Source organism: Coregonus lavaretus (assembly GCF_964263955.1).
Source record: "Coregonus lavaretus genome assembly, chromosome: 5".
Classification (NCBI taxonomy): domain Eukaryota; kingdom Metazoa; phylum Chordata; class Actinopteri; order Salmoniformes; family Salmonidae; genus Coregonus; species Coregonus lavaretus.
In genome coordinates, this window is record NC_139992.1 from 35,976,584 (window position 1) to 36,081,656 (window position 105,073).

The following is a 105,073-nucleotide window of genomic DNA, read 5'->3' on the forward strand; positions in this document are numbered from 1 at the left end:
ATATAATCATCTAATCAGCTAGCAGCAGCGTTTTGTGATTGCATTCCCAATCAGTTAAACCTCTCCCTCTCTCTGATGCACTGATACGTATACGAACAACACGAGAAATGTAATGTAATGTAATGGATTGTGTTTTCTTGTCTCCGGGATTGGATTGGTCTTTTTACTGATAGAAGTATTAAAGTTAACAGGGGATGTAGGTGCTACGAACATAGACAGAATAACACATTATGTTATCGCTGTGAGACTTGGAATGGTATGGGATCATGTTTGGACCACTTTGTTTCACGTACCATGTGGTACAGTTGGACGGTTATGACTTTGGGGAAATAAAATGTTGGCAGGACTGATATCTGCAGGTGAAACGGCAGGTGTTGTTTTTACTGAAATATAAAAGTAAAAATCAGTTCCCTGAACACTGGCACAGAGATCACAGTCATCCTCATACATCAGAGTGAGAACTTGGTAGTGACAACCTCATCTCTTTGAGACTGAACCAGAATGAAGTATGGACAAAAGGAAGCGAGAGGGAATGAAAAGAAAAAGGGTTAAGATACTTGATTATTTAGGAAGACTTAACCATGCGTGTCCTGTCTAGCCATACAGCGTTCACGGCGTGTAAGCATGAGTAATTCATCTCCCTATAGTTTAAACAGAGTCAGGTACTTAGACCAAAACTCTAGGACAGAAGGGTTTCTGCGTAAAAGGGTCTTAAGCAAAGTTTTCAGCAGACCAAGGTTAGCTAACCTTTGGCGATTTTATTCAGAATCACTCATACGTGTAAGAGATTATTCCTCTCCATTAAACGCTGGCAGACACTGAGTAGGGTGATAGTGGTCTCTCATTAAAACCCACTTCATATGAAGAATGGCGGCTGGAGGGCCGATATGTAACCATTAACTAAACATCTTTACAATTAAACTCTGTTAGCCATCCCAATGATCCATGGGTCCGTGCCATATATGGAGGGATCTTCCATCTTCGTTTTCTGCCCAATTGGAGACCAGTATAGAGCCAGTATAGACATAATCTGTCCAATGGTGAAAGGGCAGGTGAAAATGGTCATTGATGGAGGTGTGAATCATTTAACCGTGCCAGAGATCAGTTCTACCTGGTTTAGGATGACAAGACCTTTCATCACTCAACTGACAAGTGTATAGTTTGTCTCTATTACAACACACACATAAAATATATGTGATGTGCCAGAGAAGCGTGGCAGGGTTGACCTCCCGTTATAGATGAAGATGGCAGCAGTGAGTCACAGGATAAAAGAACTAGTCTGCAGATCAGTACAACATTTTAGTCATTTAGCAGACACTCTTATCCAGAGCAACTTACAGTTAGTGAGTGCATACATTTTTCATACTGGCCCCCCGTGGGAATTGAACCCACAACCCTGGCATTGCAAGCACCATGCTCTACCAACTGAGCTATAGGAGGCTGTAGAGTACATGAGTCAAGCTAGAGAGGATTAAGAGGGGTGTTGACAGATTGCAACCGGGGGAGAAACTGTCTGATTAGAACTATCTATGAGCCTTCTATAGGGACTACTAAAGGGAGATGATGTGTGTGTGTGTGCTTGTGTGTGTGTGTGTGAGAGAGCTGGAAGGGGGTGATAAATAACCTAACACTCAAGTGATTACAGAGGCACTGGTGTAATTTGCCCCTAACTATTTTGGATTGCAGATATGCATCCCTATTGATTGATAGAAGTGGGTGGTTGAAACTTTTGTAAATATCCCTTTGGAGTCTCAAAGAAATGGTTTTATTTTTTCATTAGTGCTGTTGCGCTGTGGAAGTGTTCCAGGAGGAACTAGAGATGTGAATGTCTTATCAATGAAACAATCAAAAATAATCCAGGACCAATTTTGAAAATGTTATCAAGGAATAGGCCATCGACTAGGAAGATATTGGTTATTTAATTTGATTGGCAAGGAGAACATCGGTTTGTGGTGGTAGATAGACAGCTACGAATAATATAGATTAAAAGTCTCTTGGTAAATAGCTGTAGACAAGGAAGGGGTGGCGGTCTGTGTATATTTGTAAACAACAGCTGGTGCACAAAATCAAATACTAAGGAAGTCTCAAGGTTTTGCTCGGCTGAGGTAGAGTACCTTATGATAAGCTGTAGACCACACTATTTACCAAGAGAGTTTTCATCTATATTTTTCGTAGCTGTCTATCTACCACCACAAACAGATGCTGGCATTAAGATTGCACTCAATGAGCTGTATAAGGCCATAAGTAAACAGGAAAACGCTCATCCAGAGGCAGCGCTCCTAGTGGCTGGGGACTTTAATGCAGGGAAACTTAAATCCATTCTACCTCATTTCTACCAGCATATTAAATGTGCAACCAGAGGAAAAAAAACTCTAGACCACCTTTACTCCACACACAGAGACGCATACAAAGCTCTCCCTCACCCTCCATTTGGCAAATCTGACCATAACTCTATCCTCCTGATTCCTGCTTATAAGCAAAAACTAAAGCAGGAAGCACGAGTGACTCGGTTAATAAAAAAGTGATCAGATGACGCAGATGCTAAGCTACAGGACTGTTTGGCTCTGATGCTCGTCGGATGTGGCCGGGCTTGAAAACTATTACAGACTACAAAGGGAAGCACAGCCACGAGCTGCCCAGTGACACAAGCCTACCAGACGAGCTATATCACTTCTATGCTCGCTTCGAGGCAAGCAACACTGAAGCATGCATGAGAGCTCTAGCTGTTCCAGATGACAATGTGATCACGCGCTCCGTAGCCGATGTGAGTAAGACTTTTAAGCAGGTCAACATTCACAAGGCCGCAGGGCCAGATGGATTACCAGGACGTGTACTCCGAGCATGTGCTGACCAACTGACAAGTGTCTTCACTGACATTTTCAACATGTCCCTGACTGAGTCTGTAATACCAACATGTTTCAAGCAGATCACCATAGTCCCTGTGCCCAAGGACACTAAGATAACCTGCCTAAATGACTACCGACTTGTAACACTCACGTCTATAGCCATGAAGTGCTTTGAAAGGCTGGTCATGGCTCACATCAATACCATTATCCCAGAAACCCTAGACCCACAATTTGCATACCGCCCCAACAGATCCACAGATGATGCAATCTCTATTGCACTCCACACTGCCCTTTCCCACCTGGACAAGAGGAACACCTACGTGAGAATGCTATTCATTGACTACAGCTCAGCGTTCATCACCATAGTGCCCTCAAAGCTCATCAATAAGCTAAGGATCCTGGGACTAAACACCTCCCTCTGCAACTGGATCCTGGACATCCTGACGGGCCGCCCCCAGGTGGTAAAGGTAGGTAACTACACATCTGCCACGCTGAACCTCAACACGGGGGCCCCTCAGGGGTGCGTGCTCAGTCCCCTCCTGTACTCCCTATTCACCCATGACTGCATGGCCAGGCACAACTCCAACACCATCATTAAGTTTGCTGACAACACATCAGTGGTAGGCCTGATCACTGACAACGATGAGACAGCCTATAGGGAGGAGGTCAGAGACCTGGCCGTGTGGTGCCAGGATAACAACCTCTCCCTCAACGTGATCAAGACAAAGGAGATGATTGTGGACTACAGGAAAAAAAAGAGGAATGAGCACGCCCCCATTCTCATCAACAGGGCTGTAGTGGAACAGGTTGAGAGCTTCAAGTTCCTTGGTGTCCACATCACCAACGAACTATCATGGTCCAAACACACCAAGACAGTTGTGAAGAGGGCACGACAAAGCCTATTCCCCCTCAGGAGACTGAAGAGATTTGGCATGGGTCCTCAGATCCTCAAAAAGTTATACAGCTGCACCATCGAGAGCATTCTGACTGGTTGCATCACCGCCTGGTATGGCAACTGCTCAGCCTCCGACCGCAAGGCACTACAGAGGGTAGTGCATACGGCCCAGTACATCACTGGGGCCAAGCTTCCTGCCATCCAGGACCTCTATACCAGGCGGTGTCAGAGGAAGGCCCTCAAAATTGTCAAAGACTCCAGCCACCCTAGTCATAGACTGTTCTCTCTGCTACCGCAAGGCAAGCGGTACAGAGCGCCATGTCAAGTTCCAAAAGGCTTCTCAACAGCTTCTACCCCCAAGCCATAAGACTCCTGAACAGCTAATCATGGCTACCCAGACTATTTGCACTGCCCCCCCCACCCTCACACCATCCCCCTCTTTTACGCTGCTGCTACTCTGTTTATTATTCATGCATAGTCACTTTAACTCTACCCACATGTACATATTACTTCAATTACCTCGACTAGCCGGTGCCCCGACACATTGACTCTGCACCGGTACCCCCCGTAGATAGCCTCCCTACTGTTATTTTACTGCTGCTCTTTATTTATTTGTTTTTATTCTTTAAAAATAAAAATACTTAACCAACAAATGCATTGTTGGTTAAGGGCTTGTAAGTAAGCATTTCACTGTAATGTCTACACCTGTTGTATTCGGCGCATGAGGCAAATACGATTTGATTTGATTTTAGCTCTATTCAACCACTGATCTAGATGTCTCCGGTTAAGGCAAAATAGCAATGTCTGAGAAAACTAGTTGGAATCAATAGCACCCACTGCAGTTCCTTTTTGTTTCACATTGTAAACATTTGATGAATCAGTCATTAGAAAAAGAGCAATAACAGTACAAGATTTTTACTCCAGAAACTTCTGAACAGGTCTAGAGCTCTGTAGCAGCAATACAGTAAGAGGCTTAATCCACTTTGTTGTGACTTCACCTCACCATGGAAACCTGCTGTGGACTGAGGTGGACTGGGAAACCAAACCACCCCCCAGCCTTCATACAGTTTACATTAGGCTCCATTTTCTCCCCTGTGAACTTGGAAGAAGCCATAGGGGGACCTTTTCTACCCCTCCCACTCTTACAAATGAGCAATCAGTCCTGTGGCTCTTCCAATTTAGCCAATTTGTCTCCAATATTGATTCTAAACACCCCCTCATCACACGTGTCCATTCACAAGGACTTTTTCTTGTCACTTCAGGATATGGGGGTTACTGTCATCGAAAACGACACGCTGATTCACTCACTGATTGGGACAATAATCATCTACCAGCTTCTAAGAAGCCTGCAACATTGCCAGTGTCCTGGAAACACTTATGCACTTTTTTTCCTTCCTCTGAGTGACACACTCACTCCATCACTGTCTGGGAAACTCTCCACTTGGAGGTCACAGCGAGGTCAATGGGAGATGCGACTGGGTGACGCACTGCTAATAGCCAAGTGTACGGAGGCTCCTCTGCCATAGAAATATAATTACTAGCATGGGGATCCTCATTCAAGTCAATTTGACCATTCTAGTAATGATATACTAAACAAAAATATAAATGCAACATGCAACAATTTCAAAGATTTTACTGAGTTACAGTTCATATAAGGAAATCAGTCAATTGAAATAAATTCATTAGGCCATAATCTATGGAGTTCACATGACTGGGCAAGGGTCCACCCACTTGGGAGCTAGGCCCACCCACTGGGGAGCCAGGCCCAGCCAATCAAAATGAGTTTTTCTCCACAAAAGGGCTTTACTACAGACAGAAATACGCCTCAGCAGGTGAAGAAGCCGGATGTGGAGGTCCTGGGCTGGCGTGGTTACACATGGTCTGCGGTTGTGACGCTGGTTGGACATACTGCCAAATTCTCTAAAACAACGTTGGAGGTGGCTTATGGTAGAGAAACAAACATTAAAATCTCTGGCAACAGCTCTGGTGGACATTCCTGCAGTCAGCATGCCAATTGCACACTCCCTCAAAACAAGGTGTTCCTGTGTAATGATCATGCTGTTTAATCAGCTTCTTGAAATGCCACACCTGTCAGGTGGATAGATTATCTTGGCAAAGGAGAAATGCACACAAACAGGGATGTAAACAAATGTATTTTAAACATTTGAGAGAAATAAGCTTTTTGTGCGTATGGATAATTTCTGGGATCTTTTATTTCAGTTAATGAAACATGGGACCAACACTTTACATGTTGCATTTATATTTTTGTTCAGTATATTTCCATGCCCACTGCTCCCATCACAGAGCTTCGGAATCTGGCTTTGGTGACATTTGGCTGCCTGTGCTAATGCTGTCTCTCAGTGGGTGTCTGGGTGGGTAATGAGAGCCATTTATCTGACAGAGCACAGCCTGCTGTCCTGATGGGGCCCTGTGACGAGAGAGAGTGAGCATCATCAGACTAGGAATAAGAGGAGCCTGTCATTTCCAATTTGTTTGATAGCTAAAGTGCCAATGCAGTGAATTGCCATGGCACGTCTCACATTTTTTTGACAATATCTACACTTATGCTCTGTGTAACAATAGAGTATTGGCATTGATCCGTCTATGAAAGAACAGTGGCACTCTCTGGAGGTCATTCTCCCCTGTGTTGTTGTCTGGTGGTCAATGCTGTGATTCAAGTAGAGTCTTTGACTGACAAAAGTAGATACTAAATTAGGGTAGTTAAATTTCACATAAATGCCAGCCTTTGTCCCTTGGGTTACAGTACATTGCTTTGAATGATCATTCATGTAATTTCAGAGAGGCTTTTGACTGAGCTGCCATATCGTCATAATGCTCACTGCTCTGTCTATTGTGAGGTGTGGGCTCCCCCTTGTGGTGACTGGACTAATAGACTCACAGCATGAGCTTTATTGGGCTCACTGACTTAGGGCTGTTTGAACAGGCAGCAATATAATTATGTAAGGAGAAGAGAAAGCTCATTGTTATGTTGTATGTTAGACACATCAGAATAGTCTGCCTTTAATAGGCTACTACCTATCAAACTGTGGTGAGGGGATACATTTACATCCCTCTAATTAGAGAGAGGGGAGGTAAGGGGGCTGGTGGGCATGCCCCCTTACCTCAGGGCCAGTGTCTGGCCATCAATCCCTCTCCCTGTTACCAGAGTAGCCAACTGTAACAGAATCCACTCTATTGTCTGGGCTCAGCGTTGGTTCACTCATCCCTGACTGCAGACCAACTCTCCTTGCCCACCTGTGGCAGCCAGGTGAAAGTAAGCTGATCTGCCCATTTGTGAAAAGCAGGACTTAATATGATATTAATCTAGCAGGTGAATGATTAATGACATTAGGCCATAGCCTCATAGCCAACAGGGGCAAAGGTCTGAGTGTCTGGTGCATTACTTCACATTGATAATTTAGTTACTTATCATTTAGACAGTGTGTTGAAAGGGGGGAGGGGCATGTGGAGGGCACATAGGCCAACCTGGCAATATCCATCTCAAACTCCAGTGGCACAAGTTTCCATAACCATGCTTTTATTTTACACATTCTATTTAGCAGCTGAATGACGATTTTCGTCTTCACAGAATAGGATGAATACACAATAAAACCAGTGCAGGTGTTGGTGGTGTGTCTGTATTGTCAGTTGGGTCCTGTGTGATCTCCGGTGGGCACCATCACGCCACGGTGTCTGAGGTGGCGGAGTGAGGGAAGATGCCGTTCTTGCGGAAGAAGCTCTCTTTCACAATGGCGTTGAGTGCGTACATCGGGACGTAGGCCTTGTTCATGTCACCTGCATTCAGAGGGAGCACAGCAGGGACAGTTACCATGACAACCGGAGATTAGACATGGAAGTAGCAGATATAAAAGCTGGGCAGGACCATGATGTCACCCCCTGAATCGTTTTTCTACTGTATGCCCCATTGCATGTGATGTGTCAGTTAATTTTGGCTATTTCAAAGTTGAAAACATTTAAACATTTCAAATCCATGATGAGTGGTTTTACCATGTTGCTAGAATGCTTGTTTAATTGGTTAATCAACAATTAATCCTAATAATTTAAATAAATAAAAATTACCCAGACCCCATCCATACTGCCAGTTGCTGGTTATAGGGTAGAGGTACTTGACCTCAGGATCCTTGCGCTTCCTGAGGAGGAGGTATTTGTAGCGTCCAGTCTCCTCTACCGAAAAGCCATCATACAACACATCCCGAGTCTCTTCCGAAACCGGCCGCATTACATCGATAGGGACCTTCTCGTCTCTACTTTTGACCTGCGCCACTTCTCTGGTCAGCGTTTTCACCGTTTTGGCTTCACGTTGAGGTTCGTTGATTTGTGGCAGTTTCATCCCTCGTTTTTCACCCACCTTTTTGACAAGTTTAGGTTTGATCCAGTTATCTCGAAACCAATTTAGTCTGACAAATTTTTCTTTCAAAATAGCCTCCTTCCAAAACTCCTGTTTTTGAGAATCCATGTCTGCTGCTCTTCCCAAAAGCCAGCTAGCCTTCTTGCGTATTGAGGTTAACTGTCACCCACAGCAATAAAATATTTTGAATATCCTTTTATTATCTGGATACATTCAGCAACAATACAATCCCCATCACATTAAATGTGCAAGAGACATTTCACGGGATGTAGGATGGACTTTTCCTTCACCAAAATGGGTGGGGGTATCATGGCGCGCTCGGGAAACCTCTCCAAACATTTGCGTAACAATAGGTTCATGTCGTCACACCACGGCCGGCTCCACCCATTTTCTGCAGTTCTACACATTTTGCGGAGAGAACATTTTACAATTTTATAACAACTTTCATGCAATTCTACACATTTTGCCATGACTTATGCCATGTTAATGATATCTGAGTGAGAGTGACTAATCAATGGGGTCCCCCTGGAGGCGGTCATTATTCGGCCATGATTACTACAAGTTTAGAGACCCGGCTAAACTAATTTACCAATCTAAAAATTGTTAGCTGACATGGGTGACTGCACAATCACATATCGAACTTGCATCTTGTGTATTCTAATATTCTAACTCTCAACAGTTGAGACCCCGATTGGGGGCGGGGGCCCTAAATGCCTGGAGCCGGCCCTGCGTCACACAGTGACAAATATTTGATAATTTTCTTTATTAAAAGTGGATCATCTGAAATTAATTAAGAAGAAAATTATTAATCTGTCTTTAATAAATAGCAACTTTTTAAGTTTACCGCACACAAATTACACTCTCTGTACAACTCCTCTCCTAGTGTGTCCTCTCCTCCATCACCAAGTGGTGCACATAAGCTATAGGCAGGTGTAGTGACTACAATATTTCAACGTTTCTCTCAATCCTCTTGTCCTTCCAGATCAGTGGTGACAAAGGAAAGCAGGCAAAGAAAAGTAATGGTTTCAGAGAAATAGAGCACAGCCAGCAGCTCCTGTATGAGGCCCCATATCACACTTCTTCTCATCTTCCTCCACTGCTCTTCCTCTCATCTCTTGCCGTTGCCATGTGGGTCTCTGGTTGCCCTGCCTGCGCTCTCGTCCTGGTTCAGTAGCATGGCCTAGATTATTTAGGGCACAGAGACTCACCACGCAGCGCCTAAAAACAGTTTCCAAGAAGGACAGAGGAAACATTGATTTCACTTCAATGATGTACAGTTTAGTAATGCTTTTTGTCTTCCCTCCTTTAGAGATAAAGCGCCACCTACTGATCAAATGTATGATGAGTGACTGAATACACATACTTACAGTGGAGGACCCTTGTACCTGTGTCCATGTGCAGTAGAGGGGAAATAAATAATTAATGACATTGGAACATGTGCATGTTTATAATAATAGTATAAGACAACTCACATAGGTAATGTTGAGTTGCTATCTGTCTTGTTCCGACTCTGCATCAGCTCCTCAGACTTGTTGGCAAAAGAGAAACAACAGAGTTCAACTATAACAGTATATATTTTATATAGCATAGACACAACCCTTTCCACCAATGATCTTACTCATGTTGAGCCATATTCTGTGTCAGTGCTGTTCTAAGGAACATAGGTCTCCTCTAGCCTGTGTGGATACAGAGGGGATATCAGTAGTGAGTTAAACTACTCTCAGTCACTTCAAGTTATAGAACATTTCTTGTTTACTCAGCTGGGGTTCATCGCCTACATACAGTATACATACACTGCTCAAAAAGAAAAAAGGGAACACTAAAATAACACATCCTAGATCTGAATGAATGAAATAATCTTATTAAATACTTTTTTCTTTACATAGTTGAATGTGCTGACAACAAAATCACACAAAAATTATCAATGGAAATCAAATTTATCAACCCATGGAGGTCTGGATTTGGAGTCACCCTCAAAATTAAAGTGGAAAACCACACTACAGGCTGATCCAACTTTGATGTAATGTCCTTAAAACAAGTCAAAATGAGGCTCAGTAGTGTGTGTGGCCTCCACGTGCCTGTATGACCTCCCTACAACACCTGGGCATGCTCCTGATGAGGTGGCGGATGGTCTCCTGAGGGATCTCCTCCCAGACCTGGACTAAAGCATCCGCCAACTCCTGGACAGTCTGTGGTGCAATGTGGCGTTGGTGGATGGAGCGAGACATGATGTCCCAAATGTGCTCAATTGGATTCAGGTCTGGGGAACGGGCGGGCCAGTCCATAGCATCAATGCCTTCCTCTTGCAGGAACTGCTGACACACTCCAGCCACATGAGGTCTAGCATTGTCTTGCATTAGGAGGAACCCAGGGCCAACCGCACCAGCATATGGTCTCACAAGGGGTCTGAGGATCTCATCTCGGTACCTAATGGCAGTCAGGCTACCTCTGGCGAGCACATGGAGGGCTGTGCGGCCCCCCAAAGAAATGCCACCCCACACCATGACTGACCCACCGCCAAACCGGTCATGCTGGAGGATGTTGCAGGCAGCAGAACGTTCTCCACGGCGTCTCCAGACTCTGTCACGTCTGTCACGTGCTCAGTGTGAACCTGCTTTAATCTGTGAAGAGCACAGGGCGCCAGTGGCGAATTTGCCAATCTTGGTGTTCTCTGGCAAATGCCAAACGTCCTGCACGGTGTTGGGCTGTAAGCACAACCCCCACCTGTGGACGTCGGGCCCTCATACCACCCTCATGGAGTCTGTTTCTGACCGTTTGAGCAGACACATGCACATTTGTGGCCTGCTGGAGGTCATTTTGCAGGGCTCTGGCAGTGCTCCTCCTGCTCCTTCTTGCACAAAGGCGGAGGTAGCAGTCCTGCTGCTGGGTTGTTGCCCTCCTACGGCCTCCTCCACATCTCCTGATGTACTGGCCTGTCTCCTGGTAGTGCCTCCATGCTCTGGACACTACGCTGACAGACACAGCAAACCTTCTTGCCACAGCTCGCATTGATGTGCCATCCTGGTTGAGCTGCACTACCTGAGCCACTTGTGTGGGTTGTAGACTCCGTCTCATGCTACCACTAGAGTGAAAGCACCGCCAGCATTCAAAAGTGACCAAAACATCAGCCAGGAAGCATAGGAACTGAGAAGTGGTCTGTGGTCACCACCTGCAAAACCAGTCCTTTATTGGGGGTGTCTTGCTAATTGCCTATAATTTCCACCTGTTGTCTATTCCATTTGCACAACAGCATGTGAAATGTATTGTCAATCAGTGTTGCTTCCTAAGTGGACAGTTTGATTTCACAGAAGTGTGATTGACTTGGAGTTACATTGTGTTGTTTAAGTGTTCCCTTTATTTTTTTGAGCAGTGTATATAACCCCCCCACACAGGTCATGGACTAACATCAAGGCCTTGAGATTCAACAGAAGATTATCACTTTATCAGTTACTCTGTCTGTCTGTACTTTGTTTCCCTTTGTGTCATTCTGTTCAACTAGATATTCATGGTTGAGTAAGGCCTATAATTTGTTATGAACCAGAGTGAGTGTGGATTGAATCAAGGAAAGTGCAGACAGACATTTATGATTCTATTTTTATGTGAAAAGCAGGCATTTATAGCATCACTCCTGGTTTGTAAAAAGCTTTTATTTGCGTACAAAATAAGTGAAGTATATTTGGTTTAGCCACTTTACACAAAACAATGAAGTACTTGACATACACATTGAAGTACACAACACATTGAATGTAATTTATTAACTATTATAAATGTTCATCCACTTTAAACGTCCCCTAGCACTACAGTTTCATTTTCATGCTCACAATTTACTTCAACTCTGGTGCAGTTCATTTCAGAAATAGTTGTAGTGCAGTTTATTTTATAACAATAAAAACAACCACCCAACACAGTACGATCATAATGCATGTTCAGTGGCTGATGTTAGAGAGCCACAAAAGCTATTATCGGTCATGCTGCAACCAATGTGATAAAAACGTGTTATTAAAAAGCTGTGTGCCGATTTAAGCTGTGCTGTGTCAGTGTCATTTTCTGCCTATCCCATGGGGGTCTTTGGTGGAGGCGCCCGCTATCTCATCCCCTTTCTGCAGGGCTGACCCCAGATTAGAGTTCATACAGGTGGGAAGGTAGCAGAGAGACGCACTGCCTCTGGATTGAAAGGAGGGGAGTATCAGGTTAGAGGTCTGTAGTGGGTCCTGCTGGGTGGTCAGACATGCAGCAATGACCGTGTCGCTGCTGCTAAAGAAACAGTTATGGTTATGTATATGCAGTATTGCTTTAACAATAGTGCCGTTGGACACACATACAACAGTTGGACACATACAGGCTTGTGTGCTCAGTCAAATCATTCAATCGCATTGTACTTGCGTACATTTAGAGAGACTTACGGTATTGCATGGTCGTAATCCCTGAAGGAGATAGAAAAAAAGAGGAGATATTTTAGAAAAATGTCTGTCAATCCATCAAACTTGTTCTTTCACATCTGGTAAAACAAGATTGAAAAGAGTCAATCGCTAGTCAATAGTGTTTACACAGCTTCATGTGTAAAACAAAATTGAAATGAATCAATCGTGAATCAATAGTGTTTACACAGCTAATGTACATGTGTTTGGCCCTCAGGGGACAAGGGGAGTTTGAAGAGCTGACTTACAATAATGGACTCATATTCTCCATAGGCAGCATCATTCTGTAATGATAGAACAAGACATTAAGATTACTTTATTGGTCAATTACACACAAGGTCCAACCGAAATTGTACTTCCACTTTTAATCCAACCCCTCCGAAAGACACACATACATGATTTTGGAGAGGTGCGGAGGGCTGCCACACTGGGCGCCCGGGGAGCTGTTGTTGTGGGGGGTTAAGTGCCTTGCTCAAGGGCACAATGGTAGGCAATGGCATCTAGGATTTGAGACCTGGGATTCAAACTGGCTCGCCTCTCTAACCGCTAGGCTACCTGTCGCCCAACATGAGATGCAATGTAGCTGTTTTTTCTTCTAAATGGTTTACAACATTTGGTTTCAACACTATACAAATATAGACTCATAAATGTACTCACTGAAAATGGAAGGGAATCTCTGTTTCATTGGACTCTGTGTCATTCGACATAAAGGGTCTGAAAGAGCAAAGCAGTATGTTGGTCTCACTATTCTCACATTTAGTCAAACTCTTATTAGTTTTTAGTATTAGAACCCAACACTCACTCTGTAAAGTTGTCCACTTTGTCGTTGAGTTGAGGAAGAGTCTCATATTCATATTGTCTACAGAGGAAAGAAAATTCACATGCCTAACAGGTCACAACTCTATCCATCTATTCATCTATTCATCCATACAACCTCTAATTTCCACAGGTACTGTAGGTAGATGTCTTACCTCGAACCGTTCTGAGTGCTGTTGAAGGGGACTGGGAATCCAAAGACGTAGCCCAGGAGGATGACACCGAGAGACCAGGCAGGGATCATCTGTTCTCCGTAAGGGCCGTTAGTTCTGTGAAAAAATCCCCAGGGTCCAGGGACAGGTTAATTCTGGGAGGACCTCTTATATAGCCTACTGAGCACCTCTTGGCCAACCTTCCATATCTTTATAAAGTGCAGTTAGTAGAACAGAGCTGTGTTTGTGTGTTGGTGTTTGTCCCTGGTTCACTGAAGAACATGGGAGAGAATTGAAGGACTCACACGTCCAGCAAGAAGAATGATGAGGCCCGTCTCAAGGTTGTTCAAATATTTGCCAGTTGGTTCACAGCATCCGTGTGTGCAGGCCCCCACATACTGTAATAAGTCAGGGTCAGTCTCAGTGTCAGGCTTTAATCATGGGAACCACTCGGAGTCTGATTTATTGTCATTCACTGGGCTCTAAGGTTTTTTACACTTTTTTCAGTGATTGAAGCTTGTGAGCTTGTCCTTGGCTGCCACTGGCAGAGATGATGGGAAGTACTTCACTTCTGCCTAAACTATGCAGTGAGATGTTAAACGAACTTTGGCTTTATGGGAACTTTACCCCACTTCCCAAAATAAACGAACTGGTCACATCATCAGGAAAGCTTGGATCTCTTTTGCAGACAGGGTTGGAGATAGGTATAGTTGGTAGTGGGGTCTTATGACTGACATGTAACATTCTTGTCCTACTTCAGGCTACTAACCACTAGCGCTATAAGGCTTTAGAATAAGCATGGAGGATTGCTGGATTTAATTTCAAGATTTTGTACAGTATGAAATAATGAAGACTTCCAAGCGAACGTACAGGGAATTATTTTGACTTTTGTGAGATTGAAGTGCAATTGTCTTCTAATATCAAACATTTAAGACAGTTGTGCTGGACTTGACAATATCATTAATAACTTACACAAAGCACAGGTTGGATAGAATAATTTATTTTCTTAAACATTCATTTCTTTTTTTTACAGGTATAAGTTAAAACTGTCACAATCGCAAAACATTACGACAGGTAGTCATTTTGCAGTGCTCAACATGCCGTTTTTTCAAGCTGTGGATTTTTCTGTGTGGATTTTCTGTTAATGAGATGTACAATATTATTCTCCAATCCACAGGGTACATTTCACCAGATGATGAAATGCTACTTTACAAAAAAATTTTAAGATACACATAGGGGCATAGGGCATGTTTCCATAAATTACAAATGTGAAGTTAAAACACAGTCATTGTCACATGCATGCTCTGAATAATGACTATCCACTATTATTTGCTGAGATGTCTTATGCAAGCACACTCTCCCCAAGGATATGACAAAATGAAGCAAGCATTTGAAAAACAGACTGGATGAGACCACTACAAGATACAGTACCTGCGTAAAATCTAATACAAGATGAATAACCCGGAAAGGCATAGACAATAAAACAATCCAACCATCAATGTGGTCAATTAATAGTAATACCATAATGTTCCAGGCAAAGGAATGAAAAACTAAATATTACAACAAACAATTCAACATTGGGTCTGGAGAAAGTGCATTGCCAGATGGATGGAGCAGGACCCTGCAAGAGATGACAGTGGGACTGTAGGGACCACATATGGACTCATTCAATATGGATAACACATGAAACTGCCATCAGGCCAATTCATACTTTACAGCCTTCCATGGCATTACGCAAGATAACACATTTAGGATCATGAAAGTCTCCAAAGTCCCCCTCCTCCATCTCTGTCCCTGCCCAGACCATGGCTATGCATCTTTGGGTACGTGTTGTGTGTTTATCGGAAGTCCTCAGCGGAGAACATGCCCTTAGCCCTGCGTAGGATGGAGTCCTTGGAGGCGTCGTACGGGTGCTCCTTGGAGGGGATCTCCAGCACTGCAGGGATGGACTCCATGTGCTGGTCGATGGCGTGACGGATCATCTCTGCTATGAACTGGTTGATCAGGATGATTCCGATGTCATTGCGGGTCAGGAAACTCCTGGGGGGGGGGGGGGGGGGGGCATGACAGAAGTTTGTAAGTTAGAGAGACTACGACTGAACATTACAGTGCTGGCCTGTAAACACCAAACAACAAGGTATGTTGCCCAGCAGTAACGTATATGGATTGAATGAGACAGTAGTAGTATTTCAAGGTGTTATGATTAATCAAATCACATAACTAGGCCTAATGGAATACAGATATCACGATACCACCTACCTACAGATTGTAACACCAAATAATGTCATTTAACCGCCCCAAAATGGTATCCATTATACTGGGAGTTACAGGTTAGTTACTGTTTGGTGTAGCACAGAGAATTTTCGATGTCAGGTGGTAACTAGATACCACCTGACATCACCAATGCAATTACAAACATAATGGAGCATCAACTGTCTTCACCCTGTGTGCAAACAAGCGTTTAGCTATTTATCTTCCATCTCAAAATTAGGTACATAGCTAGCTATAATTTACTTGAAGGTCTCCTCTATCTCTGCGATGCTTGTCTCCTTCTCGACCACCAAGAAATTCGGTTTACGATTTTTATTCAGCTCGCCAATGCCACCGAGTAGGAACCCAGTACACGTATCTTCATCACCAATGACGGCAATTAATTTACCTCGCCCAGCCATTATTCAATTCTACAACATAAAACAGCAAAAACATGCAATGACTGGACTTTGTTTCTTCTCTGAATCACGAAGCTGTCAGCTGACCAGTACTTCCGCTTTTGGTGAGCGATCGAGATGTCAGCTGTCACAAAACGCAGAAACGTCATCTGCTCTATATAAAAAAAGACATCATGAAATGACGAGCAGGAAAAAAATTACTGTCTCTCAATGATAATGCAATACATTGAATAGCTTTAAATTGTTTTGTAAAAGAAGTAGTGGTTTTGGTTTTATGCCTCATAAAGGATCAAATCCTTCTGTATCGGAATGACGTGACGTCACATCAGCTGATGAAGTCACGTGAAAAAAAGAGAGGAAACGCAGCAGATGGGCTTCACCATCGGGCAAAACAAGTGAAAATGGCAAGTATAAACGCTTATATTCTGATTTACTATTCACAAAAGCAGAGTTGATGCAAAATGAATCTCCTTTGAGGCTTGAAAACAGTTTGTGGTGGCAGAGAATTGTATCTCACCCACAGATCCTAACATATGTCCATGCATGTCATTTGTTTGTGTTTTAGACTACTAGCGCTCTGACACAGGGTCTGGAGAGGATCCCTGATCAACTGGGGTATTTGGTGATCAGTGAGGATGGCGTACTGGCGGTATGTTCACACAAACATGCGTACCTATATGTCCTGCCCTGTTAGCAACTTAGATAAAAGCCAGGTTGCAGCACGCATATCCTCCACATCTCATTCCCAACTGACTCCCTGTTACCCCCCTCTCCCAGTCTGCGGGGGAGCTGGAGAATGACGAGCACACAGCTGGGGTCATAATGCAGATGATGCGGACCGCGTGTCGCTTCAGACTGCAGGGTGCTGCTGAGCCGCCCTTCAAACGCATGTCAGACAACACACACCTGGGACCTAGGGTCACACGCACACACAGTATTGCTGCTCCCAACATGCCACTATAACCAGACCTCCCTGTGTTCTTTCTTCACAGTCATGCTCGAGGACTATGTGTACACAGTGACCGTGTCTGGTCAGAAGGTGTTTGTGGTGAAACGTCAGAACAACCAGAGGGAACCTGTGGTGGTGTAGAACCGTGTAGCGGAGATGGGTTGGGAGAACGAAGGAAACCACTCCAATCCACGCACTCACAAAGGACAGGGACTCCACTGAACTGTTCCGTTCCATTCTTAGTTATAAGGTTTCAGAACAACAGAAGAAAGCACATATGAAGTTATACTGAACAAAAATATAAATGCAACAATTTCAAAGATTTTACTAAGTTAAAGTTCATAGAAGTAAATCAGTCAATTGAAATAAATAAATTAGGCCCTAATCTATGGATTTCACATGAGTGGCCTGGGAGGGCATAGGCCCACCCACTTGGGAGCCAAGTTCACCTACTGGGGAGCCAGGCCCAGCCAATCAGAATGAGTTTTCCCCAAAAAAGGGCTTTATTACAGACATAAATACTCCTCAGCACCCCCCATCCCCCTACTCAGACGATCCCGCAGGTGAAGAAGCTGGATGTGGAGGTCCTGGGCTGGTGTGGTTACACATGGTCTGTGGTTGTGAGGCCGGTCGGATGTACTCCCAAGTTCTCTAAAATGACGTTGGAGGTGGCTTATGGTAGAGAAATTAACATTACATTCTCTGGCAACAGCTCTGTTGGACATTCCTGCAGTCAGCATGCCAATTGCAGGCTCCCTCAAAACTTGAGACCTCTGTGGCATCCAGTTGTGTGATATAACTCCACATTTTAGAGAGGCCTTTTATTGTCCCCAGCACAAGGTGCACCTGTGTAATGATCACGCTATTTAATCAGCTTCTTGATATGCCACACCTGTCAGGTGGATGGATTATCTTGACAAAGGAGAAATGCTCACTAACAGGGATATAAACAAATTTGTGCACAACATGAGATAAATATGCTTTTTGTGCGTATGGAAAATGTATGGCATCTTTTATTTCAGCTCATGAAACATGGGACCAACACTTTACATGTTAAGTTTATATTTTTGTTCAGTATAGATATTGAAGAATTCAAATTGAATGGGCCAAAATAGGCATATCAAACTGCATGTATAATCTTAATTGGTAACTTTGTTTGCAATGAGAAATGGAACAGAATAGTGCCGTGGTCTATTAGTCCCTACAGTATGTGATGATAATGAATTGTCGGTTTGTGTGTGGCAGGTAGACTGGAATTAAATCTATTCAGTTTATAATATATGTGCACTTGCTATTTAGTTTGAATGCTCCCCAACAACCCAGCAGGGTTTTGTTTAACATACTGAATGTTGCAGATAGAAATACCATGGATAGAGCTGATGACTTTAAATACTCAACATGTCAGAGGCATGTCTGTTCTGCTTAAAAAAAGTATGTATTAATGTCGTGCCCTACTGAATGTGGCTTGATGGAAATTGATATTTTTAGGGTAACTCTGTGCTGTTTTTTTCTAACCTGAACTAAGTGTCATGAGTGTGCAATGTTGCTATGTAATATCTATCAGTAGTAATGAATATACACATGCAATGACTGTTTTATCATAGCGCACATAGAACAAATCCACTGCTTCTTAGACATGAATAAGATCTATAACTGAATTTGGTCAGGTCACCCAAAAAGTTACATATTGCAGCTTTAAAGCAAGTCATAATGTAAACAATGAGTATCTAAGTAGGGTTTTAATCTGAAGATTAAGTGGGAGCACTTCTGAAGGGAATGTAAAGACGTGCATGGAACTGTTTTTATAAGCAGTTTACTTTCCTAACTACACCATTTTTTTCTGCAAGATGCAATTAACTTTTCATAAAGTATCAATTTTTGATAAACCTAATTAAAGAATCTGCTCTCTTTGCTTAAAATGTACAAACTAAAACTGAACAGGTTGTTTTGGCTAAGAAACATTCCCTACTATTTGAACCATGGCCACATCTCAAGATTCTCCATTCCTTCATGACCAACTATGTCCCACCTCGCCCACTCAGAAAAGAGAACTGACAATGTTTTAAGAGTTGAGAAAAGAAAAATAATATTTTATTGCATCATAATGGCCATTGAAATGACTGAAGGTCCTGCACTCTTCACATTGTTTAGGAATGGAACTGGCCTTCAGGTTCAGCTCTCTGGAATGACTCGGGGAGGCCAGAGGGGTTTTGAACCCAAACCCCCATACCATACACTGTGTCCAACAAACTCCCGGTATCCAAATGCCCACCCAACAAAACCTATTGGCCCACCGTTCCATTCCACAACGATCAACATCAGCTGTCATGTGAATCTATTTGTTATGTTTTTTTTAAACATGCAACTCAAAACAATTTTACTGTTGAGGAAGTTGGGTGACATAAAGATATAAACAGTCTTAAGAAACATCTGCAGGTATGACAATAATGGGAATAAAAGGGAAGAATGATGAAAAAAGGTTTCAGAACAGGAACTGATCGCAAAGTCCATAACTGCAAGTTCTACCAGACAGACACACTGATAATTTAAAAAGTTGCAGTTTTTTTTCCCATTGATGAAATGCTCAGCCTGCGCCCCTTCTCCTACTCTCGCTCGTGTGTTCAGATCTTTCGTTTGCTCCGGTCCTGCGATTTCTCCATTCTTTAGCGTTTCGACAGCTCGTTGGATAGCCAGTCCAGTCCTTCGTATAGCCCAGTGCCCTGGGTAGCACAGGTAGCCTGGACATGCCACTGGAAGGAGAGCGACATGAGTTGCAGTAAATTAAAGCCAGTAATGTCATACTTGTGAATAACTACATAGCCACAGTGTATATTACATGGACCACATGTTTATCTGGTCAGAAATACATTTTACTGTACAACTCTTTGGAAGGACTGTTCAAGTGTGTGTGTGAGGAAGAGAGAGAGATACTCACAACTCTGCTGCGCAAGCTCTGCAGGCCCAGTTTGTCTGTGAGGTCGCTCACTGCCATAGCGTTGGGCAGGTCCTGTTTGTTCGCAAACACCAGCAACACTGCCTCCCTCAACTCATCCTCCTGGAGCTGTAAAGAGAGAGATAAATAAATGAGAGAAAATTGGTAGGGAGAATAAGGGGAGGGAAAACATTTATGCAAGCGGCCATTGTCAATCGGAAACCATAGGCCACAGAAGGCTGTGTGTGTCAATACAGATGATGAATGATCACAGTCACAATGGCAACTATATAAATAACACCATTATTTACTATTGAATTACTGTTTATTTGCCCATGTCAACCATGAACTCAGTTTTAGGTTCCTTTTCACAGAAATACTGTAAATGCCAACACAAAAAGCGTACTGTCCCTTGACCAAAAACAACAGTAGCTTATAATTAGACATGTATGCAACACTTACCATTTTAGACAGCTCCTCTGCCGACTCCGCTACTCTCTCTCTGTCGTTGCTGTCCACTACGAAGATAAGGCCCTGTGAAATCAAGGTTCAAAAGGTCAGGCTACTGTTGTTATGTATTTTGTCTACTCTACATATTAACCTAGCTTTTTAGATAAACAAGAGTCCTTTTGACAGGGACCATTCTGACACCTATTGATTCTAGCACTATTTGTATAGTTGAATTAAGATATCAAAGATATGCTATGATGACATCACTGATGTCACAGGTGTGTGTCATACCTGTGTGTTCTGGAAGTAGTGCCTCCAGAGGGGGCGGATCTTGTCCTGACCGCCCACATCCCACACGGTGAAGCAAATGTTCTTGTACTCAACAGTCTCCACGTTAAAACCTACTCAGTCACCGAAGAGCGAGAGAGAGCATCAGCAACAGGAATTCACACCGAGACTAGATCCAGAATCACTAGTCTGACCTCTACCAGTATAAACAGCTCTGATCTAGAACACTATGGTAGAAATAAGGTTCTGTATAAATTATAGGCTAATTAAAACCAATTTGCAATAGGAGTAAAGTACTGCCTGTAGCTCAAGTTGAAAATGAAAAATTATGGAGGCGTCACTACAGACCCCCTGGTTCGATTCCAGGCTGTATCACAACCGGCCGTGATTGGGAGTCCCATAGGGCGGCGCACAATTGGCCCAGCGTCGTCCGGGTTTGGCCGGTGTAGGCCGTCATTGTAAATATGAATTTGTTCTGAACTGACTTGGCTAGTTAAATAAAGGTAGTCCCGTGTAGCTCAGTTGGTAGAGCATGGCACTTGCAATGCCAGGGTTGTGGGTTCGATTCTCACGGGGGGAAAATGTATGCACTCACTAACTGTAAATAAATAAAAATTGAATTGAAAATTAAATTCTGTTTGATCTCAGGTGGGACAAACCATTATTTTCTTCCCTACTTATTTTGTCTAGGAGTTTAGAAACTTATCAACCACTCTGCTCCATCAAAAGAGCCCCCTCACCCAGCAAGCCCTAACAGCTCTGGAGTATGAAGGCAGTGCAGCCATCTACTGTTCTTTGTCCCAGAACTATGGTCATGCAAGGCTTAAAACCATTCAGCTCCAGTTCTATCCCTCTCTGTCATGTCCCAATAAATATATTTTTCTGAAATTGGACAGACTGAATTGTGAGTGGACCTTATTGTCAATTTCCATAAACATTAAACAGGGTAGGCCAACATCCCTGAACAATTGGACTTGATTACCATAGCGACACATCAAAGATTGGTCTCAGTGTGTGTGTCATGCTAAGTCAGTCACCAGAACAAGACATCAAAATAAATCTTAATTTGCCCACAAGCTCCATGAGAAAGCAACCCCATTTCAATCAGATTACTGAGGAGATACTTTTAAAGACAGTGCCGAAAGCTGAGAGGGCCCATATTTTGTGTATGGTTGTGTACGCTAGAGATCTATCAATCTTTGGCTCTGGTCATAGCCAGAGATTTTCTTACCAATGGTTGGAATAGTGGTTACAATCTCCCCCAGCTTCAGTTTGTAGAGAATAGTGGTCTTTCCAGCAGCATCCAAACCAACTACAGAAGAAAAGAGTAATGTCAACAAACTTCCCAATCATAATAAACCCAGATAGGTTACTTATTTTCCATACAACAAAATCAAACAACAAAAAATGCAAGACAAACATATTGTACTGTAACTGAAAAGAGACAGGTAGCTATTACAAGACAGGTCTGTCTCCGTGTCAAATGAAATCCCTCTGACAGCTGACAGAGGGGTGCCTAGTTTCCCATCATCAGCTGTCAAACTGCAATGATTTGGACAACATATACAAATATATAGGGTAGCAACTGTGCCTTTAGCTCAAATTAGGAGCAGCATCCACAACCCCAAAATATAGGCTGTCTAACACATAGGTGGACAAGCTATGGTAAGAGTGATGGACATTACTCTAGTTGCTTTGTATTGAATGCTAGAGACCCATTATAAAAAGTTAACTACCAACTTGTATAGACCTGAGAGATGACGTAGGTAAGCCATTCGTTGGTATTAAGTGAACAAACGACCAGTAATTATTGTGCAATATCACAAATAGCTAGCAATCTTCTGCCTGAGCGTTATCCTAGCTAGTCTGTGTTTTTACTCCAATTGCTCTCAAACGAGTAATGTTTACGTTACAAGACACATGGCAAGACAGATGAACAGGTAGTTTACTATAACTGTAATATTTTTACAAAAAGCAAAGTACATCCCTGATGTGGCAACCCCCTCCCACTAGCTAGCTAACGTTAGCTAGCAGCCACCTAGTTCCTTGGCCAGATTGATAAGAGGATTGCTCACCCATAAGTATCCTCATCTGTTTTTTGCCAAAAAGCCTGGAAAATATCGACGAAATTGTTAGCCCCATGTTGTGAAAGAGCTCCGCGTGACGATAATAAAATAGAAAACAAAAGGTGTTTATTGTAACCAGACAGAGAGAGTGGGTGCAGCCTTCCTTTCGCAGTCTTCTCAGATGCCACGTCCAGGCCAACGCGGAATAAATTACGTCAGCGCTTTCACATAACTTTATTCACAGACTCGCTCCTTCATTTTGCACCATGTAGCTATCGTTTATTGAGCTTTTCATTTTACAATGCATATAGTGTATAGTATCAAAATGTGCACAGAAGTAGTTTATTGAGAATGTTGAATACAGAGAATCTTCTCTGTATTTGACAGATAAATAATTATTTCGACCTTAGCAAGATGGCCGCTTTAACAGACTGCTTCTAGTACATTTTTTTTTTAACATAAAAAAATCTCACTGTGAAGAACAGGAAATAGCTTGGAAAACCATCGTTTGTTGAGACGTGCTATTCTGAAGGTGAGTTTACTTTAAAGTTATGATATTGCACATTCTGATTATATTAGTGTAAATTTGATTATACATCGGTGTATCGAACTGTTTGTTGCAAATGGTATGCTGTCGAAGAGGGCGAGAGAGAGGTCTTTCGCGAAGACCATTCGATATTGTTGTGTAGCTTAACATGACAACTAACTAACTATCAAGCTAACTAGCTGTCGATAATACATTATTATTATTTGCAACTAGTCTGCCCATAACCACGTCTGTCCATGTCGGTTGAAATCTGTCTTGTAAAGTAAACAGACAAGTAGACAGCACTAACACAGAAGGTACGTTACAGTGCTTCAGAAAGTATTCATACCCCTTTACTTATTACACATTTTGTTGTTATAGCCTGAATTCAAAATTGATTAAATAAAAAAAATTCCTCACCCATCTACACACACTACCCCATAATGACAAAGTGAAAACATGTTTTTAGAAAATGTTTGCAAATTAATTGAAAATGAAATACAGAAATATATAAGTTACATAAGTATTCACAACCTTTTGGTATGACACTCCAAATTGAACTCCGGTGCATCCAATTTACTTTGATCACCCTTGAGATGTCACTACAACTTGATTGGAGTCCACCTGTGGCCGATTCAATTGGTTGGATATGATTTAGAAAGAAATACACCTGCCTATATAAGGTACCACAGTTGATATTGTATGTCAGAGCAGAAACTATACCATGAAGTCCAACGAACTGTCCGTGGATCTCTGAGATAGAAATGTGATGAGGCATACAGTACCAGTCAAATGTTTGGACACACCTACTCATTCCAGGGCTTTTCTTTATTTTTTACTATTTTCTAAATTGTAGAATAATAGTGAAGACATCAAAACTTTTAAATAACACATATGGAATCATGTAGTATCCAAAAAAGTGTTAAACAAATCAAAATATATTTAGTATTTGAGATTCTTCAAATAGCCACCCTTTGCCTTGATGACAGCTTGGCATTCTCTCAACCAGCTTCAACTGGAACGCTTTTCCAACAGTCTGGAAGGAGTTCCCACATATGCTGAGCACTTGTTGGCTGCTTTTCCTTCACTCTGCGGTCCGACTCATCCCAAACCATCTCAATTGGGTTGAGGTTGAGGTCGGGGGATTGTGGAGGCCAGGTCATCTGATGCAGCACTCCATCACTCTCCTTCTTGGTAAAATAGCCCTTACACAGCCTGGATGTGTGTTGGGTCATTGTCTTGTTGAAAAACAAATGATAGTCCCACTAAGCCCAAAACAAATGGGATGGCGTATCGCTGCAGAATGCTGTGGTAACCATGCTGGTTAAGTGTGCCTTGAATTCTAAATAAATCACAGACAGTGTCACCAGCAAAGCACCCCAACACCATAACAACTCCTCCTCCATGCTTTATAGTGGGAAATTGTCACGAGAATTTCTATCTCTAATTAATCAAACTTAATGCTCTGAATAATTCTCAGAGGGTGTAAGGCTCTGGTTTAATCATGAATTAAACAAAGGTCCACAACCGGCAAGAATGATCTGTATGTTTAATCATGGAGAGCTCTACCGCCAAAAAACACATATACAGCTTTTATACCCCTTGACACTCAAAGGCACTTTGCTTCGCCCACTTTTTAGGAGGCTTTTAAACAGTTTCTCAGTCCCCTTCACCCTGGAATGTTTTCTCAGCAGTTTCTATCACCCCCCCCCCCCCCCCCCCCCCCCCCCCCTTATCCTCTGCAGCAGAGGTAACTCTGGGTCTTCCTTTCCTGTGGCGGTCCTCATGAGAGCCAGTTTCATCATAGCGCTTGATGGTTTTTGCGACTGCACTTGAAGAAACTTTAAAAGTTCTTGAAATGTTCTGTATTGACTGACCTTCATGTCTTAACGTAATGATGGACTGTAATTTATCTTTGCTTATTTGAGCTGTTCTTGCCATAATATGGACTTGGTCTTTTACCAAATAGGGCTATCTTCTGTATACCACCCCTATCTTGTCACAACACAACTGATTGGCTCAAATGCATTAAGAAGGAAAGAAATTCCACAAATTAACTTTTAAGAAGGCACACCTGTTAATTGAAATGCATTTTAGGTGACTACCTCATGAAGCAGATTGAGAGAATGCCAAGAGTGTGCAAAGCTGTCATCAAGGCAAATGATGGCTATTTGAAGACTCTCAAATAGATTTGTTTAACACTTTTGGTTACTACATAGTTTCATAGTTTTGATGTCTTCACTAATATTCTGCAATGTATATATTTTTTGTAAAAATACAGAAAAACCCTTGAATGAGTAGGTGTATCGAAACTTTTTACTGGTAGCGTATACAGTTGAATTTGGAAGTTTACATACACTTAGGTTGGAGTCATTAAACTCGTTTTTCAACCACTCCACACATTTCTTGTTAACAAACTATAGTTTTGTCAAGTCGGTTAGGACATCTACTTTGTGCATGACACAAGTCATTTTTCCAACAATTGATTATTTCACTTATAATTCATTGTATCACAACACTGTACATCCACAGGTACACCTCCAATTGACTAAAATTATGTCAATTAGCCTATCAGAAGCTTCTAAAGCCATGACATACTTTTCTGGAATTTTCCAAGCTGTTTAAAGGCACAGTCAACTTAGTGTATGTAAACTTCTGACGTGTCCCCCTGCATAATTTGCAAATAAATTCATTAAAAATCCTACAATGTGATTTTCTGGATTTTTTTTCCTGAATTTGTCTGTCATAGTTGACGTGTACCTATGATGAAAATTACAGGCCTCTCTCATCTTTTTAAGTGGGAGAACTTGCACAATTGGTGGCTGACCTAAATACTTTTTTTCCCCACTGTATTTCAAGGCCTACCTTCAAACTCAGTGCCTCTTTGCTTGACATCATGGGAAAATCAAAAGAAATCAGCCAAAACCTCAGAAAGAAAACATTGTAGACCTCCACAAGTCTGGTTAATCCTTGGGAGCAATTTCCAAACGCCTGAAGGTACCATGTTCATCTGTACAAACAATAGTATGCAAGTATAAACACCATGGGACCACGCAGCCGTCATACCGCTCAGGAAGGAGACGCGTTCCGTCTCCTAGAGATGAACGTACTTTGGTGCGAAAAGTTCAAGTCAATCCCAGAACAACAGCAAAGGACCTTGTGAAGATGCTGGAGGAAACGGGTAGAAAAGTATCTATATCCACAGTAAAACAAGTCCTTTATCGACATAACCTGAAAGGCCGCTCAGCAAAGAAGAAGCCACTGCTCCAAAACCGCCATAAGAAAGCCAGACTACGGTTTGCAACTGCACATGGGGACAAAGATTGTACTTTTTGGAGAAATGTCCTCTGGTCTGATGAAACAAAAATATAACTGTTTGGCCATAATGACCATCGTTATGTTTGGAGGAAAAAGGGGGTGCTTGCAAGCCGAAGAACACCATCCCAACCGTGAAGCACGGGGGTGGCAGCATCATGCTGTGGGGGTGCTTTCCTGCAGGAGGGACTGGTGCACTTCACAAAATAGAGGGCATCATGAGGAAGGAAAATGATGTGGATATATTGAAGCAACATCTCAAGACATCAGTCAGGAAGTTAAAGCTTGGTCGCAAATGGGTCTTCCAGATGGACAATGACCCCAAGCATACTTCCAAAGTTGTGGCAAAATGGCTTAAGGACAACAAGGTCAAGTTATTGGAGTGGCCATCACAAAGCCCTGACCTCAATCCTATAGAAAATATGTGGGCAGAACTGAAAAAGCGTGTACGAGCAAGGAGGCCTACAAACCTGACTCAGTTACACCAGCTCTGTCAGGAGGAATGGGCCAAAATTCACCCAACTTATTGTGGGAAGCTTGTGGAAGGCTACCCGAAACGTTTGACCCAAGTTAAACAATTTAAAGGCAATGCTACCAAATACTAATTGAGTCTGTAAACTTCTGACCCACTGGGAATGTGATGAAATAAAGAAAAGCTGAAATGAATCATTCTCTCTACTATTATTCTGACATTTCACATTCTTAGGATCACCACTTTATTTTAACTGACCTAAGACAGGGAATCTTTACTAGGATTAAATGTCAGGAATTGTGAAAAACTGAGTTTAAATGTATTTGGCTATGGTGTATGTAAACTTCCGACTTCAACTATATCTGGGGAAGGGTATAAAACAATTTCTAGAGTGTTGAAAGTTTCCAAGAGCACAGTGGTCTCCATCATTGGGAAATTGACAAAAATATGGAACTACCCAGACACTGCCTAGAGCTGGCCGTCCAACCAAACTGAGCAACCAGGCAAGAAAGACAACGATCTGGGAGGTGACCAAGAACCCAATGACCACTCTGACAGAACCTGCCAGAAGGACAACACTCTACAGCACTTCATCAATTGGGCTTTATGAAAGAGTGGCCAGACGGAACCACTCCTGAGAAAAAGGCACATGACAGAACGCCTGTAGTTTGCAAAAAGGCATGTGAAAGACTCAGATCATAAGGCAAAATAGTCTCTGGTCTGATGAGACACAAAGTAAACTCTTTGGCCTGATTGCAAAGTGCTATGTCTGGAGAAAACCAGTCACAACTCATCACCTGTCTTAACACCATCCCTACCGTGAAGCATGATGGTGGCAGCATCATGCTATGGGGATGCTTTTCAGCAGCAGGGACTGGGAGACTGATAAGGATAGAGGGAACAATGAATGGAGCCAAATCCTTGAAGAGAACCTGCTTCAGAGGGCAAGTGATATTAGACTGGGGGAGAAGATTTACGTTCCAACAGGACAATGACCCCAAGCATACAGCCAAAGCAATGCTGGAATGGCTTCAGAACAAGAATGTGAAAGTCCTTGAGTGGCCCAGCCAAAGCCCAGACTTGAATCCCATTGAAAATCTGTGGAAAGACCAGAAGATTGCTGTTAACCACTGCTCCCCATCGAACTTAACAGAGCTTGAGAAAATCTGCAAGGAAGAATGGGCGAAAATCCCCCAAATCCAGATGTGCAAAGCTGATAGACATACCCAAGAGAACTTAAAGCTGTAATTGCCGCCAAAGGTGTTTCTACTAAGTATTGATTCAGGGATGTGAATACTTATGTAAATTAGATTTCTGTATTTTATTTTCAATAGATTTGCAAATATTTCTAAAAACATGTTTTCACTTTGTTATTATGGGGTATTGTGTGTAGATGGGTGAGGGGGAAAAAAACAATTTAATCTATTTTGAATTCGGGCTGTAACACAACAGAATGTGGAATAAGTCAAGGGGTATGAATACTTTCTGAAGGCAATATATATTTTGCACTAACGTTAGCTTGCTACTGTTTTATGATGCTGTCTAACAATGGTTCCTCTTAATACACTGCTCCAAAAAAATTAAGGGAACACTTAAACAACACAATGTAACTCCAAGTCAATCACACTTCTGTGAAATCAAACTGTCCACTTAGGAAGCAACACTGATTGACAATACATTTCACATGCTGTTGTGCAAATGGAATAGACAACAGGTGGAAATTATAGGCAATTAGCAAGACACCCCCAATAAAGAAGTGGTTCTGCAGGTGGTGACCACAGACCACTTCTCAGTTCCTATGCTTCCTGGCTGATGTTTTGGTCACTTTTGAATGCTGGCGGTGCTTTCACTCTAGTCGTAGCATGAGACGGAGTCTACAACCCACACAAGTGTCTCAGGTAGTGCAGCTCATCCAGGATGGCACATCAATGCGAGCTGTGGCAAGAAGGTTTGCTGTGTCTGTCAGCGTAGTGTCCAGAGCATGGAGGCGCTACCAGGAGACAGGCCAGTACATCAGGAGACGTGGAGGAGGCCGTAAGAGGGCAACAACCAAGCAGCAGGACCGCTACCTCCGCCTTTGTGCAAGGAGGAGCAGGAGGAGCACTGCCAGAGCCCTGCAAAATGACCTCCAGCAGGCCACAAATGTGCATGTGTCTGCTCAAACGGTCAGAAACAGACTCCATGAGGGTCGTACGAGGGCCCGACGTCCACAGGTGGGGGTTGTGCTTACAGCCCAACACCGTGCAGGACGTTTGGCATTTGCCAGAGAACACCAAGATTGGCAAATTCGCCACTGGCGCCCTGTGCTCTTCACAGATGAAAGCAGGTTCACACTGAGCACATGTGACAGAGTCTGGAGACGCCGTGGAGAACGTTCTGCTACCTGCAACATCCTCCAGCATGACCGGTTTGGCGGTGGGTCAGTCATGGTGTGGGGTGGCATTTCTTTGGGGGGCCGCACAGCCCTCCATGTGCTCGCCAGAGGTAGCCTGACTGCCATTAGGTACCGAGATGAGATCCTCAGACCCCTTGTGAGACCATATGCTGGTGCGGTTGGCCCTGGGTTCCTCCTAATGCAAGACAATGCTAGACCTCATGTGGCTGGAGTGTGTCAGCAGTTCCTGCAAGAGGAAGGCATTGATGCTATGGACTGGCCCGCCCGTTCCCCAGACCTGAATCCAATTGAGCACATCTGGGACATCATGTCTCGCTCCATCCACCAACGCCACGTTCCACCACATACTGTCCAGGAGTTGGCGGATGCTTTAGTCCAGGTCTGGGAGGAGATCCCTCAGGAGACCATCCGCCACCTCATCAGGAGCATGCCCAGGCATTGTAGGGAGGTCATACAGGCACGTGGAGGCCACACACACTACTGAGCCTCATTTTGACTTGTTTTAAGGACATTACATCAAAGTTGGATCAGCCTGTAGTGTGGTTTTCCACTTTAATTTTGAGGGTGACTCCAAATCCAGACCTCCATGGGTTGATACATTTGATTTCCATTGATAATTTTTGTGTGATTTTGTTGTCAGCACATTCAACTATGTAAAGAAAAAAGTATTTAATAAGATTATTTCATTCATTCAGATCTAGGATGTGTTGTTTAAGTGTTCCCTTTATTTTTTTGAGCAGTGTATATCCCATGCAGGGTTTTTGTTTGAGCCAGCAATCATGGATCCCAGCTGAAAGTCAAGTAACTGAAAATAAAATCGAAAACCCACTGAGCCATGGAGAAGTTTGGGATGAGCTTTGTGGGTGGCCCCAACAAGAAGGAGCTTGTGGACACCATAGAGACTCAGAGAAAGCAGTTGGTCCAGTATCAAACACGCTTCAAGGATGTGGTCAGGGCCTACAAGAGCCTGCTGAAGGAGAAGGAGGCTCTGGAGGCTAGTCTGAAGGTACTGACCGTCTCCCAGGAGGTAGACCTCAGCCAGCGTGGAGATGACGGTTCTGCCAGTAGCAGCCATATGCCCTCTGACTTTCCAGATGATCACTGCTCCATGCACAGCGAGGACAGTCTGGACACAGCAGCCTCCGCCGACACTGCTACCAGCTTTACCAGTGGGAGCACCAAGGGCGACCAGGCTGAAGAGGAGCAGGGTAGTAGCCCAGGAGAGATGGGGGCGACCGGGCCAGGAGGCCCCTCAGTGTCGCAGAGGTTTGAGGAGGCTAGTGGGTCAGAGAGCGGTATCAGCTCCAGCAGTAGTGGAGGGTCTGAGGTTCAGCAGCAACCAACACCCCCACCCACCTCTTCTATGGAGGCCGACCGGAGGGTCCTCCAGCTGAAGACCCAGCTGACCACCCTGACCAGCTCCCTGGCCACGGTCACGCAGGAAAAGTCCAGGATGGAGGCCAATTTCCAGGCCGACAAGCGGAAGATCAAGCAGGAGATGGATGAGCTCCAGGGGAGGCTGGAGGAGGCCAGGAGGCAGCATGAAGCGGAGATCCACGCCCTGCATGAGCAGCTGGTGGAGAGCAAGGCCCGGGTCATCACCCAGCAACATGAGAGAGAACAGGAGCAGGGCAACCACTCCCTTATGCTCAGAGAGCTCCAGAAATTACTGCAGGAGGAGAGAGGCCAGAGGCAGGATGCCGAGCTTCAGCTGGAGGACGCCAGGGAGGTCCTGCTGGAGGTCACACAGGCCGCAGATCGGAAGCACGATTATGAGGCCCGGCTAAAGGAGGTGACCCAGCAGAGGGAGGAGATGAGGAGGAGCCTGCAGGCTGCAGAGTCAGAGAGGAACAAGCCAGACCCACGGGTGGAGGAGCTGCAGCGGGAACTGACAGCGCACAATAACCACTTTCAGCAGCAGATGCAGCATGAGATCAGAAAGGTATGGTAATGATTGGGAAGACTGCAGGGTAAATCCATTTGAAATCAATCACATTTTAACAGCATCCCTTTTTGATTTAAAGAACACTTTCCATGCATGTTTCCTCATGGAGAAGTGGTCAGAAAGTGACTTTTTGGACTTGAATGTCAAAACATTCAGGAGATAAAGATACTCAAAGTTGACCCATTTTCCATACAGGCAATTCCATGGTAACTGAATTACGCTTTGACTCCGATTTCAAAGTTGACCCATTTTCCATACAGGCAATTCCATGGTAACTGAATTACGCTTTGACTCCGATTTCACTTTAAAGTGTATGCCAAACTAAAACCATTGATTTCAAGTCGCTCTGGATAAGCGCGTCTGCTAAATGACTAAAATGTAATGTAAATGTAAATGTCAAAGTTTAACATACCATACAACTCTATGCACAAGGACTACTTTGAACAATTCACACAGAATTTCACAAAAACACATTTACTGGAAGAACTGTGCAGATGCAAAGTTTGGTAACAGAATTACAGTAAAATCTCCCTCAGTTTTTTATGCTACCACGTTTTCCAAAAACTCTTAAATATCTGCTCTGAATGAAGATTCAAAGATGTCTGCAGAAAGAATGGGTGTCAGCTATGACATGACACCTTGAGTTAAAAAAAAATACTTTTGGTTATTGAACTACAGTAGGTGAAGTGGATTTACACCCGGTAACGGAATTACATCATGGGTCCCTGATCTGTACTGTCCAGAAATGCATAATTATGGATATGAATATCATTCTCTTCATGGTGATGTATCCTGAATAGGTACATAAAGGTAGAATATGCAAAATCTTTAGAGAAGAATGGGAGAAACTCCCCAAATACAGGTGTGCCAAGCTTGTAGTGTCATACCCAAGAAGACTCTATGCTGTAATCGCTGCCAAAGGTGCTTCAACTAAGTACTGAGTGAAGGGACTGAATACTTATGTAAATGTGATATTTCCGCTCTAAAAACCTGTTTTTGCTTTGTCATTATGGGGTATTGTGTGTAGATTGAGGGGGGGAAACAATTTAATCCATTTTAGAATAAGGCTGTAACATAACAAAGTGGAAAAAGTCAAGGGGTCTGAATACTTTCCGAATGCACTGTATATTTATATGATTTCAATAGGTTTCCTATGGAGGATTGAAAGTATAATTTAAAACCAATATTCCCGTTCAAGTCAACATTTTCTGATGTGTGGACCTCCAATCATCTTTGGGGTTCCATTTGAAAGTTGACATTAAAATTGAATTCCCATTTTAGAACATTTGTCAGCCAAAACTTGACACCCACCCTGTATTCAAGAGCATGTTGTCTCAACCGATGGCAGGCACAACACAAAAACCGTAGATTATGTAAAATAGGGTCTAAGCTACAGCATATGTAAATATGAAAATAATCTGAGTCCACGCGTTTTTATATAATTGACGTTTCAGGTAAATAATACAATTTTTAATAAAACAATATTTTTCCAAGAAATTATGAAATAGTTTGACAACCCTGTTTGTAAGCTTTTAAATTATATCATTCTCAATCCTTTATCTTTTCCAGTGATGAAGACATGGATCTCTCATTGTATGGTGGGGGGTATGCAAAATAGGTCAACTTTGAGCACCTTTATCTCTTGAGCACTTCTACAATAGCTTGATAAAACATAAATGCCATAGTAGAGAACAACATGGAATTATAAGGACACTTGTTTTTCAGGGAGAGGAAGAAAGAACACAATACATGTACTGTTGTCTTCCATTGTCCATTTGTGTCTCATGGCTGCCATGTGCCTGTCCTCTCTCTGTCTGCAGGCGTCGCAGGCAGAGGAGCGTCTGCAGGAGCAATCCCAGCTGGAGGAGGGCCGTGTGGCCAGCCTGGAGTTGCGGGTGTCTGAGCTGTCTGAGCTGCTTGGGGCCTGCGAGAAGGCCCGGCAGAGGGACCAGCAGAACGCCCACCGGCTGAGAGAGCGCATCCTGCAGCTGGACATGGAGAACAAGACCCTGGCCATCGCCGCTTCCACCCGGGGCTCCCCTCTGGACCTCAGCATGGACGAGGCTAACCTGGACGTGCACGTACTGAAGGAGCGCCTGGAGAAGGTGAAGAGGCTTCTTCTGCTAGCCACACAGAGGAACCACCCAGAGCAGACCATGGAGATAGAGAAGCTGGCTGAGATGGAGGGGCAGCTGGGGCTGGGTCAGGGGACGGGCAGTGGGGGGGAGTCGTCAGACGGGGAGAAGGCCTCAGCGCTCTACTACCAGCAGGAACTGCGTCAGCTGAAGGAGGAGTTTGAGCGCTACAAGGTGCGGGCGCAGGTGGTGCTGAAGAACAAGAACGCTAAAGACTGCAGCCTGGCCAAAGAGCTGGAGGAGGCCCGTGACCAGCTGGCTGATCTCAAGGAGAAGTACATCAACCTGCGTATCCATGGCGACGAGGCCGAGGCCAAGCACCGCCGGGAGCTGGATGAGTGTCAGCAGGGGATAGGGATGCTGCAGCAGGGTCATAAACAGGAGCTTGACCGGGCTGAGGCCCAGTACAGAGAGAGCCTCCTCAGGCTGGAGGGGGAACTGCACCGGCAGAGGGACCGCACCATGGGCCTGCTGCAAGAGAAGGACCAGGAGCTGGAGAAGCTAAAGTCTATCGGCTACAGTCTCGCTGGTTACAGAGCTCACCACAGCGACGAAGGAGACACGGTGCCGGACTTCAGAGCGACTGCGGACTGCGGCAGCAACAACGCCAACAACATGGATGACCCGGTGCAGGAGGAGAGTGACATCATCACCCAGGCATTGCGGCTGGTGGGGCCCAACGAGCCCACGCTCCTCCTGTACGTCGAGCAGCTGGCGAGAAAGGAGGTGGAGATCGGCTCGCTGCGGCGGCAGAAGCACCAGCTGGAGGACGACGTGCACCAGCTGCAGGGGAGGCTCATCGCCAACGGGGAGCACTACTACGAGGAGGTGGCTGAGCTCCGGGGCCAGCTGGACAAACGGCACAGGGACCAGGGCAGGGAGGGGGCCAACCTGGAGTACCTCAAGAACGTAATCTACAAGTTCCTCACCCTTCAGGACACCAGGGGGCGTCAGCAGACCCTCGCAGCCATACTGACCATCCTGCACTTCAGCCCCCAGGAGAAGCAGGCGGTGGTCAAACAGCACCAGAACCAGGCGTGGTGGACGTCAGGGATGAGGTAATGATGATGGACGAGAAGAGTTCAGCTCCTCACTCGGCAAATAATGAGAGCTCATTTGAAATGTTCCTCCGACAGTCGACAAGTGTGTGTTGTTTAGTTTTCCTGAATAAAGTATATTTATTTTGGTGTGTTGTTTTCCCAGGAGTGTGGTGTCAAATGAAATGGCAACCAACATTTGAGCTTTGACACTGTTGATTACATTTCATTTTCAAAATAATTGCTTTATGTGTGAAAAAAGAGCACACAACATTGGATTTCGCAATGTAATGAGTGGATATAGAAGTGTGAGTTTGTTTTTGTATTTGCCACTATGTGAAGCAGCATGTTCGGTTGTTTTGATTCTTCGATAAGATAAAATGAGGCTCACATCTGTTTCTGCCAAAAGAAGGTAACCAAATATTGACTGTTATTACACAGGGACAAGGACAGAATCTGTTAACTTTTATATAATAAACCTCAGTCTTTATGACCTGTGTGAGAGTTGTTTTTCTCTTCACAACACTGATTATCTCCTGAGTTGTCCATCTCGGTCACGTGACGTGCGCCACAGGAGTTAGGATACTATCCAACAGGCTTGTGTTCTACACAGGTCAAATGTAGTTGTCTGAGTTTCCTCATCTGGCTTCGTTAACTAATGATCTCCTGCTTCTATTTGAATATTTATATTGTACCTCTGTATATATTGAAAATAAATGATCTATTGATCTTGGTGAGATAGGCTGTGTTTACACAAATAGTTTTTTGTCCAGTCAGATCAAATATTTTACTAATAATTGGGCTGTCCGTGTAAACACAGCCATAATGATGTTAAAGGAAAGATTCCCCGTTCAAGCAGACAGAACTAACGCCGAGTATGGCGAGTTTTGCATCATTTTGAAATAAAACCAATTAGTGGAAAAAATAATGCAAAACTCTACATACCGACTGTATTTCTGCCTGCTTGAAGGGCGAATCGCTCCGGTACACATGAAAACATGAAATGACCCCGGGAATCAATAGAACATTGCTCAGAGATGCACAAATATGATATAACATTCTAAATGGGTGAATCTTTCCTTTAAAACTTGAGTGCATCAGTAGCTTTAAAGAGATTCTTCAGGATTTTGGCAATGAAGCCCTTTATCTACTTCCCTAGAGTCAGATGAACTCATGGAATCCATTTTAATGTCTCTGTGTGTAGTTTAAAGGAAGTTGCTAACTAGAGTTAGCGAAATGACTGGAAGTCTATGGTAACTGCTATTATGCTAGTAGATACCTTAGACTTCCAGTCATTGCGCTAACACTAGTTAGCATTGGCTCGCAAAACTAACTTCCTTCATAAAGTCATAAAAATGGTATCCTTGAGTTCATCTGACTCTGGGGAAGTAGATAAAGTATCCCTTTAATGCTAGATCTCCTGTATGTGTTGTACATAATTGTATGATAATCTGAGGGCTAAAAAGCTGAATACTTTGGTTGGTAATTACAGTATTTTCTACTATACAGTTTTATTGTGTGGATAATACAATGCTTATTGTTGAAATGCATATTTTGGATTCCCTCTTAACATAAAAATGTAAAATATCAGCGATTCTCTAAACGTGTGGGTGCATGGATGCATCACAGCCTTTGAGTTATCATTCAGCACAGTTGTTTCCAACTTTTATTAGTAACACTAACAGTATATTTGCATTAGAAACCATAAAAATGTTTTATATATACACATTACCGTTCGAAAGTTTGGGGTCACTTAGAAATGTCCTTATTTTTTAAAGAAAAGCAACAAAAAAAGTCCATTAAAATAACATCAAATTGATCAGAAATACAGTGTAGACAATGTTAATGTTGTAAATGGCTATTGTAGCCGGATACAGCTGATTTTTTTTTCAGAGTTGCAAAGAAAAAGCCATATCTCAGACTGGCCAATAAAAATTAAAGATTAAGATGGGCAGTCTGAGATATGGCTTTTTCTTTGCAACTCTGCCTAGAAGGTCAGCATCCCGGAGTCGCCTCTTCACTGTTGATGTTGAGACCGGTGTTTTGCGGGTACTATTTAATGAAGCTGCCAGTTGAGGACCTGTGAGGCACCTGATTCTCAAACTTGACACTAATGTATTTGTCCTCTCACTCAGTTGTGCACCGGGGCCTCCCACTCCTCTTTCTAGTCTGGTTAGAGCCAGTTTGCCCTGTTCTGTGAAGGGAGTAGTACACAGCGTTGTACGAGATCTTCATTTCCTTGGCAATTTCTCGCATGGAATAGCCTTCATTTCTCAGAACAAGAATAGACATGAGTTTCAGAAGAAAGTGATTTGTTTTCGGCCATTTTGAGCCTGTAATCAAACCCACAATTGCTGATGCTCCAGATACTCAACTAGTCTCAATAAGGCCAGTTTTATTGCTTCTTTAATCAGCACAACAGTTTTCAGCTGTGCTAACATAATTGCAAAAGGGTTTTCTAATTATCAATTAGCCTTTTAAAATGATAAACTTGGATTAGCAAACACAACGTGCCATTGGAACACAGGACTGATGGTTGCTGATAATGGGCCTATGTAGATATTCCATAACAAAATCAGCCGTTTCAACAATGTCTACACTGTATTTCTGATCAATTTGATGTTATTTTAATGGACAATTTTTTTTGCTTTTCTTTCAAAAACAAGGACATTTCTAAGTGACCCCAAACTTTTGAACGGTAGTGTATATAAAAAAAAAACTAGGTTATTATAAATAAGTAAACACCAGGATCCAAATAGTAGATCAGTATTATCAATACTCTTATCTGCAGCTGCATTCGTTTTACATTCACTGGTAACCTGCAATATAATGAGTGGTTGTAGTTTAGGAAAGATGTTAGCTGATGGATGAATATCTTAGCAGAATTAGCTTGGAGCTGGTGCGGCTTTGGCTAGTACTGGCACTGTCAACTTTGTTAAAAAACCCTGCACATACCCACAAGATATAATGCGTGTATTACATGTGTTTTATGCACTCATTGACCACTATAATATTAAAGAAATAAGCTCAGTTTCAGCCATGTCTACTGTGCACCAAATACACTATATGGCCAAAAGTATGTGGACACCTGCTCGTCGAACATCTCATTCGAAAATCATGGCCATTAATATGGAGTTGGTCCCCCTTTGCTGCTGTAACAGCCTCCACTCTTCTCGGAAGGCTTTCCACTAGATGTTGGAAAATTGCTGCAGAGACTTGCTTCCATTCAGCCATAAGAGCATTAGTGAGGTCGTGCACTGATGTTGGCGGATTAGGCCTGGCTCGCAGTCGGCATTCATCCCAAAGGTGTTCAATGGGTTTGAGCTCAGGGCTCTGTGCAGGCCAGTTAAGTTATTCCACACCGATCCCGACAAACCATTTCTGTATGGACCTCGCTTGGTGCACGGGGACTTGCCACACGGGGACTTGCCACAAAGTTGGAAGCACAGAATCGTCTAGAATGTCATTGTATGCTGTAGCGTTAAGATTTCCCTCACTGGAACTAAGGGGCCTAGCCCAAACCATGAAAAACAGCCCCAGACCATTATTCCTCCTCCACCAAACTTTACAGTTGGCACTATGCATTGGGGAAGGTAGCGTTCTCCTGGCATCCGCCAAACACAGATTCGTCCGTTGGACTGCCAGATGGTGAAGTGTGATTCATCACTCCAGAGAACACGTTTACACTGCTCCCGAGTCCAACGGCGGCGAGCTTTGCACAACTCCAGCCGACGCTTGGCATTGCGCATGGTAACCTTAGGCTTGTGTGTGGCTGTTCGGCCATGGAAACCCATTTCATGAAGCTCCCGACAAACAGTTATTGTGCCGACGTTGCTTCCAGAGGCAGTTTGGAACTCGGTAGTGAGTGTTGCAACTGAGGACAGATGGTTTTTACGCGTTACGCGCTTCAGCACTCGGCGGTCCCGTTCTGTGAGCTTGTGTGGCCTACCACTTTGCGGCTGAGCCGTTTTTGCTCCTAGACGTTTCCACTTCACAATAACAGCACTTACAGATGACCGGGGCAGCTCTAGCGCGGCAGAAATTTGACGAACTGACTAGTTGGAAAGGTGGCGGGGCCACGTTGAAAGTCACTGAGCTCTTCAGTACGGGCCATTTTACTGCCATTGTTTGTCTATGGAGATTGCATGGCTGTGTGCTCGGTTTTATACACCTGTCAGCAATGGGGTGTGGCTGAAATAGCCGAATCCACTAATTTGAAGGGGTGTCCACATACTTTTGTACATACATACACCCTAAACTGAAATCTGGAATTCAAGATTTTGTAACCTGGATATTTAGAGGTGTTTCAATGTAGTGTGATTTGTTTGTGCTTGATCAATATAAAATACTGAGATTGATGAAAGCCTCAAAATGCAGTTAGTCACTTAAATGTAATTCACCCCTTTTATGGGTTTAATGACAAGTGTTTTAAACTCATCAAAATAAAAAATAGAATGTTGTATTTTTTTTTTTAAGGTGCATATGCTAGTTATATTTTACCCTAACAACTATGCATGTTACATCTGAATAGCTGGAATCGAGCAAAAGGCTATACTCAAACATGTCCCTCTCCACAGGTATATGCTTCAATCCCTCTAGTAACAATCAGGATACTTTGTGAAGGCATAATCTCATAAAGCCTACATTTCAACTACTCTATTCCCCTTAACCTAATGTTATTGTCACGATGAAACATAGCTATGTTTCTTATTTTACCTAAACTTCTAGTTTGCTACATTCTAAACCTTCATTATCTTACTCAGAGGGGGTAGTGGTTTGGGTGATGGCAATACTTTTAGTTTCAGGTTGTTTTTAAAAGACTAAAAACTAAACATTTCAGTGTCAGTTTCTGTATCTATTCAGTGTACCAGTGTTAGCGTCAATATCTGTGTAGTACAGTCTGCAGGTCCTCTGGTAGAGAGCTGATGACGGTCTGGAGGTATCCCTCTAATTTCACCAGCACCCCTTCCTTCACTGGGAGCTGCTGCTTGCCAGCCTTCATCTGGAGTGGGGGAGACAGACAGAGACTATAGTATGCAACGGTTTGTGGCACAGAATTCATTTCTTACACTAAATATAGCATGTTACAAACGGCACCCGTTGAGGTGAGCGTAATGGACATATTGATGGGTTTTACTGACCAGTTTCTCTCTCAGTTTCAGAACCAGGTCCACGATCTCCACCTCTGACTTGTCTTTGGTCCAACCCAGCAGGTCCTGGGTGAGCAGATCATTAACAAAACATTAAACTAAATCAACTCCTATGGGTAGGGAAAGGACTCCTAACTGAAGTAAAGTCAGTGGAGTCGTGTGGTTGAGTTTATTGGTCACATGATGCTCTGTAAGTAGAGTTAAACTAATGTCTTTAGGTGTGAGTGAACAAGGCTGTGGGGATCAACTCACAGCATCACAGACGACCTCTAGGTGGAGACATTCTAGTTTCTGGGTCATCTCTCTGTGTCGCAGGCGATACCAGCCATCGAAATTGGGGGACCTGAAGAATTTCCTACAAGGCCATACATCGAAGTGCAATGCATTATGAATGATTTGTTTAGAAAAACGTGCCACAACAAGATACAATAGTTAGAAATGACAGGTGAGGTGGAAGGTGGACAGACTCACCTGTACAGGCCCACCCAATCCCCTTTGAGCACAGAGGTGAGCTGAGGTCCAGCGTGCTCCAAAGTCCCCATGAACTCCTCCTGACTAAAGGGACGGATCTGAGGAGGGGTCTGAAACACAGACACATGTTATTACCATATTCAAACATAGTATCAACATACTATAGAAACAGGTTTGTTATCAATATTACCCACCTTCCAAGGAGTCACAGACCTCTGCAGAGGCATCAGGCTGGCCAGGTAGCGTTCCTGGGGGAGACAGACCGAAAGACAGGTGAGACACACAGCATGCAGCAGGACAGACAGACAGACAAATAGTCTATATATGGGTGGTTTGTACAGTACCACTCAAAAGTTTGGACACACCTACTCATTCCAGGGTTTTTCTTTATTTTTACTATTTTCTACATTGTAGAATAATAGCGAAGACATCAAAACTATGAAATAACACATGTGGAATCATGTAGTAAGCAAAAAAGTGTTAAACAAATCCATATATATTTTATATTTGAGATTCTTCTAATAGCCACCCTTTGCCTTGATGACAGCTTTGCACACTCTTGGCATTCTCTCAACCAGCTTCACCTGGAATTATTTGCCAACAGTCTTGAAGGAGTTCCCACATATGCTGAGCACTTGTTGGCTGCTTTTCCTTCACTCTGCGGTCCGACTCATCCCAAACAGGGACGGCTTGTTCAATAGGGCGATATGGGCGACGCACTGCCAAACGGGAAAAGGAAGGGATTTTTTTTATAATCAATTATATAAAAAAAAAAAAAAAAAAAAAAAAAAAATTTTTTTTTTATAAATTTATAAAAAATTATATCACGGCAACAGCAGTTATCAGTGTTCACGTCTGATCTGCCAGCCACTAAATGTCAAATCAGGCTAAAGTCGTGCTTCAAATGGCCCCGCCCGTTTTTTGGGCGATTTCAGTCAGGTTGAAAATCGCCCAGAAGTCTGTCATAGACTCCCATGTAAAATCTATTTTTGTCACATTTCAAAGCTTTCAATACATTCTCTATGGGTGTCTGTGGGCTTGCACTTACGCGCTTTCGTCATACATAACGTAACCACGAATGAACGTAACTAAGAAAAGACCAGGTAGCAGCCTCAATCAATTCACTACTACTATCAAAATGGCTAGGCTTCAGTCCAACTCGATTGTGTCTTTGAAAGAAGTTCCTTTTTGTCGGCGAACAAATGAAGATAAATTGGCAACGAAACAATTAGGACCTCCCAGACCAAATTTAATAATTCAACAGGTGTCTACTAAAGGGGGGAAGTCCTACACCCGAGGATTTTCCAAAAATTGGTATGAACGGAAAACCTGGCTAGCAGGCTGCGATGTAGCTAATGCAGTTTTTTGCTACCCCTGCTTACTCTTCCACCCTGAAGGCGGCACAGCAGACAGCACCGCTTGGACAGCGACTGGTGTAACCGACATGCACCATCTTTCAGAAAAGATTAAGAAAAATTAGCTGTCAAAGACCCACATATAGCTGTTTGAGATTGTCTGCTTTTGGGAGAGTGAATATTGCCACTCAACTGGATGAGGGATACAGGCTAGCTGTCCGCCGCCACAACGATGAGGTTAGCAACAGCAGAGTCGTGAACACTGTCTACGAGAATCGAGACGACCTCATATAATGTTTTGAAGCCATCCGGACGGGTTCATTGGGTTCATTTGACCAGCACACCTTGAGAGAGGCAGCTGGCTACGTGAGGATACTACATGATGAAGATTTAATTTTTTTCCTGCGGCTTTTTCACAAAATCATGCCCCACGTCGACATTCTGTACCAGAAGCTACAGAAGAAGGACATCGATGCTGTCTCTATCAAACGTGCCCTCGACAGCTTCACAAGCAAGTGCAGGCCATAAGGTAAGATTAAACTGATATCAAAAAATGTGGTAAAAGCTCTTGTTGATCCTGCAATCTGAACAAATACCAAGATGCTGTATTTTCAGCTGATATTTCATTTGTTTATGGAAATGCATATTGTTTATGCAGTGTTGAGGAATGTGAAAGAACACCCTTGATTATTTTTACTGTGATAACTTATTTTGCTTTTGTAAGCCAACACTTTTGAGATCAGTCAATAAATGCTTCTGGTATTGACTTATATGCTGCCCCTGTCTTCATGTTGTTGCTGGACATATCTTTTTAAAAATGTGTGTAGGTCACCTAAATCATCAGAAAAATTGCCCTCCCTGAGAATTTGTTCAGGAGCCGCCACTGATCCCAAACCATCAATTGGGTGGAGGTCGGGGGATTGTGGAGGCCAGGTCATCTGATGCAGCACTCCATCACTCTCCTTCTTGGTCAAATAGCCCTAATATCCATTGCTCGTGTTTCTTGGCCCAAGCAAGTCTCTTCTTATTATTGGTGTCCTTTAGTAGTGGTTTCTTTGCAGCAATTCGACCATGAAGGCCTGATTCACACAGTCTCCTCTGAACAGTTGATGTTGAGATGTGTCTGTTACTTGAACTCTGTGAAGCATTTATTTGGGCTGCAATTTCTGAGGCTGGTAACTCTAATGAACTTATCCTCTGCAGGATAGGTAACTCTGGGTCTTCCATTCCTGTGGCGGTCCTCATGAGAGCCAGTTTCATCATAGCGCTTGATGGTTTTTGCGACTGCACTTGAAGAAACTTTCAAAGTTCTTGACTGACCTTCATCTCTTAAAGTGCTTATTTGAGCTGTTCTTGCCATTTAACTGATTGGCTCAAACGCATGAAGAAAGAAATAAATTCCACAAATTAGCTTTTAAGAAGGCACACCTGTTAATTGAAATGCATTCCATGTGACTATCTCATGAAGCTGGTTGAGAGAATGCCAAGAGTGTGCAAAGCTGTCATTAAGGCAAAGGGTGGCTATTTGAAGAATCTCAAATATACAATTTGTTTAATACTTTTTTGGTTACTACATGATTCCATATGTGTTCTTTCATAGGTTTGATGTCTTCACTATTATTCTACAATGTAAAAAATTGTAAAAAAATAAAGAAAAACCTTTGAATGAGTAAGTGTGTCCAAACTTTTAACTGGTAGTGTACGTGTCAGGGAAGGCAGTGCCCTCACCAGTGGGATGATGAAGCTCTGGGTGAGTTCTAATAGATGTCTCCTCAAGATGGCGCTCTGCACCTCAGATGGCCTCTTCCTCTGGATCCCTTTTAGGAGTCTTTTGATGAGGGACTTGTCTTTTTGAAGGAATGTTTTATGTGCTGTGTAGATACCTACAGGTAGGGATAACATTTTGACACACTAATAACTCACGCTCTCAAACTATGTTGGCTCCATAACTCCAGATGTTTTACCTGGTTTAGTGTCCAGTGTTTTCAGCTTGGCTAGTTTCTTCACCTTCACCTGCTTAGGCAGATCACCTGACATCTTGAGTTCTCCGAGGCGTATAATGTGGGGCCAGGACTGGAAGATCTTTATGAAGAAGGGATTGGTGACCCCCAGAATCACATTGGGACTGGAGAGGAGAGAGAAAGGGAGCAGAGTGAGTTGAGTTGCCCCTCTGGTATAAACACAATATTTAGAGTAAGCCCTACTCACGGTGCCTGTGTCCTAGTGGTATACTCCTTAAACTCAGTGTCGTGTATGGTGAAGTAGGGCCTGTAGTCACAGCAACACCGCAGTGGAGCAATCGAGCTATAGGAAGGGGAAAATAATAATTTTAATTTGACAAACTCACTGAGTTACATTGAGTTGCGTTACATACACGTGAAGCTAAATGTCATACATCATTTGGCATCTTTTCATGCATTTTCTGTTTACCTCACTAGGGCCAGCACGGTTTCCGAGGAGACAGTGGGAGAGGGTGCCATGACGACCACGGGCTCTCCGAGTAGCATGAGCTCCCAGAGCATCTGCAGGTGGATCAGGAAGGACTGGAAACACCTGAACAGGTCAGAGGGCAAAGGTCAGTTCATATCTGATGGATGCTGCTTTCACTAATACAATGTATCCTCAAATTAAACTGAAAATACAGCTAAATTCAAGCCATGTAATTTACACAAATACATAAACAGATACATAACTACTCACAGTCTATGAAGTTTAGATTTTCACTTACTTGAAGAGGTCAAGCTCATGTATGGTCGGTAGCATCATAGGGGCTGGTAGAAGATTCTGGTTATAACAGGAACATACTTTTTTTAGATTAATAATCCTCTAGCGATACCTATCAACTAACATCAACTTTACTAACATCATGGAGAAGTCGTATTTCCATGGGCATGTGGCCCATTACATAAAAAGCAATACCAACCTCATTTTGTTCCTGTTTCACCGGACTTCCCTCTGGTTTGTCGTTTTTGGATGGGATCCTGACCTGCATGACCACGGCCATTACAGGCAGGTTGAGTGTCAGCCCTGGCACCGGAGATTGCCATTGGTCAATCTCGTTGCACACTGCACGGTGGGAGAGTGAGAAGAAAAGGTTAGGGAAGTAGAGTCCAGACTGTACCATAGAGCCCCAGGTAACTATAATGGGAGACAAATTAGAAATAAGATAACACTCTGAAAAAAAAGACAAGAAGTTATCTCCCCACCTGCTTCAAGGCAAGGCTCCAACTTCTCAAAATACTCTGGAGCTATGATCTGCAGCAGGGACTGAAAGAGGTGGACATACGGTAGTCTGGACACCAGGACAAGAGACTAGAGAGAGATAGGGAGTGAAAGAGAAAGGCAGGAGAGAGAATGAAAGAGAAAACCAAATGTGAATACATTGTGGTTCTGATGACGAATCAGATCTGTAACATAAGCTTCTCACCTTCTGAAAGTAGCCTCTTTTGACGGCAGCGTCCTTGACTTGTCTGAAGTAGACATAGCCATAGAAATGGGCCAGCTCTCGCTGAGGGAGAAAGGGAAAGGGTGAGAGTTGAGAATAATCAAGTTATTGCAATGACAGAAGATTAGTGGTGGCTGACATGATATTCCACTCCAGTCACTGATTTCAGATTAGCTGTCCCTATTAAAAAAAACAACCATAACCCTAAAAGGTAGCAACCAAACTGTCCCTGGCCTAGACCAGTTGTTCAGTCAGACCACAGTAAAGGACCGATGACAGACTCCCAATCCCAAATCGACCCCTAAGAGTAAGCCCTACACCCTATGCACTTGTGGAGATGTGAGAGGATTTGGTTGATATAAGCAATATGGTGAAACTTTCATCTAGCCTATCAGAGGGCAATGTGGAGCTATTACCCTATTGCTTACACCTGTCAAATCCAATCAGATCTCCACAAGTGTGATTTGGGATTGGGCCAGACAGAGGGCTCACCTGTAGTGTGACAGGTGCGTCTCTGCTGTAGGCGTCCTCCTCTCCGATCCAGGAGCCCCTGCGGCCCACAGACTGACGCAGTCTGAAGCTGAACTGGGTGTCCCCAAGGCATCCTGGGAAACACATCACACAGGTCATGTGACTGATATAGATTTTTGGCCCAATCGCAAATCAACCCCTAGACCCTACGCACTTGTGGAGATCTGAGTGGATTTGACAGGTGTAAGCAATACAGCAGGGATCATCAACTAGATTCAGCCGCGGGCCGATCTTTTCTTGAGCAGATGGTCTGAGGGCCGGAACATAATTACAAATAATTTGTAGACTGCAAATTGACCACACAAAGCCCAAACAGATATCATATTTGACTAAAACATAATCATTTCAAACTTTGCTTACATTTGTATACAATCACATGTATCTATCTACTATGCGTGGGAATACTTTAGAACAGATTTCCAAAATTAAAATCACTTGGTGCTGATTTGCTGGTGTTTTTACAGTCTTTTGTGTCCAGCAATAAAAAAATATATATATATTTTTAACTATTTTTGTTTTTGCTCAGAAAACTTGGGGGGCCAAATAAAATCACCACCATGGGCCGCCAGTTAGGTGGAAGTTTCACCATATTGCTAAAAGCCATCAATTCATGCCAGATCTCCACAAGTGCATAGGGCCTAGGGTCCTGGGTCGATTTGGGGTTGGGCCTCTGACTGACTGTAATGTATTTTGTGATAATGTGATGACAGATTGTGTAATCTGATTCACTAACCTGAGTAAGAGTCAGGGAAGGACAGGTAGCAAATGCTGGTTTTCTGGAGTTTAAAAGAGAGGAAGCACAATCAGGGACATACAAAATTATTGAATAATTGACAGGCAACTAGCTTGTTATGTATGGGGGGGCATCACAAAAAGTATGAGCATAAATTCATTTCGTACCTCCTTCTCAGTGAGTTTCACATCGTGGGGGTACACAAACTGGAATAGAGGAGAAAAAGTGCCAGTATGTATGATATCAAGATGTCACTATTCCACACATGCGCCGGCTGGCCAGATTATGAAACACATGAGAGGTTGATCTGGTGATGTGGATCATGGTGATTTATTTCAGCAAGCAAACAAGACTTTGTACACATGAACAACATTAGCACGCTAGCTAGCTAGAACGGATGTCAGATGTGATGTCAACAACACCTGCTAGGGATGCTACAGTACACTGCAACCCACAATACCTCTATAGCTTGGCCGAGCTCGAGGTCGAAGGTAACGACGCAGACACACTCCAGCCACGACGAGAACCGGGCCCATGGCAAACGCGATTCTGTATTCTCTGCCGCATTCTTCGACTCAACAAGACAAGATTCGGAGCTGTCAAACGGGTCCATCACGATTCAAAGGTCCATTTCATCATTGTCCCGAATGATTGTGCTGCCCTGTCCGCTATTTACTTCGTGACATGAAAGCAAGACGCTGCGCCCTCCAGTGAGAAGGGCTTGAAACGACAGCTGAATCCCGCTGCCCTGTAGTATAGTAGATAGTTGTTCTAATAAAAGCTAAAAACAAGCGCAATTCAAAGACTGCTTTGAAATGTACATCATTTTTCATATGAATAAAATGTTTCACCGACGTGTTTATTAATGCAAAGAAATGGATCATTGAAAGGGAACGTAAATCTACCAGCTCATTCTGGTAAATGGAGTTGTTTGATGATTCATTTAGAAAGAAATTGAACACATTCAGCTCCAGAGTAAACTACAACTCCCACAATGCATGCAGGCCGCTGTCACATGGTTATGTGGTGAGCAGGGTTGTAGTTAATGCAATTTTTTTTGCGCTCTCGCTTCATGAGCCTGGACCGAACATGGCTTCAGCTACAGACCCTTGCTCCTTTTCCTCCTTCTCCAAGTGCGTTACCAAGCACCTGAATCTCACCTATCATGTGGATTTTGACAGCCATGTCCTCAAAGCTAAGGTCGCGCTCACCGTGGAGGTTTTAGTGGATAATTTCACGTCTTTGGTACAGTATTAATCTAATTTCTCAATCTTATTAGCCAGCAAGCTAGGAAACTAGCTACCCAAGTTCATTCATTTTTGCTAGCAAATGCCTTTGTGTTGCTACTGAATTTGACCTGGGAAAAGCCTTGTTTCAGTACACCTTGTTTCAGTTGTAAGCCTTGTATCAGTACACCTGTTTCAGTACACCGCTACAAAGCATTTGGTTGAGTTTATCAGACACACAACGTATCACACACTGCTGCAAGACAAACTGATTTGAATATCACTCATTGCAAATCTGATCAAACCTGATCACATTCAGGAATGATATGTAGCTAGCCATATGTGCTTTATGACACTGTTCTGTTCTGCTCAGTGACAGTAAGACTTTGACAGGTCAAGCTGGCATATGATACCAGGCATGTGAATTTAAGATCTGAGTTCAGACTGTTTCTCCCAGGTGTGTTTCTCACAGCAGGTGTAGAAAATGTAGGCAGCCTTTCAGGGCCAGGTAGAGATATAATTATGTATTTTTTATGGTGGCAGATGTTTTACAGTCACAACCTGGAGGAAGTTGGAGGTTGTGGTTCTTGTAGTTGCTCACACACTTGACTTTGTCACAATTCTGCTTTATAAATGTTGGTAACCCAAACTTATTGCCCCACTTCTTTCTTTCTTTCTTTCTTTCTTTCTTTCTTTCTTTCTTTCTTTCTTTCTTTCTTTCTTTCTTTCTTTCTTTCTTTCTTTCTTTCTTTCTTTCTTTCTTTCTACCATCAGACCCTTGACACAAAGGACCTGAAGGTCTCCAAGGTAACAGCCAATGGACAGGCAGCAAAGTTCACTTTGGGACCCAAGCACAGGTTCATGGGAACCCCTCTGGAGATCACACTGCCCTTTGACCTCTCCAGGTATCCACACCCCTCTGTCTCACTCTCACACCTTAGGGGCCTGTTCAGGAAGATATAATGTTACAGAATGTTCAGATATAAATGAATTGTGTAGAACATATATGATTTTGTCATATAGAATATGAATAGTCTCTGCTCTATTCATTCCATTTCTGTCTATAACGTTCAGAACACTGCACATCACTGATTGCACCCCAGGTAACTCAACCCTCAGAGATTGAACTGATGAATACTGGTTTTGGTGCAATATTTAGTGTGTGTGTGTTTGTTTGTCAGGGGTCAGCATGTGATCGTGGAGGTGACTTATGAGACGGCTCCTAGTGCTTCTGCGCTGCAGTGGCTCACTCCTGAACAGACTGCTGGGAAGAAACACCCCTACCTCTTCAGCCAGTGCCAGGTAACACACACACACACACACACACACACTGTGTTTATGGACATGCACAAACATGAAAAGTCTTAGTTTGGGGTTGGGCTCGTTCTAACTCAACAAAATACTATGAACAGTACCTTTTATGGTAAAAGTAGTTGCAAGACTGTAGCATCACAATGGAACATTTTCACAACCTCCTCTGCAACAGCTGCCCAGTGTAACTGTAGTCACACACAGAAACCACTTCTGTTACTAGAAGTTCTTATCAGAGGAAAAGTGCTGTAAAATGGTCATAACCTGTGCCAGATGTGAGCCAAATTATGCACAAATTATGACTAAAATGTAAATGAAAAGTCTTCATTTTTGGTTGGATGCCAGTCTTGCTTAACGGTCATTTTAACTGTAAAATTAGTTGCAAGACTGTCTCAAAAGACACTTTCCCAACCCCCTCTTCTGCAACATCCAGCCAGTGGTATTGTAGTCATGCACAGAATCCTCTTCTTCTCTTTATAGTTCTTACCAGAAGAAAGATTTCATAATTTGATCATAACCTGTGCCAAGTGAGGTTACCTTTGCCCCTGCCTTCTTTCTCTATTATATATCCCTCTCTTCCTCTAATCCCTCTTTTTCATGTATCACCTGTGTGTCCAAAGGTGCAGTGTTGGGCTGCAGCACTGATAAACTTTATGAGAGGACCTTTATCATTGGCTCCTCTGTCGCTGATATTGATATTAACAGCCCTCCATATTATTACACTCAATTTTACTTTGTTTACTTAAATTAATTATATTTTTCCCTTCTTGGAGATAAATCCAGATTAGGTGGTTGATGTGATAATGTGCTAATAATAGGGGTGTAACGATTCGTTTTAACAACGATTCGATTTGTATCACGATTCGTGGTTGTCGATACGATTCAAGGACGATATTGGTTCATTTAGAACGATACGATCCGAAACGATTCAGTGACTTGAAATCGATTCAGTAACCTTTTAGCCAAAAATTCAACCAGTGTGACTGAAATAAATACCTGGATACTGGACAGTGCAGGTGAAGTTTCCTAGATACCTGTTTCTTGTAAGGACACAAAGACTACTCCATGGCTATTCTAAAAGTTGTAATAGAGGAGTCAAATATTGGAGCACCTGATACTAGCAATGATAGGGAATGTAATATTAAATAACATTTATAGTATGTATAGTATTTTATAAATGGATAAAACGATATAACAAGCAGAATAATACATCTTTATATACAAATAATTAGAACAGGGATTTTTTGGCGGGAGGTTGTTGTTTTGGCGGATGGTTGTTGTGGTTGGTCCTGTGTTCTCTCTGGCGTCCTTTCCCCCTTGCAGCAGATGTGGATGCGGGTGCGTTTGCACGCTCGGCCCATTTCTTCCGCAGTCAACCATGTGGTGTGCATTTTTGTGTTTGAAAAGGTGCGGCGTTAAGTGAGTGAGAGGGGAAATGGTTGCATATCCCAGAGCCGACCGGGGGTCTATGAACAGGGGTAGTGAGAGAGAGAGCTTTCAATTTTGTGTAGATGAGGGATATACATTTTTAAATATAGTATACATCTAATCTAATTATTCATTGTCCTATCATGATGGAAAGATCCCTAACCCTATAACCTGGACACCCACCTGAGCGACCCATACACCAAAGAGAAGTTCCCATCTATTTTATGGACCTGCTGTGAATATGCAGTCTAAACAGAGAAATAAATGCGGTCAGAGACCTACTTGAGCAGCACCGCCCCCTCAAGATTCTGAGCCTGCCTGGCAGGGTTGGTCCTACAAAGCCAGAGCCCCCTGATGGGAGAGCATAATATACAAGGAAATTCTCAAAGCTGCTAATGAGAACCTTGACGACCTTTTACCTAGCCGGTGGGGATTCCGGTGGGGTACGCCCACCCAGGTAGTGGCAGTGCTGGCAACACTGGCTGCAGTAACCCATGGGGAGGGGGTCACACTCGGACAATCAGAGAGGGGGTTTATCATTGTGGCCCAGGTGGCACAAAATAATCAAAGGTCTGACCGCATGGAGATGCTTGGGAAAATGGTTACAACAGGGGATCAGAGTGTTTGTGTCTCAGGTGAAGAGGGTGGATCTGATCTCCATCACCTAGGACTTGACATAGATTAAGTAGATTAATCAAATCTCACATTGTTATCAATTTCTGCTCAATCTGCATGCTTTCTCAATCAGCTTTAACTGTATGTGCACTCGTAGATCAAGTTATTTCTCGAGTTGGGCTCTGGGATATAACAGCCGTTGAGTATCGGATTTTATGGTGGATTGTGGAGGAGGGGGGTTGAGTGTGTTGGAGTATGTGAGTATGTGCGTGTGTGCTTGTCTGGCATCTGTTGTGGGGGGGGGGGGGGGGGGATGTTGGGGGGGGGGGGGTATGGGATGGACCGTGGGAATTATTTGCTAGGATAATAATTGCTTGTCAATGAATTAAATGTAATACAATGGCAATCCTGGTTATATGTTAGAATCCTATGCGTGAACTGCCGACATTATTACGCATATTAATTGATAATGATGGAAAATAGGATATGCATAATAAAAAATAAAAAAATAGTTATATAGATATATATATATAGAGGTGAAAGCATTGGAAATGCTTTTGGCGGTTAACCTGCTTCTGTTTTGTGGGTGGCACTGTGTGCTGTTTTCGATGGATGGGTCCTGGCCTCTCGGGGCCATAGGGATACGGAGGGACGTGGGTGGGATGCTGATCACTGGGATGACGGCTCAACTTGGGATGGGGAGGGGCTTTAGCGGGGGAATTAGTGGAGAACAATTGAAGGGTTACTCCGTAGCAATGCAAATATCACGGTACAGCTATATGGACACTCAATCATTACGCTATTTTTTATTGGTAAATTTACAAACATATATAATGATAAATAGACTTGAAACTTGTATCTCATTTATGGTGTATGGTGAAATAAGTATAGCCAGTTATAATTGTAATGGCTTAGCTGATAATAACAAAAGAAGAACAATATTTACATGGCTCAAAGAGAAGGAATATAATATCTATTGTATACAGGAAACTCATTCAACAATTCGAGATGAAGTAGCGTGGAAAAAAGAATGGGGGGGGGGAAATATACTTCTCCCATGGGCAAAGAAATTCAAAAGGGGTGATGATATTAATTAATAGTAATTTCGATCCGAATGTGCAAATTGTCCAAATAGATACGCAAGGTAGATGGATTATTTTAAATATGGTATTGGACCATAAACAGATATGGCTCATTAACCTTTACGGACCAAATAATGATGATCCACAATTCTTTGACAATATATATAATAAATTATCAAGCCTGCAAGCAACTCAAGACAATATTATTATGGTGGGGGATTATAATACTGTTTTAAATAGCTCAATGGACCGAAAAGGAAATCACACCACAAACAATCACCCACATGCTCTTAAGGAAATTGTGAATGTCATGGATACATTAGAACTAGTAGATATATGGAGGCTTAAATATGCTGATCTAGTGAGATATACATGGCGGAGACTGAATCAAGCTAGTCGTCTTGACTTCTTTCTTATCTCATTCTCGTTGGCACCAAAAGTAAAAAAAGTGTTGATAGGGGACAGAATGCGGTCGGACCATCATATAATAGGCATATACATTACTCTGACTGAATTTCCACGTAGCGAGGATATTGGAAATTTAATCAAAGCCTATTAGATGATAATTTATTTATAATTAGAACAAAGAAATTTATAACTGACTTTTTCCAACATAACATAGGTACAGCGAATCCCCTTATTGTATGGGACACCTTTAAATGTGCCTTTAGAGGCCATGCAATTCAGTACTCATCTCGAAAACAAAAGCAATTTAGGTCAAAAGAGTTTATACTAAGAAAGGAAATAGAAAGTCTAACAGAACAGATAGATGGCAATAAAAACTGTAACATAGAGGCTCAGAACAAATTAGAGGAAAAACAAAAAGAAATGGAAAAACTTATTCAAGAAAGATCAAGTGTAATATATTATAAAAATAAAGCAAACTGGATGGAATATGGGGAAAAATGCACAAAATTCTTTTTTAATCTTCAACATAGGAATGCTACCAAAAAGAACTTAATGAAACTGGTTACAATTGACGGAGTCACCCATAATTCACCTAATGATATTTTGAAGGAAGAAACAAAGTATTTTAAGCATATGTTTTCTTTTCAGTCGCCTCCATCTCCTCTAACTGAAGCTAATTGTAGAGATTTTTTTTCTATTGATAATGTCAAATTAACAGCCACACAGAAAGACTCATGTGAAGGTGAAATTACAGAGGAGGAACTTCTGGATGCAATTAAAGACTTTAAGTCCGGGAAAACTCCAGGGTTGGATGGCATACCAATCGAGGTATACCAAACCTTTTTTGATATACTAAGAGGACCGTTATTAGCATGTTTTAACCACTCCTATGTAAATGTTAGATTATCTGACACTCAAGAAGAAGGTCTGATCTCATTATTACTGAAACAGGATACAAGTGGAAAATATAAAGATCCAGTCCATTTACAAAATTGGAGGCCCCTTACACTTCAGTGTTGTGATGCAAAAATCCTAGCAAAATGTATAGCGCATAGAATTAAAAAGGTATTGTCGGATATTATTCATTCTAATCAGACAGGTTTTTTACATGGAAGATACATTGGAGATAATATAAGGCAAGTATTGGAAACAATAGAACACTATGAAAAATCTGGGAAACCAGGCCTGCTATTCATAGCAGACTTCGAAAAGGCATTTGATAAAGTTCGACTGGAATTTATATATAAATGCCTGGAGCATTTCAATTTTGGAGAATCTCTTATAAAATGGGTCAAAATCATGTATAGTAACCCTAGGTGTAAAATAGTAAATAATGGCTATTTCTCAGAAAGTTTTAAACTGTCAAGAGGAGTGAAACAAGGTTGTCCACTATCGGCATATCTATTTATTGTGGCCATCGAGATGTTAGCTATTAAAATCAGATCCAATAATAATATCAGAGGATTAGAAATACAGGGCTTAAAAACAAAGGTGTCATTGTACGCAGATGATTCATGTTTTCTTTTAGATCCACAACTAGAATCCCTCCACAGCCTCATAGAGGATCTAGATACATTTTCTAACCTCTCTGGATTAAAACCAAATTATGACAAATGTACTATATTACGTATTGGATCACTAAAAAATACAATTTTTACATTACCATGTAGTTTACCAATAAAATGGTCTGATGGTGATGTGGATATACTCGGAATACATATCCCAAAGGAAATAAATGATCTCACTTCAATAAATTTTAATAGAAAGTTAGCAAAAATAGATAAGATCTTACTACCATGGAAAGGAAAATACCTGTCAATTTGTGGAAAAATCACCCTGATTAACTCTTTAGTATTATCCCAGTTTACCTATTTGCTTATGGTCTTGCCTACGCCTAGCAAACAGTTTTTTAAATTATATGAGAAAAAAATATTCAATTTTATTTGGAACGGCAAGCCAGACAAAATTAAAAGAGCATATTTATATAATGAATATGAATTCGGAGGACAGAAATTATTAAATATTAAAGCATTAGACCTATCACTAAAATCTTCAGTCATCCAAAAGTTATACTTAAATCCGAACTGGTTCTCAAGCAAATTAGTAAGATTGTCTCACCCACTGTTCAAGAAAGGCCTTTTTCCCTTTATTCAGATTACAACCTCTCACTTTCAGTTATTTGAAAAGGAAATAATCTCCCAAATGTCACTATTTCTAAAACAAGCCATAGAAAGTTGGTTGCAATTTCAATTTAATCCTCCAGAAACAACAGAACAAATAATGCAACAAATATTGTGGTTAAATTCAAATATACTAATTGACAAAAAAACTTTATTTTCTGACAGAATGTTTAAAAAAGGTATAATCTTCGTAAATGATATCATCGGTAGGACTGGTGGAGTTATGTCGCACATGCAGCTAACAAAAACATATGGAAATGTCTGCTCTATCCAAAATTACAACCAAATAATTGCAGCCTTACCGCAAAAGTGGAAGAGGAAAGTTGAAGGGGGAGAATGTAAAGAACTTGTCTGTCGGCCTTGCATTAAAGAACATAATTGGTTAAGGAAAACTGTGATAAATAAAAAAGTATATCAGTTTCACTTAAGGACCAAAGGATTGACAGCCGTCCCATATAGATTGCAAAATAGTTGGGAAGAGATCTTTGACGTACCGATCCCATGGCATAGTGTTTATGAACTGACACGCAAAACGACACCGGATTCAAAAATTAGAATCTTTCAATTTAAATTATTATATAAAATTCTTGCTACCAATAGAATGTTATTTATATGGGGGATACAATCTTCCCAGCTCTGCAGATTTTGCTGTGAAGAGATATAATCATTAGATCATTTGTTTTGGTTCTGTCCATTTGTAGCTTGTTTTTGGACACAGGTCCAGGAATGGCTAAAGGATTGCAATATTTACCTGGAACTAACCTTGCAGATAGCATTACTGGGTGATCTGAAAAGTCATAGTCAATCAATCAATAATATAATAATACTTTTAGCAAAAATGTTTATTTTTAATTCACAATCTGTAGAAGCAATGAGAATAGAAAGGTTCAGAACTTTTGTAAAACATCACAGTACGGTTGAAATATATATGGCAAATAGAAATCCTATATGGATGGTGTTAAGAGATAGATGGGAGGTATTGAATAGAGTTGAAGGATGGGACTAATAACAAATAACAACAAATAATAACAAAGATAGCTAATAATATAAGCATACTGTGTCCATAATAAGTATATAGGTTGTATGTTGGGAGCTTTTGGGAAAGAGCACAGTTAGAAAGATATGGCATTTAGAAGCAAACCGGATGGACATCATGAAAATGATCGGAGAGGTTGAGAGTAGAAGAGGTTCAGGAGCAAAAAAATAAATAATATATATATATATATATATATATATATATATATATATATATATATATATATATATATATATATATATATATATATATATATATATATATATATAGAATTATTGTAAAATTAACTCTGTCCATAAGGTGTAGATAGTAAGTATAGACCGGAAGTAGAGGCCTGGGCGTTGTTGTTCACTAATTTACTCCAAGTAGGGAAAGGATGGTGGGGTTGAAAAGTAATAAAGGGGAATATATATATAAAAAATAAAAATAAAACATGGGGGATTGGAAGTGATGCAGATAATTACATTGATAGAAGATACAATCTATCTGCAATATTAAGCTGATCCATCCCCCCCCCAAAAAAAAAAAATTAATAATAATAATAATAATAATAATAATAAAAAAATAAAAAGGACCGCAATGGTGGCTTGATAATTTCTCGCTCGTCGGCTTCTCCTCTGTCGTCCGCCATGCTATGTTTTGTTGTCTTTGCGCCTTTGCGCTGCTGCTGGCGCGGGGCGATGACGTCACGGATAGGCAGACTGAATCGAGTAATGTTTCAAGCCTTTATCATTAAAAGTGCTAAGAAAAAACATCCATATAAAGTCTGACGTGCTTAAATCCAATGGGTTATTTCCTAGTATCGATACAATCGATGTATTACATTTTAAAACGATGTTAGATTGATATATGTTGTCCAAAAGGCCAACTCGCCGAGCACAGATTGATGTAGTTGGATCATAGGAATAAAAATCGATACATCGATGTAGTAGATGGATCGTTACACCCCTAGCTAATAACCACCTGAAACCCCTCCAGGTGTCGTGGAAATTCTACCCAATAAAGAGATAACTGTGTTATTTCTTCAATCAATTATACTTTATTGATCTATTAATTATTGCAATAATGGCGCTGGTCGGGCATGCACATCTGAGGTGTACGCCAGAGAGCTCGAATGACACGAGGAGTACAGAAACCTTATATAGGCAAGTCATCTTATGCAAGCATGTACAAAACACTTGATCTTGGTGTGTGTATGTGCTGGACAATGAGACGGAACTGGGGTACAGGGTGCAGACTAACTGTGAAAAAGGTCTCATTCTGAGAAAAATAGGTGCTAAAACAACAGGAAATCTCCCCAGACATAGTTCCTCAAAATGGGTCCTTGACCCGAGCAAGCAAGAATCTTTCGCTGTCTGCCTAGAGGATGTGGGGCTTGACACCCACACTAGCAAGAAACCACAGGTCTCGCTTGTGAGTTTTTTAAAATGGTAAAAAAAAAAAAAAATTGGGGGTGTATATCAGCTTTAATATTGCAATATTCCATCAATGTAATTGCCTGCATCACTTCCAATCCCCCATATGTTTTTTTTCTTCTCGCAAATATATATATATATATATATATATATATATATATATATATATATATATATATATATATATATATATATATATATATATATATATATATATATATATACATATACATACATACACATACATACATACAGTGAGGGAAAAAAGTATTTGATCCCCTGCTGATTTTGTACTTTTGCCCACTGACAAAGACATGATCAGTCTATCATTTTAATGGTAGGTTTATTTGAACAGTGAGAGACAGAATAACAACAAAGAAATCCAGAAAAGCGCATGTCAAAAATGTTATAAATTGATTTGCATTTTAATGAGGGAAATAAGTATTTCACCCCCTCTCAATCAGAAAGATTTCTGGCACCCAGGTGTCTTTTATACAGGTAACGAGCTGAGATTATGAGCACACTTAAAGGGAGTGCTCCTAATCTCAGTTTGTTACCTGTATAAAAGACACCTGTCCACAGAAGCAATCAATCAATCAGATTCCAAACTCTCCACCATGGCCAAGACCAAAGAGCTCTCCAAGGATGTCAGGGACAAGATTGTAGACCTACACAAGGCTGGAATGGGCTACAAGACCATCGCCAAGCAGCTTGGTGAGAAGGTGACAACAGTTGGTGCGATTATTTGCAAATGGAAGAAACACAAAAGAACTGTCAATCTCCCTCGGCCTGGGGCTCCATGCAAGATCTCACCTCGTGGAGTTGCAATGATCATGAGAACGGTGAAGAATCAGCCCAGAACTACACGGGAGGATCTTGTCAATGATCTCAAGGCAGCTGGGACCATAGTCACCAAGAAAACAATTGGTAACACACTACGCCGTGAAAAACTGAAATCCTGCAGCGCCCGCAAGGTCCCCCAGCTCAAGAAAGCACATATACAGGGCCGTCTGAAGTTTGCCAATGAACATCTGAATGATTCAGAGGAGAACTGAGTGAAAGTGTTGTGGTCAGATGAGACCAAAATCGAGCTCTTTGGCATCAACTCAACTTGCCGTGTTTGGAGGAGGAGGAATGCTGCCTATGACCCCAAGAACACCATCCCCACCGTCAAACATGGAGGTGGAAACATTATGCTTTGGGGGTGTTTTTCTGCTAAGGGGACAGGACAACTTCACCGCATCAAAGGGACGATGGACGGGGCCATGTACCGTCAAATCTTGGGTGAGAACCTCCTTCCCTCAGCCAGGGCATTGAAAATGGGTCGTGGATGGGTATTCCAGCATGACAATGACCCCAAACACACGGCCAAGGCAACAAAGGAGTGGCTCAAGAAGAAGCACATTAAGGTCCTGGAGTGGCCTAGCCAGTCTCCAGACCTTAATCCCATAGAAAATCTGTGGAGGGAGCTGAAGGTTCGAGTTGCCAAACGTCAGCTTCGAAACCTTAATGACTTGGAGAAGATCTGCAAAGAGGAGTGGGACAAAATCCCTCCTGAGATGTGTGCAAACCTGGTGGCCAACTACAAGAAACGTCTGACCTCTGTGATTGCCAACAAGGGTTTTGCCACCAAGTATTAAGCCATGTTTTGCAGAGGGGTCAAATACTTATTTCCCTCATTAAAATGCAAATCAATTTATAACATTTTTTATATGCATTTTTCTGGATTTTGTTGTTGTTATTCTGTCTGTCACTGTTCAAATAAACCTACCATTAAAATTATAGACTGATCATGTCTTTGTCAGTGGGCAAACGTACAAAATCAGCAGGGGATGAAATACTTTTTTCCCTCACTGTATATATATACATATCCTTTTTAAAAATATATTTCCCTTTATTACTTTCCAGCCCCACCACCCCTTCCCTAATTGGAGTAAACTAGTGAACAACAACGCTTAGGCCTCTACTTCCAGCTTATACATTTTATGGACACAGTCAATTTTACAATAATTATATTTTGTTTGTTTTTACTCCTGAACTTCCTCTACCCTCAACCTCTCCGATCATTTTCATGATGTCCATCCGGTTTGCTTCTATATGCCATATATTTCTAACTGTGCTCTTTCATAAAAAGCTCAGCAAAAAAAGAAACGTCCTCACTGTCAACTGCGTATATTTTCAGCAAACTTAACATGTGTAAAGATTTGTATGAACATAACAAGATTCAACAACTGAGACATAAACTGAACAAGTTCCACAGACATGTGACTAACAGAAATTGAATAATGTGTCCCTGATCAAAGGGGGGGTCAAAATCAAAAGTAACAGTCAGTATCTGGTGTGGCCACCAGCTGCATTAAGTACTGCAGTGCATCTCCTCATGGACTGCACCAGATTTGGCAGTTCTTGCTGTGAGATGTTACCCCACTCTTCCACCAAGGCACCTGCAAGTTCCCGGAAATTTCTGGGGGAAATGGCCCAATCCCTCACCCTCCGATCCAACAGGTCCCAGACTTGCTCAATGGGATTGAGATCCGGGCTCTTCGCTGGCCATGGCAGAACACTGACATTCCTGTCTTGCAGGAAATCACGCACAGAACTAGCAGTATGGCTGGTGGCATTGTCATGCTGGAGGGTCATGTCAGGATGAGCCAGCAGGAAGAGTACCACATGAGGGAGGAGGATATCTTCCCTGTAACGCACAGCGTTGAGATTGCCTGCAATGACAACAAGCTCAGTCCGATGATGCTGTGACACACCGCCCCAGACCATGACGGACCCTCTACCTCCAAATCGATCCCGCTCCAGAGTACAGGCCTCGGTGTAACGCTCATTCCTTCGACGATAAACACGATTCCGACCATCAACCCTGGTGAGACAAAACCGCGACTTGTCAGTGAAGAGCACTTTTTGCCAGTCCTGTCTGGTCCAGCGACGGTGGGTTTGTGCCCATAGGCGACGTTGTTGCCGGTGATGTCTGGTGAGGACCTGCCTTACAACAGGCCTACAAGCCCTCAGTCCAGCCTCTCTCAGCCTATTGCGTACAGTCTGAGCACTGATGGAGGGATTGTGCGTTCCTGGTGTAACTCGGGCAGTTGTTGTTGCCATTCTGTACCTGTCCCGTAGGTGTGATGTTCGGATGTACCGATCCTGTGCAGGTGTTGTTACACGTGGTCTGCCACTGCGAGGACAATCAGCTGTCCGTCCTGTCTCCCTGTAGCGCTGTCTTAGGCGTCTCACAGTACGGGCATTGCAATTTATTGCCCTGGCCACATCTGCAGTCCTCATGCCTCAGGCACGTTCACACAGATGAGGAGGGACCCTGGGCATCTTTCTTTTGGGGTTTTTCAGAGTCAGTAGAAAGGCCTCTTTAGTGTCCTAAGTTTCATAACTGTGACCTTAATTGCCTACCGTCTGTAAGCTGTTAGTGTCTTAGCGACCGTTCCACAGGTGCGTGTTCATTAATTATTTATGGTTCATTGAACAAGCATGGGAAACAGTGTTTAAACCCTTTACAAGATTGTTTTGATCACGCGGACTGGGATATGTTCCGGGTAGCTTCCGAAAATAATTTAGACGTATACACTGAAACGGTGACTGAATTTATCAGGAAGTGTATAGGTGATGTTGTGCCCACTGTGACTATTAAAACCTACCCTAACCAGAAACCGTGGATAGACGGCAGCATTCGCGCAATCTGAAACCGCGAACCACCGCATTCAACCATGGCAAGGTGACTGGGAATATGGCAGAATACAAACAGTGTAGCTACTCACTCCGCAAGGCAATTAAACTGGCAAAACATCAGTATAGAGACAAAGTGGAGTCGCAATTCAACGGCTCAGACACGAGACGTATGTGGCATGGTCTACAGACAATCACGGACTACAAAAAGAAAACCAGCCACGTCGCCGACACCGATGTCTCGCTTCCAGACAAGCTAAACACCTTCTTCGCCCGCTTTGAGGATAACACAGTGCCACTGACGAGGCCCACTACCAAGGACTGTGGCCTCTCCTTCTCCATGGCCGACGTGATTAAGACATTTAAGCATGTTAACCCCCGCAAGGCTGCCGGCCCAGACGGCATCCCTAGCCGCGTCCTCAGAGCATGCGCAGACCAGCTGGCTGGTGTGTTTATGGACATATTCAATATTTCCCAGTCTGCTGTTCCCACATGCTTCAAGATGGCCACCATTGTTCCTGTACCCAAGAAAGCAAAGGTAACTAAACTAAATGACTATCGCCCTGTAGCACTCTGTCATCATGAAGTGCTTTGAGAGACTAGTCAAGGATCATATCACCTCTACCTTACCTTACCTGTCACCCTAGACCCACTTCAATTTGCTTACCGCCCCAATAGATCCACAGACGACGCAAATGCCATCACACTGCACACTGCCCTATCCCATCTGGACAAGAGGAATACCTATGAAAGAATGCTGTTCATTGACTATAGCTCAGCATTCAACCCCATAGTACCCTCCAAGCTCATCATTAAGCTCGAGGCCCTGGGTCGGAACCCCGCCCTGTGCAACTGTGTCCTGGACTTCCCGACGGGCCGCCCCCCAGGTGGTGAAGGTAGGAAACAACATCTCCACTTCGCTGATCCTCAACACTGGGGCCCCACAAGGGTGCGTGCTAAGCCCCCTCCTGTACTCCCTGTTCACCCATGACTGCGTGGCCAAGCACGCCTCCAGCTCAATCATCAAGTTTGCAGACGACACAACAGTAGTAGGCTTGATTACCAACAATGACGAGACAGCCTACAGGGAGGAGGTGAGGGCTCTGGGAGTGTGGTGCCAGGAAAATAACCTCTCACTCAACATCAACAAAACAAAAGAGATGATCGTGGACTTCAGTATTTGATACATCAGAAAAGCAGAACATAATATTTGGTACAGAAACCTTTGTTTGCAATTACAGAGATCATACGTTTCCTGTAGGTCTTGACCAGGTTTGCACACACTGCAGCAGGGATTTTGGCCCACTCCTCCATACAGACCTTCTCCAGATCCTTCAGGTTTCGGGGCTGTCGCTGGGCAATACGGACTTTCAGCTCCCTCCAAAGATGTTCTATTGGGTTCAGGTCTGGAGACTGCCTAGGCCACTCCAGGACCTTGAGATGCTTCTTATGGAGCCACTCCTTAGTTGCCCTGGCTGTGTGTTTCGGGTCGTTGTCATGCTGGAAGACCCAGCGACGACCCATCTTCAATGCTCTTACTGAGGGAAGGAGGTTGTTGGCCAAGATCTCGCGATACATGGCCCCATCCATCCTCCCCTCTACGGTGCAGTCGTCCTGTCCCCTTTGCAGAAAAGCATCCCCAAAGAATGATGTTTCCACCTCCATGCTTCACGGTTGGGATGGTGTTCTTGGGGTTGTACTCATCCTTCTTCTTCCTCCAAACACGGCGAGTGGAGTTTAGACCAAAAAGCTCTATTTTTGTCTCATCAGACCACATGACCTTCTCCCATTCCTCCTCTGGATCATCCATATGGTCATTGGCAAACTTCAGACGGGCCTGGACATGTGCTGGCTTGAGCAGGGGGACCTTGCGTGCGCAGCAGGATTTTAATCCATGACGGCGTAGTGTGTTACTAATGGTTTTCTTTGTGGTCCCAGCTCTCTTCAGGTCATTGACCAGGTCCTGCCGTGTAGTTCTGGGCTGATCCCTCACCTTCCTCATGATCATTGATGCCCCACGAGGTGAGATCTTGCTTGGAGCCCCAGACCGAGGGTGATTGACCATCATCTTGAACTTCTTACATTTTCTAATAATTGCGCCAACAGTTGTTGCCTTCTCACCAAGCTGCTTGCCTATTGTCCTGTAGCCCATCCCAGCCTTGTGCAGGTCTACAATTTTATCCCTGATGTCCTTACACAGCTCTCTGGTCTTGGCCATTGTGGAGAGGTTGGAGTCTGTTTGATTGAGTGTGTGGACAGGTGTCTTTTATACAGGTAACGAGTTCAAACAGGTGCAGTTAATACAGGTAATGAGTGGAGAACAGGAGGGCTTCTTAAAGAAAAACTAACAGGTCTGTGAGAGCCGGAATTCTTACTGGTTGGTAGGTGATCAAATACTTATGTCATGTAATAAAATGCAAATTAATTACTTTAAAATCATACAATGTGATTTTCTGGATTGTTGTTTTAGATTCAGTCCCTCACAGTTGAAGTGTACCTATGATAAAAATTACATACCTCTACATGCTTTGTAAGTAGGAAAACCTGCAAAATCGGCAGTGTATCAAATACTTGTTCTCCCCACTGTATGTATATATTCTTAAATCCCATTCCTTACTAGTTTTGTGTGTATTGGGATATGTTGTGAAATTGTTAGATATTACTGCACTGTCGGAGCTAGAAGCACAAGCATTTCACTACACCCGCTATAACATCTGCTAAACACGTGTATGTGACAAATAATATTTGATTTGAATGAAGATCTGTGAAGTTATTTGGATTTTTACAAATTAACTTTGAAAAACAAGTTCCTGAAAAAAGGATGTTTCTTTTTTTGCTGAGTTTATATACATATTATGGACACAGTATGCTTTACATTAGTTATCTTGTTGTTATTAGTTATTAGTCCCATCCTTCAGCTCCATTCAACACCTCCCACCTATCTCTTAACACCATCCATATTGGATTTCTATTTGCCATATATTTTTCAACTGTACTGTGATGTTTCACAAAAGTTCTGAACCCTTCTATTCTCATTGTTTCTACAGATTGTAAATTGAAAATAAAATGTTTTGCTTAAAGTATTATTATATTATTGATCGATTGACTATGACTTTTCAGATCACCCAGTAATGCTATCTGCAGGGTTAGCTCCAGGTAAATATTGCAATCCTTCAGCCACTCCTTGAGCCTGTGACCAAAAGCAAGCTACAAATGGACAGTACCAAAACAAATGATCTAATGATTCTGTCTCTTCGCAGCAAAATATGCAGAGCTGGGAAGATTATATCCCCCATATAAATAACATTATATTGGTAGCAAGAGTTTTGTATAATAATTTAAATAGAAAAATTAGAAGTTTTGAATCCGGCGTCGTTTTGCATATCAGTTCATAAACACTATGCCATGGAATCGGTACGTCAAAAATCTCTTCCGAACTATTTTGCGATCTATATGGGACGGCTGTCAATCCTTTGGTCCTCAAATGAAACTGGTATACTTTTTTATTTATCCCAATTTTCTTTAACCAATTATGTTCTTTAATGTAGGGCCGACAGACAAGTTTCTTACTTTCTCCCACTTCCATTTTTGCGGTAATGCTGCAAATATTTGGTTGTAATTTTGGGTAGAGCAGACATTTCCATATGTTTTTGTTAGCTGCATGTGCAACATAACCCCACCAGTCCTACCTATGATATAATTTCCGAAGATTATACCTTTTTTTTAAATTTCTCAAAAAATAATGTTTTTTAAAATAATTTAGTATATTTTAGTTTAACCACAATATTTGTTGCATTATTTTTTCTGTCGTTTCTGGAGGGTTAAATTGAAATTGCAACCAACTTTCTATGGCTTGTTTTAGAAATAGTGATATTTGGGAGATGATTTCCTTTTCAAATAACTCAAAGTGAGTGGTTGTAATCTGAATAAAGGGGAAAAGGCCATTCTTGAACATGGGGTGAGACAATCTTACTAATTTGCTAGAGAACCAGTTCGGATTTAAGTATAACTTTTGTATGACTGAAGCTTTTATTGATAGGTCTAATGCTTTAATATTTAATCATTTCTGTCCCCCAAATTCATTTTCATTATATAAATAGGCCCGTTTAATTTTGTCTGGCTTGCCGTTCCAAATAGAATTGAATATTTTTTTCTCATATAATTTAAAAAACTGTTCGCTAGGCGTAGGCAAGACCATAACAAATAGGTAAACTGGGATAATACTAATGAGTTAATCAGGGTGATTTGTCCACAAATAGACAGGTATTTACCTTTCCATGGTAGCAAGATCTTATCTATTTTTGCTAACTTTCTATTAAAATGTATTGAAGTGAGATCATTTATTTCATTTGGGATATGTATTCTGAGTATATCCACATCACCATCAGACCATTTTATTGGTAAACTACATGGTAATGTAAAAATTTTATTTTTTTGTGATCCAGTATGTAATATAGTACATTTATCATAATATGCCATTTCGCAGACGCTTTTATCCAAAGCGACTTACAGTCATGTGTGCATACATTTTTTATGAATGGGTGGTCCCGGGATTTCTAATCCCTTGATATCATTGTTGGATCTGATTTTAATAGCTAACATTTCGATGGCCATAATAAATAGATATACCGATAGTGGACAACCTTGTTTTACTCCTCTTGACAGTTTAAAACTTTAGGAGAAATAGCCATTATTTACTATTTTACACCTAGGGTTTACTATACATGATATTAACCCATTTTATAAGAGATTCTCCTAAATTGAAATTCTCCAGGCATTTATATATAAACTCCAGTCGTACTTTATCAAATGCCTTTTTAATGTCTGCTATGAATAGCAGGCCTTGTTTCCCAGATTTTTCATAGTGTTCTATTGTTTCCAGTACTTGCCTTATATTATCTCCAAAGTATCGTCCGTGTAAAAAACCTGTCTGATTAGAATGAATAATATCCGACAATACCTTTTTAATTCTATGCGCTATACATTTTGCTAGAATTTCTGCATCACAACACTGAAGTGTAAGGGGTCTCCAATTTTTTAAATGGACTGGATCTTTATATTTCCCACTTGTATCCTGTTTCAGTAATAATGAAATCAGACCTTCTTGAGTGTCTGATAATCTACCATTTACATAGGAGTGGTTAAAACATGCTAATAACGGTCCTCTGAGTATATCAGAAAAGGTTTGGTATACCTCGACTGGTATGCCATCCAACCCTGGAGTTTTCCCGGACTTAAACATTTTTAATTGCATCCAGAAGTTCCTCCTCTGTAATTTCACCTTCACATGAGTCTTTCTGTATGGCTGTTAATTTTACATTATCAATAGAAAAGAAATCCCTACAATTAGCTTCAGTTAGAGGAGATGGAGGCGACTGAATCGAAAACATATTCTTAAAGTACTTAGCTTCCTCCTTCAAAATATCATTTAAATTATGATTTGGTGAATCATTGGTGACTCTGTCATTTGTAACCAGTTTCAGTAAATTCTTTTTGGTAGCATTTCTATGTTGAAGATGAAAAAATAATTTGGTGCATTTTTCTCCATATTCCATCCAGTTTGCTTTATTTTTATAATATACACTGCTCAAAAAAATAAAGGGAACACTTAAACAACACAATGTAACTCCAAGTCAATCAAACTTCTGTGAAATCAAACTGTCCACTTAGGAAGCAACACTGATTGACAATACATTTCACATGCTGTTGTGCAAATGGAATAGACAACAGGTGGAAATTATAGGCAATTAGCAAGACACCCCAAAAAATGACAGGTTTTGCAGGTGGTGACCACAGACCACTTCTCAGTTCCTATGCTTCCTGGCTGATGTTTTGGTCACTTTTGAATGCTGCCGGTGCTTTCACTCTAGTGGTAGCATGAGACGGAGTCTACAACCCACACAAGTGGCTCAGGTAGTGCAGCTCATCCAGGATGGCACATCAATGCGAGCTGTGGCAAGAAGGTTTGCTGTGTCTGTCAGCGTAGTGTCCAGAGCATGGAGGCGCTACCAGGAGACCGCCCAGTATATCAGGAGACGTGGAGGAGGCCGTAGGAGGGCAACAACCCAGCAGCAGGACTGCTACCTCCGCCTTTGTGCAAGGAGGAGCAGGAGGAGCACTACCAGAGCCCTGCAAAATGACCTCCAGCAGGCCACAAATGTGCATGTGTCTGCTCAAACGGTCAGAAACAGACTCCATGAGGGTGGTATGAGGGCCCGACGTCCACAGGTGGGGGTTGTGCTTACAGCCCAACACCGTGCAGGACGTTTGGCATTTGCCAGAGAACACCAAGATTGGCAAATTCGCCACTGGCGCCCTGTGCTCTTCACAGATGAAAGCAGGTTCACACTGAGCACGTGACAGACGTAACAGAGTCTGGAGACGCCGTGGAGAACGTTCTGCTGCCTGCAACATCCTCCAGCATGACCGGTTTGGCGGTGGGTCAGTCATGGTGTGGGGTGGTCCGACCGCATTCTGTCCCTGTCAGTTCTTGGCTGTGAGCCCAGACATCATGTACATACTTCCCTAAAACTAGGTTCCTATGCTACACATCCACAGCATGGTTAGAAACAGGCCCATACCCATGCACGCACAATCCCATCTCATATGACCTAGTTACATCAATAATCTCAAAGTTAATGCCTAAGCAACTAGGTTCAAAGAAAGAGCTTCTAGTACACAAGCATGATAAAGGTTTAACAGAAATGTCCATCACACAGGCCAACCATTGCAGGAGCATGGTACCCTGCCAGGATACCCCCGCTATGAAACACACCTACTATGCCCAGGTGTCTGTCCCCAAGGAGCTGGTAGCTGTGATGAGTGCTGTACGGGACGGACAGGAGCCTGATCCCCAGGACAGCAGCCGGGTCATCTACCGCTTCAGACAACCAGTCAGTGTCTCTATTCTCTATCACTGTTTCTTTCCATCTCTCCATCCAACCATCCATTGTCATCCATAGCTTAATACAGTCAGTCTTGCTTTTTGGCCTGACTGTTCAAGGTACAGCGCTGCCAAAGTAGCTGCTGATCAAGCAATAATGAGTTAATTACAAGGAATGTTTAGATGAAACAGCCAGATAACGAAAGGAACTGTCGTAGCACGCCTGCAATCTGAATGAAATGCATTGTCAGAGACTGGTGTTGGAGCTGTGTTTGATTGATTTATTTCACCATTGTTGACCTTTGACACCTCCCAGGTGCCCATGCCCTCTTACCTCATTGCCATCGTGGTTGGAGCTTTGGAGAGCAGGTACACACACACACCCACCCATATATATAACTATTGCCCTGTTTTCCTACTCATTATTTTAAATGAATAAATGATCAGTGAAATATTAGTAACAAATGTTTGTTTGTTGTTTACAAGAGAGATTGGGCCCAGGTCTCGTGTTTGGTCAGAGAAGGAGTTTGTGGACAAGGCAGCATTTGAGTTCTCAGAGGTGAGTTTATCAGTATTTACTGTATCTGTGTGGTACGTAGGTAATTTGTCTGTGTCCCACTCATCCTACATCAGCAGAGTTTAATATTGAAATGTCAGCCTAAATGTGTGTGTGACCCTCTCAGACAGAGACCATGTTGAAGACAGCTGAGGACCTTGCGGGGCCGTATGTGTGGGGCCAGTATGACATCCTGGTCCTGCCCCCCTCCTTCCCGTATGGAGGCATGGAGAACCCCTGCCTTACCTTTGCCACCCCCACACTGCTGGTGAGACACCTTACACACATCACTATACCAAATCCCCCTGCCTGTGTATTTTTTTTAAACATTCCTTTGTTCCTATGTTTATCTTATAGGCTGGAGACAGATCCTTGTCCAATGTAAGTAAACACAGTTCACAGGTGTACGTGTCTTCTCAAGTATGTGTTTATATCTGTGTATGGGTGTGTTAACCTGTGTCGTCCTCCTGTTTCTCTCTCCAGGTCATAGCCCATGAGATCTCTCACAGCTGGACTGGCAACCTGGTGACCAACAAGACCTGGGAGCACTTCTGGTACAACACTGAGAAAACATACTATCAATGTTCTTTTCTCACTTGAATGAATGGGAATGCTATCATGGTCAAATTAGCCATAACTGAGTATCAGCCAAATGGGATGGAGAGAAGGAGAGATAGAAAAGGAAGATCGCTTTCTGGAGTTAATGAGTTTATAATTAGTGTCTGTGCCCCTTCCTCCTCCAGGCTGAACGAGGGTCACACGGTGTACCTTGAGAGAATGATTGGCAGGTCTATGGAGAGTGAACAGTTCAGACAGTTCAAGGCCATGGGCGGCTGGAAGGACCTGCAGGAATCGGTGAGAGAACACACATGCATGAGTACACTGTAACACCCTGGTACACACAGAAGTACACTTAAGCCCTGTTCATATTGTCAGTTTGAAGTGACTCAAATTTTTCCTGAGTTTGAACAGCCAAAAAGCACATGGAATCGGTTATTTCAAGTCACATTTCAAACCATCTTTCGTAGGTGATTTGAAGTCAGATATACATCTGATTCCTGGCCATGCGACTTGTATGTAAATGGTCAAATCGGATTAATTTGCTCTCAAGTGGTTTTTATTTGGCATATCTTGTTGCTTGCTAGCTACAGTTTGACTACAGTTTGACAAGAACATGTGGTAGCTAACTAGCTTGTTAATTGTTTACAAACAAATTAGTGAATGTGCTGGAGAGCTAAACGGCTACCTAGCTAGCTAGTTGACTGCTGTGGCTAACCAAAAAGGACTTGTTTTGAAAGTTAGATCTTATAATTTGAGGCTTTAAATGTGTTCTAACACTATGATTTTGATCATTCAAAGCAACTGGGAAACGTCCATGGCAGGCTTTGTTGTCACCTTAGCTTGCTACATAACTTCTGAGTGATAGGAAGCACGAGCACCACCACCAATCAGCCTACACCACTGTGCACACACCCTTTGTTACTATGACAACTAGCATAGATGTGAGAAAATGACTGCTGTCTGAACACACAGAAATATGATTTGGTCACTTGTAACTTGCTGTTTGGACAGTCAGTATTCCAAAACGGATTTGAAAAACAAAACTGATTTGAGCATTGAGGCCAGCAGTGTGAACAAGGCTAAAGTAATGTGTCCGACTTCACTGAAAGACAAGCCACTTACCTGTTCATTTATACCTGTGTGTGTGTGTGTGTGTGTGTGTGTGTGTCTGCGTGCGTGTGTGCGTGCGTGCGTGCCTGCGTGCGTGCGTGCGTGTGCAACTGTGTATGCCCGACCTTATCTGATCTGTTACCTCTGTCTCCCAGGTGAACACGTTTGGGGCCAACAACCCTCTGACCAACCTGGTTCCCAACCTGAATGAGGTGGACCCTGACGATGCCTTCTCCTCTGTTCCCTACGAGAAGGGTTTCGCTCTTCTCTACCACCTGGAGGAGCTCATGGGAGGACCTGGTGAGAGACACACACATACACAGTTGCATTTCATTCAGTTTAAAAAAAAGTCACTTGCTTCATGTAATTGGCTGTGTCTCTTACAGAGGTGTTTATGGGTTTTGTGAAGTCATACATCCAGCTGTTTGCTTACAGCAGCGTCACTACTGAGGAGTGGAAGAACTACCTCTTCACCTACTTTAAGAACAAGGTACAGTAACCACCACTCTCCACCTAACCAAGTTGCTATCAAAGCCCCTTGCTGTGGCTCTTGAACTTCTCTCTGTTTCACCTTTACTGCTCCCTATCCGATCTCAGGTGGACATCCTGAATAAGGTGGACTGGAACACCTGGATGCACACCCCTGGGATGCCCCCCGTCAAACCACAGTGGGTTTACCTTACCTAACCATTTCACTTGAGAATCACTCACCTGGCTGGCTGTTACACCTTTGAGCCACACTACTGTTATTTTGTGGGTCTGTTTTTAGCTGTGTCACTGTTTACCTGTCCACTCAATCTGAGGTGTGTGTTAAATCGATGCCACCCTCCTCCCCCAGATACGACACCACCATGGCAGATGCCTGCATCGCACTGTGTAAGAGATGGGTGAAGGTGAGGATACATGCTCCACATTGATAATGTGTATGTTATAGAATCTCATGATGATAGAACATAGCATTTTTAGAAGTATTACTGTATGTTAATTTCTCTCTCCCTCTAGACCAAAGAGGGGGATCTGGGGAATTTCAGTGAGGTGGATGTGAAGACTCTCTCCACCCACCAGCTCATAGAGTTCCTGTCTCTGCTCCTGCAAGAGGTAGACACGCCTCACTGTCACTCACCTGGTCATCATAGCAATCTTCCATAAGCCATGTGATCGTTCTATCCGAATCCAAAGCAGACCAATGACAATATCTTCTCCCCCTAGGAGCCCCTCCCCCTCAGCCATGTGAAGAGGATGCAGGAAGTGTACCATCTCAACGCCTTCATCAACGCAGAGATCCGCTTCAGGTGAGTTCTGGAGTCCCATCATGCAGTATGTACAGGCAAAGTGTTTGTATGTGTATCATTGTCTCACACTGTTGGCTCCCTTCTTCCAGGTGGCTGCGGCTGTGTGTCAAGTCCAAGTGGGAGGATGCCATTCCCATGGCGCTGAAGATGGCGACAGAGCAGGGAAGGATGAAGTTCACAAGGCCACTCTTCAAGTAACCAACGGCGCCACTATCTGAGAGACAATCTCTGTTATTAGATGCCATGTGTTGTTGTTGTGCTTTCTGGATCAAATTATTTCTAGGCAGCATCTTGTTAAAAACATGATGAGTCCTATTCTCTTACTTACGGACCCTTTTGTACGTGTGTTCTACCTAATCCCTGTCTTTCTCCCTCCCTTCTTTTAGAGAGGTGTATAACTTTGATAAGTATCGTGAGGAGGCGGTGCGTGTGTTCATAGCCAACCGGGCAGCCATGCACCCGGTAACGGCCAATCTGGTGGCCAAGGACCTGAAGGTGGACACCGGCAAGAGCACCTGATTCTAATTGGAATCCCACCGGAAGCACTCAGAGACCGGCGTTATTACCATTGCCCAAAATGACGGAGAAATCTAGAGAGAAGCTTCCAGTCACACCCCCACCTTTTATAACTGTCTCTACTTTGCTTGGCAGCTATTCAGAATTGGCTTGTTTCTGTTTGTTTTTACATTAAGGTTTGTGATTCGTCGAGCAGGGTTGGGGTCAATTCTGAATTTCTGAATTCAATTCAATTCAAACAATGAATTTGAATTTGCCACACCCCACAGGAAGCAGAATTTGAATTGAAGGATGTATAATTTAGATATGTGGTAGTAGAGGAATGGCCTGAGGGCACACACTTAATGTGTTGTGAATGTATTGTAATGTTTTTAAAATTGTATAACTGCCTTAATTTTGCTTTACCCGAGAAAGAGTAGCTGCTGCCTTGGCAGCAGCTAATGGGGATCCATAATAAATACAATGCAAAAAATTAATTACGTTTGTGTGTGTATCTGGCTAGTATTTTAATTAATGCAAACCACTTCAATGGTAAATATGATGTTCGTATATACGGGTCCACTGAAATGCCACGCAGGGCACTCAGAGAACTGATCCATTGTTCTAAGTTCTTCTTCAAATACTCTGACAGAGATAGTTCCCGCTCCCTGCTGGCCAATCAGAGTAGAGACTGAGCGTGGTTTAGACTTACTCAGCCTATCCGTTGGCGCACAGGCTGGTCCCAGACCCTTGGCGCTCCACTGTTGCACACTGTTGCCAGGCATAAGTTGTTATCATCACAACCTGTAGAGTCAGCACCTTTTTGCAGTACACGTCCTTGGACGGTTCACAGATCACAAAGAGGCAGTGTTCGTGTCTGTGAGAAATACAAGTCTTATCTCATCCTACCCCCTAACGTTCCTCACATGAATCACAGCTTGTTATGTGAAACATTTTATATCAGTACAGTACAAACCCTTTATGTTTAATCATTAATGCATTATTTCTAAGCTAGTCATCACATCTAGATCCCCACAGTTGTCATTCAGTAATACTGTAACGGTACTGTAGCATACTATACACCACATTAACCACCTAGGTAGCTAGTGATAGCTTAGTTAGCTAACTCCAAAGAAATAACCAATGACATCAACAGGATTTTAAACAAAATATATATATCTAGCTAGCTAGTATAATTTCATGTAAAACAACTTTACAGATGATTACAAAGTTCGAAAGCAAAGTTGACTTACCGGTTGTGGGGTATTTTTTCAGTAGACCATACAGAGCTATGGTAACGAGTAGTACCCAAGGTCAGACCATATAGCTAATTATAAAGACAAGCAGTGGTACATAGTGGTACAGAGGATGAGGCAATAAGACTAAGTGATGTGGAGTGTGGTACCGAGTGGTCCACAAGGAGGGAGTCTGAGCCAGAGTCAGGAGATGGCTCTTGATTGATTATACTGTTATATATGAGGCAATGCATTAGGAAAGTCTTAAATGTATATGGTTGAGAATGGGTTATGGATCTGCTATGTTTAAACCATATTCAAGTATCGATTGATGGGTTTTGGAATAAACAGAGCAGAGCCGGGAGATGGCTCTGTTATTTTTTACATTAGAAAGTTTGGTTTGGCCACCATTTTATCCAAACTAAATAAATATATGAGGAGAAGTCAGATTTCGCCACTATCATAAATTAAGAGAGTGGGTGGAGCAGTCAAAAGATGAAAGTTTGGAAGTGGAGAACTGAACTGGGAGGGTTTAAGCTAAAAAGTATGTAAAATGAACAGGAATGGACATTGTATATAAACTGAGGGCCGAGTGTTGTAGTTGCTCTGCAGACCAGCTCGGCTTTTGTTGCTCTATGTAATAAAGTATATCTTGATTCTACAAAAACTCTGGAAGAACTTTGATTTTTAATAAGTATAGTGATAATTTTCCACGTCACGGTCTGTTGCTCTTGGGAACTAGATGGAGGCATCCACATAGGAGGTTAGCTAGCAGCGCCAACATGTTAGCTATCAAACTATCTATCCAGCAAGAATGTCGAGGTCAAAAACGAAAGAAACTATGTTAAGCCATGCTGATTAAGTAAGACATTAACAGGCTGAACGTATATTTCTGTGACTCACTAGCTAATATTAGCTTGCTAGCTCTTCCTGTTTACATCATCCCCTATGGGTAAATCAGACTAGCGCCACAAAACCAACCAGTGGCCGGAATTATATTACAACCGGGTTGGTTTAGAAACGCCATTGACAACGCATGGGAAACGGTTTAGGGCCGTTTAGCCAAAGAATCCACGGCTGCCACACGGGTAAGGAGCTTGCCCTCCAATGACAGGTCATGGGTTAAAGCCCTGTGTGCAGCACTGGAATGCGTTAAATCAGAACCAGGGGATGCTACTCAAAGATTCAATGAGCAGCGGTTATTGAGAAAAACTGGGCGCTTATTTTTTTAAATAGAGACTTCTCTATATTAAAAAATGAAGGGCCCTATTCAATCTGTGTCGCTGAAGTGTTACAGATTGCGCAATATACATTTTAAAGTAATTTCCGATTAAGGCCGACATATGCAGCGTTAAATGCAGTCTCTGCCAACGCGGAAACATTGCCTTTAAATTGTGCTTTAGTGCTGAACTTCCGCGATACGCATTGATCTCAATAAAAAAAATGAGTGCCCACTTTTTCAAGGCAATGTTCTTCATAACCACTGCTGTCCACATTTTCGAAACCAAGGAATTTACCCTCTTCGCCTCTACTCCCATCCAGCCAACACCACTGCCCCCCATCCAATCAGCCATCATTGTGTGGCAGCCACTCCCTCAGGTGGCCTTGACTCACTGACCAGTAAAGTCCTCATTATCCAACCATGCTCCAGAGCAGTTACCTGGGTTCATGCCTACAACCCTGTACTTTTTGGGGCCAAAGCCACAGACTCCTTCCCTCTGTATTTTTGACATTGAGAATTGAAGAAATCCACACAAACAGGTGTTTTGAACCTACAACTCTTTGGCCACAAGGCAGGGATTTAACCTCAGAGCCACAGACTCAAACCTGGAATAGTTATTTCCATTTATTTAACATTAGCAGAAACAAAAGCACAGGAAATTAGACTTAAACCCACAACCTCTTGGCTTCAAGGCAAATATTTAACCCCAGAGCCACAAACTCCTTCACATACTGTATCTTGCTACTCCCCTTTATACAAGTGGCAGGTTCAGAAAGTAGTGAACAAGTTGAGAGTAATCTCAGCAGCTATTTCTGACTGAACACAATATCCACACCTGTGCAGGAGGCAGACTGCATGAAAAGTTCCCCTCCCTCCCTAGCTCACTGGAATCCCCACCCCCAGGTCTCCCTCCCTTCCTGTCCCCTATATCATCTCAAATGTTCAAACATTACAACATGATGTCAGAATGTCTTTATTATCCAATGTATGAAGTAAAATATAATTAATGTAATATTAAAAAAGGTTACAAAAAATTAGTATTGTTTATTTTTACATAATATACATTTTTCAAAATTGTTAATAAATAACAATACAAATCATTCAAACATGCCACATATTGCCATAACAACAGCCTGGGTGAGTATAGAGAGCATAGAGCCATCAGTCTTAGAGGCCCATCAGTCAGTGAGTCTGGGATGTAGCAGGATGGGTGTAGCAGTGGGGATTGGGGAAACATCTCCAATCCTAAAAACAGATCATCCAGACACAGTCCCGCCTTGATCCTGGTCATGACGTTGTATCAGAGGGGAAGTGACCTCACAACCATGACCCTGATCGCAGCTTTAGAGGGGAAGTGACGTGCGTGTCTGTGCTTAGGCCCAGTTGTGCAGGCCCAGGTCCTGGGATAGAGCTCAGGCCCAGTTGTGCAGGCCCAGGCTGCGGGATATAGCTCAGGCCCAGTTGTGCAGGCCCAGGCCCCGGGACAGCATGATGGCCTCCAGGTCTCTGTCCTCCTGGCTCTCCTGCAGCCGCTGCTCCTCCAGCAGAGACACCAGAGCATCTCTCTGCTCCACCACCTCCAACATCTCCCCCAGGATTAGCTTCTCCTCAGCCAGCTCCGCCTCACCCTTCAGGTGGTCTGAGAGAGAAGGAGAGAGGGAGTGAGAGAAGGCTGAAAACAGAGAATCTATTAAGAGCGTTATGGTACAGTATGACTTTTGTGTGTGTGTGTTTGCATGTGTATGAGTGTTCATACCATCCACGGCCATCCTCTCTCTGAGCTCCTGTTGAAGACGGCTCTGTCTGTCCTCCAACTCCAGCTCCCGAGCACTGAGGGAGAGACAGTCACCATGGAGACCATGTCAGTCCAAAGTGTAGAGCTCAGAGACACTGATTGACTCAGATAATTGCATACTGCGCCCAGGCATACTACATAGTGCCATTCCGTCATAAGCGCTCATACTAATCATACATTTGGGCAGCACAAAGCACAGAGTCCAGTGGTGACATAGGGGGTCAAAGGTCAGATAGATACTCACAATATCATGAGTTCTGACTCATAGCGCATCAGACAGTTCTTCTGCTGGACCAGCTTGAACCACTGCTGCATCAGAGCTGGGTCATCCTGCCTGCCCATGACTAAATGAGAGAGAGGAAGATGGAAATAGAGGAAGGGTGGGAGGGAGGGAGGGGGGACAGAGAAAGAGAGATAGAGAGAGAGAAGGAGAGGAGTGTAAGGAACCAGGGGTTAGATTGGAGGGTAATGAATAGTAGGAGGGAATCACAGGAGGTTGGTGGCACCTTAATTGGGGAGAATGGGCTCGTGGTAATGACTGGAGTGGAATCAGTGGAATGGCATCAAACACATGGTTTCCAGGTGTTTGATGCCATTCCATCTGCTCCGTTCTGGCCTTTATTATGAGCCGTTCTCCCCTCAGCAGCCTCCACTGGAGGGAATACAGCATAGTATGAGGTACATACCTCCCAGGTGTAAGTCCATCTCTTCACTGTCATTCGACTCTCCCCAGTAGTCTATAATGAGAACATTCCAGGGAGATGACCACATGTACACTGATCATTTGCTTAGTCAAACTAACTAAGAGTAATATAGGTAAAACAAACCATGATGTCAAACAGTTGTGTAAATAGTGTTTGTTTACCTGCTTCCCCTCTCAAGGCCTTCTCCACAGCCACACCCCTCTCCTCCAGCTGCCTCTGCTTCTCCTCCACCTGCTCCAACTGCCTTTGGATCATCTGGCACATGCACATTTTATACACTCAAGCCCTGTTTATACCTGATTCTAACATGCATTATTTGTCCTGATCTTGTCCACATTCTGATTGGCCCACATTTTCAGACAGGTGTAGACGATAAAAATATGCATTGTGATCTGATCTTCCTGACCACCTCCTGAGGTAGTCAGGCACGCACTGGCTGTGTTTACACAGGCAGCCGAATTCTGATATGTTTCCTCTAATTGGTCTTTTGACCAATCAGATCAGCTCTTGTGCCAATAATTGGGCAAAAGATCAGAATGGGTCTGCATGTGTAAATGCAGCCATGGTGTCTGGATATCTTAGTGTAGACGGATCTGGACAGTGATTTTTTAAAAAAAATTACTATCCCGCCTTCTAAAATCATTGACAGGTGGCACCATTGACTTATGGCATCAATATAAAGAAAGAAAGAATAGCTGTCAAATAATTTGCATACAGGGAGGGACCAGGAAATCTGGTCACAACACGGACACAGTGGACGGATATAAGATATTTTAATACCATGACTTGACATATTTCTGAAAATGTGGGCACAATCAGAATGTGAACAAGATCAGGACAAAAGATAAAAGATGCATGTTAACGCCATCTACAACATCAATGAGGCTTTAAACAAATCATACGCACTCACACAAATTCTACACACACTCACACATACATTATAAACCTGCATCCTACCTGGGCTCTGTGCAGTCTCTTGAGTTGCTCCTGTTTGGCCTGTTTGCGTGCTGCTCTCTGTACTCTGCGTGTTAACCTGGCATCTAGCTGCTCCTCCTCTGGGTCTCTGTCTCTGTGGAACATGGCCTCTGACACATCCAGGCTGGACGGGTCCTTCAGGTCCTTCATGTGCACCAGTACCCCCACCACCTCCGTAGGGCACGATGGTTTCCGCTGTGTATCCATATGGCGGGAGCTGTCCCGCTCCTTCTCCTTCCCCACGTGCCTCTGTAGGAGAGAGAATCATACATAGCATGCGCGCACACAGACACACACACACACACACACCATTAAGATTCGGGCCATAGCAGCAAATTCTTAGTACACACACTACTGAAGTTTAGGGATGGTAAGGACACAGCACAGAGCACAGAACGGCTTGATGCAACCAAATGGGAATGTTCACACTACCTTAATGGCATACGCCCTCTTAAAGGCCAAGGCATGAGGCACATATGCAGACTTGGAAAGATGAAGACCAAAAAACTATCAAAATAGGGCACACAATATATAGTATGTATAGTTCACACAAAACGTCCTCTAATCGGAACTTACAAACTATTTATTACAGCTATAAACGACCCATCTACACAATGGGAAAAGCGTAACCTCTCTCAGTAACTCTACTGTAACTATCTCTAACTAGACTAGGACACAACAGCCTTCATTCTACTGCCACAAAGTAGTATACCTCCACTTCCTCATTCTCCTCCTCCTCCTCCTCCTCCTCCTCCTCAATGGTTTCTTTCTGAAGTTCTGACGCTAGGTCAAACAGCTCCAGACGAAGCTAAAAACATTCATCCATTAAAACATTTACCTGAGCCTCTGAAGACAGGAGATGATATGGTAACCAACAAAGACCAGATATCCCCTAACACATATGACATCAGCCTCCTATAGTGTGAATGAATTTCCTCCAAACAATCGCTGTAAATATGTCATTGCTGGCATACACAGAGTTGTAGAGCTGAACAGAGGTCTGTAGTGACATCACTGACTCCCACAGTCAGAACTGTAGTGTAATGTCAACCTGCTGCTCTAAGATCAGCGGTAGTGTTAGTAGTGATGTTCTCACGTTGGCCTTGGGGTTCATGGAGCATCTCTCCATCACAACAGAGCAGGTGATGTCTGACTCCTCCGGCTCCGACCAGCTCTGGCGCTCCCTGAACTTCACACCTGCACAAACACAGAGGTTCACCATAGGAAATCACTATACCAGATCACCAGTGTGTGTGTGTGTGTGTATGTGTGTTACCTCTTCTCTCTGCAGAAGTTTTCCTCCTGCCCTGCTCTTTGGGGGCTGGGGCTGTTGTCGTATTGGGAAGGGAAGTCCTGCCCTTCTTCTTCCTGTCCCTCTTATAGCCAGAGATGACAGCTCTCCACAGGCCCAGGGGTCCACCCTCTCCTATGCCCGCTTCAGGCACACTCTGGCTGGGGGGCTGGTTGTCCCTGCGGCTCTTATGTGGAGGGAAGAGGGATCCCCCCTGGAGTTGTGTGAGGAGGAGGGGAGGCAGGCTTTCTGTGAGTCTGCGGGGGTCCAGACCGTCCCTGCTCTTCCCTGGGAGAGGCTCCCTTCCTAGGGGAATCTTCGTGTCCTCCCAGCCCACCCCCATGGCTGCTCTCTCTATCTCCCTCCTCCTCTCCATCTCTCTCTCGTCTCTGGGCACTGCCTTAAGGGGCTTCAGAGGGGACAAGGGGGGGCTGATGTCCTCTAAGGGGTCTATTCCTTCACCCTTATACAGCTGCTCCCCAAGAGACCCCGCCCCAACAGACCCCCCTCCAACAGATCCCCCCGCAATAGACCTCCTTCCCCCACCCACGTCCCACGGTTTCAGTTTCTTTCCCCCGACCCCCCGCACAACAGCCGACGCCATGATAGGTGCGGGGGCAAATCGAGGGGCGGGGCGAGGTGCGGGGCTTTGCAGTGACTCCGCCTCCACAGAAGGGCAGGGCAGGCTATCCCAGCATGCCCTGAGCTGGGCGGGGGGAGGGATGCAGGGAGGGGTGGAGCTCCCGCCCACACCAATCCCCAAACTACTGCTGGGGTCACGCACCCTCTCCCTCTCCCTCTCCTTCCCCCCTTTCTCCCTCTCCTCTCGCTCTTTTCTCTCCTTCCTTTCTTTCTTCTCTTTCTCCTCCCCATCCTCCTCTCCCTCGTCCGGACCAGGGGAGCAGCCAGAGGTGGTGGAGGAGTTGGGGGAGGAGTAGGTAAAGACAGAGGAGTCTGGAATTGAGACAGAGGACGTGGGTGTGGGTGTGAATGGTGTTGAGGCAGTGGCTGGAGTGGAGAAGGTGTTATTGGGTACGCTGGTGGGGCTCTGTGGACCGTTTGTGTCGGGTGTTGTCGAGTCAGGCAGTTGTATGTCAGGCGTGTGTATGTCAGGCATGAGTGTGTCTGGAGAGTGTGTGTCTGGAGAGTGTGTGTCTGGAGAGTGTGTGTCTGGAGAGTGTGTGTCTGGAGAATGTGTGCCTGGAGAGTGTGTGTCTGGAGAGTGTGTGTCTGGAGAGTGTGTGCTCTGCTGCCACTCATCCAACGATGATCTTTCCTCTGAGAGAGAGAGAGAGAAAGGGAGGGGGAAAGAGAGAGGGAGGGAGGAGGAGAGAGAGTAGTAAGGGGAGTAAGGGAGAGGGAAGGGAGAGAGGGAGGGAGGGAGGGAGGGGAAGTAAAGTGAAAGTCAGAATCCCTCCTGAGAAAACTAGATAGCAACCTCCTGTGTCTTACAGAAAATATTGCTTGTGAGCCACAGTTGGCATTGAGCAAGAGTAGGTGTTATGTTATTTTTTTTGTCGTTGTTTGGCAACACCGTAGACTTGATGAGGCAAAGGATATTAGTAGTAAGGTTTGGGCAACCACAGCCACCAAAGCCATTAGACAGTGGTGCAAGAATCCCTTGTGTAAGTCCATGGGGTGCAATAGGTGGGGAAGTTCATTTGGGGAAGTTACTGTAATTTCGGCCTACTAGTTTGTCATTATGCTCAATGACACAACAAAACATGCAAAATAGTTAGTAACAAAACAAGTACCATAATAAAAATAAACATGTTTTGTTAGCTTTCTCTCCTGTGGCGGTGCTACCTGTCTCCTCCACCTCTTCTAGAGGGAGGAGCCACAGACCTGAGTGACGCTCCCTCTCCCACGGACAGTACTCCCCTTCTACCAGCAGGGGGAGACACACCAGATAGACAGACGGACAGGGAGGGAAGGAGGGGGGGCACACAGACACAAATACAGAGAGAAAGAGGGTTGAGAGACCAGAACAGAGAACAAAAGAGAGGAAAGGAGGGGAAAGCTGAGGAAAGGAAAGGAAACTAGTCTAAAAACAAATCTTTCTGACTGACAGCACATAGAGAGACACACACATGAAAACAGAGAAAAAGGCACAATTACCATCACTAGATAACTCCTCCTCCTCATCATCATCTTCATCAACCTCTCCTTCCTCCTCTCCTTCTTCTGTCTCTTCTTCCTCTTCTCCTCTCTCTCCTCTGAGGTGTGCGTGTAGTTCCATGGCCTTCCTCCAGGAGTCTCTAGCCAGGTCATTGGTTAAAGTCCGCTGCCTCTCCCCCTCCTCCTCCATCTCTGACTCTGAACTATGAGGAGAGAGGAAAGCAATTAGTGTGTGTGTGTCCATGTGTGTAAGTGTGTGTACCAGAGAAAAGGGGTAGAAAGAAAGAGGGGGAGAGAAAGAGGGGGAGAGAGAGGACACGCTAGATAGAAATAAAGATAAATGTTTGTTTTTGTAATGCTGACCTGGAGCCCTCGTTTCTCTTGTCCTGCAACGGGCTGCGCTTGTAATTAGCCTTCTTCTCCTCTGTCACCAGCAGACTGAGGTTGTAATTGGCCAGCATCTCCTCTGGCACTTCCTCCGGCTCATCTGTTAGCTGCTCAGTCTCTAGGCTCACACGGTAGTTCTCCAGCTCTATACGTTCTGGCGTGCCGCGCACGCGCTTAGCCAAGCCACACTCCCTCTCAATCAGAGATGCCACTGAGCGCACACATACACACACACACACACACACACATACACACACACACACACACACATAGAAGCTTTACCAAGCCGGACCCACTCCCAATCAGAGACGCCACTGAGACACACACACCAGACACACACACACAGACACACACTTAGCCAAAGTCAATGTCACATTCTTTGCACACTCAGGACATTCTTTACACACTCAGCGGCGTCACTAAGAAACACATTCTGTGCACAAACACACACGTCACAAGCATTACGACTGAAAACACACACATGACAGATACATGAACCTCTTGGCTTACCTGAGGACCTGCGATCTGCTGTCACCACAGCTACTGAGGAGCGAGGGTTAGTGGACAGAGCAGCTGGGGATTCCTGCTAAGGAGGGAGCAAAGAAAAAATAGTATTTTACCCCAAAGAATTCCAAGGATCAGTGTATTGATCTACAGAAAACCTCATACATACAGTACGTAACGTATTCTCCTCAGAACAACATAATATACAGAGAGAGAGAGAGAGCTCGTCAATGAAATGAAACCTTAATTGCTATGTCTATACAAATATCAGGAATTAGATGAAAACCCAGGTCAGCCAAGAGCTTCCATTTAGCCAGAAGATGAGGGGAAAGGCAGAAGTCCTTACCAGGAGGGTCCGCTGAGAGGGGGTTCGTCCGTAGGGGGTTGGGGGCTGGTCGGCGGTAGGAGGGGCTGGTCTCTTCCTCTGGACCGGCCCAACCAGACGGAGGTCATAGTGCGGCTTACAGTAGAACTTCCCTACACACAGAACCAATGTGTTAGAACACTATACATAGAACCGCTCTACACACAGAATCCAAGCAGTTTTAGAACCTCACTACACTAAGATCTGCAGCTCCCATGCATCTTACAGAAGAACTTTAAACAAAAACTAAGTGTTATCTAACTACAGTAGAACTATCTTCAGCTAAATCTTATTTACATTTCCACACAAAGAAAACAGTGTCCCTAGATCTTGAGGAAAAGCTACATGTCTCAGCTTCCCGGAAAGGAATGGCGAGAATTAAATAGAGTTGTGTCTTACAGTGTGACTCCTCCATAGAAAACAGCGCCGGTCTACAGAATAACAGGAAGACACACTCGATCTGGTCCCTACACTGACAGACCACTTCATATATAGTCTACCCTACACACACTCCTCTCCTGCCTCACACTCAAACGGCTATCACGTGACACCTCATCCCTGATTGGTTGAAGGGTTTGAATTAAACTTAGAGATCAGCGCCTGACATGACATCACTGACATATTTTGTATCTGTCCCCCCCCCCCTCCTCCATTTACAAACACACAGCACATCTCTAAGAGATACAATACACACAGTCACACGCACGCAAGCAGGCATGCACACACGCAAACACCATAGCCTTTTGTGGGCCCTAAGTGAGATTTGGTTGGGGGGCCACCCCCACTTCGTGGGCAAAACATTTTGGTGGCCCTCCTATTGACGGCAGAGAGAAACATTTAAGTTTTACATTTAATTTCCTGCAGTTCTACCCATTTTGCGATGGGGCAGAGAGAAAATGTTGCAATTATACAGCATATTTTACATTTTGCCATGGGGTGGAGAGAAATGTTTGCAGTTTTAAAGTTTATTTCCTGCAATTCTACACATTTTGCCGTGACTTATGCCATGTTAATGATATCTGAGTGAGAGTGACTAACAAAATCAATGGGGGACCCTGGAGGTCAGGGCCCCTGTGCACGGGCCCTGCATGCAGTCGGTATTCGGCCTTGATTACTACAAGTTTAGATAGCTGGCTAGACTAACTTACAAATCTAAGAATTGTTAGCTGACATGGCTAATTGAGTGACTGTCAGTGACTGACATAACAAGAGAAAAACTGCTGATGCACAACCACATTTTTTACTTGCACCTTCTGTATTCTACAGTAATTTGAGACCCCGACGCACGCACACACGCGCACGCACGCACACACACACACACACACACACACACACACACACACTCAAAGATAAACAACCACACAGTCAGTCCAGGGAGCCCCAGGCCCCAACGGTGCAGTAAGGGACACACTGAGTTTGTGTTCATCATGTGTTAACTGAGTTGGTCTCTGGTCTGCTGATAACCTGGAAGCCTTACAAAGTGATCAGGCGGTGTAACATCAATCCTGAGGGCATATTGGAGCAATCAGTGTAAAATCAGAGTGATTGAGTGTCACTGACCCTCATAAACTGCAGGTCAGAGCTGCATTCAAGATAACACAACAAGTTGTGGTCGAGCATATCAAAAGTTGTGGTGGTGTTGCAGTGCCAAGACCATGCTGGGCTGGTAGTGGTATTTTCAGTGTGTGTGTGTGGTAGGGCAGCCCTTGTCATTCATTAGAGTTACCCACTTTTAACTCTATGGTGCTCAGTGACCCTCTCTCCCTGCCCTCACCCCGCCAGGACTCTCCCCTTTCTCACTCTCATCCCTCACTCTCAGGGGCTCACCGTTAGGCCGGTCGTAGGCGTAGGAGGCCAGGCGGAGGGTGGAGCTGCAGTGGTCACACTGGAAGCAGCTCCGGTGGAAGAACAGTCCCTCAGCACTGAGTCTCTCCATCACGTACACACGCTTACTGCAGAAGAAACACACGTCACTGGCACCTCCTGGCCCTGGCCCCGCCCCCGCCAACACAGAGCGAACGCCAGCCTAAGAGAGAGGGAGGGGGGGGATAAGCTGTAATACATGGATCACCTCACTTCAGAGTTAGCCTACTACTAAAGAGGTTACTGGGCAATTCCAAAGTAACGGAATTGCGCAGAGACTCTGATTTTTCACTTAAAATATGTGCCAAACATTGATTTCAAAGTTGAACAAACCATACAACTCTATGCACAATGACTACTACTCTAAGTAATAGTAATTTAACTATTCTCCTATTTGTTTAAAATGTAGTGGTAAATATGTTTTACTGTGGTAAATATGAAAATAAAAGCTTCCAATGAAATAAAAGCTTCTGTCATGGTTTAAACCATGTATTTCTATGTGGCTGCACTGTCCACACAGTAGGGCTGAATTTCAGCCTCAGCTGAAGCCCTTCACGCATAGATCTTCCTTTGTACTTCCTAATTTTTGCCAGTTGTTTGCCATGCGTCCTTGATAAAACATTGCCTTTATTCCATTGCATTAGATTTCTCAGTTGATTTATACTTGTTTGATTTTGTCAGTCAGCTGTTTAGAGCACTCATTGCTTTGTTTTTCAGGTGTGCGTGGGTACTGGTGTTCTTCGTGCCATCCGTGGCCAGAAGTAGTAGACCATTTAGCTTTATTCTTTTCTATCAATAATAATTGTATTTCCTGGATCAGCTGATGATGGTCGACAATATCACTAACAACTAGCCTATAGCTAGACACCAATGCGCATCCAATCCCATCCAACATGTATACGTTAATGACAGTAGGCCTATAGTTGACTCTTTCTGTTAGAAGCATTCGATTTTGCAATGGCATAGGACTACATTATTTTGGATTTGTGTGTCCATGAGAACTGTTTTCACGGCGAAACATAATGAAATGTTACGTAGGCATAGTTACACATACAGTGTATTTTCCGAGATCTCAAAGATCCATGATTCGTACAGGGTTGAAGTTCAATGTTCTAATTCAATTGTTAAATGCTTAATAATGACAAATAACACTGTCATCAATGTCATTAATGTAAGGAAATAAAGGTAGTGTTTTATGTCACACGATCTGTGAAGACTCGAAGCATTAACTCATGAATTATGGACAACTCATGAACTAGGGTGTAAAACATAATTTGATTCAACTCATGTATTATATTGAATGTAGGCTACCTATTCGGCGTGTGTTCATGTGTTTAAAATGGCCTTGGCTGAGATGGTAGCCTACTGGCGGTGGTGTAGGCCTAGTGAAGGGTAAACGCCTTTTTCTGAAAAATGCATTGAAAGTATTGGGAGCGTACATTTTTTCACCGCTACTGGCAATCAGAGTTTACTCACCTATTTTTTTTGTTTACCAATACACACTGGCTACGGTCGGCCTAATTGAAGTTCATGGTAATACACATTGTAGCTTAGTACAATAAGTTGACCTTGTGTTAGGCTGACCCTCCCGTTTTTCCCGGGACAGTTTCAGACCCATTTCAGGTGTCCCGACTTTTCAGGCTACAAAAAAAGGTCAATTTGTCAGCAAGATGCATCAATTAATGTAGGCAGACTTTTTTTAATTTTTTTAACAGCTGTCTATTTCAATTCATCAAAGGGCCTACACATGCAATTTGGATGCTGGAATTATTTTGGAGTGGAGGAACATGCACAGGTAGCCTACTTTTTTAAGTGATTTGTTTAACAATCAAATGAAAATACCAGGGGCGCAACTTTGGTTTTAGAAGTGGAGGGGGGACATATATATATATATATATATATATATATATATATATATATATATATATATATATATATATATATATATATATATATATATATATATATTCAGTTGGATAAACACTCCAAACAGCCTACCCGACCGCTCGGATGCGTCCGCATGGTCCTAAAGTACACCGTTGCCTTGTTTTGTATCACATTCCAATTATTAAAAAAACCCTGTCCCCAGTGAAAGTTGAGCCCCTGGAAAATACCCTAACTGGTTGTGTTCATGCCACATTAAAAGGTAATACATCTTTACTGTTTGAATTACGTTTTTATTATTAGGCCCATAAAACATGTTGTGCACGCTCAAGCGCATGCACTCAATACAGAGTACATTTACATTTTAGTCATTTAGCAGACACTCTTATCCAGAGCGACTTACAGGAGCAATTAGGGTTAAGTGCCTTGCTCAAGGGCACATCGACAGATTTTTCACCTAGTCGGCTCGGGGATTAGAACCAGCGACCTTTCGGTTACTGGCACAACGCTCTTAACCACTAAGCTACCTGCCGCCCCAGTACACCCGAATGTCATGGTGTAATAAATACAGTGGGGAAAAAAAGTATTTAGTCAGCCACCAATTGTGCAAGTTCTCCCACTTAAAAAGATGAGAGAGGCCTGTAATTTTCATCATAAGTACACGTCAACTATGACAGACAAAATGAGGAAAAAAAATCCAGAAAATCACATTTTAGGATTTTTAATGAATTTATTTGCAAATTATGGTGGAAAATAAGTATTTGGTCAATAACAAAAGTTTCTCAATACTTTGTTATACACCCTTTGTTGGCAATGACACAGGTCAAACATTTTCTGTAAGTCTTCACACACTGTTGCTGGTATTTTGGCCCATTCCTCCATGCAGATCTCCTCTAGAGCAGTGATGTTTTGGGGCTGTCGCTGGGCAACACGGACTTTCAACTCCCTCCAAAGATTTTCTATGGGGTTGAGATCTGGAGACTGGCTAGGCCACTCCAAGACCTTGAAATGCTTCTTACGAAGCCACTCCTTCGTTGCCCGGGCGGTGTGTTTGGGATCATTGTCATGCTGAAAGACCCAGCCACGTTTCATCTTCAATGCCCTTGCTGATGGAAGGAGGTTTTCACTCAAAATCTCACGATACATGGCCCCATTCATTCTTTCCTTTACACGGATCAGTCGTCCTGGTCCCTTTGCAGAAAAACAGCCCCAAAGCATGATGTTTCCACCCCAATGCTTCACAGTAGGTATGGTGTTCTTTGGATGCAACTCAGCATTCTTTGTCCTCCAAACACGACGAGTTGAGTTTTTACCAAAAAGTTATATTTTGGTTTCATCTGACCATATGACATTCTCCCAATCCTCTTCTGGATCATCCAAATGCACTCTAGCAAACTTCAGACGGGCCTGGACATGTACTGGCTTAAGCAGGGGGACACGTCTGGCACTGCAGGATCTGAGTCCCTGGCGGCGTAGTGTGTTACTGATGGTAGGCTTTGTTACTTTGGTCCCAGCTCTCTGCAGGTCATTCACTAGGTCCCCCCGTGTGGTTCTGGGATTTTTGCTCACCGTTCTTGTGATCATTTTGACCCCACGGGGTGAGATCTTGCGTGGAGCCCCAGATTGAGGGAGATTATCAGTGGTCTTGTATGTCTTCCATTTCCTAATAATTGCTCCCACAGTTGATTTCTTCATACCAAGCTGCTTACCTATTGCAGATTCAGTCTTCCCAGCCTGGTGCAGGTCTACAATTTTGTTTCTGGTGTCCTTTGACAGCTCTTTGGTCTTGGCCATATTGGAGTTTGGAGTGTGACTGTTTGAGGTTGTGGACAGGTGTCTTTTATACTGATAACAAGTTCAAACAGGTTCCATTAATACAGGTAACGAGTGGAGGACAGAGGAGCCTCTTAAAGAAGAAGTTACAGGTCTGTGAGAGCCAGAAATCTTGCTTGTTTGTAGGTGACCAAATACTTATTTTCTACCATAATTTGCAAATAAATTCATAAAAAATCCTACAATGTGATTTTCTGGATTTTTTTTCTCATTTTGTCTGTCATAGTTGACGTGTACCTATGATGAAAATTACAGGCCTCTCTCATCTTTTTAAGTGGGAGAACTTGCACAATTGGTGGCTGACTAAATACTTTTTTTCCCCACTGTATGCAATATCCTCCTTTAGATATTATTATATTATTTTAATGAGCACTGCCCCCAAACAAGACCTAATTTGGTTGGTCTAGACCCGACCAAATCTGAACCAGTCATAGACGTCTATGCATCGCAGTGCTAGCTGTGCCACTAGAGATCCTGGTTCGAATCCAGGCCTGTCGTAGCCGGCCGCGACCGGGAGACCCATGGGGCGGCGCACAATTGGCCCAGCGTCGTCCAGGGTAGGGGAGGGAATGGCCGGCAGGGACGTAGCTCAGTTGGTAGAGCATGGCGTTTGCAATGCCAGGGTTGTGGGTTCGATTACCACGGGGGGCCAGTATGAAAAATAAATAAATAATGTATGCACTCACTAACTGTAAGTCGCTCTGGATAAGAGCGTCTGCTAAATGACTAAAATGTAAAATGTTTAACAAGTTTGGATATCAAAGCACAACACAGTAGAGCTCAGTAGAGTTCAGTACAGTACAATAGAGTACATTATAGTAGAGTACAGTACAATACAGTACATTATAGTGTGCTCTTCAAGATGGGGAGAGGTCTGTCCGTAGTTAAAGAGATGCTCTGCTTTTATGACACCACACTCCAAAAAGCAAGTCCTGCAAGCTCTAGTTTTGTCTTATCTTGATTATTGTCCAGTCGTGTGGTCGAGTGTTGCAAGGAAAGACCTAGTTAAGCTGCAGCTGGCCCAGAACAGAGTGGCACGTCTTGCTCTTCATTGTAATCAGAGTGCTGATATAAATACTATGCATGCCAGACTCTCTTGGCTACGAGTTGAGGAGAGACTGACTGCATCACTTCTTCTTTTTATAAGAAACATTAATGTGTTGAAAATTCCAAATTGTTTGCATAGTCAACTTACACACAGCTCTGACACACACCAGACATGCCACCAGGGGTCTTTTCACAGTCCCCAAATCCAGAACAAATTCAAGAAAGCATACAGTATTATATAGAGCCATTATTGCATGGAACTCCCTTCCATCTCATATTGCTCAAATGAACAGCAAACCTGGTTAAGCAACACCTCACAACGCCTCTCCCCTATTTGACCTAGATAGTTTGTATGTATGTATTGATACAGTTGAAGTCGGAAGTTTACATACACCTAGGTTAGAGTCATTAAAACTCGTTTTTCAACCACTCCACAAATGTCTTGTTAACAAACTATAGTTTTGGCAAGTCGGTTTGGACATCTACTTTGTGCATGACACAAGTAATTTTTGCAACAATTGACATCATTTGAGTCAATTGGAGGTGTACCTGTGGATGTATTTGAAGGCCTACCTTCAAACTCAATGCCTCTTTGCTTGACATCATGGGAAAATCAAAAGAAATCAGCCAAGACCTCAGAAAAGAAATGGTAGACCTCCACAAGTATGGTTCATCATTGGGAGCAATTTCCAAACGCCTGAAGGTACCACGTTCATCTGTACAAACAATAGTATGCAAGTATAAACACCATGGGACCACGCAGCCGTCATACCGCTCAGGATGGAGATGCGTTCTGTCTCCTAGAGATGCAAATCAATCCCAGAACAACAGCAAAGGACCTTGTGAAGATGCTGGAGGAAACAGGTACAAAAGTATCTATATCCACAGTAAAACGAGTCCTATATCGACATAACCTGAAAGGCCGCTCAGCAAGGAAGAAGCCACTGCTCCAAAACCACCATAAAAAAGCCAGACTACGGTTTGCAACTGCACATGGGGACAAAGATTGTACTTTTTTGAGAAATGTCCTCTGGTCTGATGAAACAAAAATAGAACTGTTTGGCCATAATGACCATCGTTATGTTTGGAGGAAAAGGGGGTTGCTTGCAAGCCGAAGAACACCATCCATACCGTGAAGCACGGGGTTGGCAGCATCATGCTGTGGGGGTGCTTTGCTGCAGGAGGGACTGGTGCACTGATGCAAGACATCAGTCAGGAAGTTAAAGCTTGGTCGCAAATGGGTCTTCCAAATGGACAATGACCCCAAGCATACTTCCAAAGTTGTGGCAAAATGGCTTAAGGACAACAAAGTCAAGGTAATGGAGTGGCCATCACAAAGCCTTGACCTCAATCCTATAGAAGATTTGTGGGCAGAACTGAAAAAGCGTGTGCGAGCAAGGAGGTCTACAAACCTGACTCAGTTACACCAGCTCTGTCCGGAGGAATGGGCCAAAATTCACCCAACTTATTGTGGGAAGCTTGTGGAAGGCTACCCGAAACGTTTGACCCAAGTTAAACAATTTAAAGGCAATGATACCAAATATTAATTGTAAACTTCTGAATGTGATGAAAGAAATAAAAGCTGAAATAAATTATTCTCTCTACTATTATTCTGACATTTCACATTCTTAAAATAAAGTGGTTATCCTAACTGACCTAAGACAGGGAATTTTAACTAGGATTAATTGTCAGGAATTGTGAAAAACTGAGTTTAAATGTATTTGGCTAAGGTGTATGTAAACTTTCGACTTCAACTGTATGTAGGCTATGTGTGCCATTTTTAAATTGATGTAGTTCTGTCCTTGAGCTGTTCTTGTCTATTAATGTTCTGTATTATGTCATGTTTCATGTTTTGTGTGGTCCCCAGGAAGAGTAGCTGCTGCTTTCGCAAACAGCTAATGGGGATCCTAATAAAATACCAAATACCTACTGTGTACTGTACTGAACTGAACTCTAGTCTACTGTACAGTACAGTCCTGAACTATACACTATTCTTTACTGTACTGAACTCTACTGTACAGCAATGTACTGAACCATACTCTACTTTACTGTGCTCTATTATACTTTACTGTGCTGTGCAAACTTGTAGGGCTGCAGGTAGCCTAGTGCTTAAGCAAGCTGGGCCAGTAACCAAAAGGTTGTTGGTTGGAATCCCGAGCCGACTAGGTGAACATCTGTCGATGTGCCCTTGAGCAAGGCACTTAACCCTATTTGCTAATTTAAGTCGCTTTGGATAAGAGCATCTGCTAAATGACCCAAATGTAAATTTTAACCCAACTGTGGTTTGTGACTACTATGGTTTCCCATTATAGCCAACTCAATTGCAGAAAATCCATAACAGATTTTTCGGAAACTCCGTTACCGATTGATTTACTGATACCGAATTGATATCAGTAAAAACCAGTGGTGGAAAAAGTATGCAATTGTCATACTTGAGTAAAAGTAAAGATACCTTATTAGAAAATGTCTTAAGTAAAAGTCACCCAGTAAAATTCTACTTGAGTAAAAATCTAAAAGTATTTGGTTTTAAATGTACTTAAGTATCAAAAGTAAATGTAATTGCTAAAATATACTTAAGTATCAAAAGTAAAAGTAAAAGTATAAATCATTTCAAATTCCTTATACTAAGCAAATCAGATCACATTATTTGTTTTTTTATTTACTGATAGCCAGAGGCACACTCCAACACACAGTCATAATTTACAAACAAAGCATTTGTGTTTAGTGAGTCCACCAGATCAGAGGCCGTAGGGGATGACAAGAGATGTTCTCTTGATAAGTGTGTGAATTGGACCATTTTCCTGTCCTGTTAAGCATTCAAAATGTAACGAGGGAAAATGTATGGAGTAAAAAGTACATTATTTTCTTTAGGAATGTATTGAAGTAAAAGTTTTCAAAAATATAAATAGTAAAGTAACGTACAGATACCCACAAAACTACTTAAGCGGTACTTTAAAGTATTTTTACTTAAGTATTTTACACAACTGGTTAAAAAAACTATAACTAATTGATAGGTATACCTTTACTTGTTACTTCTGTGAGATTTCAATTTCCTCCCTCCTCATGAGGTAGAGAAATTAGAAGATATCTTCAAGATATGTGGGTTTTTGGTCCGGAATTTCACAGCACAAGGCAATGTTTCTTAAACTTACAGACATTTCTCCAAAACTAAATATAAATGTTGATATTAGTTGGCAGGGGTCTTTACTTCAACATTATTGTGTTGTGATGTATTTCTAATACCTTTTAAGACTTTTTCCATCTGTTTGTTCAGAAATCAAAGCCTTTGCTTATTCCTAATTTTTTTGGATGGAAAATGGTTGAAAAATGTATATATGCCTTAATTACAAAAGATTACTTCAGAACCAGCCTAGATAGGGTATAATCCAATGCTGGATGAGTTTTGGCCTATCGACAGTATTAATGTGGGTGAGTTCAAATCGACTCAAATAAAGTATTACCGATTCCTTCCTATTAGGAGTGTGCTGGGGTGACGGTGCCTCCTGACTTTGAACCTGATTGGATATCTGTTCAGCCAATGAGCTCACTCCGCCTGTGTACATCTGAACATATTTCTAAAAGATAGCAGGAGAAAAGAGAGAAAAGAGATGAAGAAAGGACAGAACAAACAGTAGACACAGAGAGAGAAACACTCACTAGGGATGACACAACCGGAGCCACAAACAGAGAGTTTTGATGTTGTGTTATGGATGTGGAAATGGAACACAAAGCCATGTCAAAGTTCTAGAAACATCAATCCCCTTTTGGATTATATCATTATACTCATTTAACCTTCTTTCTGTTGCAGTGTAATCATTGTCCAAAAATAATAAATATAAACGTTATCACTAGGCCCTTATCCCACACCAATCAAACTTAATTTGTCGGCAAAACAAAGAGGTGTCCGAGGAAAGAAGGCTGTGCAAACATGAACAAAAAACATTCACAGGCCTCTGGTCTTTCTAATCTTAAAAGGGAACATTTCAGTTGCAGCGTTGTCACATGCCACATGCCCTGCAGTAAGTTCTACAAATATACTTTCTTAAAGCCCAAACAAGATGCACTCTGACAGTTCAGTCCAGTTTACTCCTCTTTCTCTGAAACAATAGTTGTTTATATGATTTACAGCATCATTTAGCACTCTGACACTGCCCTGAGGCCGACAGATTGAACTCAATGACTATGGCTCAAGTTGTAGCCCACTCATGGTCCACACTAGCCGAATAAATAACTAATGGGGCCTAACGTTACTCCTTATAGTCCAAGGATCTTACATGTTCTGTTTAAAGGCGAATTGTCTCTGGAAGCCAAAACAGCCAAATACTCCATCTAAATGTGAATCAATTCTCAATTGTGGTATGGTTCTAGAAACACACATCCCTCTCATATCACATCAATCTTATTTCACAAATGCAAAATACACAATTACTGTACACTGATTTTGTACGTTTGCCCATTGACAAATAAATGATCAGTCTATAATTTTAATGGTAGGTTTATTTTAAAAGTGAGAGACAGAATAACAACAACAAAAATCCAGAAAAACGGATGTAAAAAATGTTATAAATTGATTTGCATTTTAATGAGGGAAATAAGTATTTGACCCCTCTGCAAAACATGACTTAGTACTTGGTGGCAAAACCCTTGTTGGCAATCACAGAGGTCAGACATTTCTTGTAGTTGGCCACCAGGTTTGCACACATCTCAGGAGGGATTTTGTCCCACTCCTCTTTGCATATCTTCTCCAAGTCATTAAGGTTTCGAGGCTGACGTTTGGCAACTCGAACCTTCAGCTCCCTCCACAGATTTTCTATGGGATTAAGGTCTGGAGACTGGCTAGGCCACTCCAGGACCTTAATATGCTTCTTCTTGAGCCACTCCTTTGTTGCCTTGGCCGTGTGTTTTGGGTCATTGTCATGCTGGAATATACATCCACGACCATTTTCAATGCCCTGGCTGAGGGAAGGAGGTTCTTACCCAAAATTTGACGGTACATGGCCCCGTCCATCGTCCCTTTGATGCGGTGAAGTTGTCCTGTCCCCTTAGCAGAAAAACACCCCCAAAGCATAATGTTTCCACCTCCATGTTTGACGGTGGGGATGGTGTTCTTGGGGTCATAGGCAGCATTCCTCCTCCTCCAAACACGACGAGTTGAGTTGATGCCAAAGAGCTCCATTTTGGTCTCATTTGACCACAACACTTTCACCCAGTTCTCCTCTGAATCATTCAGATGTTCATTGGCAAACTTCAGACGGGCATGTATATGTGCTTTCTTGAGCAGGGGGACCTTGTGGGCGCTGCAGGATTTCAGTCCTTCACGGCGTAGTGTGTTACCAATTGTTTTCTTGGTGACTATGGTCCCAGCTGCCTTGAGATCATTGACAAGATCCTCCCGTGTAGTTCTGGGCTGATTCCTCACCGTTCTCATGATCATTGCAACTCCACGAGGTGAGATCTTGCATGGAGCCCCAGGCCGAGGGAGATTGACAGTTATTTTGTGTTTCTTCCATTTGCGAATAATCGCACCAACTGTTGTCACCTTCTCACCAAGCTGCTTGGTGACGGTCTTGTAGCCCATTCCAGCCTTGTGTAAGTCTACAATCTTGTCCCTGACATCCTTGGAGAGCTCTTTGGTCTTGGCCATGGTGGAGAGTTTGGAATCTGATTGATTGATTGCTTCTGTGGACAGGTGTCTTTTATACAGATAACAAACTGAGATTAGGAGCACTCCCTTTAAGAGTGTGCTCCTAATCTCAGCTCGTTACCTGTATAAAAGACACCTGGGAGACAGAAATCTTTCTGATTGAGAGGTGGTCAAATACTTATTTCCCTCATTAAAATGCAAATCAAGTTATAAAATTTTTGATATGCGTTTTTCTGGATTTTTTTGTTGTTATTCTCTCTCTCACTGTTCAAATAAACCTACCATTAAAATTATAGACTGATCATTTCTTTGTCAGTGGGCAAACGTACAAAATCAGCAGGGGATCAAATACTTTTTTCCCTCACTGTATATTCATTATTGCTTATATGAAAGACAGGTTCCATATGTTTCCAAAACTGCACCGCAAGCAATGCGTGTTAACGTTCAGAGCAAGCCTCGGGGCTATACTATCGTCAATAGGTGCTAAAGGTAGTTAGTGTCTATGAATGGGGTAGGTCCACACTAGGGGTATGGTTAAAGCTTTGACCGTGCGTGGGCAACTCTTATTGCCAACGTCCACCATGTATCTGTCAAGATCTGACAGTTGGTCTTTTGTGTCCTGATACAATATATCAGGGAACCACTGAGGTAGCCGAGAAGAGACCTCAAAAGTCATCACACCAATGACACACATTAGTCTACAGATAGCTACTGGGAACTTGGGGAAGTCTATGAACATGTATGGGTGGCATGGGACATCATTACTAGTCTACATGCCATCTGGTCTATACATTACATTACCCAGATTCCTCTGGGGGTGGCGTACCTGCTCCCCCCTGCTGGGCAGGGTGTGACATTTGACCTTTTCCTTGTACTTGAAACTCATTTGCTCCTGCTGCTGCGTGCGCTTCTTCTGGGGTTCCATGGTTTAGACGGCATAATGTGAGTGGGTGGTTGAGGTAGCGAAATAGTGAAATACTGTGAAATCTAGGGAACTAAAGCTAAGAAAGAGCTATGACAAAATGCCACGCGACTGAACTACACAGCACACAATCATGCACCCCCATGTGGTGACACAGAGAGATACAGCTATATAACTCTGCAGTCCTCTAAGAGCCACAGGTGGAGAGGCTTACTATTTTTTACCTGTTTCCAGGTGGCAGCGGAGGCTACAGGGGCTGGCTGGGCCTGGGGGTCAGGGGATGCTGGAGGAGGTGGAAGCGTGGGCATGGAGTCCCCCTGGTGGTCAGTTAGTAGAGGGAGTGAGGGCTGTGGAGGCGGGACGGCCATGGCTACCTTTATACCGTACTACAACCACAGCCTTAAGAATATAGGGCCTAGGTCAAGAGCTACCACTGCTAACCCTATCCACCAGTTAATCTTAACCCATATTGCTGCAACCATAGCTGCTCCCTCCAACCAAATGAACCCTTACTTACTGCTCCAAGGCTCAGTGAGTCCCATTGGCCCTGACCCAAAATGCCCATCACAGTGCAGCTAATCTGTCTTATCCTCTGAAACCTCAAGAGGAAGTCAGTCAGTCAGCTCACACACGGAGGATCTAAACTACCAACAGCTATTGATGACAGACCGTGCTGTACAAGTTCCTTTATTCAGATTAAAAGCACAGATTTTCAATAAGAGTATTTTTCAAATCGTTGACACTTTGAGCGAGAGAAAACACTCTTAGTAACACCTGAAAACTCTTAGCAGCTAGGAGTTCTGAATTCCATCCCATCTCACCTGTCTGCGTAGAGCTGCAGCTGGCGTGGAGGAGGGGCAAAGGGCGTTCTCCTCAAACTTGGCCAGCAGCTGATTGGCCATCGAGCGCACTCTGCTTTGGCTTGCTCCACCCACAGAGCACAGGGCAGCCTCTTCCTGCGGAAGGCAGAATGGTGGAGAGTTTGACCCATGTCACTTTAAGGCCAAAGGTGTTGTATTGCTGTTCTAACGTCTAAAATATTATTGCATGTCATCTCATTAATTTAGTCAAAGAACTACTGGCAGTTACAATTTCTGTTTCCTAAGCCAGGGCTACAGGTTACACCCCTCACCTCATAGCTGTCCACTAATCTGAGATTTTGTCTCACGTCCTCCAGACATGGCCGACTGGTCTTCCTCCTCTTCCCCACCGCATCCTTCTCCTTCTGCTCCTGATGGGAGGGACACAGACAAATATATTTAAACACACATGCACCTATACACCTACACACAGACAAACAGAGTCCCTAAATAAACAAACAGGGGTGTGTACCTTGGGGTTGCGCTTGCGGGATGGGCTGTGGCCCAGGCGGCTGAGGAGAGAGGCAGGACCGATCATAGCAGCCCTCCCATCTAGGCTCTCAGTCTGGGATTCTACAGACAAGAAAATAGGAGAAGAACAGTCATGCACAGCCATTCCCCATCTCCTTTCCTTCACAACCACTGACCGGTAATGGAAATAGAAACATTTTCAACACTCTGCGTTCGCTTAGTAAGGCATTGTAGATAAGTTATTATGAAGGAGAGGGCTGGAGATGAGGAATAGTTTTGAGCATTCTGGAAAGCGAGTATAGGATAAGAATAGAGGGTGATGAGGGGAATTGAGCATTAATTAGCTCTTACACCGACTACTGTGGTTTAGATACTCACCACTTGGGGGCAGTGCGTCCTTGAAGAGCTGGTGAAACTGGCTGAGGTACATGACCATACAGAGAGTGTCCGTTTCACTGACCGACGACATCTCCTCTACAGTCATCACAGGAGAGATGCCAAACTCCTTCTCCGCCACCTCCAACCCCAACCTCATATTGTCCTCCCCCTCATCCTCCTCCAGAGAGTCAAAGTCACTGCAGAGAGATGGGAGGAGAGAGTCAAAGTAAGAGAGAGTCACACACACACACACACACGCATTCAAATAGACACACTTCACACACGTACACACGCACACACACACACACACACGCACACACACACACACACACACAACAGAGCAAGAGGACAAAGAGAGGCACTGATCCAATCAGATAATTACTAATCAGGACCATGGTCTTCTGACTCGTCAGCCTCACCTCTCTCACCTCTCTCACCTCTCTCACCTCTCACACCTCTCACACACACACACACACACAAACACACATGCACCTGAGCTTGCATGAAACGGAAGTGAGACTGAGGTTCGAAAGGTGAGAGGTGGGATGAGAAGTGAGGCATTGGTCGAGTTCCAGACCAACTACATTGCGCCTGAATGCTACCTTAGGGATGAGCTGTATGAGGTGAGAGGCGAGGTGATTTGTGAGGAGCGAGAGGTTAGAGGTCAGAGGTGACTCACATGAGGTCAGGTCGGTAGTGGTGGATGAGGGCACACAAAGATAGGCCACTCTTCCAGGAAGTAGTGAGGTCGCTAACTGCAGCGCCACGGTAACCCTGTGTCTGCTGCTGGCACCACGACAAAAGCTTACTGGAGCGAGAGAAGGACTCTGGGGGAACCAGAGAGGAAGACAACAAATATGAGTGAAGATGCTGATCAAGCCAATGGTTAGAGTTATGTTAGTGTATCGTTCAGTACTCAGAGGGTCAGACTCACCCTGTCGTAGTAGCTTCGGCAAGGGGGATCGGGGTCGCGGTTCCTGGTCCGCATCCAAACCGCCACTCGCTCCTGTGTATATTAGATGGCCCACCTACAGAGATTGTCATCATCATCATCATCAGACCTGTGTGTGCGTATGTGCATGTGTGCCTGTTATCCTGTGTATACCTGTGCGGGGGTGATGAGTTGGGGGTTGATGTTAGGGTAGCGGGTAGCTGGGTCTACAGTGTATTGACCAAAGTTCTTGTTGGCTTTTTCTGGAGTGGTCTGAGGAAGGAGACGATACAGACTCTCTCTGAAAAAAAGAATGAGAGGAGACAGAGACAGAGAGAGAGAGAGAGAGAGAGAGAGAGAGAGAGAGAGAGAGAGAGAGAGAGAGAGAGAGAGAGACAGAGAGACAGAGAGACAGAGAGACAGTGAGACAGACAGAGAGAGAGAGAGAGAGAGAGAGAGAGACAGAGAGAGAGAGAGAGAGAGAGAGACAGAGAGAGAGAGAGACAGAGAGAGGGAGAGAGGAGACAGAGACAGAGACAGAGACAGAGACAGAGAGAGAGAGAGAGAGAGAGAGAGAGAGAGAGAGAGAGAGAGAGAGAGAGAGAGAGAGAGAGAGAGAGAGAGAGAGAGAGAGAGACAGACAGACAGACAGACAGACAGACAGACAGACAGACAGACAGACAGACAGACAGACAGACAGACAGACAGACAGACAGACAGACAGACAGACAGACAGACAGACAGACAGACAGACAGACAGACAGACAGAGAGAGAGAGAGAGAGAGAGAGAGAGAGAGAGAGGAGAGAGAGAGGAGACAGAGAGAGAGAGAGAGAGAGAGAGAGCGAGACAGAGACAGAGAGAGAGACAGAGAGAGACAGAGAGAGACAGAGAGAGAGAGAGACAGAGAGAGAGACATAGAGAGAGAGAGAGAGACAGAGAGAGACAGAGACAGAGAGAGAGAGAGAGAGAGAGAGAGACACAGAGACAGAGAGAGAGAGACAGAGACAGAGAGAGAGAGAGAGAGAGAGAGAGAGAGAGAGAGAGAGAATTATATATTTAGGGAATCAGGTGAATGATAATTTGGTTTCCTAGCCTAGGTGCCTGTGTGTGTTTATCAATGGTTTTGGCACGTCATGTACGTTTGTGTGGGTTTGGCAGTGTGTCATTTGACAGTGTGCCCATTCCTTGATTGCTGGTGTGTGTTCTCCTGACTGCAGACTTGCTCTCTCACCTTTCAGCAAGTAAGTCCAGGGGGGCAAGGCCTTGAGCCCAGCTCCGTACCATCCAGGCAGAGTCCAATGCTGCCAGGAACCCCCGTGCTATACCTGTCCCCATGGGCCAGAACGGCTAACTCGCATGCACGCACGCACAAAAGCAGACACACACACACACACACATTACAAACATATGCTACTTACAACAGAATTACTTTCAGAGTACATCAGGATTGCTGACGTTAACAGTCTTCTACTCTCCCCCAACTCTACTCCTCTCTTCCTCTCTCCTCACCTCCAGAAGGCTGTCTCCCACCAGTGTGACCAGTAGATGGTGTCCATGTCTCTGTCTGACCAGTGCAGCGTTCTCTGACGCGTACATACAGGTGAAGTCAAACAACGCAACATCAGGCTGCCCGTAGTGGTTCATGGCAAAGTCCAGGGATGGCAGCTGGTGATTGGTGGAGAAGTCCGCCGCCTCGCGGGCGTAGGCCAGCAGTGCATTCTGGTCCACGTTTCCCCGTGAGAGAAGCGTTTCTGTGTCTACATAGTCCTGATAGGTATGACACAGTAAACATCAATACAATAGAATACAATCAATGTTTGAACAATAACATAGTTATACAGTCCATATCAGGTCAGTAACATAGCATGATTAAAATAATGACACAGTCAAAGCAGCTGTATCAGTGTGCCATACAGTATGTATGTGTGTGTCTGTGTGCGTTGATACCCGCAGAATGACTCCTTTCTCCAGCAGACTCTGCTTCTTAGCCGTCATCACAAAGTAGTGCGTGTCGTCTTTGTAGTACACTATATTCTCCAGGTCCACTCCCGTGGCGTCCCGTAGCTCCTGAAAGAACCTCTGGTTGAAGATGAAGGCCACTCCGCTGATCTCCTCCACCTTGGCCTCAGCCGTGGTGTTACGGTTCATGAAGTTAGCTGTGATGGCAATGGCCAGCTTGCCCCGGAACTCCTTACGCCTGAAGCCTGATTGGACACATGGGAGACAGGATGTGATGGCAAACAGGAAGTCTGGGATCAGAGGGCTAGAAATATTCCCTTCCCATTAAGGCATTTACTAAGAAATCTGTTATTTCAGTGATGAGATCTGTTGCTGTTTCAGTAGGTGCTACTAGATGATTTACCTGGCAGTGTGTTCCGTCGTCCATCAGCTCCGATCACCACGTCACACTGCAGTTGGTTAATAGGGTGAGACTTGGGTTTCACCTCCACCCTCCACCCTACCTCTGAGGCACACACAAAAACACAAAGGCATTACACACACACACACACACACACACACACACACACACACACACACACACGGCAGGTCTTACTCTGTTGCTCCTGGTCCGCAGGTGGCTCCACCAGTCCCTTAAACTCTACGTTGACATGGACTTCCACCCCCAACAACAGAGCTACCTTTAATAACACCAACTGTAGCTGCCGTATACCTACAGAGAGAGGGGGGGAGAGCGAGAGAGAGAAAGAGACAGGGAGGGAGGAAGAGAGAGAGCGAGAGAGAGAGAGAGAGAGAGAGAGGGAGAGAAATAGGGTATATAGAGAGGATTCTCTAATGAATATTGAAGCCCCAGAGCTGTAACCATGGAAACTCAAGGGTCAAGGGTTAGGGATCATTCCATACTCACTGATGTGGTCGATGGCTCCAGCACAGAACTTGCCGTAGAACTTCTTGGCCCCGAGGCCCCTGAGGTCGTGGATGGTGAAAGGCCAGAGGTGAAGGACGTTGTTCCTGGAGAAGGCATCTCTCTTCTCCAGCAGCACCACTCTGGCCCCCAGGAACCCCAGCTCTACTGCTGTACGCAGACCACACGGCCCCGCCCCGATGATCACACACTGGGAGAGGGGACAGCTGGGATGAGAAGCTAGAAACGTACACACTTAAACATGGACACGCTGCGCAGCCACACACGCTTCACATCCATATACTATACACACTCCCATGCATTTAACCCAGGCAATAGAAAATAGTTTTTGAAAAATTAAATTTGGTGGACTATTTGGTTTTTACAAATATGAATAATAAGTACCGTGGTGTTGGCACAGACACGGCCCTTCCCATACTCGTGGTGGGCCGCCCGTTTGTCCAGTTTGGCCCACAGTGCGTTGGCCTTCCAGTAGCTGAGGCGCTCTTTGAGGGTGTGGTAGAAAGGCCGCTGCGGCTGTGTAGTGGAGTATGTCTGTGGCTGTGTGTGTGTGTGTGTGAGCTGAAGGTGCTCACACAGCAGGTTGAAGGCACGGAGTGTCGCTCTGCAGGTGGACGCCTGGACAAACTCATCAAATAGAACGTGGGCGTGGCCCTCCTTCTCCGCCTCCTGGGCCTCGTCGCCCACGGCAACGCCGGCAGCAGCAGGGCACCCTGAGAACTCCATCTCAGCTTCCTGTTCCGGGCTCTCTCATTGGCTGCCTGGAGAGAGAGAAAAGACAGAGACTACGTTCCAATGTTCCACACAGACATCCCATGTAGAATCCATGTCTAATAGCCAGTCTGTTTGTGTTATCATTCCAACTCCTTGTCACTCCTTACATGCGTAATAAATTGCTTATAAAACATGTAAGTACATTTCTAAGTTTGCAAGTAGCCTACTGTGTGTGTGGATTAAGGTGTTCTCTGTCTGAGCTTGCTGCATTTCAGAGGTTAGGTTCCCCTGCTGGGAGGTAGAGCCCAGATAAACCAGCTCTCCATGCTGTGCACTGGGCTTATGGGTAATGAAGTATATCTGCTGCTGAGACTCTCCCACAATCAAAGCCCTCAGAAAAGTATACCATATCCTGCTAATTGCATTATATTGCATTATATTCACTGCACTTAGGTGTGTGAACATAAAGTGCATTATACAGTTGAAGTCGGAAGTTTACATACACCTTAGGCAAATAAACATATAAACTCAGTTTTTCACAATTCCTGACACTTAATCCTAGTAAAAATGCCCTGTCTTAGGTCAGTTAGGATAACCACTTTATTTTAAGAATGTGAAATGTCAGAATAATAGTAGAGAGAATGATTTATTTAAGCTTTTATTTCTTTCATCACATTCCCAGTGGGTCAGAAGTTTACATATACTCAATTAATATTTGGTAGCATTGCCTTTAAATTGTTTAACTTGGGTCAAACGTTTCAGGTAGCCTTCCACAAGCTTCCCACAATAAGTTGGGTGAATTTTTGCCCATTGCTCCTGATAGAGCTGGTGTAACTGAGTCAGGTTTGTAGGCCTCCTTGCTCGCACACGCTTTTTCAGTTCTGCCCACACATTTTCTATAGGATTGAGGTCAGGGCTTTGTGATGGCCACTCCAATACCTTGACTTTGTTGTCCTTAAGCCATTTTGCCACAACTTTGGAAGTATGCTTGGGGTCATTGTCCATTTGGAAGACCCATTTGCGACCAAGCTTTAACTTCCTGACTGATGTCTTGAGATGTTGCTTCAATATATCCACATCATTTTCCTTCCTCATGATGCCATCTATTTTGTGAAGTGCACCAGTCCCTCCTGAAGCAAAGCACCCCCACAGCATGATGCTGCCACCCCCGTCCTTCACGGTTGGTATGGTGTTCTTCAGCTTGCAAGGCACCCCCTTTTTCCTCCAAACATAACGATGGTCATTATGGCCAAACAGTTCTATATTTGTTTCATCAGACCAGAGGACATTTCTCCAAAAAGTACGATCTTTGTCCCCATGTGCAGTTGCAAACCGTAGTCTGGCTTTTTATGGCGGTTTTGGAGTAGTGGCTTCTACCTTGCTGAGCGGCCTTTCAGGTTATGTCGATATAGGACTTTTACTGTGGATATAGATACTTTTGTACCTGTTTCCTCCAGCATCTTCACAAGGTCCTTTGCTGTTGTTCTGGGATTGATTTGCACTTTCCGCACCAAAATACGTTCATCTCTAGGAGACAGAACGCGTCTCCTTCCTGAGCGGTATGACGGCTGCGTGGTCCCATGGTGTTTATACTTGCGTACTTTTGTTTGTACAGATGAACGTGGTACCTTCAGGCGTTTGGAAATTGCTCCCAAGGATGAACCAGACTTGTGGAAGTCTACAACTTTTTTTCTGAGGTCTTGGCTGATTTCTTTTGATTTTCCCATGATGTCAAGCAAAGAGGCACTGAGTTTGAAGGTAGGCCTTGAAATACATCCACAGGTACACCTCCAATTGACTCAAATGATGTCAATTAGCCTATCAGAAGCTTCTGAAGCCATGACATCATTTTCTGGAATTTCCCAAGCTGTTTAAAGGCACAGTCAACTTAGTGTATGTAAACTTCTGACCCACTGGAATTGTGATACAGTGAATTATAAGTGAAATAATCTGTCTGTAAACAATTGTTGGAAAAATTACTTGTGTCATGCACAAAGTAGATGTCCTAACCGATTTGCCAAAACTATAGTTTGTTAACAAGAAATTTGTGGAGTGGTTGAAAAACGAGTTTTAATGACTCCAACCTAAGTGTATGTAAACTTCCGACTTCAACTGTATATCTGCATGGTATAATCAGCCCACATTATCTGATATCCTTTGAATACATTATGAACATATTCCCTTTTCACACAATAAAAATATAGGGTGTATAAGGACTTGGGGGGAGGAGGTACAATATGTGCCCACATCTCAAGACTGGGACAATAACCAAAGCAGTCACCAGACAATACAAAGAGAAAGAAGGAGGGAATGTGTGTGGTTGGGGTGTGGGGTGAGGGGGGGTTGGGGACACAATGCACCTCATACATAGTGGATCCATCCGCACCAAGCACCAAGAGAAACCCACACACACTGCAATGTCAGCATAGCAGGGGGAGATGTACAGTATAGAAGTTTACATTAGATTAAATGAGAAAATTGGATACTCTAAACAGCAGCAAATAACCATACAAGACTAAAAACCTTACATAAGTCATATACAGTGGGGGGAAAAAATATTTAGTCAGCCACCAATTGTGCAAGTTCTCCCACTTAAAAAGATGAGAGAGGCCTGTAATTTTCATCATAGGTACACGTCAACTATGACAGACAAAATGAGAATTTTTTTTCCAGAAAATCACATTGTAGGATTTTTAATGAATTTATTTGCAAATTATGGTGGAAAATAAGTATTTGGTCAATAACAAAAGTTTCTCAATACTTTGTTATATACCCTTTGTTGGCAATGACACAGGTCAAACGTTTTCTGTAAGTCTTCACAAGGTTTTCACACACTGTTGCTGGTATTTTGGCCCATTCCTCCATGCAGATCTCCTCTAGAGCAGTGATGTTTTGGGGCTGTCGCTGGGCAACACGGACTTTCAACTCCCTCCAAAGATTTTCTATGGGGTTGAGATCTGGAGACTGGCTAGACCACTCCAGGACCTTGAAATGCTTCTTACGAAGCCACTCCTTCGTTGCCCGGGCGGTGTGTTTGGGATCATTGTCATGCTGAAAGACCCAGCCACGTTTCATCTTCAATGCCCTTGCTGATGGAAGGAGGTTTTCACTCAAAATCTCACGATACATGGCCCCATTCATTCTTTCCTTTACACGGATCAGTCGTCCTGGTCCCTTTGCAGAAAAACAGCCCCAAAGCATGATGTTTCCACCCCCATGCTTCACAGTAGGTATGGTGTTCTTTGGATGCAACTCAGCATTATTTGTCCTCCAAACACGACGAGTTGAGTTTTTACCAAAAAGTTATATTTAGGTTTCATCTGACCATATGACATTCTCCCAATCCTCTTCTGGATCATCCAAATGCACTCTAGCAAACTTCAGACGGGCCTGGACATGTACT

At 43.4% G+C, this 105,073-nt stretch overlaps 8 protein-coding genes across 11 annotated transcripts; 3 read left to right on the plus strand and 5 right to left on the minus strand.

Annotated features, from left to right (window-relative positions):
• Positions 1-11,736: 11,736 nt before the first annotated feature.
• Positions 11,737-13,645, minus strand: LOC311128868 (uncharacterized protein). 3 transcript variants are annotated; one of them, XM_084161090.1, is made up of 6 exons: positions 13,500-13,645; positions 13,331-13,387; positions 13,186-13,242; positions 12,777-12,812; positions 12,514-12,534; positions 11,737-12,274 (listed from the first exon to the last, which is right to left on the minus strand). In XM_084161090.1, exons 1-6 carry the CDS (start codon positions 13,586-13,588, stop codon positions 12,151-12,153), a joined length of 384 nt encoding a protein of 127 aa, XP_084017216.1. In that variant the 5' UTR covers positions 13,589-13,645; the 3' UTR covers positions 11,737-12,150. The 3 variants fall into 3 exon arrangements, with proteins under 3 accessions (XP_084017216.1, XP_084017215.1, XP_084017214.1); XM_084161089.1 differs by having other exon boundaries at positions 11,737-12,361; XM_084161088.1 differs by having other exon boundaries at positions 11,737-12,364.
• Positions 13,646-14,480: 835 nt separating this feature from the next.
• Positions 14,481-16,271, minus strand: atp6v1f (ATPase H+ transporting V1 subunit F). Its single transcript, XM_084161271.1, has 2 exons — positions 16,011-16,271; positions 14,481-15,536 (listed from the first exon to the last, which is right to left on the minus strand). The coding sequence occupies exons 1-2, from the start codon at positions 16,166-16,168 to the stop codon at positions 15,335-15,337; spliced, it is 360 nt and encodes a 119-aa protein (XP_084017397.1). The 5' UTR covers positions 16,169-16,271; the 3' UTR covers positions 14,481-15,334.
• Positions 16,272-16,321: 50 nt separating this feature from the next.
• Positions 16,322-18,692, plus strand: LOC311129243 (ragulator complex protein LAMTOR4-like). The gene is made up of 4 exons (XM_084161540.1): positions 16,322-16,569; positions 16,731-16,814; positions 16,943-17,099; positions 17,158-18,692. Exons 1-4 carry the CDS (start codon positions 16,498-16,500, stop codon positions 17,253-17,255), a joined length of 411 nt encoding a protein of 136 aa, XP_084017666.1. The 5' UTR covers positions 16,322-16,497; the 3' UTR covers positions 17,256-18,692.
• A 482-nt stretch (positions 18,693-19,174) lies between these two features.
• Positions 19,175-23,061, minus strand: LOC311129021 (ADP-ribosylation factor 4). Its single transcript, XM_084161270.1, has 6 exons — positions 22,860-23,061; positions 22,016-22,096; positions 20,788-20,897; positions 20,509-20,580; positions 20,050-20,175; positions 19,175-19,864 (listed from the first exon to the last, which is right to left on the minus strand). The coding sequence occupies exons 1-6, from the start codon at positions 22,924-22,926 to the stop codon at positions 19,778-19,780; spliced, it is 543 nt and encodes a 180-aa protein (XP_084017396.1). The 5' UTR covers positions 22,927-23,061; the 3' UTR covers positions 19,175-19,777.
• A 232-nt stretch (positions 23,062-23,293) lies between these two features.
• Positions 23,294-35,417, plus strand: LOC311129018 (GRIP and coiled-coil domain-containing protein 1-like). 2 transcript variants are annotated; one of them, XM_084161267.1, is made up of 3 exons: positions 23,294-23,382; positions 30,299-31,500; positions 33,324-35,417. In XM_084161267.1, the coding sequence occupies exons 2-3, from the start codon at positions 30,394-30,396 to the stop codon at positions 34,698-34,700; spliced, it is 2,484 nt and encodes an 827-aa protein (XP_084017393.1). In that variant the 5' UTR covers positions 23,294-23,382; positions 30,299-30,393; the 3' UTR covers positions 34,701-35,417. The 2 variants fall into 2 exon arrangements, with proteins under 2 accessions (XP_084017393.1, XP_084017392.1); XM_084161266.1 differs by lacking the exon at positions 23,294-23,382 and having other exon boundaries at positions 29,635-31,500.
• A 3,731-nt stretch (positions 35,418-39,148) lies between these two features.
• On the minus strand, positions 39,149-47,062 carry LOC311129020 (protein DENND6B-like). The gene is made up of 17 exons (XM_084161269.1): positions 46,821-47,062; positions 46,528-46,566; positions 46,361-46,403; positions 45,589-45,701; positions 45,079-45,159; positions 44,858-44,963; positions 44,575-44,717; positions 44,380-44,435; positions 44,082-44,204; positions 43,860-43,955; positions 43,616-43,776; positions 43,380-43,534; positions 40,491-40,544; positions 40,297-40,406; positions 40,078-40,180; positions 39,817-39,891; positions 39,149-39,677 (listed from the first exon to the last, which is right to left on the minus strand). Exons 1-17 carry the CDS (start codon positions 46,971-46,973, stop codon positions 39,555-39,557), a joined length of 1,734 nt encoding a protein of 577 aa, XP_084017395.1. The 5' UTR covers positions 46,974-47,062; the 3' UTR covers positions 39,149-39,554.
• Positions 47,063-47,283: 221 nt separating this feature from the next.
• Positions 47,284-72,139, plus strand: LOC311129019 (leukotriene A-4 hydrolase-like). The gene is made up of 18 exons (XM_084161268.1): positions 47,284-47,605; positions 48,361-48,491; positions 48,768-48,888; positions 67,465-67,638; positions 67,945-67,997; positions 68,115-68,187; positions 68,312-68,452; positions 68,542-68,565; positions 68,668-68,738; positions 68,928-69,039; positions 70,011-70,155; positions 70,242-70,345; positions 70,453-70,523; positions 70,694-70,748; positions 70,858-70,953; positions 71,065-71,147; positions 71,237-71,341; positions 71,534-72,139. The coding sequence occupies exons 1-18, from the start codon at positions 47,450-47,452 to the stop codon at positions 71,664-71,666; spliced, it is 1,848 nt and encodes a 615-aa protein (XP_084017394.1). The 5' UTR covers positions 47,284-47,449; the 3' UTR covers positions 71,667-72,139.
• A 3,411-nt stretch (positions 72,140-75,550) lies between these two features.
• Positions 75,551-101,707, minus strand: mical3b (microtubule associated monooxygenase, calponin and LIM domain containing 3b; the record flags this gene model as incomplete). Its single annotated transcript, XM_084162528.1, has 28 exons — positions 101,341-101,707; positions 100,939-101,146; positions 100,627-100,743; positions 100,435-100,536; positions 100,020-100,276; positions 99,582-99,839; positions 99,304-99,419; positions 98,245-98,371; positions 98,074-98,167; positions 97,819-97,966; positions 97,140-97,336; positions 96,763-96,863; positions 96,563-96,661; positions 96,252-96,386; positions 92,326-92,439; positions 84,065-84,263; positions 82,220-82,350; positions 81,880-81,952; positions 81,346-81,580; positions 80,983-81,185; positions 78,850-80,079; positions 78,670-78,770; positions 77,556-77,822; positions 76,760-76,853; positions 76,581-76,631; positions 76,139-76,238; positions 75,856-75,929; positions 75,551-75,738 (listed from the first exon to the last, which is right to left on the minus strand). Exons 1-28 carry the CDS (start codon positions 101,680-101,682, stop codon positions 75,551-75,553), a joined length of 5,361 nt encoding a protein of 1,786 aa, XP_084018654.1. The 5' UTR covers positions 101,683-101,707.
• Positions 101,708-105,073: the final 3,366 nt, after the last annotated feature.

Excerpts from the sequence above, each read along its gene's own strand:
- LOC311128868 (XM_084161088.1), bottom strand. The coding sequence starts at position 13,588 with ATGATCCCTGCCTGGTCTCTCGGTGTCATCCTCCTGGGCTACGTCTTT. Across the intron at positions 13,243-13,330 it reads AAAGTGGACAACTTTACAGA|ACCCTTTATGTCGAATGACA; the intron begins GTGAGTGTTGGG and ends TTGCTCTTTCAG. Across the intron at positions 12,365-12,513 it reads GATTACGACCATGCAATACC|CAGCAGCGACACGGTCATTG; the intron begins GTAAGTCTCTCT and ends CTGTTTCTTTAG.
- atp6v1f (XM_084161271.1), bottom strand. The coding sequence starts at position 16,168 with ATGGCTGGGCGAGGTAAATTAATTGCCGTCATTGGTGATGAAGATACG. Across the intron at positions 15,537-16,010 it reads GAGATAGAGGAGACCTTCAA|GAGTTTCCTGACCCGCAATG; the intron begins GTAAATTATAGC and ends CCCCCCCCCCAG.
- LOC311129243 (XM_084161540.1), top strand. The coding sequence starts at position 16,498 with ATGAAGTCACGTGAAAAAAAGAGAGGAAACGCAGCAGATGGGCTTCAC. Across the intron at positions 16,570-16,730 it reads GGGCAAAACAAGTGAAAATG|ACTACTAGCGCTCTGACACA; the intron begins GCAAGTATAAAC and ends TTTGTGTTTTAG. Across the intron at positions 16,815-16,942 it reads GTGAGGATGGCGTACTGGCG|TCTGCGGGGGAGCTGGAGAA; the intron begins GTATGTTCACAC and ends CCCCTCTCCCAG.
- LOC311129021 (XM_084161270.1), bottom strand. The coding sequence starts at position 22,926 with ATGGGGCTAACAATTTCGTCGATATTTTCCAGGCTTTTTGGCAAAAAA. Across the intron at positions 22,097-22,859 it reads ACAGATGAGGATACTTATGG|TTGGTTTGGATGCTGCTGGA; the intron begins GTGAGCAATCCT and ends TTTCTTCTGTAG. Across the intron at positions 20,581-20,787 it reads ACTACTTCCAGAACACACAG|GGCCTTATCTTCGTAGTGGA; the intron begins GTATGACACACA and ends TTGATTTCACAG.
- LOC311129018 (XM_084161267.1), top strand. The coding sequence starts at position 30,394 with ATGGAGAAGTTTGGGATGAGCTTTGTGGGTGGCCCCAACAAGAAGGAG. Across the intron at positions 31,501-33,323 it reads TGCAGCATGAGATCAGAAAG|GCGTCGCAGGCAGAGGAGCG; the intron begins GTATGGTAATGA and ends CTCTGTCTGCAG.
- LOC311129020 (XM_084161269.1), bottom strand. The coding sequence starts at position 46,973 with ATGGACCCGTTTGACAGCTCCGAATCTTGTCTTGTTGAGTCGAAGAAT. Across the intron at positions 46,567-46,820 it reads AGCTCGGCCAAGCTATAGAG|TTTGTGTACCCCCACGATGT; the intron begins GTATTGTGGGTT and ends CCTCTATTCCAG. Across the intron at positions 45,160-45,588 it reads ACGCACCTGTCACACTACAG|CGAGAGCTGGCCCATTTCTA; the intron begins GTGAGCCCTCTG and ends TTTCTCCCTCAG.
- LOC311129019 (XM_084161268.1), top strand. The coding sequence starts at position 47,450 with ATGGCTTCAGCTACAGACCCTTGCTCCTTTTCCTCCTTCTCCAAGTGC. Across the intron at positions 48,889-67,464 it reads ACCTCTTCAGCCAGTGCCAG|GCCAACCATTGCAGGAGCAT; the intron begins GTAACACACACA and ends TCCATCACACAG. Across the intron at positions 67,998-68,114 it reads GTTGGAGCTTTGGAGAGCAG|AGAGATTGGGCCCAGGTCTC; the intron begins GTACACACACAC and ends GTTGTTTACAAG.